The sequence below is a fragment of the Rhipicephalus microplus genome, chromosome 1 (genome assembly GCF_043290135.1).
Source record: "Rhipicephalus microplus isolate Deutch F79 chromosome 1, USDA_Rmic, whole genome shotgun sequence".
NCBI lineage: Eukaryota > Metazoa > Arthropoda > Arachnida > Ixodida > Ixodidae > Rhipicephalus > Rhipicephalus microplus.
Genome location: NC_134700.1, coordinates 165,274,359 through 165,418,537, shown reverse-complemented (window position 1 = coordinate 165,418,537; position 144,179 = coordinate 165,274,359). Strand labels below are relative to the sequence as shown.

Sequence of the window (144,179 nt, the reverse complement as noted above, 5' to 3'; positions counted from 1 at the left end):
ATCTTGAGAACAGCCAGAAAACTTTTCTCCTCGCCGTTCCAACGGCACTGCGTGAGGAAGCTTTGCAGGCGTGCCACCACGATTCTTCTGGCGGTCACTTAGGCTTTGCTAGGACATTAGCGCGCATACGACCAAAGTACTACTGGCCACAGCTATATTCGTCTGTTCAGCAATACGTCCGAACCTGCTGTGACTGTCAGAGGTGTAACGTTCCACCCGTAAAGCCCGCCGGTTTCTTCCAGCCTTTAGATCCACCTCTAGCACCATTTCAGGAAGTGGGAATGGATCTTCTTTGTTCATTACCTACGTCATCATCAGAAAATAATTGGATAATTGTCGCAACCGACTATCTGACTCAGTACGCAGAAATAAAAGCTGTGCCTAAGAAAAATGCCGTTGAAGTCGCCAGATTCTTCATCCACGACATTGTTTTGCGTCATGGTTCACCTGATGTTCTCATAACTGATCGTGGATCAGCCTTTACGGCAGAGGCATTGCAATAGGTCTCGAAGCTGATGCATACCAACCACCGGAAAACAACAGTTTAATATCCCCAAACGAACGGCTTGACAAAGCGGGTAAATAAAACACTGACCGACATGCTACATATGTGTGTTGACGTAGAGCACACGACATGGGATGAAATTTTGCTGCACCTCACGTTTGCTTATATTACCGCTGTGCAAGAGACCACATACCTAACACCGTTCGAGCTTGTTAATGGCCGCCATGTCACAACCTCATTAGACGCTATGCTTCCACAGTAGACCAGGGCACCAGCGGAAATGACGGCGTTGACGACTTCGTTCAGAAAGCCGAGGAAGCCCGCCAGCTTGCACGGAACTGCATTCGCACGCAGCAAGATACCGACACTCGCCATTACAAGCAAGGCCGAAGCAACGTTCACTATCAACCAGGTGACTATGTATGGATGTGGACACTTGTCCGACATTGTGGGCTTTCGGAGAAGCTATTGCGATGCTACTTTATCCCTTTTAAAGTTGTGCGCTGCCTCGGTGACGTGACTTGCGAGGTAGTTCCCCAAAGCTTTGATGCCAGTTTAAGCCGACGACGTCCACGTCCAGTAATAATCCACGTAGTATGGATAAAACCGTACCACGCCCGCGATTTATGAACACTTTGAACTTTTTTATTACCTACGACAGCAAGGGGTTATTTTTTTGTTGGCGTGACCATCTTTATCCATGGCCATCTTCACAGACTCTTAAGTAATTGACCGGGACAGCGCTCTGAAAGCGGTGAATTGATGCAAGGTAGACTGGCAACTATAGCGGCTAGCCTATGAGAAGGATAACGGTAGTTCTATGGGCGCGTGCTCTGGTGTTCGTTTTTGGGCCTTTTTTACTGAAAGTAAATGCCCTATTTGTGCCCAATGCCTGTGTCCTTGTGGCAATATCACGAGGAAGCAGGGAAACCCAGACTTCCGTTCTCAAAAGTTCAGCAATACGCTCCACGTTTTCAGTTTCGCATTCGTGCCTGATTAAGAGGCGGTGCAGTAGGCACCGTCAAGGGGACTGCTACTTAAGACGTGTATAGTGATTTGTGAGATGTGCTGCTATTAGCTCCAGCATAGAGTTAGACTCCCAGTGCAGAGAGTTTTCGACTTAAAGGGCTGGACAAGTCGATGGTCAAGGGTGCGTTTAATTACTTTCTTTAGAGTACCATCGACTCTGCAATCTTCATGTTAAGTCATTCGTAAGTGCGGCGTTCAGAATAGAATCCTGCTAGTTACAAAGCCATGGGCGAGCCGAAGCACGTCCTTGCCTCGTAGCCTGCCGCGTTTGTTTGAGACTCGGCGGATCATTTGCCTTAGCTGTTGCCAAATTTTCTGTAGCTCTTCTAGCGCAGTGCCGGTTTTTATTCTGTCGTGAGTGAAGAGGCCCAGAATTCATATTTGCGAAACCTGTCGAATAGGTGCTCCTGATACGGTCAAGTATCGGGTTGACCTGTTTTTAACGTTTTCTGTAATGCGCAGGACTACAGATTTGGCTTGAGCGCATTGCAACACAGCCGCATAGGCTTCTACAAAAGAGGTGGCCTACTATATAGGCGCTGTTCCACTTCTTCTAAAATGCCACGATTTGTCCCTTACGTGAAATCATCGGCGTATATTTCATGATATATCCCTAACACCTCTGCCATTGTCTACAGGAGCTTCATCGTAGCTATGTTCAATAGCATCGGAGATAGGAGAGCTTCTTGTGACGTTCCCCGCGTCCCTACTTTGAATGGTTAATGTTACTCGTTAGCTATGGGTAGAATCACCAGCCTCTCGGAGAGAAAGTTTCTGATGTAGGCAAAAATTTTGCTACCGCACTGGGTATGACTGAGGTTGTTGAGGATGCTTTCATGTTTGACGTTGCCAAATGCGCCTTTCTAGTTGAGTGGAAAAACTTCCCTGAGGTTGTGCGTTGAGTGAATAGGTGGTATAATGCCTCGCTTTAGTTGCAAGAAGATATCTTGTGCAGACAGGTGTGGCCTACAGCCAAGAATAAAATCTGAGAAATATCTGTTGCACTCAAGGTACGTGAGAGACGGTCTGTAGTCATTGCTTTATTTTGCTGGCACTAGAAGTTAATGATATAGGTGTGAGGTTGTCCGTGCTTATTTGCTTGCATGGTTTGGAGGAGCTGCTTTTGACGGAGCAGCTTTTGCGCGTCACTGGATTGAGCGTGCTCGACAAAAGTGAAAAACAGGTGCCATGTTTTTATTGTATTCATCTGTATAGTTACAGAAATGCAGAGTTGTACCCAATTGCATCCGATTGGATACATTAAGATATGCAGCGTATTCCTCCGCTTGCTTACTCAACTCGGCTATTCTAAGTTTAAGCTTGAGGTTGGTTTTATTTTGCTGCCAATATTTAAGTTAAGCCTTTTCGGGCGTCCTAAAAGTGAAGCAAGTACTTGAGAATGAGGAGTGTGCCTTCTGTAGTCTTTAAAGTTTTAAGAGACTTTGAATTGGCTGCAACAAACTGTTACTCCCATTCAGTATATCCTCTCACACCTGGTACATGGGGGCACATGGGGAATGACCTGAGAGCAGAAGGTTGTCCAGTCTGTGAGAATGGCTTGGATCCACGTTTTACGGCATAATTTAGCGGAGATTATAATTCTGAGGAGACAGTGATTACTTCCGAGCATTTCTTTCATGTTCTCCCAAGTTGTGCATAGAATGTTTTGAGGCGTATATGCTTTCAACCAAGTTGGATACAGTGATAAAATTAAGAAGTGTAAACGTGCATGGTTAGGACACAGCTAGAACCCGAAAGAAATACAAGAAGGATACCTAAATGTTCCTAATCGCCATCTTACTGTTTTATGTGCTGTATCTCAACACAGAAGCTACAACAAGGATTACCGGAAGCTAAGCGTGGAATACGTGACCAGATCAGCCTGCCACGCAAGAAGCCGGACATGGGCGGCGCCAAAATACCCAAAATGCTCGATCTGGAAATACCACCTTCTCAGGTAAGCTGAGCTAGTGTATTGTTTGAAAAGAAGCAGAATATAAAGTAGAACATGCTTTCAATTCTCCATAGAAGTTATTGAATGGGAGCGGCTGTCATTGTTATTCAGCGTGACTGAAACTACACATGAGTTGCCGTAGGTGGCAATAGCTTGGCATTGTTTTTAATCGTGATTGTAGTAGTTTGGAGCAGAGATCGCGTGCTGATGAGTCGCACGATAAGCCTGCTCCAAAAGGTTTTGAAAAAAAAAGCAGTTGCCTCTTCCGAAAGGTGTATCTTTACACACAAAAGCACTTATTCATCTCCTGTGATGAAAACCCAAACTGCGCTCATTGGTAAGCTTACTTAGGAATTATGAGAAGATGCCTGTCTTTCTTTTCTCGGAATGGTTACCCAAAGCACCGTCTTGGCACAATATGGTTGCGTAATGTGTCAGCGTGATATGGGTTACACATTTAAGGTTGGTCCAATGATTGTAATAGTCGTACGGCTGCAGTATACACTGTTTACACTATGTGATTCTTGCAAGGAATTATTTAAACATTACAAAACGCCATGCCTGCGAAATGCCAGTCACAGCGAAAGCTAAAAGAGTGCCCTTTCAGAGTGTTTTCAAAACACTCATTGAGAAACTACTGCAAGCACACTTGCGTAATACCCACTATGGCATTATTAAGAAATTGTTTGGGTAGTAGGCCGACATTCGCTATGGCATTTTTCATCATTCTTCTGAGAAGCGTGGTATCCGCTAAACACATGCAAGGAATTTTGTGTCAATTGTTCATGCAATGGCTGACGACAATGGGGAATCATGGCTGAAGTGGGAATGCGTCACAGGTAATAGGAGAACAAGAACAAAATTTTGTAATGCGTTGGAGCATGGGACGGCTTACTCGTTACGCTAACGTATTGTGCGACGACTAGGTGTTTTTGCAATGTCTTAAAATGCTTTAAAACTCGTATTAACGCGATTGCTTTCCCGAAATCACGCCTACCTATGGCAAGTTTGCCAACAAGTCACAAGTGCCGGCGTAGCTCAGTGGTAGAATACTGGGCCGGCACCCAGCGAACCCGTGTACAAGCCCCACTGTGCCAATAGTGCCAGGTTGTTTTTTTCTAATTTCGTGCGATGTGGTTACAGACACCGCCAGTGGCGGCGGCGGCGGAGAACTGCGCGTGACCCGAGTTGTGATCTTATAACAGCTTTCACTGTAAAAAAATTAGGACTGTTTGAAAGTGGTCCTTGACACGTAGTATTACTAACGTAATCGGAAACACGCACACACACCACAACACACATAAGTGAAGAAACATACGAAGGAATACGCCATCGCGCGCGTATGCTCGCGCTAGTGTATTGAGGATGTGCAAATGCTACTATGCCGAGTTCGACAGGTTAGCCGAGGCGTATATAATTTAAAGCATGCTGGATACGGCAAGAACATATAGAACAAAAATGGTGTAAGGGTAATATACAGTGCCTGAAGTCACTTCCAGCAGGAAAATTCAGGTTTTCGAAGCAACCATCTTCAATATATGTGTTGAGCTCAACTCAGGAGCCACAAAGAGGATTGCTGGAAGTTAAACGCGGAAGACCTGACCAGCGCAACCTTCCACGCAAGAAGCCGGACACGGGTGGTGCCAAAACACCCAAAAGCCCAGACCCGGAACAACCAGCCCCTGAGGCAAGATGGGTTCGTCTATACTATTTTAAAAGCAGCGGAAAAAAAATAGAAAATGCTTGCCATTGTAATTTATGCTGAATGAGATCAGCTCGTAATGTTTGTGCAGGTGACGGACACGACAGTCGAGTTCTCGTGCGCTGTAACATAGCGACCGTAACATAGACACTTTTAAGCAGGGGACGAATGCTTTAGAGGTTAGTTCCCGAGGAGTAGCTCAGAAACTACTTCCAAAGTGCCCGCAGGCCAATGAACAAATTATTTATTTTGGCAGATTTCTTTAAATGGCGTCGACGCGGGTGCCAGAAGAACGGTTTGAAGCAAAACTCGGTGTAGCGTTCACTCGAGTAAACGTTTGTTTGAAACGCAAAGACAATGGAGGCGGGTTTGGTATTGTTTTAGTTCTATCGTAGGTAAGCGAACCGAAAAAGTGCTTTCACTCTCAGTGCGGTCGAGTGTAGCAGGTGGTGGAGAGGGTGAAGCGAGAGAGAATTGTGTTGCGAGCGGGTGGAAGGGCCGGCAGCTAATGCGGGTGAAGAAGACATTGACGTCAACGCGTGTAGCAACTTGAACTACTTGGCGCCACTCCAACACCTGCTGCAAGGGAGTTAGTGCAGACGTAGGGGACAGCGTTACACAGGCCAGTCAAAGAGCTGCTTCGCGTCTTAAACAAGGGCTCTTGGGCAGCGGCTGTTAACGCGTACTGTCAGCCCGAAAATTATAAACACAAACGCACACATGCGTACAGGCGCCGGACACTGGCCCGAAAGAGCTGAGTTTCTCACACTTCCCTGTACGAAAGTCGTTGGCATGGACCGTTAACAGCACGCTGAAAACAGATGCGCGCACACATTCCTCGTGTTGCGCTTGGTTACCCTGCCACAATTCACCTGCTCATGCACGGAAACAGACGCACGCATCGCTTTCGATTCTGACTAAGGTCTGACCAACCGCGTCTTATTGTTGCTATTATTATCCGCTAGGCTTCATGCTCTAGTGCTGCAGTCACTCGGCAAAACTTGGCTGCACTCACACAGGCACGCACGCGCGGTTGCACCCGTGCGTTTGCGTACGCATGCGGTACAGTTGTTGAGTGCTTGAGCATGCTACAATAGGGGAAGGGCAGGGGAAAAGAACATACGATTTGAACCACGATGTGCACAGTAATAACAAGAAGCAGTGAAATGGTATAGGAATATATTAGTGACCAAATGTAGCGTAAAGAGAGTTCAGCTTTTCGAACCAACGTTTCTAATTATGTGCGCTATGTTCAAAACAGGAGCTGGGAGGGTTGCTGAAAGTCATGCGTGGAAGACGTGACCTCGTCAACCTGCCAGGGAAGACGCAGGACACGGGCGAAGCCGAAACGTCGAAAACCCCAGATCCGGAACAATCACCCCCTGAGGCATGTTAAGTATGCTTACTATAGTAAGGCAGTAGATTAAATTACAAGGCGTTTGCCATCATAAGCATATACTACACAAAAGCGGTTGTTAAAGTTAATGAGGGTGACGGAAGTGACCATTGAATTCTCCCTGGATGCAATAGTTTGGCGTTGCTTTTAAGCAAGCTTTAAGCAAGTTGGCATTGCTTTTAAGCAAGGGCAGAGCAGAGCTCACGCATCGACGAGTAATCGTATGAGCGTACTATGAAGCTGCCTTCAGACCATTAAAACTGCTACTGGTTTATACAGATTCCCATCCCGATCGGCGCATGAAAAGTTATAAAACACACGAAATAGCACGATGGAAGCACTGCGTTGTGCATTTGTGTTTTTGCGCTTTTTTGTATGTTGATCGCCATAAGTATGTTCCAACTTGCCCAATTTGCTACTTTACGTTTACAGATCCATTCAGTAAAAAGCACTTCCTCGTCTACTAACAAAATTTAGAAATTGCGTTCAATGGTATGTTTCATTACATATTATGAGAATAGGCAGATTTGCTATAGCCAGATATAATCATGGGACCATTTTTGTGCACAGAGGTCGTCAATTAGGGGACTGCCATCAAATCTAGCAACATGCATTAGGTTGCCCCTCATAACACATATTGGGGCTAGTGATATAGCAGTCGCGTCAATGCATTAGCTTTTATTGGCTAATATATTATAAATTTATTCATTGTGGTGAATGTGTTTATGGGTTGACACGTGCGCAAGCGCGCGTGTCTACCACTGAACACATTTACGCACTCACGAAAAGACACAAGCACTTGTTCTTGTTTACCGCCATTGGTGGAAGGGAGGCTTTTATGATTTTACCGAAAGTTGGAGCAGTATTTTCATACAGCAGCAAAACAAGGAAGGAAGGTTAAAATGCTTGAAAGTAGTTGAAGAAGGCAAAGTTATTTTGCGCACATGTTCAGATTGTGTGCTACACCCAACACAGAAACTACAACAAGCGTCACCAGGTGTCCAGCACGCAAGACGGGACCAGCCCAACCAGCCACGCAAGAAACCGCACGTGGGTGGTGCCGCCGCCCTCAAAAGCAAGGATCCAGAACAATCCCCCTTTGAGGTAATTTTAGTATGCGTACTGGTTGAAAAGCACCAGGATAGAGTTGAGGGCGCTTGCCATCGTAGGAGTATACAAAACGGAAGCCTTCAGTAATGTTTGAACCGGGTGACTGAAATGACTCAAATTCTTCTCGATTGCATTAAAATCGCGTTGAACATACTAGTACTAGTTTACAGTAGAGTTGGCTTCCCGACGAGCAACTCGATGGACACGCTACGATAATGTACTCAGAACAATATACAGCTTTCAAAAGATATTTTTGAACACAGAAGCACTTCCCTGTTCTTTGTCATGAGAATAAAAAATGACACCGTCCGTACAAAACCTAGCTACATTTAATGAAGGGTTGCAACATGTGTATTCACCGAAAGATACCTCAGGCGACCGTCTTGGCGCAAAGAGCTCCGCAAGTCTGTGACTGTCGCGAAATGTGTCAACTGAAGTGCGCCGAATTACGCGTGTTATCGCAGAGTGGCACAGTCAATACAACAGTAGTAAAAGGATCACTCAGACGAGTAGGTATCGGTTAATATTTCATTGTTACACCACACCTCTAAATTGGCAGATTGATAAAAGACGAAACAACGCATGTCCATGCGTTGAAACGTAACTAAACAGTTTATTGCACATTGCACACTGAAGGGGTCCTAAGACTCCCTGCAATATGTGTTTGTGTGCCCCGTGAGCACACATGTCTCGCGTTCAACCACGGGCCGATAGGTGGCGCAGTGCTCCCGTGAGTTCACTGTGATCATCGTCATCATGGTTTGCGCGGTAGCGCCAGAAGAGCCCTCTGGTGGCGAGAATAGGTGGCCGTACAGAAATCATGGACAAGTCTCTGGCGTGTTGCGGTTGGCTCGAACGGTCGTCGCCCCCGGTAGGTCCATGGGGGCGACAGCGCGGGATGTCTCTCGTGCGCCCCCCGTGGTTATTAGAGGACGCCACCTTCACGTTATTCAGTGTTTAGGGTCATTGAGTGTATTGAAATACTCTATGTGGCTGTTTTAGTGTGTCACTGGTTACGTATTTCATTCGGCTAGTGATGTCATTGATCTTAGAATAGTTGAAGAAATTTACACAATATCTAGTCAGGTTCCGACGCATCAATTGTGTTCGTGGTTTTTGAGAGTGGCGCTGCTCATATTTCAAGAACCCCCAACATAGATATGAGCAACATGCAGGTACACGTGACATGAAATGCAGCCATCGACTGAAGAAACAGAATGCTTTTTTAAAGAATGTTGCTAATGCTGAACCAGCTCTGCACCGTTGATAGTATGGACACTTCCTTGTTTTCACAAGCACTAGTGTAATATATCATCATCAACGTCGTCATCGTCGTCATCATCATCATCATCATTCACATCATCCTGACTACGTCAAGTGCAGGACAAAGGCCTCTCCCACGTTCCGCCAGTGAACTTGGTCCTGTGCTTTCTGCTAACATTTGATACCCGCACACTTATTAATGTTATATGCCCACCAAACTTTCTGTCTCCCTCTAACCCACTTGCGCTCTCTGAGAATCTAGTTAGTTACCCCTAAGTACGAGTGGTTATCCTGTCTACGTGCTACATGCCCAGCCCATGTTCATTTCCTCTTCTTGATTTCAACTATGTTATACCTAATCCTGGTTTGTTCCCTGATCAATTCTGCTCTCTTCTTGTCTCTTAAGGTTACACCTACCATTTTTATTTCCATTGGTTGCTGCAACGTCCTCAATTCAATCAGAATCCTCTTTGTAAATCTCCAAATCTCTGCTCCATTGCTGAGTACCGGCAAGATGCAGCTGTTATATACCTTCGTATTGAGGGATAGGGGCAATCTACCTGTCATAATTTGAGAGTGTTTGCCGAATGTGCTCCCCTATTTTTATTCTTCTAATTACTTCAATCTCGTGGTTCGGCTCCACGGTTATTACTTGCTTTAAGTAGTCTTTTACAACGTTTAGTGCACTGTTACCTACCTCGAAGCACTGTTCTTTTGCGAGGTTGTCGTACATTACCTTCATTTTCTGCATAATATTTTAAGACCTATCTTTTTGCTCTCCTTGTTCAGTTTAGTAATCATAAGTTTCGATTCGTTCTCTTTGTTACTCAGCCATGTAATGGCATCGGCGAAGCGATTACTAAGGTTCTCTTCAAAAACATTTATCTCTAACTCTTCCCAATCTAGGCCTCTGAAATCCTCCTGTAAGCACGCGGCAAATAGCATTGAGGAGATTGCATCCCTGTGCCTCACACCCTTCTCGATTGGTATTCTGTAGCTTTGTTTATGAAGCACAATGGTAGCAGGATACCCCGTAGATTTCTTCCAGGATTTTATATATGCTTTCTCTACGCCCTGATTCCACAGTGTCTGTATGACTGCCGATATTTCTACTGAATCAAACTCCTCCTCGTAATTTATGAAGGCTATGTATAGTAGATGGCTGTATTCTGGGCATTTCTCTATTACTTCATTGGTAGTATGTGGTCGATCATTGAGTAGGCTGTTCGAAATCCTGCTTGTTTCTTTGGTTGATTGAATTCTATTGTCGCAATAATTCTGTTAGCAATCACCTCTGTAAATGGCTTTGATACGACAGAGAGCAAGCTAGTCGTCTTAGAATTCTTCAAGTTTTTGTCATCGCCTTTCTTACGTATCGAGTCAATGTTAGCATTCTTCCAAGATTATGGTACTCTTCCCGTCAGGTGAAACCTCGAAAACAGAGTGGCTAAACTTTCTAATACAATCTGTCCTCCATCTTTCAGCAGGTTTGATGTTACCTGATCCTCATTAGCAGCTTTGCCTCTTTGCATGCTCTCAAAGGCTTTTTTTACTTCTTCTATCATTGCTGTGGAGATGCCATCTGGGTTACTGCTAGTTCTCATAGTATTAAGGTCGTCGTTTTCTTGGTTACTGTACAGATCTCTGTAGTACTCCTCCGCGATTTTAACTATTCTATCCGTGCTGGTCGTTATTTTGCCTTCCTTGTCCCTTAGTGCGTACATCTGACTTTTGCATATCCCAAGTTTCCTCTTCACTGCTTTGACGGTTCCCCCATTCTTCGGAGCACGTTGAATTTTATGCATGTTATGCCTGCTTACATAGGAACATTCGGCGCTCATTATTCAATTTCGAAAGCTCTTCCAACTCTATTTTGTCTGTTTTACTTGAGGCTTTCATGCTTTGACGCTTCTTAATGAGGTTCTCCGTTTGCTGAGACAGCTTGGAAGTGTCCTTTGTAAGTACCACAACTCCGAATATAACGGCACGCTCCGTAATGATATTCGTGAGATTATCGTTAATTGCGTCAACTCTAAGGACGGTTTACTCAATAAGACCCGAGCACATGTTCAGAACTAAGACTCGGTATTCCCGCACTTTCCTCTCAATGCTGGCTCACTGATTGGCCTCTTCCCTATCAGTTTCTTCGTTCCTTAAGTCTAGGCGAATTCGAGACCATACCATTCTATGGTCATGGTATCGTACCATGCCAGAAACTTACACATCCTGCACAATGCCTGGGTGCGCACTCACTGTAAATTCTATTTCGTTCTTATTTTCGCTATTAAGGCTCCTTCATGTCCACTTATGATTCCCTCGTTTTCATTAGAAGGTATTCACGATTCATAAATTATTGCGTTCTGTGAATGCTATGACTAGCGCCCCTCGGGCATTTGGAGTACCGATGACGTAATATCCCACTGCCTGGTATTCAGCCGGCTTCTTTCTTACCCTTCGCATTCCAGCCGGCTTCTTTCTTACCCTTCGCATTCAAGTCACCTAGCAATAGGGTAAACTGTGTTTTTTACCTTACTCATCGCCGATTTCACGTCTTCACAGAAGCTTCCAACCGACGCGTCATCATGGTTAGATGTAGGTTCGTAAGCCTGTACTACCTTCATATTGTGTTTCTCGTTGAGTTTAAATACGATACCTACCACCCATTAATTGATGCTATAGTATTCCTATATGTTTCCAGCTATGTTTTGCGGATAAGGGATCCCACCCTAGTTCTCTTCTGTCAGCCAAGCCACGATAGCACAGGTCACTACCTCCCACATGCATACGTCAATTAACTCACGGTCCTCAGGCCCCAGCGGCTGCGAAGCGACGGACCTTGGCGGTGGTCAGATCTGCAACGCAGCAGAGGGTACTAAGAATCTCTGGGTCTGAACATGCTACCAATGGAACCTGAATTTGGCAACGTTAACGCTAGAACCTTATCAAGTGAGGCAAGTCTAGCTGTACTATTCGAGGAGCTAGAGGGTGTTAAATGGAATGTAATAGGGATCAGTGAGTTTAGGAGGACAGATGAGGCCTATACAGTTTAATATATAAGCTTGTATGATATATTAGCATTAGTATCATATCGACAGAATGGTAGCAGATACCTATGGCATTGGTAAATAGATGAAAATGGGTAAGCCGAGGTTCAGTTGATCAATTGAACAATGAATTTCATTTTATGCGGCTAGCATTTTCACTCCTTGAAATATTACATAGACAAGCCAGTAGTGACATACATGTCACGTGCACATACAGGTTGCTTATCATCAACATCCTCATCATCCTCATCATCATCATCATCATCATCATCATCATCGTAATCAACATTGTCATCATCATCAGCGTGACTACGTCCACTGCAGGACAAAGGCCTCTCCAAGTTCCGTCAGTTAACGCGGTCCTGTGCTTGCTGCTGCCAATTCATACCCGCAAACTTCTTAATCTCATCAGCCCACCTAACTTTCTGTCTCCCCCTAACCCGCGTTCCTTCTCTGGGAATCCAGTCAGTTACCCTTAATGACCAGCGGTTATCCTGTCTACGCGCTACATGCCCGGCCCATGTTCATTTCCTCTTCTTGATTTCAACTATGATATCCTTAACCCCCGTTTGTTCCCTAATCCACTCTGATCTCTTCTTGACTTTTAAGGTTACACCTACCATTTTTCTTTCCAATGTTCGCTACGTCGTCCTGTTTTTAAGCTGAACTCTCTCTGTAAGTCTTCAGACTTCTGCTCCGCACCTAAGTACCGGCAAGATACAGCTGTTATATACCTTCCTCTTGAGGGATAGTGGCAATCTACCTGTCATAATTTGGGAGTGCTTGCCGAGTGTGCTCCACCCTATTCTTATTCTTCTAGTTACTTCAGTCTTGTGGTTCGGCTCCGTAGTTATTACCTGTCCTAAATAGACACAGTCTTTTACAACTTCAGTTGCACTATTATCTATCTCGAAACGCTGTTCTCTTCCGAGGTTGTGGTAGATTACTTTCGTTTTCTGCAGAATAATTTTAAGACCTACTTTTTGCCCTCCTTGTTTAACTACGTAATCATGAGTTGCAATTAGTAGGGTTGCTTGTACGAATGCGTAATATACTTCAAACCGCTTTGTGACGAATAAATGCTTGTTGTATATGCGTTGTTTCTCTTCCTATCAGTCTGCTAATTATGTGGTGTTCTGTAATGTTGTAACGTAATAAAAGTTGAACCACTGTCGTGCACGTTTTTTACAAGGAATATTATTGACAATTACAAATTAGATTTGACAGATTTGTTGGGGGGTGGTTGTTGAAGCGTACTGTAAGCCTGAGATCTGCACATATGCACACACATATGCATGCACAGACACGCCGACAGGCGTACAAGCATAGGCGTACATGTGTGTTCGCGTAACCTTGAGGTAGGCTTATTGAGGACGTAGACATGCTATAATGCGGGGAAGAGCAGAGTAGTGGAGGCGTTTGTGATTTTTAACCCCGCTGGATGCAACAATAACATACAGCAGAAATATGGTAAATGAATATATTACTATGCCCGAAAATGTGCAAACATGTGCACTACTGGTTTTTGAACAAATATTCATCGTTAAATGTGCAACTCTGCACACAGACGCCGCAAGAAAGACTGGTGGAAGTCAAGCACGGAGTACGTGACCAGCTCAACCTGCTACGCAAAAAGCCGGGCATGGGTGGTGCCGAAACATCCAAAAGCCCAGACTCGGAACAACCGCCCCCTGAGGTAAGTTGAATATATGTGCCTTTTGAAAACCAACCAATTAAAGCTGAACGCGCTTGCCGTCCTAGCAGTATACCGTGCGAAAGCCAGTAGGCTATGTTTATCAATGCAACCTAAACAACCCCCGAAATATTCTCGGTTGCACTAATTAGTTCTAAGCACTCGAGCAGAGCTAGAGCACGGGCGAGTAATATGGTGAGCCTGCTTGCCTCTCACGAATAAAAGAACTTACTAGCTCCTACAGATTTGTTAAAGAGAAAATCATTTCCTTGTCTTGCCTTATCGAAACTTTTTAATTGCTATCAGTCGTCAATATATTTACAGATAAGTAGACTTAGCTTTTTTCTTATATGAATTGGTGAGAAGACCTTAGTGAGAGCCGGTTTCTTTACGTATGGGGCTGTCATCGAATCTATCAGCATGCAATATGTAGCACCTCACAAGGCAAGTTGGTACAACTGATATGGCGGTCTCGACGTTACACTAGTAATTTTTTTCTTGAATGTTAGACACTGTAAAATCATTAACACTCAGGCACGTATACTCGCGAACACACAAAATTGTTCTGTTTAGCGTCGTTGTTGCGTGAAAGGCGTTTAATTTTTTAGGTACGCTCAGTTCAACATTAGCATACAGCAGCGAAATAATGTAGTAGTATGTCACAGTGTTTGGAAAGAGTGCTGCAAAGCAAGGTAAATAGGTAAAACCACTTCTGTAATAACTAACATGTTCTGTGCTAAACACAGATGCCAGAAGAATCGCCAGTAGTCAAGAGCGGGAGACGTGACCAGAGCAATCTGCCACGCAAGAAGCCAGTCGTGGTACGTGTCGAGGTATCTAAAATCCCAGATCTGAAACAAACACCGCCAGAGGCAGGTTGAATACTTGCACGTTTTGAAAAGCAGCGAAATAGAGTAGAAGGCATTTGCAGTCGCATAAGTGCACTAATTGGAAGCCGCCAATAAAGTAACCCTGAAACGGTTTTGGACAATTTGCACAAACACATAGGGCTGGTAGAAGTCATTTAAAAACTGATTAAAGCTCTCTGCGTAAACTGTGTAATTTGTTGCATCGCTTTAAAGCTGCAAATCACTGCAGATCACTTCCGGTCACTGCGATCACTTCCGGTCACCCATTACCAGAGTGACATGCTCTGGCCACTTGACGTCAGTGTGGCTGCGGGTCTGATTGGCTGTCATGGGCTGTGGAATGCGCCGAAGTAAGATCGACCGGTAGGGTGGCGGCACCTGTCGGAGCAGATATGAACCTCTCGAAATCTTCATCCCTGTTGGCAGACGGCGTTCGTGCTACCGGGCACACAATGTAATAGCCTCCGAGCTTTAAAAAGCCGAAATATTTACAAAAATGCTCACACGCTAAATAATGGTGTACTCACCGAGGAGAATTAAGTCATCGCGAGCGACTTTAGGAGAACAAGCTATCATTTTGTTCGTAACCTTTTTTCCAAAGCGTAAGATTTTCTCGGCATCCTTCGGGAAGTGATAGAACGAAACTTTGCTATCTTCCCTCCGAAACATCACGCATCATGGAACACTGCAATAATAATTGAAAATCGCTGTCCTCTTTCGGGCTCACGCGTGTGGCATAGCAAAAATGAAACTATGCGGCCGCTTCTCAAGGCGCGCAACGTGGTAACGTATCTCCTGTCAACATTGATCCTGCTAGTGCCGTTTCCAGGCACGGCCGCTAGGTGGAGAGCGCTCAGTTGGAGTCGCGAATAGACTATGTTATTGGCCAAACGCAGTGCCAAACTTGAGACATCAGGTTTTTGAACTAACATTCTTCGTTATGTATGCTGTACTCAACACAGATTCCCCAAGAACGATCACTACAAGTCAAGTGCGCAAAACTTGACCAGCGCAATCTTTAACGCAGAAAGTCGATCGTGGGTAACAAAGCTGACGTGACGTATTTTATTTCCTCGAGCCATTTTTCTTTGCTTAGCTTCCAGAGTTCTCGTCGGGATGAGAGAAGAGATAATGCAATAGCAGCGTGCAGCAAATCTTTGTAACTCCACTAGTACTGGAGATATAATAAAAATTATTGTTGCAGTGAATTCGTGAGGCAATAAGCTTCTCTAGTGGTTAATTTTCATGGCTGCTTGAAAAAGTGTTACAGGGTATTTTTTTAAAACATACTTGTAAATTTTCATAGCAGAGCACAAGCCCCGATCAGTAACACAATGAGCATTCCTCAATAATGCACCAAGCCTACCACAAAGCTTCTGCTTTTATGGATATGGCTTCACACTCACACTTCACTGTCTCCTTTCATGACGACGCACGCATGCACTTGTTATTGCTTACCGCCATAGGGGAAGGAGAGGAGTTCGAAGTAACGCCTTCCCATTGGTATGTGTTCGTTACTCAACGCAGATGCCGCAAGAAGGATCGCCAGGAGTCAAGTGTGGTAAACTTGACCAGCTCAGCCTGCCACGCAAGCAGCCAGGCATGGGCGGTGCCAAAACACCCAAAAGCCCTGTTCCAGAACAATCTCTCATTGAGGTAAGTTGAGCAGGTGTATATGAAAAGCAATGAAATTCACAAGAATGCGATTTGTTAGTGAGTACTTATGGAGCCGTTAATGTTGATCAAGGTGCCTGAAATGATGCCATATTTAACCTGGATTGCAACAGCTTCCTATTAACAGCATGCTGCTAATTTGAGGTGGCGAAAATAGAATATTAGGAAGCTAATTCTGCTTTTTAGTTGTAACTGATCAGTAATTACCGCAATGCTGCGAAAACATTGTTATTCAATATACGCAGGAACTTGTAGGACCACCATAGTTGTGAACTGGGCTTCAGCCTAGGATGACGCATGTGAGATGCTCACCGCAGAATGTCAGAATAAGTTGCTTGTCCTCGTTGATGCGTACGGTTAGAAGCAATTCTAGGTGAAACTTACCACCGACTATGCCTAATATATCCCCTCTATGCGCTCCTAAGGGCTTATATTTCAAAACATAATAACTTGGTTTGTTTGTATCTCTGCTCCAGTGCTGTATACGAGGAAATATACGGACAAGTAGAGCGAGAACAAGTAATTAAGTCTTCCGCAAACAACGTTCGCAGACCTTAATTTCACATCGGTAGTTATGCAGCTCCGTAAGATCTCTTGGGCCACATACTAACCGTACAAGCAAAATGAATTACTACATTAAACACACGCGCAAAAACTAGTAGGAAAGATTGTACTTTAAATATTCTAACCAGGCTCGCATTTCGGTTGACTATTGCTATACTCGTTTCGGCATTGTAGTTATACCGTTGTCGAGATATGTAGCTACAAAAATAGCGTTCCCAAATGATTTAAGTAAGCTTTATGTCCTTATAAACAAGAAGTATTCTCAACCTATTAACGACAACAAAGCGACATGTAAGCCTTGACAAGACCTATTTGCGTGACTCGAGCTGAGGAGGAACTAAGTAATATATTCTTCTATGGTCCTAAAGAAAGCCTCCTCTAAGACCTCATGTGCCTAGAACGACGTTGTGTTATTGATAGAGAGCATCTTGCCGCAAGCTGTGACGATGCGCCAATAGAGAGCGCGTGCGACCGTAATGCCACGTGGTACAATTTAAGCTACTGCTTGAAGGCCGCTTCGAGAGCTGCCTGCAAGCACCACGCGTGTAGTGCTTTGCTTACAAGGGATGCCATTATACCAAAAGAAAACAAGAAGACTGGCGAGGAAGGCGCAACGTAATCGCTACTCATGTTTCAGGTTTGTTTTTATCAGGGGCGTTGATCCAAAATTAAACACAATTCCCGCATTACAAATAGAGCCCGTTACATGCAAAGGAATGGTGCGATGGGGCTGGCGTGTTGTAAAATTCAAGTGATATCTGGGAAGTCGTACGTTATGTCCTGTTTTTTTCTATCACATCGCAGGTGAAGATCAGTGGGAAGCAGCCAACAGTGAACGCAAACGACGAGCAAAGTTCACCCAAGCCAGAAAAACATGGGGAGGCAGGAACGCCACACGAGCCAGATGAACAGCCCACTTCTCCAATGGAGTCGTCTGGCCACAACAATGACCAGCACCTCACTACCGTGAGCAGGGCCCTGATCAAAATGCGTCGCCGGCGAAAAGTGGCGCGTGGACATGGCAGCACACCGTTTAAATTATTCAGCCCGCGTAAGTTATTCACCAAAAGCAAAATCATGATAGAAGTTTTATTATGAACTTTAGGATTCAATCGAATGGTGGAGTTCTCGCTATGGCGTTCCGCTGATATAGGAACCAGCGCTCGAGCTTTTCTTCCTGGGCAACTACGATCGCATTTCAATGGCGGCTGTATGCCAGACTTCATAAAAATATCTCATGTGCAGCAGCCATGTCGATAAATCCTTGCTCGTACCAAAGGGCACCAGACAGCCCAAATGATTCCTGAACTAACAAGTATACAGGGTCACTGACGATCTGTAGGCCTTTGGCAAATAAGCAGTAAAATTTTCATTTCAATATAAAGTATTTCGCCGTTTCTTCAACCATTAATGTTCGAAGTAACAAAAACAAAAGACACCTAGCATACTTCAACAATTTGTCTGTGCAGTCACCTATCACGTACATTTGATAGTATCCTATTTTGCTAGCCTTCTCGAGAAAACATTAGCTTTAGAGATATACATTATAGCCGAAATTCTGTAGGCTGGTCCGCATAGAAAAGCTACACCCAATAAGTCTTGCAGAGAAATGTAGTGAATAAATTGTGACAGCTTCAAACACATTTGGGCCTATATTTTTGACCTATAATAAAAATAATTGTTGCGCATGTTTTTGTCATTGTGTATGAGAAATAAAAGTATTCATAATATCACCTGAAATATGCTTACTGTTGAAACTTACTTTTGGTGTTTTTATCTCTAGATGGGTCAAAGGGTCTCCACCTTGAAAATGTAAAACAAGAAATTTTTATCGTCCGTCTTAGTTAAAAGCAATTCCAGGCTATTAGGATTAGAGCATGTTCGCTATCGGGGCTCGTGAAGCGCCAGACAAGAAAGCAGAGAAGGTTCGCATGCCTTAGCATTGTTTGTTCGTTTTTCTAAGCTCGTACACAACGTACGAGCTTCCTGAAGTAATAAATGTGCATAAGTCATATCAGAAAATAAAGTCTCGGTAAATGTAGTGGCTGAATCTATGAAAATATTGTGGAGCAGGCATCGATCTTTGTCTTTCATGAGCCCATGGCAATCTTGAAAAGATGCTTCTGTGACGTGGTAGTGCCAAATTCTCAAGTGACGTGATTTGGCAGGACCATGTAGCATAATTTTCAGTATTCCTCGTTTGTTTGCGCGAAGATCTGCTGTATGGTGTCATCAGTCATTTCTACAGTGAATTACTGCAGCGATTTCTTTGAGGTGTCCTGGTGGCGTTATGTGGCCTTTTAGAGGCTTGCTCCTAAAACTCGCGCTCTGTCCGTCAGTCGATGGCTCATATACCACTGTTGCCACTGCACACTTCTTGAGTCGCCACTCAATGGCGTTGCTCTGGTGGGCTTTGGTGATTCTAACAACGCTTATTAGAAGGAGCGCCGCCACCCAAGGCGTCCGTTTTTCGATGGCTCGCACTACGCTGGACCACACGCTCGCCGCCTCGCGACTACCTCCACTTCGTTCGCGTCGCTTCGTAGGCTCGGCAGCACGTGACAAATTCCTACGATGAGTGTTTCGCACGAGTATCAATATACTTTGAAGCACCCCTCCCCCTTCCTGTTGTCGCGCTTGCACCCAAGGTGTCGGTTTTCGATAGCCCGCGCACTCTCCTCCTCGCGACTACCTGTGTATACTTCATTAACGTCCCTTCGTAGGCTCAGCAGCGCGTGACAAGTTCCTACGATCAGTGTTACCCACGAGTACCGATGTGCTCTTAAGCCCCCTCACCTGCCTGCTCTAAATCCCGTTGAAGAACGGCTGATGGCTACACGTCTGCCATTTATCTGCGTTAGGCACTTGACTCACAGCAGCGGCCAGTATGACATAAAGGGGCAGGTGCTTAACGTGCCGATAGAGTGGCCAAAACTGTGCAGTACCAGCCGCGGAACGTGCCCAGCCACGCTGCCTTCGACGTACACATCATGCACCGCCTAGTTAGCAAGCCTTTCTACAAAAATGGCCTCGCCCCCCCCCCAAAAAAAAGGCAGCATATCCACGGGGTGAATGATGGAGAGTGGGGCTTAGCATCCGTCCATCCATTCCTTCTTGCTTCCGTCCATGCATGCGTCCGTCTGTGTGACCGTCCGTGCGTTCATTCGCCCATCCGCGCGCTCGTTTGTTCGTGCATTTGCACGGCCATCCGTGCATCCATCCCGGCGTTCATCCATGCATCTGCCCCTGCGTCCGTCCATTCGTCCGTCCGTCCGTGCAGCCGTCCATGCGTCCGTCCATGCTTCGGTCTGTGTGTCCGTTCGTCCATCTGGTCAACACTTCAAGTACCACCATCTCGCATCTTTTCATCTTATATTCCGCATATAGAAGCACCGCCATCCAGCGGACATTCCAAGGACTAAGCGAGATGTGGCACACGTGCACTTTATTACGGTTTGCGCTTCGTGTCTACTTCCCACCTTTAAGCACCTCGAGTTCATAGTATATACTAGTTCACTGTATTCATGGCACTGCGGCTAAACGCTTGCTAAACCTCCCTAAAGCCGAGGAGGTTACACCCAGCGAGTATAACGTAGCAACTCTTTCTTGTCAGATAGTGCTTAGTGGACTTGCCAATAGCTGCTAAAGGTGATTGAGAGACAGGAGACTTCGGCTTTTAGTTAACGCGCACGCTGCGAATTTTTGATTGTTCAACAACGCACTGGAGAAATCTCCCACCGGCACCACCTGGCAGGTCCAAGCCTTAGACATGTTACGCACTACTACGGGGAACGAACGGGTCCCGCTTTAAGAAGCTTCGCCCATAAAAAAATGGCAGCATATCCACGGAGTGAATGATGGAGAGTGGGGCGAAGCATTCGTCCGTCCATGCGTCTGTTCATGCATCCGCCCCTGCGTCCGTTCATGCATCCATTTATGCATCTGTCTGTGTGTCCGTTCGTCCATCTATTCAACACTCCAAGTCCCACCATCTCGCATCTTTTTATCATATATTCCCCATATAGAAGCACCGCCATTCAGAGGACATTCCAAGGACTAAACGAGAGGTGGCACACGCACACTTTCTTACGGCTTGCGCTTCGGGTCTACTTCCCACCTTCAACCTCCTCGAGTTCATGGTATATACTAGTTCACTGTATTCATGGCACTGCGGCCCAATGCTCGCTAAACCTTTCTAAAACCAAGGAGGTTACGCCCAGCGAGTATAACGTCGCAACCTTTTCCTGTCAGATAGTGCTCAATGTACATGCCAGTGGCTGCTAATGTGAAATGATAGACAGGAGGATTCAGCTTTTAATTTCTTACGGCTTGCGCTTCGTATCTGCTTCCCCCCTTTAACCACCTCGAATTCATTCATGGTATATACTAGTTAATTGTATTCATGGCCCTGCGGCTCAACGCTCGCTAAACCTTTCTAAAACTAAGGAGGTTACACCCAGCGAGTATAATGTAGCAACCCTTTCTTGTCCGATAGTGCTCAATGTACATGCCAATGGCTGCTAATGGGGATTGCAGCGTGCGCGTTGACTAAAAGCCGAATGCTCGATCATGTCTCTCATTCCCCATTAGCAGCCGTTGGCATGTACATTGAGCACTATTTTTTATTGTTAAACAACACACAGAAGAAATCTCTTACCGGCACCACCTTGGAGGTCAAATGTTATACCTAGTTCGGGTATGTGCCACTGGTGGTTACTTACTACGAGGGACGCACAAGCCACGCCATAAAGGGTTTCGCCCCTAAAACGCGCCGTGCACCTTCGAGCAAGCTCCTCTAACGTCTTTCACTCTGAGGATATGGCAGTGATTTCTCAAATTACCCCTCTAATCACTTTTGCGGTTACTCAAGGTTCGTATTCGTTTAACGCATAAAATTAAAAAAGATATGGTTTTATGCTATTTAAAGTGACACAAATGTTGCGCGTTGTTCTGTCTCTTTTGTGCAGCTTTTACTACTCCTAAACTTTTCCATGGTACCTTGTTGTCTCACCGGTGACGAGCTTGTAAAATAACAATGTAACCTTGTTGTGGCCTTAAAGATAGCCTCCGACCTTTGAAATGGCCTTTTCAAAACAAGGTACTTCTAGCTGTAACCTAAGCATCTTTAGGCACTCGGAAATCTGCTGTGGAAGAAAGTCTTTCTACATACTTCTATTCAACCGTCGTGATTCTTTTCGGTCCTTCTCGTAACTTTCTTAAAACTAAAAATATGCTTGTAACAATTTTCTTTATTTTTCTCAAAGTTTGATTTTTATTTGGCTTTCGTCCTGCAAAGTTCTCAACTCTTGAATGAACCTGCAATTCTGAGTAAAAGCTTTCATACTTCCTCCTTGATTATGAAACGTTGCAATGATTACAGTGATTGAGAACCGTGAATAAGGTTTATTGTTAAAGAATTTAGCATGAAGGGAAGCAGCATGAACAGTCCCAACACGAAAGTTTATGCCATGGTCCGCTAAGACGTCACCGATGAAGTTTAGCAATGCCTGTGTTGAGCGAAAAATGCCCAGTAACGTATGAGAAAAAAGACAACAGAAAAGTTGGCTGCCGGGAATAAAACCCACGACTTTACGGTGTGCAACCATAAGTGCCTACCACTCGGACTACTTCGCCATCAGCGCACACGCAGGACCCTTTAGAAAGGCGTCATATGCTCTCTTGCACGGAACTTTTTGTTAGTGGGACCAGGTGGAATGTGGCGGTGACGCCGTCGATGAGCTGTTAAGTGAACTACAGCGTCATGACACTAACGAGCGCCAATATAGAGTAATTTTACGATGACGCTTCTAAAGAGTGAATATCGGCGAGAAAGAGAGAAAAACTTTTATTCATGCATGCCGAAAGGGTCATCCTCCCTAAAGAAGTTCTTAGTTCAGGGCCCCATTGGCTGGCACCTCGCTACGCGTCCGCTGGATCAGCCGACGTTGCTCCTGTGGCTCTGAGCTGGTAAGCGCATGCATGCTCCCAGAAGAAATTTAAAGGTGTAAGAATAGGGCGGTAGCCCTGTCGTTGTGGACATTTAAAGGTGCACTGATACACTGTGGGCTTTGCTTCACAAGCGGGGCAGTGTGAGGGAATATTGTGTGGGGTTGAAGAGTTCAAGGATGTGAAGGCCGAGAAAGGAATTAGCCTGAAGCTGCTGCCAGACAACTCCACCCCCTTGGGTTGAGTGATTTGTGTGGTGGCGGGAAGTCCCGATGCACTCCCGATGACACCCAGCTTGTAAGCCCTCAAGCTACCGCATCAGCATCTTCTGTGCAATGGAGAGAGACGTGTCCAAGTGTCCAGATGATACGCCCCCTGTGTATCAAAGAGGGTTGTACATATGCCAGGATACAGTGTGTTCGGTGTGAGTATTATTTTCGCGAAATTCCGATATGCAGTTTGTGAATCAGTTAGTATTGTGATTGCTTCGTCTGGTGCTGGTATTCGTGAAGCATGTAAAATAGTCAATGTGATAGCAGCCTCCTCTGCCGGGCCACTGTTCACGGTTTTAAGCGTAGTGGATATTGTTACGGAATCGGTATTGTCAACTACGGCCTGACAAATGACCTGTTTTTGTGATTATCTGGCCACATCAGTGTAAAGAACTGGTCTGTTAGATGTACCATCACCTACGACTCGCATTATGCTTGAAATCTTGCTCGCTTCCGTCCTATATGTCGATCAGGGTGCATGATGCGGGGTATGGGGCTTACTTCATTTTTCCCCCCAACGTCCAGTGAAAGATGTTTCAGTTCTTGTTGTGGTTTGTTTGGCGTGCTGTGTCTCAACTGATATAGAGCAAGACAATGTCATGTTGTCTGTGGAAAGCGTTCAAATTGGCGATAGCACTGACTGGTAGAACTGCTTCAAGTAGCGTTGCAAGAAGACAACGATGTTGACGTGCAAGTTACATAACGCCAATAGGCAAAAAAAGAGTACCCCACACTCGCCTTAATGTCAACATGTGGCGCTGACTGACGCTCCCACGTTCAAGTAAACATACATACCCCATAAAGTGGAAGGGGGGGGATAGCAGCTGCGGTAGTTCAGTTGATAAAATATCGCACGTGTCATTCGAACGTCGCAGGTTTGGTTCCTGCCCAAAACAAGTTATCCTTTCATCCCCTAATCTTTCTTTAAATTTATGTTACAATCACTTTTAATGGAGTGAGCAATGCGAGACGACGACGAAGTAGTCAAGAAGGCAAGCCACAGCGTCAGTGATATATACGCACGACCAGAGCTTGTGCTGGAATGAATTTGCGGCCTTCTTACGTTTCTCGGCCTTCTAGTACGTTTGTACGAGAATAAAGCATGTGAAACTGACAATATTACCTGTACTTTCCATTGAATAATTGTCTGTCGGTTCTCTTTATTACTGTTTCTAACAAAGAAAGCGAGTCCTTAACCGTATCTCTCTTCGTGCATATGTGAAAGGATATGGAGGCAAAACATGCAGAATCCGTTTGCGCGTTCGCAGCTCAAGCTATCAAACTCCCGTGCTTCTGAAGGGTGGTATAGTAGCGAATGCGTAAGCTCCGTCGTATGTTACACTATAACTCGGGAGCGCACAGCATGGTGTTTGTCACTTCACGATGTTTTGGAGATGCATAAATAAAAATCATTTATTATGCACTCTTTATTAAGGCATACCCGTGAGGGATTCACGTCATACTGTGTTTTACTGTACGCCAACAACTTCACTTACCACAGTGGCCAAATCATGACCATTAGAGTTAGTAACCGCAATGGAGATTTGTCTTCAGGCGTCGACGTGAGTACATCCACGTCAAATGGTAAAGTAACATCCAAACACCCGTTGACATTGTACAAGCTCAGATCTATCGATCCATAATAGACAAACAACTTGTGTAACGACATGTTTTTTATATTGATTATCATAACTCGGCAACTGTTGGCTATCGCATGTCTCAGCTCGCAGCTCCATCTGCTGATAGACAAAGCGGACAAGGGGACGATGAGTTAAGGCAGCATTTATGTATGGTGTTAACAGGGGCGTAACATATTCGGCACTGGGACCCGACAGCTTAAGCGCATTTAGGTGCTACGATGAGCCGGGATTTCTTCCGTTGCTCTCTCCTCGCACTCTTGGTTCTTTTATAGGCCCTGTGTATTTCTTGCATGAGACAGTAGTTCGAAGGCTTCAGTCACGAACCGCCGCTGGTCGCTCGCTGAAATCAGACCCGTGGGTGAGGACGCCTTGCCGCGCGTTGCGTAAGACGCCCCGCTAGATATGTCGTCGATTGCATCATCCTGGTGGGCTCGCTGGTTTCGACGCTGGATGCATCAGCCAGGCTATCGGTGTTGAAACCACGATACTAGCTTGAATACTTTGCAAAAGCAATGAGGTTTGGCTTGGACTCCCAGTTATACCAGAACCAGCCATGCTTTGCATTCTTTTCTGCTGTATTACCCTTAGTACTGATGACAACGCGAAGAACCTCAATCACTGAACAAAAGTGTTGTAGCTCGGGTGAGTTGGACATTCATGAGCTTATCTTGTGTTAGCGCTGTACTTCTTGTCACGGGGTCGTGACGTCGACAAAGGAAGCAGACTGCAGGTCGGAGATCAATTTATTTATTTAGCCGTACTTGTGGCCGGTAAACGAAAAGTCATATTACAGTAACACTTTGTCACTGATTGCGGGAACAGGGCGTCGGCCGTCAATCAACTGACAAGTGGTGAAACGCGTCGGCATTTATACATGTGCCGTTGAATTTTGCAGCGTTATAGCTAATGGCCACGTAAGTTCCAGAATATTCTGTAATGTTCGCATTGCACGCGTATTCTTCACATAATGATCTACTACCCTCACGAAGTTACTTAGGCGAACATTGCTTACACTGTAATATGGCGATAACAAATCTTGAGGAAGGAAATTTACATTTGGCAATATAATATAAAAACTCGACACACACGTAAAAACAGGCAGGCGCTATGTCACGGTTGTGAGCACCCATCTGCTTTTTTTAGTAGTTTGTCACTTTTTGTTAAGTGTTTTGATTTTGCGCCATCCTGTCGGTTCACGTCTGCGTCGGGTTTTCTCTTTACATGTACCGTGCTAATACAAGCTAAGTTCACTGAACACCCCCCCCCCCCTTCCTTTTTTTAGAGATACGGTGCATCCAAGCCACTCCATTTTTCTAATGAATGATAGATTCCTATGACCGCTGGGGAGGTAGAAATTTTTTGTAACTAAATGTTCTCTTCTTAATAAAAGGTTGATTGTTATGACCACGGGTGTGGTAGGATTATTTTGTAACCAAAGGTTCAAATTTTTATACTTAATTCTTGATTCATAAATAACGGCAATTCGACACTACCTTTCTGAAGGCAGACACAACGTAATCGGCATTAGAACTTTCAAGATTTGTAAAAAGCTCGTGATATACCTCAGTGGCGATGCATACGAAGTTGCGAATGTGCGTAGCTTGAACGATGCGTTCGTGTGCTTTATATATTTGCTTATAAATGTGCAGTCTAAATCAAAGGAGGCCTTGCCTAAATGTGTCTATGACATAGCAGAAGCCGCGGCGACATTTCAAGTGTACTTGCAGTAGCTTTCTTTGTTTTGCTACAGAGCATAATGTATGACTGGTTTTTGAAATTTACAATATTTTAAACTTTATTGCGACACTATAGATATGGGGTAATCTAACAAACAGAACCCCCAAAAAAGAAAAAAAGTAAAGCTGACCCAATGTTTATTAAACATATTGTCATGGGGTCGTGACGGGGACGGAGAGAGCTAAGTGTATGTTCACGATTGAACTTTTATTAGGCCGAACTTGTGGCCGATAAACGGAAGGTTTGATCACAGAGATACACACAGGCACTGATAGCGGCGAGCAGAACGTCGGCTGTCAATCAACTGACATGCGGCGAAGTGTGTCGGCATTTATACATGTGCTGTCGAATGTTCCAGCCTTTTCACTGGTCGTCGCATAAACTTTAGAATAATTTTGAGTGTGCACGTCTTGCTCGCAATCTCAACAGAATGATCTACAATTATCGCGAGCCTTCTCGAGCAATGAGGCGAATTTCGCACTGAGCATTCCTGACCCAGGCTTTCTTGGCAAAAACTGAATCAAACAAAAGTGAAAATAAGAAGCTTTTGGGCAGTAAAGATAAAAGCAACCATCTGCCTTACATTAGGCTTTGATTGTATTCCTTTCATGCCAAAAATTAACAAATTCTACGGTAATACTTACTTAGATTGTAATTTTTTGCTCTGATCAGTTGCCTATTAGCCTCAGACGCCTTAGATTATGAAAAGTTAACCACGAAATTTGTACTAGTTGTTACATGCTTCACTAAGTGCCTCAGAACTAAATTACCATGGTCAGGAAATTATGCGTTGGGCTGCATAGCTACGCAGAGGTAATTTAGCCTTAAAAATGCTATGGGGCATTTCACTCTGTGAAGATGGATGTCCAATGAAAGTGCAGGGCATCACAAAATTTTAGAGAAGACGACGTGCACATATTTTTACCATTTCGCGATTGTTGTGCGGATAGCTTTGCGACTACCCCGATACACACTAATTGGTTCGGTTTTAACCTAGGACGTGTTCATGGCGTTATAGTGTACATTTGCGTATGCAGTGACGTAACCCCTGTCCTGGAGGGTGGGCATGTTTTCATGAATATATATACCTAATATATATAACTTGTGTTACTAACAGCGGCGTGCATGACACCTCTTTCGCCCCCTCAGTGGGTTTGCCCAATATCGCAATACTTCATAACAAGGCCCACGCTCGCCTTTCTTTATTGTGTACACACAAATAAGAATTACTTGTAACCATAGCCGTATAAGGAATCCTTTCTATAACAAAGGCGCCTTTCTTCTAGAGCTCGAAACTACTTGCAAGTCATTGAAAACGTATAAATTATTTGAGGGATATGACTTTCGATTATATAAATCTGGATACGTTCTCCAAGACATCCCTTGCCCCTGACAGAGATTCGGTTAATAACTGCACGGCTTTATTACGCACATTTTTTTCCTAACCAAACAATTGAAATCTCTGGCCACATCGTATGGCCCAACGGCAAGGTGCGAGATAAAGATAGGAATATTTAGACAGCTACAGGCGCTGCCGGCACTTCAAGGGAAGTCGTACCAACTATCCGACTAGCGTTTACCTATTTATATGTGTTTTTCTGCATTATTTTAAACAGTGCTGATACAGCGTTAGCTCTAACTTGTACAGTGCCGGTGGCTACAAAGACTCGATTAAGCTCAAATGGTGTTAACGATTCGTGTGGAAGCGTGCATCACGATACAGCTTTATTATTTATGGTTCACTGTGATACACAAGAAAGTGGAGCGAAGGACATGAAAGGAAGAGACAAGAAGACGGAGGGTTCACCTTGGAAAAGAGAAAATTAATATCACGCTAAAGAAAAAAATATGAGCGAAAAAATTGTATTTGTATATTTGTAAGTCAACAGTTTGCAAATCAAGACAGAGTTCGAAAAATTTATTTGCGTATTACGTTATCTAGTTTTGTACAGTACATCACTGAGTTCCTCTCTGGTTCCCTCGAAGGAGGTTGGCAATACTGGTGATGCTTTCTACTTTTTATTTCTCTCTCTCTCTATTTCCTTCTTCAATATTACTACTTTACATTTCTTCTATGCATTCTTTCATGTGGTAGCCTGCAATACTTCGGTGCAGCCGACAGTGCATTGTTCGTTGTTTTACTTTTATTATTTTCATATTGAATTTTGCTCACACAAACCTTTCAGTCAGGTGTAGTTCACTTTGGCACCTAATTTTTTAAGTATATATGTGGAAATCGTGGTCTGAACAAAGAACGACTAATGCAGTCCTATATTGTAGAGGAAATAATTGTCTCTCATGTAACTTTGGCTGCTGAGATTAATAGCTTGTTTTATGAAGTTGATGAAGATTGAAGATTGTTTATTGTCTCTTTTTCATTTTCACCAAATACATGCATGAATGTCTTGATCCTTAGCCTATTGGCTAGTAATGGATCCATTAAAAACATAATGGATCCATTAAAAACATAATACAAATGAATCAGGGGCTATGTATGTACAATCACATGTTTGGGGGGGAATGTCGTATATACAGGTGTTCAAAAAATTGTCCATAAAAAGCATGTGTATGAATAGGAATGATACATTCAAGATAAATTACAGTGCTAAAAACAAACGCTCGGTTTATACAAAAACTCTAAATAAGACAGATGTGTATAGTTCTCATTGCAATAACACACAGAAGACCACACGTCAGGACTGCAGTACATCGTCAGTGGTAGAGGCTGCAAATTTTTATCGTCATCCCCAAAACAGCAGCAGTAGGAAAAACATGTACAAGGTATTATAAGTTGATGTTATTTTCCTACTTTTTGTTCTTCGATAAGCTGGATGTTGTGTGATGCAAGAAAAAGTCTTTTAACGCCTGATCTACCCTGGTTGATTGTAAAACGGATGACGGGAGATCATTCCAAACTTTAACCCCAGCGTACTTGAGACGGCGTTGTCCGTATGTGTTATGAGAGAGAGGGATTATAAATTTGCCTTCGGAGGCAGAGCGACTACTTTTACCTGGTGTTTGGAAAATAGTTCTAGGAAAGGGGAAGTTGTTACAAATTATTTTATATACCAAGAGAGTTATACGATAATCTCGTAGCGTAAGCACGGGCATTATTGCGGTTTTGGAAAATAGAGGCTGAGAGGGTGTACGAGGGGGAATATGGTTTATTATTCTCAAGGCTCTCTTTTGTAGGCATATTATGTGCTTGATGTATGTGTGATAGGTGAGTCCCCAACACTCGATGCAATATGTTATCTGAGATTGGAACAGGGAGAAGTAGATGGTGCGCAAGATATCAGTTTCAAAATGCTGTCGAGTAAATTCTCTCTTTACTGATTCGACTGAACGATTCAGAGCTTTCAATTAAATTGATCAAAAGCGGAAGCTACTCATGCTGACAAAAGGTGCAGTTGTACTTTAACAAATCGATTGCTCTTGATGCAGTGAAGGCGAAAACAAAAGGCCAGACCGACGCTGGTGGTGAGGATGTGGATGACGACGAGGAGGCTGCCGAGCACATATCTCTGCTCCTTGTCATCGGCGCTCTCGTGATTGCCCTTGCTATCCTCTGCCTCGGCGTTTGGTCCTTCAGCATCATGATCGCCAAGGCACTCCAAGCGCTCAACGGCACCGACCCACTCAAACTTCGTCACCTCATCAAGGACGTGATGAAATCTTGTACCTCCCAAGTAAGATTTGAATGTAAAAGAGATGATTTGCTACGTCATATAATTAGAGTCGCTAGATGTTGTACCTTACGTTAACCTTTGTCATATGCGTTAGCAGGGTGTCTCGGCAGAGAAGGGGGGACATCCTTCCCAGCACCTTTTTTGCTACTAAGTCAGTATACGGAGCCGAGTAAATATATGAATCCGTCAACTTAGGAAGCAAAATTCGTGTTTGGGATGTCTTTTAGCGAGCTTTTTTTTTCGTAGCCAAAGAAAACTGTCAATTTTATGTTCACATATGGTAGAGTGTACTAGAACAGGGTGGCATCCAGAAAAAGCGTCGCAAAGTGAAGCCCAAACAGTGTCAAGCGACTTGAGGTGCTGGATCAGTAGTTTGAAATGAGTCTTTGCCTTGAGAGCGGCGCGTGGCTGCACCAAAGTGCTGCAGCGGTAGAATACCCGCTTCCTCTTCGAAAAGCTCAGGTTTGAATCGCAGATGTCACGTTTTTATTCTGTGTACCTGTTTCCTGCAAACTGGGAGACAAATACGATGCTCCGAGACCACAATGTATTTATTCTGAAGCCATCTTTGCGGAGACCAGGTGGAACATACACCACCATCTTGTGCTTGTTGTGCCATCACCGTCTTCTGGTCATAATTTCGTTACCCGTACTACTGCGCTACAACTTTACACAATTATAAATATGAGCCAAATGTCACTCTCTGGCTATCAGAATTTATTATTACACAATTTATATTACACAACAGTGCTTTTTTCTCATCGTTGTGAAATTGTGACATAGGTACTTCTCTTTTGGTACCTGTTGTCATGTGTAATATTGTACTAAAATATTCTTTATTTTTATATGTTGTTATAATTGAATTTTTCACTATGTTTGGCGTCTTATCGCAGAAATGTTTTCTATGACTTCTTATGTATACCCCCCTGCAGTAATGCCACTACGGCGTTGCAGGAACTATGTAAATAAATAAAATAAATAAATAAATAAATAAATTTCGTCTGAAAGAGCAACTCTACTCTATATCGTCATGCGGCACCACATTAAGCCGGATGCACAATACTCCAAATATCCAAAGTGTGCTTTTTTGTATCAAACATCGGACATCGGACGCATATTGAGTTCAAGTGTGTTTTTACAGCGACCCTCCTGAGGAAATATGACTACCTTAACGGAAACATACTAAACTCACTTCAGTGCTATTTTTATAATGAATAATCATTTCGAGATTTTACAACCGAAATTTAAAAAATTGGAAAGCGCAAGAAAGAAGACATTTCCACAGATTTCATCACAAGAATTCACTCAACACGTTCTTCAAAATTGTTTATTTCTATATTTATTTTTTGAATACAGTCATGATAGTTATGGAGCCTCCAAGGGACACAGATGACCATAATGCTCATCTGACAATCGATTAGAAGAATAAAGGCGTAAAAATGCGAACAAAAACAATAGCCGTATGTTGCTGAGTAATTGTTGAACAAACAGCGGCAACCCGAACATTTAGTGACTGCAATGGTGTTATTTTAGTTACAATAATAATTTCTTTCCTGCGTATTTTCTTTCTGCTTCATTCTTCTATTATTGCTTTTCAGGACTGCCGAACAGCCGCCTATGCCCTCACCGACTCTGTCCGTACTCGGGGCGTCAATCCATGCTCCGATTTCTACCAGTTCTGCTGCGGACTCTGGAACGTATCGCAGCAGGGTCTCGAGGAGGGCGGCAACCACTCGGGCACTTATCAGCAGTGGTTGGAAGATCGCTACGTCGCCCACGTAAACACCAGGCTGCTAGAACTACTGAAGTCGAAGAACACGGACGATGACGACGACAGAAACGATCCTTCCTCACGCAGGGTACTTACTAGCTGAGTTTCGATTTCGGAGCAGTACACCAGGATTCTCTATTTCCGGGTGCTGCACTGACACTTTAATGCTGTGCGACGAAATTTATTTGGTACCGTGTCACCTTTTCAGTTTTAACGCGAGAACATAGCGAATGTTCTTGCTCACATCCTGAATGAGAAACACTGCTGCAGCCTTCGTACTGTCCGTCCGCTAACGTCACAATCGAGCGTCGTAATCGGCCCTTAAAGGCGACCCTCACCCGCCGCGTGTGTGTAGTGGTTAAAGTACGAGGACGCAAAATTCGCGGGCTCGATTCCCGCCGTGGCAATCGCCTTTCGATGGAGGTGAAATGCTGGAGGCCCGTGTACTGTGAGTCTGTGATTCTGTGAAATGTCGAAACACGGTTAGCAACACCGGATGTCTAAAATTTTTGGAGCCCTCCGCTACGACATCTCTCAAAATCATATCGTAGTGTGGGGAAGGTAAACTCCAGATATAATTATTAAGGTGACCAACACCACATGGGGAGATCTTACACACCAGAACGTACCGGAATGTTATGCTATTGCTCGCGCTCTTTTGTTACGAACAACTTGGTGTTGTGTTATTGTGTGGAATGTCAAGACCTTGAACAATTCATAACAGTCTACTGCCAACTTGATCAGGCAAAGTACAAAACAGTTTTCCAGGGATTTGAGAAGCACACAGATATTCGTAGATGTGCAAGAAAATCTACACACATCCAAGGTTAAATATTCGCGCTTGTACTTGCTTTTGTGCATTCACTGATTTAGACATGAAGAGGTGGTACTGCCAGCTGAAAGTCATGGGACCGAAAAGAATGGCGAAATACATACCTGTAATACTGCAAGAAACGGTGATTGCGCAGTTGTTAACCGTGAGTTAAGTAGGAGCAGCCGAGTTTTAAAGATTGTGCATGAAACTTCCATCTTCCGATCGTGGTGGAAGATGTTTAAAAGCAACGCAATGTCACGTCCACAAACAACGACACACGTAAAAAAGGCGATCACCAGCCTGCCACTTCAATAAAACAGATTGTGCGCATATATATGTTACTTAAACGTGCGATTATCGAAGGTTTTCAAACATAGCAGATTATGACTTAGCTTGCTTTTAGCAGCGCACCAGAAGACGAGGACTAACAAGTAAAGAATTTGACAACATGGATCTTCTATAGTGAATTCCACTAGGAGAGCAGGTGCACTCAACAGAACGCTGAAAGTGCTCTCTTTAGAGCCGGTGTGTTTTAGTGGTCGAACTGGTGCAGGAGCCCTTTCATTTATTGGTAGAGCGACAGTACTTCTGCTGCGACGAGAGAAGAGAGGAGCACTTTGTATAGTGCTCTAGCCTGAAAAGTGGCGCAGTACAGCGAGTCACGTCGCATCTGAACGTTACTGTCTCTCAATTTTCCTTCAGCCGGTGAGTGCGGCGGCCATGGTCGCAATCATGTGTAGTTTAAAACTACTGTTCTCCGTTTTTTTACGGGTGGTGACGATGACATCTGAACGTCTGCCAAATACGTCCTTGCACAAATATACTATGTGCTAGGCTAATGAAGTAGTGACTGTCCGCTTTCAGGCGTATTTTGCTGCCGTTTCGGTCACATAGTCTCCGCACTCATCCCCCTCTGACCTGCTCTTCCGGAGCGTGCCGCATGTTAGTGGCAGATCGTGTGACTCTGTTCTTAGTGCTCTGCTTCCCACTTCCGACTGCCCTGCCCCTCTACTACTGTTCTCTCAATAAAATTCACCATTTGTGTTCATCCCCCATTTCGCTGCTTGTCACAGAACGAGCGCTAAAAACGGGCGCACCGCCAAATTCTTGCGATAACGCGCCGGAGAGACGCGGCGAGGTCAACGAAAAAAAAGAAAAGAGAAAACAAGCATCCAAGGCTCCCCGGGCGCGCGACGCCTCTCCTCTCGGAAGTGTGGCTTCGCCGATGAACCTCCTCACCCCACAGCGGCGGCCGGGCAAGCGCTAGAAATTTCCAAAAGGAAAAGGGCGAGTATGCCGGGTTGAGTCATCTGTCGGGGACAGCCCCCGTACAGTCTCGCGCCTCTCCCCAGCCTTCGCTGCGTATCGCGCCGATAAAATGACGAGAACTTTCTGGAATGTCGCGCGGAAGGTATTTAACCGAGCAGCCGAGACGAGAGATCAGGAGAAGGCGGAAGTTAGCGCAAGAGCGCGTAGGGTATACCGCCGTGTAGTCGGCGAAGGTTTTGTCTGTAGAGACAAAGCAGGAGAAGAAGATGATTTCCACCTGAGGGGTGACGACTCGAGCTACAGGCAGGAGCGTGAGTTTACCGCTATCGAGCGAAGACTCATGGCAAACACTGCGTGTGTGAAGCCGACGTGTTTCCGGCGAAGAAGTTTGAAGCTTGGAGAGTGGCCAATTGAAGACGCGAGGTTTCCTGGAAGAGAATTTTGAGGGGGCAGCGGAACGACAACAACGCTGGACTTTGAGTGAGTGATTCTCGGAAGAGTATCATTAAGACTTTTGTTCCAAGGACTTTGGACTGAATAGGTTTTCTATCTCTTTAGTCTTTAAGTGTCTTGGTTGTTCAATGCATGCGAATGCATGGTAGTGTGTACCGTTGTCTGTGTCCGTTGTTCGAGTGTGGCCAATTGTACTGTGTAGTACGTTGTTTGATCGGTGACATATTGTACTCAGCTATTGTGGAGTGAGCATATTTTTGTATTGTTTTTCTGATCTGCCATTATTGAGAGTATAATTTTGTTGGTTTATCAACTCTCGCCTCTGACTTGTTCTTTGGGCCACAGCCGGCGTCCGCTGGCGCGCCAAAAAGAACCACTTCTAAATTGTCCACGCTTTCGTGGTGCGGTTCGGGGGGCCGATACTTCGGCCCTTGGAATTAGCCCGGCGATCGCTTCCCTAATTAACGGGACTTGTGTGACAATTAATCTGGCGTCCGCAACAGGACTTTTTGGTGCACAGTGTGTCCAAAGTAATGAGAAAGAGCCTCGAGCTGTTGATACTGCTATCGGAACGATTTTGTGTGTTGCTCAGTGTTCTCGTTAACGAGTGCAGGAGAGTGTTCCGATAGACTGATTTAGGCAGATTTTTTTTTACACGCGGCAAGACTTTATATGCGAGACACCATGGATCTCGAAAAGTTAGTTGCTCTTGGTGAGAAGAGGGGTCTTTCTGGCGCCGAACTACGGAAATGGGTAAGCCAGAAGGAGAAAGAGGCGGTGAAGAGAGAGAGGTTGGCAGCTGAGAGAGCCAAGGAAGAAAAAGCAGCTGAGGTGGAGAGAAAGAGGTTGGCAGCTGAGAGGGCCAAGGAAGAAAAAGCAGCTGAGTTGGAGAGAGAAAGACTGGCCGCTGAGATGGCGAAAGAAGAAAGAGAGGCAAAGGAGCGACAACTGAAAGAAGAAAGAGAGCAGCAATTGAAGTTGGAGCTGGAGAGAGAAAAGTTGGCAGCTGAAAGGGCGAGAGAAGAAAGAGAGGCAAAGGAGCGACAGCTGAAAGAAGAAAGAGAGGAAAGGGAACGGCAGCGGCAGCACGAGATAGAACTCGAGCGGCTCCGTTTGCAACAGCGAAGTGAAAATCCCGCCCAAGCTAGAGTTGAAAGCAGCGAACGGGAAGATCACGGCTTCCGCTTGAACACAAGCAAGCTGCTCGTCGCGTTTGATGAAAGGAAGGACGACCTTGACGCGTACCTTCACGGATTTGAGACGATTGCACGGAGCCAGAATTGGCCGGAACATCAATGGGCAACTGCTTTAAGTACCTGCTTGAGTGGTGAAGCGCTCAGTGTGTACGGAAGGCTGACGCCGACCGATGCAGCCAACTACGCAAAGGTGAAAGCTGCTTTGCTGGAGCGATTTAGATGCACTGTGGAAGGATTCCGGGACAGATTTCGGACAGGAAAGCCAGCTGATGGTGAGACGGCTACGCAGTATGCCGCCCGACTTTGCCATTATTTCGACAGATGGATTGAACTTTCAGGGACAGCGCAGGAGTACGATGAACTTAGAGAGCTCCTAATTAGAGAACAATTTCTCACTAGTTGCCACCCGAGCCTGTCGCTGTACTTGAAAGAGAGGAAGGCTGAGTCATTTGAAGGAATGCTTGAATTGGCTGATCAATTCTTGGAAGCGCAAGGTGGAACTAATTTGGCCAAGGTCAAGAAGGATTGTCCCGATGATTCGAAGAAATTGGCTCCCGAAGAAAACAAGCGTGCACTGGAAAGCATTCCGCGATGTTTTCTGTGTAACCGAGTGGGTCATCGCGCGAAAAACTGTCGAACGATCTTTACGAGCCCCACGGTAGTAAAATGTTTCAAGTGTGGTCAGACTGGGCACAAAGCAGACACATGTCGAAACGGAGGGAGTCAAACTCACCAGGTGTCCTGTGTGCTAGCAGCACCGAAATCCGATGATAAGGCCGTCACAGATGGATTCGTAGAGTTGAAAAGTGGGGAGAAAATTCTTATTGTGGGTGCGGTAATGACAAAACAGCCAACCGGTGTTTCGAAGGGAATGTCAACGCTGCCTGGAAAAGTTGCAGACAAAAAGATTATGGTGTTAAGAGATACGGGCAGCTCCTCTGTTATCGTGCGGAGAGATTTGGTACGGGAAAGTGAGTTAACAGGCAAAACGAGACCGGTTTGCTTAATTGACCGTACAGTTCGGATGCTTCCCGAAGCAGAAATCGAGGTTGAAACCCCGTACTTCAGCGGGAAGGTTACTGCTTTATGCATGACGACCCCCCTGTACGACCTTGTCATCGGAAACATCGACGGGGCGTGGGGACCGAATGATCCGGAATGTTTGGGAGAAGACCCTAAGATAGAGCCCACGCCAACCCAGCGACCGCGAGATACAGTGGAGGAGCATCCCGTGACTGATCTCACTAGAGCCCAAGGTGAAGCCGCGGCGCAAGAGACAGCGAATGAGAAGATGATCGAGTTGAATGAGTTCACGTGCTGGGCAGCTGGACGTACGTCGGCACGACCCCAACCGACCGACAGTGTAAAAATTACGGAGTCGGCCAGCCAGACCCAATGCCGGGACATGAACAAGCTGGTAAATAAACCGACAGGACCCGTTGAACGTTATGACCCGTTAACGGTGTCGGAAGTGACAACGATGGCTGAGACGCCGCCTCAGATATCGTCGTTGGAAAGGGCTCGCCGAAAAAGAACCTGGAAACACAAGAAGAGATCGAGCGAGCACCGCAAGAAAGGACGCAAGCGCAGCTCGAAATACACAGGATAAGTGCTGAAGTCGAATAAGAATGTGTTTGGCAGTGCTGAGTGCCATACGTTGTGTTAATGTTGTGTTATCCTGTGTCACAAGTGTCGAAGTGTCTGTGCTGTGGTGTGATGTATAGTGTTGTATAATTGTTGTAATGAGAGAACTTTGTACGTTTGTATTGTTTGGAATGAGGGATGAAGTGTTGTAGTGATGTACCTGTGGCTATATTTCATGTGTTGTGGAATTGAACTACAATATAAGATTGTATTGAGCGATCTATTGCGAATGTGAAGTGTCATGAGCGACGGTTTGTGTTACAGTCTTTCAGAGTGTGTGGTGACTGTTCGCGCTCGTTTGTGTGGTTTTGAATATTATGAGATAATATTCTTAAAGTGGGGGGCAGTGTCACAGAACGAGCGCTAAAAACGGGCGCGCCGCCAAATTCTTGCGATAACGCGCCGGAGAGACGCGGCGAGGTCAACGAAAAAAAAAGAAAAGAGAAAACAAGCATCCAAGGCTCCCCGGGCGCGCGACGCCTCTCCTCTCGGAAGCGTGGCTTCGCCGATGAACCTCCTCACCCCACAGCGGCGGCCGGGCAAGCGCTAGAAATTTCCAGAAGGAAAGGGGCGTGTATGCCGGGGTGAGTCATCTGTCGGGGACGGCCCCCGTACAGTCTCGCGCGTCTCCCCAGCCTTCGCTGCGTATCGCGCCGATGAAATGACGAGAACTTTCTGGAATGTCGCGCGGAAGGTATTTAACCGAGCAGCCGAGACGAGAGATCAGGAGGAGACGGAAGTTAGCGCAAGAGCGCGTAGGGTATACCACCGTGTAGTCGGCGAAGGTTTTGTCTGTAGAGACAAAGCAGGAGAAGAAGATGATTTCCACCTGAGGGGTGACGACTCGAGCTACAGGCAAGAGCGTGAGTTTACCGCTATCGAGCGAAGACTCGTGGCAATAGCTGCGTGTGTGAAGCCTGACTCTCGGCTCTCGGCCCTCGGCCGAGAGCCGAGAGCCGAGAGCCTCTCGGCTCTGACTTGTTCTTTGGGTCACAGCCGGCGTTCGCTGGCACGCCAAAAAGGACCACTTCTAAATTGTCCACGCATTCGTGGTGCGGTTCGGGGGGCCGATACTTCGGCCCTTGGAATTTGCCCGGCGATCGCCTCCCTAATTAACGGGACTTGTGTGACACTGCTAAAATAGCGATTAATACGTACCAACTTGCTCAAGTTTCGATTCTCATGCAGATTATGACATGATTGATTGATTTGTGAGGTTTAACGACCCAAACCCACCATATAATTATGAGAGATGCCGTAGTGGAGGGCTCCGGAAATTTTGACCACCTGGGGTTCCTTAACGTGCACCTAAATCTCAACACATGGTCACAGCATTTTCACCTCCATTGAAAATGCAGCCACCGCAGCCGGGATTCAATCCCGTGGTCTGCGGGTCAGCAGCCGAGTACCTTAGCCGCTAGGCCACCGTGGAGAGGCCAGATTATTACATCGGGAATGCATGCCAACTGCTGTGAGCTTGTTAAAGGGTCACTTTTGTTTTCGATTTCAGGTGGCCAGATCGTACCAATTTTGCATCACCTTTTTCGCTAACACTACCACCAAAGGTCACCTCAGCTCAATGTGGCATGCGGCTAAATTGAACACGGACGCATGGATGCAGGTGTCTACCTTCTCAGCGCTCTTCCAACTAATGGTTCGCGGAATTCCGGAGAGCCACCTGCAGTCTGTTCTGATGATTCACAGCCATAAAGATGGAACAGTTGACGTGTACCCAGGCAGTCCAATTGACATATACGGGTAAGCAAGAATACGATAACAACGGGATTAGAAACTTTAGTTGGGTGTACGTAACGAGCTTACGTAGGCAGCATGACTACGGGAAAGAAACGCGCACGCGCAGTACGTAACGTATCTATTCTATCGATGCGTGCCTACGTCCGAAAAAAAGAAAGACCCGACACACGCAAACGTAACGAAATGTAGTGCTGGCTACGATACTCTTTCACGAGATATCGAATCCAAGAGCAGTCAGATTGCAGGACGGCACAGAACGTAAAACCATGGATCAAACTAATGGTTTAGATTTGGATACTAGTAGCCGCTAGCAAGGCCGCTCCCACATGATGACGCAACGAAGCGCAGGGAATGTGTTTCAGCAAAGCTTGAAGCTGGGCGAGTTAACTCATACTTCAACGTTTACTGGTGTGCGCAAATAAAGGCAGACACAGCACCTGATGCGGCTCTCCTTCTCCGGTCTTTCCATGTCCTTGTCTTTACTTGCACACACAAGTTTTCCTTGAATCGCCCGAAAGCTGTTTCGTTTCGCATGTGACACATCGACTTGAACGAAACGCATCTCGGTATGGTCGATACGATCAATTAAAAGTGTATTTGAGCACTTCGCTTGCAGCGTTTACAACGTATCGTGCTGCGTACGCAGGACGGTTGGGTACGCCCAACTAAAAGTGCCCAGTTCTTGACTAGGGACATTAGTATATGGTGTGGTAACGTATAGCTTCTCACTGTGAATGTTTGGCTCCACTGTAGTTTTCCGTTTGCATTAGAACGCGCTACAACCCACCACTTTAGTCTAGTGACTAAGGCACTCGGCTGCTGACTCGCACGTCGTGGGATCGAATCCCGACAGCGCTTGCCGCATGATTCATGGAGGCGCAAATGCTTGAAGCTCGTCTGCTTATATTCAGGTGTACGTTAAAGTACCCCAGGTGGTAAAAATTTGCGGGTCCCTTCACCACGGTGTCTCTCACAATCATGTGGTGGTTTTGGGACGTTCAACCCTAACGATTATTTCGAACTCGCTCACAGGATTTCGTGCCGACCGGTTGTCCGACGACAGCGCAGCTCTGGCCGACTGGGCTAGCCCTACGCCATCTCCTGACGCCGACAAGAGCTCTTGCCGAGTGGTGCCCCGTCCTCGGACTCCTGCGACCGTCTCCATCTTTCCTATCTTCTCCTCACTTCTGTCATTCGCTGTCCCTGCCTCGCTCTTTCCTTCCTCTCTCTCAATGTCTTTACCTTCTAATCATATCCTTTTAATCCCTCCTTTACCCTACTCCTCGTGAGCTACCACTGAGGTGTCCTCCCCCTGAGGGACAGTTACGGGGTCCACTTTTCTCTTTTTTTCATTTAAAATCATTCCCCTCCCCCCCTTAACTTAAATTATATTGAACGCACTGGCATCAGTATGCAGCCCCGTTTATAAGCTTGCTGCTTTTCTTTCGTTCTCAGCAATGCATCTGATCTGACGAGTGCGTTGCTAGACGAGGCCTCCACTCAACTCGGGATACAAGACATTTGGGCTATAAACATCCACGTTAAACACTTGGACGAAGCTGTACGCGCACTCGTCCACTCAGCGCAAGTGAATGTTACGCCCTTGCATTCAATAGAAAGTGACGCGCTAGACCTGGACGAAGAAAATGTCAGGTGAGAGAAGAAAACACATTCATTTTTCACGGAAATAATTTATATATTTGTTTGGCTGGCACAGCGAAAGAGCCATCTCTCTATGTATTTCATTCACAGATGTGTTCACTGGCGATCGCAAAAACAAAATGTAACAAGGGCTAGAAGTGATCAATTCTTTATTACAAACACTGAATTTTTAGACCTGCGAATTTATTTTGACAGTGAGGTTTTCGCTAAGCCCGTAGCTCAAAACCGTATCAAAACCCTTCTTTATTCCACCCCCACGATAAAGCGGTTACGCCGTAAAAAAACAAGCCTGTGACGTTGTGGGTAACAGGAGCTGAGAAAACTGCTAAAGTCATTAAAAGAGTCACACTAAGCAACAAAGAAAGCCAGTGCGTTAAAACCCCATTCCATAGTGAGATTCCAAGCTCAGACACAGCCAGGACGCTTTTCTTGCGTAAGTTCGTCTTTAACTCAAGCGATGGTCTGCCGACCTTAACCTGTCACCAGCACTCAGTGCTCATCACTACGACAGAACAAAAGTGAGGAATCACGTAGAATGATTGTTCAGAGTAATCACCAAGTGAGGTATGTGGTGCGATTAGGCAAATGAGTCATATGTTCTGGAAGAATTCAGTGGGAAAAGATGTGTAGCCGATACTTCGGGCTAACGACGAGTCTAACAATAAATACTTGAAATTTACGCACTGCCTAAGTATTTTTGCTATGAATTCAATTTAGAATAAACGACATGATGGTAAACTAAAGTTATTTATAAGGAAGTCACCTTTTAAGTTGTCTATTAACATGCAGCTCAGAAAATTATTAACGTAAGTGCTACTGTTAAGAAACAGCAAGACGAATGTGAAACATCCTGACAATATAAAATACCAGTAATGGAGTCTGTGTGCAATAAAGCAGCCTACATCCTCACGAGGGTTTCACCATGTCATCTAACACCCCTATACTTTTTCTAAAAAGGTTACAGTATCAAAACGCTCATATGATGGACTGTTGCCATTGACCTAAAGACGTTTATCACTGAGAAACTGAAAAAATAAAGCCTGCCGATAAGAGAGTATATCAGCACAGATGACATCGATATAGAAGGTTCACGTATGCTCTGAACTATGAATACAACAGAGCATGCTGTCAAATGCCCCATAGACCGAGAGCCCGCACTGCGTAGCCTTAAAACGACCATCTGATATACACGGCGATAACATTCATGAAAACGAGCAGGCAGTCATATCAGAAAAAGTCTAGAGGTCGTTATAGTCATAAGGGTAATGCAAATGCTTAAAAAAATTGACGCGCTTTGGCCGATGGTCTAGGGGCCTAGTCACTCGGCTGCTGATCGACCCGAATGCCAGTCGTGGCTACCACATTTTCGATGGAGACGAAATCGCTTGAGGTCCGTGTGCTCAGATTTGAGTGCACGTTAATGAGCCCCAGGTGGTGTAAATTTTCGGAGCCCTCCACTACGGCGTCTCTCGTAATCATATGCTGGTTTGGGGGACGCTAAAACCCAAAAATTAAGAATATATATTATAAAAGAATGACAAGTACATGAGAAGTTAACTTGCCACTGACAGGGACTGAACCTGTGACCTTCGTATCAAGAACGCATCAAGTTAGACAGAACGAGAACATAACTATAAACGCAGAAAACAGACAGGCCCCACCGCGGTGGTCTAGTGGCTAAGGTACTCGGCTGCTGGCCCACTCGGCTGCGGGTTCAAATTCCGGCTGCGGCTGCTGCATTTCCGATGGAGGCGGAAATGTCGTAGGCCCGTGTGCTCAAATTTGGGTGCACGTTAAAGAACCCCAGGCGGTCGAAATTTCCGGAGCCCTCCACTACGGCGTCTCTCATAATATTCATAAGGTGGTTTTGGGACGTTAAACCCAAAAATCAAATAAATCAAGGAAACTGACAGACCAATAGTTGAACTTGATTTGTGTCCTGGGAAGCAGGTTCTTAAAAACCCATTGAGTACAGCCGCCACGATGGGGTTGGTAAGTAAAGGTTAAGGTGGAAATTCGAGCGCTCGTTTTTCCTTGTTTGGCACAATAATAATGAAAAATAACGCACTATTGTGGTGATAATAGTTGTGCCAGTGTTGTGTCGGACGATAAACGAAGAATGTGTTGGACGAAGAACGAATGGCCGCAGCATACTGTCGGCGGCAGCCACCCACGACGTCGGTGCGGAGCGCCAAGAGAAGAACGTCCGCCAAGAACAATGGCTCGTCACCAACTACAGGGGATGTTACTGTATGACCTTCAGACAAAATTCCGTGAATTGCCACTTGTTTCTTCCTTCATAGCCTCCTTCGAGAGATGTTGCCATGCCAGCAGTATACTTCGCGTGGTCACGCGGGTTGGGCTTTGAACGACACGAGACGTCCAATGAGATTCAACCCAAAACAGGTTTATTTTGGCTCGGCGAGCTTTCAGGATTGCATTCCAGCCTTTCGCTAGTCATTTTCACTGTACATATTTAATGTCACAGTCATAATTTTAATACGTATGTGTTTTACCCGTCTTTAATGCGAGGAACATTAGGCCCCTATACAGCCAGTCACCACACTCATTACTAACTTCCTTTGGCTGATGCACTGGCACTCTTAGACCATTGAATGACCCTTGGGCCAAGAAACACTATACATAATCGTCAATGACTACATACTAATATTACGGTAATATGATTGGCAACAAATCTGCCTTACAGGTAGCACTTTTGTGATTACATATACTCTCTCTTATGGCAGAGCTAGCCATATTTAAACCACCTATCTCAGATGCCCTGAACTCACCCCAATGACCGTGCCGCAATCTGAAACTTTACGGCCACAAGTGCCGGGAATGAAGATAGAGCGGAGAGGGTGGTGGGGTACGTGTCGCCAAAGGTAGTCACTTGAAAGGACACAGTTTGCATATCCCATATATTCATAATTTTGTAATGGGTTCTGCGTCGGTATTCGAGAAACACGTATACTGATCTCTACAAAGTTTTGAAAGAGGTCGTCGGTTGTGTCGTAGAGATTTCGTACAATGCTTGCGTTTGAACACATGCAAGACTGCATGGGGCGCCTCTCGAAAAAAAAAAATGCTCGAGACGAATCTCGTCTCTGTAGCTTACCCCCAAAAAGCGTTAATAGTCACAATAAGAGAGTAGGTATCACTAGTACCATTTATTATAGCCACAAACGTTCTGTTTCTTGTGAAGCTGCGCACTGCTATCGAAACGTCTTTTCCCTTGCTTTCAATAAAGTTTCTTTCTCCTCCTCTCAGCAGGCCGCATAGGGCCGCCGCACTGCGTGTTTGAGGTCCCTTCTACATACCCTGGCTGTACACGCGCGCTGCTGTGCGGGATTAAGTAATGTGTCACTTTTAGTATCGTCTGACACTTTAATAGTATCGTCTGTGACATGTAACAAGATCTAAGCATAGCTAGCCGAATTCGCAACGACATCATGCATGGTGCAGCAGGCATATAGCACCTGCTGCGACTTACCGGTGACTTTCATACTGCTTTATTTTAACACATTGATTTGCTCTTCCCCTGCGTTTTCAAAACACACACGTGATAGTGAATCACTTTTCATTTGCATAAAGCTGCACTGAAGGATATTCATTCGGGTCCAGTAGAAAAAGAGGTTTCCCGCATTATGAATACCACTTATGGACGCGAGGCCAGAAGGGGTGATGACGCCTGATGGCTTTCGCCATTACGAAGAACCCGCAATCGTTATTCATCAAAGTCACACGGGGATTTTACATAGTAATCTATATACCAAATGAAATATACAGTTGAAACTTTATTTAACAAAGTGATTACCCGGCTCAGAATATTCGGTTAGATCGGGAACGTCGTAAAATGAAGAAATCTGGTATTGTTAACCTGAAGTTGCAATGTAGCGATATCCAGTAGCCATCATGGCTTCGCAGCTTTGTTGTCTGCGGTAACACACACCTGTGCGTCCTAAGTCGTCGAGAGCCGCCCGAGGACGGCTCGGACAAGGGGGCGCGAAATCATGTGCGGACAATGCAGGCCAAGTAGGCGGTTACGTAGAACAATGGTGAAATTCTCGCACCGTTGTGGTGGAATTATTGGACCAGCTATTACTGGTTAACGATCTGCCATGACATGGACAACGAATGAAGTGACTGTGCTAAGTGGGTAAGGGAAAACGTTTTGAGGAGATAATTAGTGCTGAATCTGCATAAACAAGTAAAGAACGAAAGTAACTACCATTACCGCTAGCTATGTTCACTGTACGTAAGTGGGCAACCGACAATGTAGTGCGTTGATCTGTGCACGGGCGTGGCGTGCAGCCTGGTAAGAGTAAATCAATGTTACTAAGGTACCACTATGTTTTATTGTGATATAGTTCGGGCCCAGTTCCGGGGAAAGACCCGTATCTGGGAACACCAGAAAGAAATCACCGTCTTTTTGCTCGTTTATTCCTAGTAACACTGAGTTATTTCGGGTGTAGGGGCGAAATTATTGCTCTAATTCTAGTTTATGGCAACACTGCACTCTGCGATTGTTTGCCCGCAAATGTGAATGTCTCATAGATAATATCGTGACATTGGGTTTCGGTTGATTCAGTTTGGACCACTTGTCACATTAATAATTGATATGTGGGGTTTAACGTTTCAAAACCACCATATGATTTTGAGAGACGCCGTAGTGGAGGGCACGGGATATTTCGACCACATGGAGTTCTCTAACATGTACCCAAATCTCAGCACATGGGCCTTCACATTTCCGCCTCTATTGGAAATGCAGCCGCCATAACCGGGATTCAATGCCGTGACCTGCGGGTCAGCAGCCGAGTACCTTAGCCGCTAGATCACCACGGTGGGGTAACACATTTCAAACTAATAATGTGCCCTGTGCGAGATGGCTCTTCTAGAATTTTATATTTTCGGTCACGCTGAGTGCAAATGAACGGTGCTGGATATTGGTCATTTGTTGTGCGGAAGACGCAGTACATGCACCGCTACGTTGTGGCTTAGAGATTTTGTACCATGCTTGCCTTAGAACACGTGCATGAAAGTTTCGGATACCTGCGAAAAGATGAAACATAATAGTGTCATTATGTGCATAAGGCTATGTCAGATTTAGATGATTGTTGACAGAACTCCGCTGCAATGCTTACAACTGCTTACGCCTAATCATTTAGCAGGAACAGATTGATTTGGGTAAGCTGATGATTCGTGATGTGTTAAATTCTGCTCGACAATAATTAAGAAATCGGTCAGGAGGAAAAAGAAAGCGAGTGTACTTTCCTGCCTCTAATTTTCTTTTCATTGATGTCGTGCTGCAGCTACCACAATAAGAAACCGGCTTTGTTCTTAGCTCATAAAAATTTTACTAGCATAGATTATATCTGGTACGTTATCTGCTTCCAGGTGGATGCCCGTGCTCGATGTATACGCCCCATCTTCATCGTCCCAGCATAAACTTCAGGCAACTAACGTTGATGCGATCCTCGGTATTCTCAAAGCACTGGCAAAAAACAAGTTCGAGGCCGTGCAAGTGTACTTGCTTCTCGTTCAGTTCGCCCCCTTCATAAAGTTCGCCTCGGAGACCAAACAAGAACCGCGACTTGAAATCAAGGATGTGCAAAGAAGGTACGGCAAATGTCGTCTTATACAGGCAACCTCCTTCGTCGGACCTTCGTTGACTTTTAAACACTAAAATCATGTCACTAGGTTACACATGGCGAAACTACGGAAAAGCAGGGTGTAGCAATGCATGATGTTTATCTCTTTGGAATCAGTGGGGGCTCTATGCACACGTCACTGAACAAGGCAAACTCATCGCTGCACTCATGTTAGTCAAGAATAGCCACACTGGACAGATGTTTGAATCTACACTTCGAATTCTTCATGCGAGCTCGTTTCTGCGTTTCAAATATATTTTTTATCGTTTGCTCGTGGCGCACGTCATTGCTTTGCATCTCGTTTCCACAGTTATGGCACAATCATAATTGAGAAGCAAAACAAAAGTGACAGGGTAGCCGGAAAGCCACGTCTACGCACGTCAAAGACGTTCACGTTCGTTCTGCATCTCGTATACATGTCACCGCCGCCTTCAACACCTTCACAATTCATTACATTTTGCCCTTTTTCTGAGCAGTAAACTTCATACCGCATTTTAGGTATATATTCACAGCACTGAAAAGGATCAGTCTGCACTTTTTTAAACGTTGTTTTCGAAGATGCAGCAGCAAAAACGACACGAGTGGGCAGCGGCGGTGGTTTCAGCCGGCTGTAGAAAAGCGAGACACGTGAGGGCATGTCGACTCGCTGCAGCTGCACTTTTTTCAGCTTTAGGTGTCTGCGGCGGTCGTAATTAAAACGGGTCGCTCGACGATAGCGACCTTGTCCAGGCCGTGCGCTTTGTCGTACTGCACGATCAATCACCAATTACGGTGATGCGAGCAACCACAGATGCCTTTGCCGCCATATGTTGGATTTTGTGCTGTTCGTTGACATCCCGTAGCTTGGGTTAGTGGCACTAGTGCAGCAAAAGCCGTGCAGCTGAAAGGTGGTCTGTCGCCACGTGGTGCAAATATCAATCTACGACCGGTTTGTTTGGCGCCAGCCTCGGGGCGTAGTTTTCCGGCCTTCTTGGCGACAAAGTGAATGAATTTCAGCCGAGTTTTGCCGATGTCGCTCCCTTCGAGGACAATTGGGAACGCGCCTTTCGACGTCGGGCTCTTACGGAATCCGGAAAGATCACCGCCGACCTCCTCAGCCGCGCAACCGACGTCCACACCAGTTCACCTATTGTAGGTGTAATAAAAGATTTAACTAGGTAGCTTGTATCGCATGTATTCCGGTGGCGAAACATTGGCGTTGTCTGCGAGCGAAAATTTCACATAGTATACGATTGCCTGCGTGGTTAGGTTTTCTTGCATACCATGTATATGTTAGTGCTGAAAACTGTTTTGTAATTTATTTCCCTATCTTTTGAATTCAAAGTTTTTGCAGCACCTGAAGTATTGTTGCAGGGGGGGGGGGCACACACTGGGTAACATATGCTTGCATAAAAATTATGTACACGCAAACAAAACCAAAAAAAACAAGAAAAGAAAAAAATATTGCTACGTCTTCAAGCAATGTTTTAGTGCAGAAGTAAACGATCTCCAGAGAAAGTTCATTGCACCGGAAAAATTGTGTGATAAAAAAAAAGAACGTGCATTTGTATGTGTGTGTTCTGCAAAAACTTTTTTTTAAGTCAGAGGTTTGTCACTTTTGTGAGCTAAGATATGGGGAGGTAAAGATGAGACTCAATATTTAATTTCACCACATCCCACAAAATACATCGAAAAGGATTTCCATATTGACATTTTTTGCAGGTACTTTATAGTGCCCACTATAATCTCTAAAGTGCAGTAGCACTAAACGAGAGATCATAGTTACAACTAACAAGACGAGCTGCATTGTTTTTTTTTGTTTTTTTTACCAGACTGAGCATAATAGATAGGGAATTCAGTTGTGAGACCCAAGCTACGCAGGCTTATTTAAATATAGGTCTGACGTTCGAAAGATAAACTATATATACTTATTTTATTTTGAGAGAAGCTAAGCGGTAGTTACGTTTAACAAAATTTACCATTCTGTAGGAAAACTACATCATCATCACAAGGCTTAGGACAAGTAAGAGTTGATGAAAAATAAACACCAAGGCATTTATATTTTATCAACGGTTTCTGGCGTTAGCTGACAATATCTATGGTGTAATTAAACAAGTGTGGATCATGTCAACCAGTGAATGAGATAGGTTGCCGCTACTTAACACACCAGCGCCCCTGTAGTGAGAGGATTATCATTATAGCATGTAAAATAGCGTAGATGAAGCGTAGAATTAGACAAGGCGTACAAACTTGCGAACTGTGCAAAGGGGTTGGTCTAAAGGCCCACTGATAATGGACTCATAATTATTCATAATCAGCAGCATCATCACCAAAGCGTGCAGTTGTGAGTGCTATCTTACGGGTCATAGGGGGTACTTCGCCAATTAGAAGACGCTATTCGGCGTAGTCAGCACTGCGCAAGTGCACTTGCAGCATACATTTTATAGGAGAGCTTCAACAGGTTAATGCTAAGTGCGCAAACATTCCTTTCGCTATGGAGCGAAGGGTCCACCAAAAATAAAAAAAATAAAACGGCGATGGCGGAGTGTTGGCTGAATAAGATCCACTGTCCCCAAAAAGTGGAGTGAGTCTGTCTGCCACCCGTTAGCGCTCTTGCACGCAACGCACAGCCCACAGCAAAAGCCGCTGGATACACGCCGTAAAAACTACTCCCTCAAGAATCAAAACAAGCGGGTCAGAATGGCGCATGATAATATATGATAGCACACACAAACGACATGGACATTAGAAGGCACATTCAAGACAAAATATTGTGGGAATTGAGGCTGGGCCGCTGCCTTTGCGCGGGCTTTCCCGCCTTTTCTGCCGTTCTCATCTCCCGACATGTCTGCCCTCCTTTGCTGTCTGCCGCACTGGGAAGGGCGGAGAGACGTTTAACTCCATCACCCGGTAGCGGATGTTGACTGTGGCGCCGCGCGTGGAGCATCCCGAGAGGTTTTCGCGCGCTGCGTCAGGGGCAGGGAGTACTCTCCGGGACAGCAAACGGTGAGCCACGCGATCTTTTCCGTCCGTCGTCTCCCGTCGCTCGGGGGCTCGTCGGACTTCGCTGACGGCGCCTCGCGCCCGAGGCGAACGCTCACCTTTTGTTGCCCCACTGCGTACTCACGGCCGAAGGGCGGTACGGTGTCCTAGTGCGTGGCCTCGCTACGCCGACCCGTCTCCCTTCGAAGCCAACGCGAGCGCCTTTGCCCTCGCTCGAGCAACCGGGCCTTTGTTCCGGTGTCTCCGTGGATCACCTTTACCGCGGAGACGTGCTCGTGGCACCCTGCGTAGTACTTTGTGCCCGTGGCGTGGATAAGCCTACTTGCTTTCCCGCCGCGCCTTTTTGCAACGGGCTGTACTGCGTTTGGTTGCCACAATAAAGTGTTGCGACGTTGAGCAGTATCGTGTTCTCGCCACGGCGACGGTTAACGCGTGCCCTGCGGCTCGCTAAGACCGGACCCACGCTGGTGGCCGTACTCCTTCGGGATACGTTTACACCACAATATATAGCAATAACTTGGCTAACTGCGCTACCATACATTAGGGAGGTTTAGAATAACGTTCGTGGGCGTTGCGGGCGTTGCTTCAGTTGCGGGCCCCATATAAGTTTGAGAATAGCGTTTGCTCACCTTAGGAAAAAGTCTAAAGACTTTCAACCTGACCGCAAACTAAAATGCACGGAAGCTACACAAAGCCCTTCGCAGGCCTCACGCGCGCCCTGATTGATCACGCTATTTTGGAATTTCTGCGGGCGGGCCGCAAACGTGAATGGTGGCTCGCGTTACGACGCATGCGCAGTGGCAGTGAGTGTACCAGAAGGGCTTGCGGTGCGCTATTCTAAATCACCACATTATCACGCTACCATTCCGCAAGACGAAATCGCCACCTTCACTGACTTCAGAACGGCAGGTTCAGATTACTTGAGCGCGTGAAGCACTCGCCGGGGCGCGTAGCGCAGGCACGAGAAAATTAGCGGTTCGTTCAACTCACGTGTTGAGGTTCTGTTGGCCTCAATGCGGGAGCACGTTTGGCCGACTAATTCCCCGCGGCGAGGGCTTCGTGCGTGGCAAGAGCAGCGGTACGTAATCGATGGGTTGGAGATTGTGTCGGTATCAGCACAAGCACAGCACGTATGGTCGCAGCTGGTACAGCTGTCAGCACATCCGTACACGGTTGTTGTTGGGAGCCGGCGCACACGTAAAATGGGGTGAGGTGGCTGCCGAGTTTGTGGCTACTCGTAGAAGGGAGCGAGGTGGGTGCCAAAGGCGACAGTATCCTGAAGCGAGCAGCCCTTCTGGACCACCGCACCGCGTCGCTTGTCGGTATTGTTGACAGCAGGCCTGGCGTGTTCCAGCGCTTAGCGACATGCTAGGAAGTTATCAAAAAAAAAACAATATACTCAGACGCATATGCTGGTCCGACCCTCACTTCAGATCGAGAAGATTCCCTATCCCCTCATTCTCAGAAAAAAAAAATCGTGGCTTACGCCCCTGACCGTACAAAATCAAAAGCAGTGACAATGCTTCTTCCGTAGTGGCACGTTTGCGCAGCCGTTGGCGGGAGCCGCTAGAACATGCACTGTCCGCCAACCGCCTGATGACCGCTAAGTAGAGCCAAAGGTGGCAGCCGAGCTGACGTAAATATGGTGTGAGCTGTTGCGCTAACACATAAATGTGTGGTACGCTCACGCCTACTTTTAAGGGTTAGTCTGAAGAGTAAAGCTGAGAGGGAGGAATCGGCAGCAGGCGCATATACGATCGTTTTCACATTGTGCACTATTGCTCCCGCACACGTTCGCGAAAAGAACCTTCGCAGCGATGGGAACTATATATACACTCTCGGTGTGTTTGGTCGTCGCAATAATGTTCAGTATAATGTCTAATTAGTAGCCTCCTTCCTTGGATTATGTGTTCTATGCTCAAGTAAATGCGCGTGAATGTGGCGGACGAATGCGGCTGAAGCAGAGATGAAAGGAGCCGGACATAATCTGTCGCACGAAGCGCGAGAACTAGTGCGAATGACTCCTCAACCAGAGAGGAAGTACCCTGCCCGTCTTTTGTCAGGAAAAAGAGATCGATGGGGCACCAGTAGAGGGGGCTGAGAGGGGCTGCCTTGCTTAGAAAGCTACTGCGAACTTAGATCAAAAGGGCTTGGTTCCGAGCTTTGTTTCGACAGACACCCAATGCTGCTCGTATGCCGTGGTGGATGCTGTGCTCTCTGACCACTTACTTAGTGTTACGACGATAGACAGAGTGAAAATAACTCACTCTTTGGGGTGGCCGTATTCAAGTACGGCGGCATTTTTTTACGATTACACTAAATCAGATTCAGAAGAATCTGCTGCTTGCATTATTTCGTACTGCATTACAACTTTTTCTCAGCTGGTTCATTGATTTACCCTTACGACGAGACACTTTTTTTTCGTAAGATACCTGTTGAATCGAGGTCACCGCCTCTCCGAGAGCACCGCCAACACCGGCATCAAAGCTACTGTGTACACTGTATCTAAGCTCTTCGTTTTGCTTAGGTGATGGTCAGAGTTTTCAGTTCCGCTTATGACAAACGGTTTCAGCTCCTTTTTTTTTTCGCAATTGTTTGCAGAATTTTCCAATTGCTTGTCGCTTTCTGAGAGGTTAGTTACATTTAACTTAGTGGAAATAAAGAGCTCGTTTCGCAGACGTTCTTCTGTTGGCGTCGTTGGTTGTTAGCGAAAATAATTATATTGCGCGTGACCGGAAAGTGGCGAAAGATCCAAACAAAATAAAAATAACAAAAACTTCTGGGTCCGAGTGACGCATCAAAGGTGGGCCGTTTGCCAGGCAAGCTGATACTTCACCACATAGCCATGCGTCTGCTTTTGATTACTGTGAAAATAACTTGATCTGCTTGAAAATGGAGTGAAAAAAACTTTTATGCTTTACAATCACTAGCGACCTGTGTACATGTATCACAATACAACATCAAATATTTGAGCAATGATATGTGGTGCGTACAAGCGTGCTTTACGGATTCACGTCAGAACATGTGATTATAATAATGACTTCATGATTTAAAGCCGATCACCCACTCCAAAATACCGACACATACCTCTGCCTATCCTCTTGAGGCCATGTAGTGTGCACAGCAAGTTCAAAAAGATTTTAGGCACCAGGTGTACGATGTACGCACTAGGGACAGGACATCGCTATCGCGTTCATATTTTAAATGCGAAGCTGTAGGCTCCCGCAATTTTTTCCAGTGAACATATTCATAATAGTGATCACCGCGTTCAACAATAACGCGTTCATCGTTCACTTATAGTGAATTTCCGATAATTTTTAGTGGTTGAGTGGTGAAGTCAAGCACGTATTCGTTGGGTAAATCAAAGAGTAACAATAATTAGGCATTTAAAACGCGCATTTAACTACACTGATATTTTGTTGAAGAGAATGTGAAACATTTATGGTGCTTTCGCTCGTAGCTGCACGTATTTTCCCTATACAAAACTGTTATTGTGATATTTTTTAATGCGCCTTCGTATATGAGTCACGGTTTTTTTAAACGTTCCCAATATTATTGATATTGAAAATAAAAATTAATACATTCGCTGTACTTCCGCACTTCATTTGTGCTGATTATTGGCTTGTTGGCTCGACAGCATCTAGAAACTGTGGGGGTGGTAGCCAATTTTGAAAAATGTATTCCCTACAACTCAACCATGACATAACGCTGAAAACACATGACAGTACTCCATTTGTGTGTATCTCGCCGAAGACGTGCTTTCCATGTTGCATCCAAATGCAGGTGCGTGCAGGTCGCACAGTTTCACTTCGACCGAGAGTTGCAGGATGCGATCGCTGAGGATGAGGAAAGCCAAGACAGGGAGGCGGATACCGTCATTTTCATATGGAAGCACGTTCGCGGCCAGGCATTGGATCTGTGGAATGTCAGCACAGGTTTCGAGCTGAACAGGACGATACTGCGCAACCACATTACCACTGATCAATTGCACTGTAAGGGAGAGCTTGTTTTCCGCTACAGTAGTTGTCTTAAAATGAATACTTTCTTGTGGTCCTGCGGTAGAATCCCGGCTTTTGCTACCGTAGCCTTTTAGTTCATTCACTTTTACCTCAATCATGCCCACGCCGTTGCGTTGTCGGGATGCGTAATCGAGAAATTAAACTCACTCGACTAATTCTTCGTGAGAGATGTTTCGCATTTAGGAAACCGCCGAGAGTAATGCTGCCAAACACACAAGCTGGCATCCGCTCTGTGGAATGTTCACGTAGGTAGATTAGGCTAGACCTGTTTCGAACGTACTCTGAGGTTAACTTTCGTTTTTTTTCTTAAGCATATAAATAAAATAAAATCAATTCGTATTCTTTCACAGAACATTGTGCAAGATAAGGATATACAGAAGGAGTTCCCGTAGTGTAAACTGAAATGGGACATCCCATCGATTCCCATTGCATGATCGCGCTCGCTAATTATGTCTCCAATATCAACACTGCTTGATATCATCTCGTGTAAATTATGCAAGCATATGAATGTTCCATTGACATGGCTCCGATATACAGTGCAGGAATTATATGCAGAAGATTGGTTAGAGATAAAACTATTTGGGCAATTTGTGTTACTCGCCTCGTGGAGATGCACGTTTCGTAGGCCCCCCTGTATGAGTTGCGCGGCGCTTCGGTCGTTATGCTTGGTCGCTTTTGCGGAAGCTCTTCAGACTACGTTGCTGTTAGAGATAGTAAGTTTGATGTTTATCAAACACAACGCAATGGCAATGGTTCGGAGTCACGTTCATAAAATAGTTGTCAACTGTTGCTACTTCGTGCTGAATTCTACTTTTTCAAGCTGGGGGAGGCAGAAGAAGTGCATTGGGCACTTCGCTTTTTCCTATATTTTCTTGTTTCATTTTCTGATCGAATGAATCACATTTTGTGATTTTCAAGTCTCTACTTCAATAGTGCTCAGTGTCGAAACGGGGCAGCGAAGGGATCCCAAATAAGGGAGTGATCATTAGAGCACTCAGAGATAGATAGATCGATATATAGATAGATAGAAAGATAGTTAGATAGATAGATAGATAGATAGATAGATAGATAGATAGATAGATAGATAGATAGATAGATAGATGGCAGACAGACATCACTCAAAGTGCTTGTAGTACGCGAAGAAATGATTCGCATTGAATGAAGAAAACGGCGAGTTTGTTTTCTAACACGCGTGGCTACATTTTGCTGCTTTTGACACCCTTGGCTGAAGTTCATGCAGCTTTTTCAATGGTTCTTAATATTTTTGATGAGCTTTATTTTTTTCGTGTTAGCAACCTTGATCTATAGGAAGGTCTAATCATCTGCTCGACGTGCACACACCAGAAACTGGCTAACAATAGCTAAAACTGCTATATGATAAAGCTGGTTGTCATATGTGCCCAGAGCGCTTTATCATTTTACAGCTCTTACTACAGTTTTATTACTGACCTATGATGTAATCACGACGGTGGCGCGTAATGAGAGTGGTATTTCAAGCGTACACCATATTCATTACTTTTTTTTCTGCAGATGCACTCGAGCCTAGCGATGAAGACGCACCTTCGCTGAAGGAAGCCTACGGCCCTGACTTCCTCAGCAACCTCGTCCTGAACACGAGACTCACGGGGAACCAGATCAACATCAGCCGGGGGCTGGCGTCCTTGCCTCTGACACACGGGAACTTTGACGCCATCCGCGTGCGGCCAGACTTCATGTACCCGTTGGCCCCGGAGCCAAGTATTAACTACGCCACGATGGGCGTAACGATCGCAAACATGCTAATTGAAGCCGCCCTGCAACCATCATCGCGAGACGCTGAGGACCAGGAGGTGGAAGATTACGGAACGTGCCTCGCATCGTATGCGAAAAAAGCGCTGAATATTACTTTGGATCCCAAGGATTGGAAGGTTTACGCTGTCATGAAGTGGGCTTTGGAAGTGGCGTTCATGGCCATGAAACGCAACCACAATTACTTGGATAAGCTCGTCTTCGACCAGTTCTTTTTCGTGCGCTTTGGCCGGACCTTCTGCGGCGAGGATTACATCGGCTTCCTGCGCTTCGCGACCAACACGTCGGCTCTTTTTGCCCGAGCATTCGCTTGCAATCCACCGGTTGATAATACGTGCTGATGATGGCCATTACCGTAAAAAAAAAAAAAAACTTTGCTCGAATTTTTTTGTCTATGCACTAATAGAATAATAAGTACGAATATTTGATGGTTTTGATGTGTTCTAGTTTCTGCGTACCTTTCTAAAACATACAATGTTTTTTTGGTCTGGGTAAACTTTCTTTTGATGGGAGTTCCCAAATTGGCCAAAATATTCAGTTTTTTTTTTGCGGAAAACCACCAGCTAAGAAGAAAGAAGTAGTTATTGTTATTTTCTTTAACCTGGAATGGTACGTTTTAAATTCCGTTCGATTTCGTTTCAATTTTTACGCTGATGTAAAAAATAACTGCAACAGCTAAAAAAGTGTACCGCAACAGTAGTTCATTTTTTTCTTGTTGAGGCATAAAACATTTTTCGTTCCTTATTTTTCTGCCGTATATTCAGCGCGATGCTCGCTTTGTCATTGCCCCTTCATCCGCACATTACAGGGAAATCACTGCAGAATACAATAATCAAGTTCACAGCACTCGTTCATTCGGAGTTTAATAACACCTGAAGTTCTAGGGCCAAACAACGAAACGTTCCTTTCCTCAGTGAGGAAGCCTTCATTTTTGTGAGGCCGCCTTATGTCACTCTGAAAGCTTCCTCACTGAGGAGCCCTCGGTAAAGGCTTCCTTGGCGCTTCCTCAGCTTAAGGTTGCTTTGGGGCTACCTTCGTGCGCCCTTAGGTCCGCTCCTTGCCCTGAACGAGCGCTTCGCCTCACAGCTATCCCACGTGATGTTTTCGTTTTTGAGGCAACCCTCCCACCCCACCTCTGCGGGGAGACACGAGCGGCGAGCGTGCGTGCACGGTGCCAGCACGGAGGAAGGAAAAAGGTAAGGAGAGGGCATGCCCAGCCGGCGCAGGGCGTAAAAAATGTGGCGGAAATGACATCATGGCGGCCATCATCAGTAGGCACAATGGCGGCGTTGCTATGGTTACGTGTTGCGCAGTGGAGCTGGTCTAGCAGTGAGCGGCCGCGGCTGGCGGCGGAATGTGTGCCTCCCCAGGTCTCGTGCTGAGCCGTCGCGGACAATATCTGTGCTCTGCGCTGCGTTATTGGTTACGCACTGTTCTCCTGGCTGTTACATTACTCTTAGCAACGTTTACAAATCCCTTTGTCCATCACGGGGTTTCAACAGTGCGTAGAACAAGTGCATATCCATGTGTCGTGCGGCTGATGACGCGGATATGAAGCAGTTAGTGCTCAGCGAAATTGCGTTGGGCACCATGACGAAGCTGAATGACGACGACCACCTTGCAGGTCAGTGGCGGTTGAGCAGTGCTCCTGCTTGTGACAACGGACGACGCTGTTGAGCTCAGCAAGACGCCATGAGGAGCATGTACACATACGTAGTTTCGTGTTGTGTGTGTAGAGTAACAACTTGCATGTGCGTATTAAAACACCTTTTCTGTTCCGCTTGGTACACTCTCCACCAGCATTGCATGTAATCTCAACGTAACAGCAACCACGTTCAACTGTCACTAGCACCGTGCTCAAAGTCACCACGGTCGCAGAATGCTGGCGCCGGTGATTTTCACGCGGAACACGGACACAGTGGCAGGACGCTGCGTCGGCCGCGTGGCGGAATCCAACCGTAGAAGGAGCACGACCGATCTTGTTGTCTGTACAGTTGCTGAATTAATGACGTGAAAGCACTCGCCGTTGTCAGTACATCTAGCGCGCGTTCTCTCGTAGTTGCTTCTTTGTCGGCGAGCTCTTACTCCCTGTTATTACTCGGATGAAGCGATTTCGCTGAAGGTGTCCCGCTGGCTCAGAGTGATGAGCCCAGTTCCATTAGTTTCGGATCGTCACGACACACGCGCTGCGCAGCCCACGCGCTTTCCGAGCCGGAGAGGGAGTCGCGCCTTCTGCTTCGCATTCATATGTAAACAAGAGAGGAGAATTCGCCTACTCAATATGGCCGACTTCCGGCTTCATCGCGGCTTCACAACGAGCGACGTCAGGGCCGCTCCTTACCTTTCCTTCCTCCGTGGGTGCCAGGCACGACGGCGCGCAGTGTTGCTAGAATGCACCACGTTTTGCGCTCGACTACGGTGGCTTTTCACATTCAGTAATCGTAGTTGGAAGAAAGCGTACACGCGTCTCTATATTAACACTTCAATTTGGAGGTGATGTGGTGACCCAACTTTTTTTTACAGAATAAACGCTTGTGAGCAAAGCTTATATTCGATAATCTCGAACGCAGGAGCGCGGCAACCATTCCTCCCGCGAGGACGGGTTAAGGGAGCTTTCAGAGTACGCTTGCTTCCTCCGTCGGTCCTTGGTTGTAAGGAAGCCTCACGTAAGGAGAGGACGCGGTCAAAGGAAAGGAACGTTTCGTTGTTTGGGCCCTAATTGCCATAACTATGATATGATTATCAGGCGCGCCGTAGGGAAGGACTCTAGAAATAGCGATCGTCTGGTGTTTTGTAACACGCCCTAACAAGAGTTGGTTCAAGGGTGTGGCAAGAACCGTGTGATTCGCTTCCCGCGTGTTTGAATTGAACTGATTTGATTTGATTGATTGATTGATATGTAGGGTTTAACGTCCCAAACCATCATATGATTATGAGAGGCGCCGTAGTTGAAGGCTCCGGAAATTTCAACCACCTGGGGTTCTTTACGTGCACTCAAATCTGAGAACACGGGCATACAAATTTCCGCCTCCATAGGAAATGCAGCCGCCGCAGCCGGGATTCAATCCCGTGTCCTGTGGGTCACAAGTCGAGTACCTTAGCCACTAGAATTTGGGAAGAACTAAATGTGACATAAGGACTCGATGTTCACGGTGAAGAACTATGCTTTGAGTAAGGCGTTAAATTTATTTAAATCGAGGAGTATATAAAGGAACACTAAAGAGAAGCAATAACTTGGTTTAGATTGATTAACTTAACTTTTAAAAATTTATGGCCACAAGTTTTACTCTCATGATTAGAGGAGAAAATCATAGTTCAACTTTCGTTCTAAATTTCGCACCAAAATCTCCTCGCGAGACGTAACAAATTTCAGTGCATTCCTCGTAATTACACGGCATTGGCTCCATGAAAGTTTCTGAAACTTGATATGCTAGGTCTATGGCACCAACCTTAGAATTTCCTAATATACACTAGAGGGAACCTTGCACTAGTGGCTATAGGAGGTGCAACGCACGGTGCTTCAGCGAGCGTGGAAATTTATTTATTTATTTTATTTATTTACAAATGCTGCATCTTGCACAGCAAAATATTGCAGGAGTGAGTACAAACAAGATAAAATACAATACATTAGGTCACACTTAATCACATTTAGTCGCATTAAATATAACACAAATAAAGTATACGCATTGAGTATACACACTGAAGTATACACACTGAATGGGCAGAACATCAGGAAAGTATACACAGCTGATCAGTGAAGAAAGTTTGGCAATGGTTCAACGAATTTATCATTTGACAGCTCGCGCAGGGAGCCCGGGAGACCATTCCAAGTATCAATAGTGTGAGGAAAAAAAGAAAACTTGAAGCAATCAATGAATGACTTCAAATGAGCTTTGTTAAGGTAGTGACTTCTCCTTGTGATTCTAGAAGAAGGGTTAGTAAAGGTAATGGGTGCATCAAATAAATGTTTCCACTTGAGCGATCTTATGCAACAGGACATAGCGGTCACAAGTGCGTCGGAGAGCCAAAATTTTTAGCTGTAATTCATTAGCATATATTGTAGGTGAAAAATGGCGATCATAACGCTTACATATAACTCTGATGGCTTTTTTCTGAATAGAGTCAAGCATATTTATGTCATTGGCATGATGCGGTGCCCATAAGACAGACGCATACTCTAGGAGAGGCCTTACTTGAGATCTGTATGCTACTAGTTTACATTCCCTAGTTGCACCTAGAAGGTTTCTCTTTAGGTAACCCAGCTTTCTTAATGCCTTATTTGATATATTCAGAATGTGGGCATGCCATTTCAAGTCTGGGGTGAAAGTAACACCGAGGTATTTGAAAGTGTCTACACTTTCGAGCTTGTGGTTACAACTAAAATATGAAAACTTCAACGGATGCTTTTTATTTGAGAAAGTCATTGAGACTGTTTTTTTCGAAGTTCAGTGACATCTGCCATGTCTTACTCCACTCGTAAAAATGGTCGAAAACTTTATTTAACTGCAACTGATCTTGAGTGCTAGTCACATCAGAATATATGACACAGTCATTGGCATAAAGTTTCAATTTCACAGAAGTCCCAGCAGTTACTTTAATGACGTCGTTTATATAGATGATGAAGAGTAATGGACCCAGTACCGATCCTTGTGGTACACTGGATGTGACACTGACCTGAGATGAGTGAGCACGATTAAATGTAACAAATTGTGTTCTTGAGCTCAGATAGTCCTGTATCCAGTCTGTAAGTGTAGTGTCATGAATTAGTTCCTTGATTTTCATGAGAAGCTTATTATGGCATACTGTATCAAAGGCTTTCCTATAGTCAATGAAGATGGCATCAAGCTGTCCTCTTGCATTAAGTGTGGATGAATTCTCGTGGGAGAATTCTAATAATTGTGTCACCATCGAGAAGCCTGGACGAAAGCCATATTGAGCATGTGAGAGAATATTCTGTTCAGACAAGTACTCGATGATATATTTATAGATGATGTGTTCCAGTAATTTACAGGACGTTGATATAAATGAAATTGGCCTATAGTTGCACATCACCTGTTTATTGCCATCTTTATGTATGGGAACGACCTTGGCGCACTTCGAGAGTAATGGGACAGTAGATGACTCAACAGACTTTGAAAAAATGACTGACAAATACCGAGAGGTCCATTCAGAATAACGTTTCAAAAACATATTAGGTATACCATCTGGCCCGGCGCTTTTCATTGTATAATTTTTGAGTACAAAGTTACGAACGCCCGCAGTAGTAATTAGCATGCTTGGGAAAGGTTGTGGAGATGAGTTAGTAAAAAATTTGGGACTACGCCCATCATCACGTGTGAACACTGATTTAAAATAGTCATTAAATGCTTCAGAAATGCTAAGAATGTCAGAGCATGGTTTATCGGAAATAATAAATGAGGAAGGACAGCTCTCACTTTGGAGATTGATGGCTTTCCAAAACTTTGACGGCTTGTCTTTCATGAACGACGACAAAGTATTATTGAAATAGGAGCTTTTCGCACTTGACATAGCAGATTTTAAACTACTCTTCAGTTTAGGTAACACAGATGATTTTATTGGATTGCCAGATTTGGAATGCTTACGAAGACGCCTGATACGGCGAATCAGATGTATAATGTCGCGAGTGTACCAAGGATGCTTGGGATTGCGTTTTATACACTTTGTTGGAATGTAATTAGCAATACATTGGCCAACAATTCTATTAAAGCGGTTCACTAGTACATCGACATGGTAATGGCTGGCGCTGTTTAAAAACTCATCAAAAGAGGATGCAAGTATCTCGATTATGGAGTTATCATCAGCATGCTCGTAGTTCACAACAGTCTGGTGCAAAGGAAGGTTAGGTACAGTCGTTAGGTTAAACTCAACTACGACACCCTTGTGATACAACAGGCCTTCGACAATTTCACAATGATAGCCATTTTCTTTAATATGCTCATTAACGAAAACAAGATGAAGAATTGCATTTTCGCGGGTTGCAGAAGAAACAATTTTCGCCAGGTCTAAAGAAATAGTTAAGTCAATCAAATAGTCACAGGTGAGCTTGTGTTGGCCATGTGCTGATAGAGTTTTCCAGTCTATTGCGGGGGTATTGAAGTTCCCAGTGATTAACATTTTGCAACCATTTAATTTTTGTTGGACTATATAATCCAAGAAATCAGAAAAGATACCAAAACCCGCATCAGGTGGACGATAGACGGCTCCAATAGCCAGCGTGAGACCACAAAACCTAATTTTACACCAAATAGATTCACAGTTGGTTACATTGGGGAGTACAGTGAATTCAATGTTTTTTTCCACAAAGAGCGCAACGCCACCTCCACGACGGCCACATCTATCTTTTCTCAGAACATTGTAACCTGGTGGTAAAATTTCTGAGTCCATGGTGCAAAGGAAGGTTAGGTACAGTCGTTAAGTTAAAATCAACTACGACACCCTTCTGATACGACAGGCCTTCGACAATCTCACAAGGATAGCCATATTTTTAGTATGCTCATTATACGTTCATTAAGCCAAGTTTCTGTTACGCATATTACGGAAGGATGATAGCATGCAACGAAGTGATGAAAGTCATGAATCTTGTTAAGAATGCTATGGGCATTAATATTTGCTAAAGAAAAGTTTTCAGAGCAGAGTCAGGTTCCAGGAGGCTGAGAAGATTGCTTCTTGGCTTGAATGATAGAGTCGCCCGCTTCGATTAACACATAACGTGCGTTATCTATCAGCAAGGAATCATACTACAGACGAGAGGAGGTGGCATTTTTTCTTTGGTTAGCTGAAAGTTTCCAAAGGGCACTGCGTACCTTTCTAACGCGCTCTGAGTAGTCCTCGTTTACATATATTTGTATCCCTTTCAATTTTCTTGCATTCTTTAAAACAGCAAGTTTAGATCTGTAATCCAAAAATTTAAATATAGCAGGTCGTGGCTTTTCGCCTCTACGCGCTCCAATTCTGTGCCATCGTTTGATGTCGGTACATTCAAGACCAAGTTTATCAGACAGTAGGCTCGTGAGCAATTCAATCAGCTGCCCGGGAGACTCGGAATGGTGTTCAGGCAGTCCGTAGACAATAATATTATTTCTACGGGACCTGTTTTCAAGTTCATCAGAACGGTTGTCAAACTTCGATACCAAGTTAGCAAGATGAGTTACCGTTTTTTCAAGTTGTTCAACACGGGGAATCGCTTCCTTGGCTGATAATACCGAGGCCTCAAGCCTATTTAGCCTTTCCTCGATGGAAGCGAACTTGGCTGTCCATGAAGAGAGCTCAGAACGGATTTTTTCTTGTTCTCGAGCAGCTGCGACAGTTTTTCGTTTAACTTGTCAGGGCCAAGATTGCTCTCAACATCGCCGGATAATAGCAACAAAATTTTACTGACAGAGAAGAACGATAATGCCGCCATAAGTGGGTCAGGCAGCAGCACTAGACATTAATCTTCATTCCTATAGCAAGGGAAGTCGTATTTTGGCCCTACCTGTAAGAGTGCAGACAAGCTTGAACCAAGTGCACATTGTGCCACCGCAAGACCCATTGAAGAGCGTAGCATTCACTGTCGGCTTTATAGCAGGCCAGAAGTGGCCAGCTGGTGACGCTGAGATAGCACACCATGCGCAGATGGGCTCCCGAGTGTCCAAGTCACGCAAGTCGGGTGACTCAGTCCATAGATGATACGAATCCCGTATCAGACCATCCGATCCGGGGTGGATGAGCAGCTGCTGTAAGGGTGTCGATACACTATCATGGGTAGTTCACGAATTTGTCTAATCTTCGCACTTCTGGCCTGCTTCTAGCTCACTATGTGTTCGTGTGGCTGGGAACTGTTTTCTCACGAAACAAAAATCAGCAAATGTTCAGCGGTTCCGACCTTATCTCTTTAAGGCTTACCATTTCGAATCGGCTCACGAAGTTTCGTTCCTTCAAAACGAAACAGAAACAGCAATAAAAGAAGCCGCAAGTACAAAGACTATAGGCGAATCCGTGTGCTACCCATCAGTCTCATGGTTGCTGAATGATCGCAGCGCAAGAGTCCCCTCTAGCTTATTTTAGGAAACTCTATATACGGCACCAACAGAAGACAATGCGCTTAATTTTTTTTTTACTAGAAGCTACGCAGAACCAAGTAGCAGCTTTGAATATTTACTACGGCATGGTGTTTGGTGCAAGATTTTCATGGTGGCTTCTCCGAACTAATTTTCTTTTTGCGCGTTTTCAGCTTAACCAAGCGTAATTTCGCGGCAATAGTGGTGTTTTCGGGGTTGTGAAAGTGCGCTTTACTAATACGGGGAAATCTTTTTGCTTTTTGGTGACTTTTTACGCCCTTCCAAAATTGTGCAAACGCCTCTGAGTGTAACAACTGAGAAGCACATACGAAGTTTCTTCACACTGCTCAGAAAATGTTCTAGGCGCCATCGAAGTGAAAGTATGTGTTACCAGCATCCTTTTATACTTTGATTAATTACATATAAAACAACCAGCCGCTCAAAATTTGGCTGTGTTAGCATAAGGCTGCAGGAATCTCACTGCATTCTTGATAGGCTTGTTTTTCAATATAGCCTTGCACCTTTAAATAGAACACTGCCTCATAAAACATATTTATAAAATACCTGACTAACTACTGCAGGTCTGTGTGCTCAGATTCGGGCGCACGTTAATCAAAACCCCAGGTGATCGAAATGTCCAGAGCCCTTCATTACAGCGTCTGTCATAATCATATGGTGGTTTTGGGGCGTTAAACACCAGATTTCAATTAATCAATCAATCAATCAATCAATTATTTATCGATCAATCAATCAGTCAATTAATCAATCAAACAATCAATCAAGCAATCAATCAAATTCCTGACTAATTTTGTGAAACTCTCAGTGTTTATGTATCTTTTTTGTCTTGATAAAACGTGTGTTGTCAGTTCCCTGGTATTCTAGCAATTTTCAGTCTTTTTATGCAGTTCTAGTGTAGTTTTTTAAAAATCTCGAACGTATGATGTACTTGCACGTGAGCAACGTCTTTTTTGTTTATTGAGAGGGTTGCTCAGTGAATAGGTTTATCACAGTAAAGTGATATGAGAACTGTATACAATAAACAAAAATCAATATTTTACACCTATTCATAAACAAAACTTATGCTATGTTCAACTAGCAGTCAAACCTCAGCTTCGTGTTGACCATGGTATAGCATCGACTCATGCGTAGACCATGTTGTAACCTTCGGTTCAAAGACACTCATATTGCCCCATATTTTTTTTTTGCTTGCCTATTCTCATTTCAAGATAATGTAACATGCTTAAGTACTTTTTACATATCTCTGATTAGTCAAAGTTATCCTTCCGAATCGGCGTGACGAAATAGTCATGATTTATAAACTACATGTAATGCTACAAGTATAACCGCATGTTTGATAACACTGACCTAATATACACAAAACCACCAAATTTAATTGACATCGATGAAGGATTTTCTCTCCCATTGCATGTCCTCTCTATATGCGTAGCTGAAATGAGTAGCCATGAATGCCCAATTTTTTCCGCTATCTGCAAGCAAAAAGCTTCCATATGGCTAGCAAGAGCTTTGCTGGCCTATGCGATATATACGTAGTGTGAGCTAAGGGAGTCGCGCTAAAATCAACGTTTCACGCATGGTACTAATTACAGGCGTGAAGTCTTTCACACACGGTGCACACGCATCCAAACGGGTTTTTTACGAGGTCAATCGGGAACGTCCGAGTCACACTGGCACTTTCGCTAAACTTGACCGCATAATCAGTCAATCGGCCTCCTGGCGACACCGATTTGCTAGAAGTTACTTCTTTTGCTCCGGTGTCTCCACACCACGTTTAATGATGATTGTTGGGGTTTAACATCCCGAAACCACCATATAATTATGAGAGGTGCCATAGTAGAAGGTTCCGGAAATTTAGAACACCTAAGGTTCTTTAACGTGCACCTAAATGTAAGCTCACGGGCATGAAGCCTTTTCACCTCCATCGAAAATGCGGCCGCCGTGGCTGGGCTTTAATCCTGCCACCTGCGGGTCCAGAGCCGAGTACCTTAGCCACTAGACCACCGCGACGGGTGGCGCAGCAAGCTTAGCCTTCTTCTGTTTGTTCTTCCTATGCTCAACCATTAATTGCTCAGCAACTACTTTAACGTTAAGTTTCTCCGCTCTCTGTCTACATGGCTATACCATAGGGAGAAATGCCCCGCTGTATGTACGTAGCACCCAAAGAAGTTTTAAAAAATTGCTGGAGCGGAGAGCACTGCACAGGGGTGAAATCATATCCATCAAAAGATGGCGGCTGCGGTTACTGGGGGTGTGATAAACTGCCCGTGTTCGGCGAGTGAAACAGAGCACTTTGCTCGCAGGCCGAACGAGTTTAATGTGACTTTTTCGGGTCGCAAATTGCTGAAAGGGCACCTTCGTGTTACTCGTTTTTCTTAGTAAGCCTCTATTACTGAGCAGATTTTATTTAAGATGAAGTCACCAATACTCGTCTCTTTTACATTGTTGGCAATAACTGTCCTTCAATTCATAAATAACTAATCGTTACACTAACAAATCAAAATCTTTTGATCTCTAAGTGCACACCGCCAGAAAGAGCATGTTTTTGGAGATCTTTGGAGGGCAAAACCTGGTTTCACGCTTGCTGTCAAAGCATTGCAAGTGCTTCCAATCCAGCAATTTTTTTTTATCCTGCCGTGGCAGACGCGGACAAAGAGGGCAGTGCGGCTTGAGGTGTATGAGCCACTGAGTACGATCAGAAAGAGTCTGCAGCGGCTATGACGTCACACCTCTGGAATGCGCACACCGACAAGGCGCGCACTGTGGCTGCTCCTCGTGCATGCGAAGCACGGTTTTTGTACGTGCACGCGAGGCCGTTTTGTCTCGGCTGTGCCTTAAGTGCCAACCACTGGCACGCGTATGCACGCGCCTACGCGTCAAAAGCGTCTAGTCGCGCCTGTGGAGGAAAAGGGCGCGCAACTACTGGCACGCGTCGACCGCGTTGACGCCCACGCGTCCAAGGCCGATGCACAATGTTGCTTGATTTTTTTGCTTAGAACTGTCCAAGTTCAGCAAAGAACGGCACGTTCTCAACTGGAGCGGGAATGTATGTTTTAGAGGATATGAGAACACTTTAACAAGTTGATAGTGCTTCAAACACCACAGTTTAGACTATTTTAGAAGTAATTGACATTTCAGTGCCCAAAGTAACTACAGCGGTATGCACCAGAAATCAACATCGCTGCGTGCGCCGCTCCCGCGAATGAACATTCGCGGCTAGGATACTGTACGTCTATCATAGGCGTGTGCAGGGTTCTCCTTAAGAAGGGGGGGGGGGGGCAAAAGTTTGTCCCAATGCCCCTCCCCAGGGCTGACTTAGCACCCCCTCCCTATTATGTTAATATATGGAGTTGACATTGAGCTCTCCCTCCCCCCCTCCTTTCTGTGGTGAATAAGGCGTGGCTGCCCTCCTGATCAGGTTTACAAACCACCGGGTTTCTATACCTGCACTACCAAAGTTACTAACAATATCTTGCATATGCTGGTACCTTCAGTATATTTACCAACATATTTTATATCAGCCAACTTAATAATCACGCCTGCAACTTCATGATCTGGCAGAATTAAGTCAGTCATAAGACTACAATTGAGGCCAGAGTAGCAGGCTTTCGGCTGATGTGCGTGTTCGAAATATCTACTAATGCAACAAAGCATACCTGGTTCATATTGATACAATTGATATTGCCCCCCCCTCCTCTCTGTGGTGAATGAGGCGTGGCTGCCCTCCTGATCAGGTTTACAAACCACCGGGTTTCTATACCTGCACTACCAATGTTACTAACAATATCTTGCATATGCTGGTACCTTCAGTATATTTACCAACATATTTTATATCAGTCAACTTAATAATCACGCCTGCAACTTCATGATCTGACATAATTAAGTCAGTCATAAGACTACAATTGAGGCCAGAGTAGCAGGCTTTCGGCTGATGTGCGTGTTCGAAATATCTTCTAATGCAACAAAGCACACCTGGTTCTTATTGATACAATTGACATTGCCCCCCCCTCCTCTCTGTGGTGAATGAGGCGTGGCTGCCCTCCTGATCAGGTTTACAAACCACCGGGTTTCTACACCTGCACTACCAAAGTTACTAACAATATCTTGCATATGCTGGTACCTTCAGTATATTTACCAACATATTTTATATCAGTCAACTTAATAATCACGCCTGCAACTTCATGATCTGACATAATTAAGTCAGTCATAAGACTACAATTGAGGCCAGAGTAGCAGGCTTTCGGCTGATGTGCGTGTTCGAAATATCTTCTAATGCAACAAAGCACACCTGGTTCTTATTGATACAATTGATATTGCCCCCCCCCCTCCTCTCTGTGGTGAATGAGGCGTGGCTGCCCTCCTGATCAGGTTTACAAACCACCGGGTTTCTATACCTGCACTACCAAAGTTACTAACAATATCTTGCATATGCTGGTACCTTCAGTATATTTATCAACATATTTTATATCAGTCAACTTAATAATCACGCCTGCAACTTCATGATCTGACATAATTAAGTCAGTCATAAGACTACAATTGAGGCCAGAGTAGCAGGCTTTCGGCTGATGTGCGTGTTCGAAATATCTTCTAATGCAACAAAGCACACCTGGTTCTTATTGATACAATTGATATTGCCCCCCCCTCCTCTCTGTGGTGAATGAGGCGTGGCTGCCCTCCTGATCAGGTTTACAAACCACCGGGTTTCTATACCTGCACTACCAAATTTACTAACAATATCTTGCATATGCTGGTACCTTCAGTATATTTACCAACATATTTTATATCAGTCAACTTAATAATCACGCCTGCAACTTCATGACCTGACAGAATTAAGTCAGTCATAAGACTACAATTGAGGCCAGAGTAGCAGGCTTTCGGCTGATGTGCGTGTTCGAAATATCTTCTAATGCAACAAAGCACACCAGGTTCTTATTGATACAATTGATATTGCCCCCCCCTCCTCTCTGTGGTGAATGAGGCGTGGCTGCCCTCCTGATCAGGTTTACAAACCACCGGGTTTCTACACCTGCACTACCAAAGTTACTAACAATATCTTGCATATGCTGGTACCTTCAGTATATTTACCAACATATTTTATATCAGTCAACTTAATAATCACGCCTGCAACTTCATGATCTGACATAATTAAGTCAGTCATAAGACTACAATTGAGGCCAGAGTAGCAGGCTTTCGGCTGATGTGCGTGTTCGAAATATCTTCTAATGCAACAAAGCACACCTGGTTCTTATTGATACAATTGATATTGCCCCCCCCTCCTCTCTGTGGTGAATGAGGCGTGGCTGCCCTCCTGATCAGGTTTACAAACCACCGGGTTTCTATACCTGCACTACCAAAGTTACTAACAATATCTTGCATATGCTGGTACCTTCAGTATATTTACCAACATATTTTATATCAGTCAACTTAATAATCACGCCTGCAACTTCATGATCTGACATAATTAAGTCAGTCATAAGACTACAATTGAGGCCAGAGTAGCAGGCTTTCGGCTGATGTGCGTGTTCGAAATATCTACTAATGCAACAAAGCACACCTGGTTCTTATTGATACAATTGATATTGGCCATAAGATAGGAACCAAATACTGCGTAGAATGCCTTCGGGCCTTTTCCATAGTCGAAATGTGCTCTAATGCAACTAACTGTGCCTGACACTTCATAATGTGACAGATATCGGTCATAATATTGCAACTGACCCCTGTATGGAAGACTTCTGGGCGTTGTCTTTAGTCAAAGTATTCTCTAAAACGACAAATGACACCCAACTGTTCATGAAGTCACAGATATCGGTCATAATATTAGAACTGAAACCTTAATGCAAGACTTCTGGACGTTGTCTTTAGTCAAAGTATTCTCTAACACGACAAACGACACCCAACTATTCATGAAGTCACAGATATCGTCATAATATTGGAACTGAACCCTGTATGGAAGACAGCTGGACGTTGTCTTTAGTCAAAGTATTCTCTAAAACGACAAATGACACCGAACTCTTTATTAAGGTGCAGATATCGGTCATAATATTAGAACTGAAGCCTTAATGTAAGACCTCTGGACGTTTTTAGTCAATGTATTCTCTAAAAGGATAAACGACATCGAACTGTTTATGAAGTCACAGATATCCGTCATAATATTAGAACTGAAGCCCCAATGCAAGACTTCTGAACATTGTCTTTAGTCAAAGTATTCTCTAAAACGACAAATGACACCCACCTGTTTATGAAGTCACAGATATAGGTCATAATATTGGAACTGAACCCTGTATGAAAGACTTCTGGACGTTGCCTTTAGTCAAAGTATTCTCTAAAACGACAAACGACACCCACCTGTTTATGAAGTCACAGATATAGCTCATAATATTGGAACTGAACCCTGTATGGAAGACTTCTGGACGTTGTCTTTAGTCAAAGTATTCTCTAAAATGACAAATGACACCGAACTGTTCATTAAGTCGCAGATATCGGTCATAATATTAGAACTGAAACCTTAATGCAAGACCTCTGGACGTTGTCTTGAGTCAATGTTTCAGTTTCAGTTTCACTTTATTATTCATTTCAAAAAAGTAGTACAGTAATATTAATATACAGACGAGGGTCCCAAAGTTAAAAACTGTAATGGGACCCTCGATGCATTATAACAATCAATAAATCAGATCAAGTTAACAAGCAACGAGTGAATGGAAATCAATTATACAATATAGAGTGATAAGTAATTATTATAGGCTAAGTGACACATCAGGCAACAAAAAGCAAGGCAAATAAGGAAAGAAAAAAGAAAGAACGGAAAAAAAAACATCTCGTTCAGTTGCGGACATTGTCAATCGAAATGCAATGATCTAAATGGCATAACCAAAAACGCAAAGCCCGCAAAAAGCCCATATACAGGCAGCTAATAGTTTAACAGAAAACTTTTAAGCGACTTTTTGAATGATGACAATGCGGGCATCGTTTTAATAGAAAGACGCATGTTATTCCAAAAAGTAATGGCCGCAAAGGCAGTGGTCATTTTTCCATAATTTGTGCGCGACGCGGGTAGCAAAAAGTTAAGGTTCATTGCAAATCTGTTTACATTGTTGTTTTGTAAGAAAACTGAATCAATGAACTCAAACGGTAGCAGTGCATTGCGCAATTGAAACAGAAGAACGGCTATGCTATAAAAAAATAACTTACGAACAGGTAGGATTTTGTTGTCTTGGAGTAGATGGCCTGCACTGGAGTATCGTGAGCTATTAGTGATAATGCGGATCGCCTGATTTTGTATGTTCTGAATGGGTGATAGATGACAGTCATACGTGTTTCTCCAAGCAGCGATACCATACATGATATGGGAATGAATGAAGGCGAAATACAGAGACATAAGTACGTTTATATGAAAAACTTCACGAGCTTTTATTATAGCCCGAATTCCGAATGCAGTTTTCTTTCTGAGGTGATCAGTGTGGAGATTAAACTTTAAATGGCAGTCAAGATGTACACCAAGAAAAATTACAATATCACAGGTGGGTATAGAGTGAGGACCAAGGGTTAAGGGTTGATGAAAAGGCAATGGCCTTTTCATCAACCCTTAACATATTCTCTAAAACTCTTAATGTATTCTCTAAAACGACAAACGACATCCAACTGTTTGTGAAGTCACAGATATTGGTTATAATATTAGAACTGAAGCCCTAATGCAAGACTTCTGAACGTTGTCTTTAGTCAAAGTATTCTCTAAAACGACAAACGACATCCAACTGTTTATGAAGCCACAGATATTGGTTATAATATTAGAACTGAAGCCCTAATGCAAGACTTCTGAACGTTGTCTTTAGTCAAAGTATTCTCTAAAACGACAAACACGACACCGACCTGTTTATGAAGTCACAGATATAGGTCATAATATTGGAACTGAACCCTGTATGAAAGACTTCTGGACGTTGTCTTTAGTAGTATTCTCTAAAGTGACAAGCCGCACCCAACTGTTCATGAAGTCACAGATATCGGTCATAATATTGGAACTGAACCCTGTATAGAAGGCTTTCGAATGTTATCTGCAACCAAAATGTTCTCCAATGCAACAACCCACACCTACTCTTCATGATGTGACGAATTTAGGTCATGAGACTGTAATTGTACACTGTGCAGAGGGCTTTCGAATGATAAGCGTATCGGAAATATCCTCTAATGCAATAAACCGCACCTCGCTCTTAATGATACAACAGATACTGGTCATAGGAATGGAACCAAGAATTACATATAATGCCTTTGGGCATTTTTGTGGTAAAAATATGCTTCAACACAATTAACTGTACCTGAAACCTCATGATAAGACAGATATTGGTCATAGGACTGCAACTGAACCCTGTATGGAATACTTCTGGATGTTGTCTATAGTTAAAGTATTCTGTTAAACGACAAACTGCACTCAACTCTTCATGAAGTCACAGAAATCGGTCATAATACTGGAACTGAACCCTGTATGGAAGGCAGTCAAAATGTTCTCCAATGCAATAAAACACACCTGACACTTCATGATGCAACAGATATTAGTGATAAGATTGGAACCAAGCACAGCGTGGAACACTTTCAGATGGTATATTTATTTATTTTCAAATACGGCAGCCCAATGTGAGGCTACTGCAGAAGTGGTGTACATATATACAAAATGAAAGCATTTAAACAGTGATATCACAGTAAGTGTGCCAACGTAAACAAATATCACTACCCCCTGAGTGCACCCCGATAAGAAATGAGAGAAACAGAACATTAATATGATGCAAGTGCCTCCAAAAAGTCAGACACACTGGTATCACGAACAAAGCCAAGTAGATCATTCCAGTGTTCGACAACTTTATTTGAACGTGTTGGAGAGCACTACAAATGACTTCTAGGCTGGACTGTCATTGCAGATCAGTGCTCTGTTGGAGGTTTCTGCACTTTGCAGCTAGTTTCAATATCTTCTAACATTTACAAAGTGCATCTGACACTTCTTGATGAGACAGAAATTGGTTTTGAGACGGCAGCCAAGCACTGTGGCTTTCACATGTCATAAATGGTCAAAATACCCTAGAATGCAATAAAGCATGCCCAAAATTTTTGATCGGACAGATACCGGTCATAGGATTGCACCAGAGCACCATACAGAAGTTTTGGCAAGGTTCTTAACATAGCCTAACTGAATGTGCTTAAGTGCATGCATATATAGTCCATGTTAATGTGTATACTAAAAACCTGAAAAGAAATGAAGCAGTCCTTGGAAACACATACAAAGATTCAATGTTTGAAACCATCTAATAATATCTTCAGCTCATTACAGTCTAGAGGAACAGATAAATACATGCACAGTTCTGAAAGATCTCATAAGTCACACGAGGTACTTTTTGCATTTCTTCTATACAAAGTGCAGTACAGTACTAGTGCACCTTCATTCTTTCTGTGCATACATGTGGTGACCTTCTCTTCCTACTATTGTGTCATTGTGCAGCTAATTTCAAATCAGGCGCTTCTCACAAGGTTTTCAGTTATCTGTCTAGCTGTAAACAAAACGCGTGTTATATTATAGTGAACTGTAAAGCGAAGGAGAAGCACCATCGTATACCTACAGCTATGAGTATCAGAATGAACTATAAATTAAGAATGTGCATGTTAGAATGCCTCCAAACAATGAATGTGCAACTGAGCGTGGCCGAGAAGCAGAACAAGCGAGAAGTGAAATAGCAGGCAATACCAGCAGCACTTAATCATGCAACTTTCTTTTTCGATCACCACAGCAACGCACGCTCTAGTTTCTATCTTGGATATGAATGGACATGAGACTGCTGACAGCTGAATGTGTCAGCGTCGCTGGTACCCGTCACAAAATCACATCACACTGATACCAACCAGAGCACGCTTGTTAATAGCTTGGCAACACACGAAAACGATTTGCACCGAAGCCAACGAATGTTTCAGCGTCATACAATTCGCGAATACACTTATATAAGTACGTACGATTTCACATCACCAAAATGTGCTGGCTAGTGCGAGGTTCACTTTCAGCGATGATGAATACCGATGTTGAAAACAAACACAGTGTAGATAAAAACTCCTCCGTATGCACTACGCAATGTTTTGGGCGTCGTATACGGTGTCTATGTTGCGACGAAAACTACCGTAGATCTTTCTCAGCCGATGTTCTTCGCATGTGTTGGTTCATACGAACTAGACGGTAGAGGCCTACGCTGGATCCAGATGACACCGCTCTGAATTGCCTCCGCGGTAGGCGAGGGCTCGCGCTCAAAGCTTCAAACCTCCGAAGTCTGTTCACACTTATTTTTAGCACAGAAAATCACAAATCAAAGCACAAGAACACCGACACGCTCCAGTAGCCTGTGCGATGTTTTCGCTCGGCCGACGATCGCACTCGGGACCGGTGCCGGCATTTGGTGGATTTGTCGGCGTCGCTCGAACTCGGCACGAAACCGCGTCACGCTGGTAGCCCTCGCAGTCGTTCGTCGTTTCGTTGTCGTTCTAGATTACGAAGCGGTTATTCAGGAACGTTTGGAGTAGTTTTCATGCTTGCCAGCACTCGGCTGTGCCTTCGAAGCGGCGGCCATTAGGCACAGCAGTCGGAGTCATCGCGGCCTCTGGTTGGTTGGCGCGCGGCCTCTGGTTGGATGGCGCCGCTGTACGCGTGGTGACGTAGTGCACGCGAGGCGAAATATCAAGCCCGGCTTGATCCCTCGCGCCTGCTCGCGTATACCCCTCCGAAGCCGACGCCGAGAGGCGCATTTGACGCTTTTGACGCGTAGACGCGAGCATACGCGTGCCAGTGGTTGGCACTTTACTCTACAAAAACACCTGTTAGAAAAATTGCACACATTTCTCCGATGAGCGTGTAGTATGCGCAATATGCAAAGCAGCCATGGGTTCACTTGATGTTCTGTAAAGAGGTGTTCTTTATTCGTCACTGTAGACTTTGATGATTTGCGCGCACAGCCGCTTTTCGAGCACTCGCCTCCCCCACACTTATGCTCATGTCTTCATTCATACTATTACGCTGTGTGTGAGAGAGGAAGAGGAGTAAACGCTTTTATTATACAGAGCGGCGCAGCGCCTCAAGCGATCTCCACTCATACCAGATCACTTGCAGGAGTTAAGCTGACGTTCTACCGCAGACCTATCTAGGAGGAGTAAGCGCTTTAATTCTACAAAGGAGTGCAGTGCAGCTATAGCGGTCTCCACTGATACCAGAGCACGCACCGGAATGGAGCGAGCGCTCTACAACAGAACCATCTAGTGGGTTCTACAAGTACTAGCGTGGTTATGACGACGTACAAGGGAAAAGCTCTGACCATAGGCTGCTTCGCATCTAATAAGAGGACGGATTGCTTACCTGCATATATTGTTCAGTCGCTATCCGCATAATACCTGGGGCTTGGATAAATGACCGTTTTCTGTAAGTTCAATAGCAATACCCCAAGAAAGATCAAACAAAGCGCCAGCTGGTACAGATATATCTTGAGGAACCTCAAGCACGAAGGCAGCGACAAAAGATAAAGAAGGGAGGTTCATGCGTATGTTTGAAAATGAGCGAAAACGTCCACACTATGTTAGATTCGCATCTTAGAGATTGAGAAGGAAAATAAGGTAAAAAGAAACACACATGCATTTTGATTTACACAGAGCTGGTTCGGTGCCCTCTCCACTATGCTTTAACTGTCAAGAACCAAAAAAAATATTGATCACATTTCAGTAACTTGCCGTACTTTCTCTAGCCGTGAAAAAATATCTTGGCATTCTATTGAGACACTTTGGAATAACTCTTCACTCAGAAAATATTTCTTTGTAGCTTCTTCTCTGGCACCCCCCCCCCCAAAAAAAAATGAACACTTGCTTACCCACATGTGATTTCTTCGGTGACACAGAGAGGATTCCTTGGTAATTTATTTTCGTTCCAACTATTGCAGGTCAGCCTTTTTTTGTTGTTAGGTGATTGCATGTGCCGCTGCGTTGTTCTATGCCTAGTACATTGGTACATAAAACAATTATCTTAAAAAATTCTATACTTCCACCTTGACCAACTTGTCTTTTTTTTCTTCGTCTCAATTCTAAACATTATGCCTATATTAACCACCGGTTCAGAGCAAATCCTCCAAACTCGGTAACAACTGAATCACACGGGTCAAGCAAGCAAGCTTGCCATGCGACAAAAGAGGCTAAGAAGAAGAAGAAGAAGTAGAAGAACGAAAGGCAAAAACGTTGTCTCTAACCGCTGCTGCCCTGGCGTCCAGAAGGAGATCGAGCAGGTAATAACTTCTATATTTACTTTAAAGCAGAGGACTAGTTTTGTTCCCGAGGTGCGTTCAAGTTGGGCGCCTTAACTGCAGAATAAGCGGCTAGACAGCCATGGTAGCCAATATTAGGAGCTATTAGGGTTAACCCTTGCCTAGCATTTGCCACTTCCTTAACCAAATTTTACACTTCGCTTTTGAATGCAGCAGCCTGACAAGCACTCCTCCACAAATGTGCCAAACCGAAAGACCTTTCACTTACTTCTGTGCGAAGTAGGCACGTTCGCAATTAAAGCACCGAGACATTGTCACGCGAGTGTAATTTTGTTTCGCCGAACTAACCCCCCCCTGTTCTCAGATATTCGCCGATGAACTTTGAGGCTCCGTATAATGCACGGAAGACCCGGAGGACCTGTGCGAGGGCTGTCCGAGGGTGACACAGTTGTAGCGTGCGGCATTTATTCTAAGGATGATACGAGAGCATGGGTAATTTTTATGACAGTTACTGTTTCCGCCACCGTCTATAATGGAGATGTATTTGCACTCCTGAAATCGATAGAATCTTGCGGCCAACTGATTTTAGCCGACAGGACTGGTTGGTCTCTGATCGCCTTGGTTGAAAAAAATTGGCAGATCCAACGTACAGTGAGAATCGTTGATATGCCAAGCACGAATGAGAAAACTTGATATGTCATTTTAAAATCAGCACAACGTGACGAGGTTGAGGCAAATGAGGCAGTACATGACTTCCGTGTCATGATTATCATGTTCGGATGTGTCGTTTATTTTCATCATCTATTCAGCCACGTGATAGAAAATTTAGTATATGTGGTGGAATTGAACATCCGCGAGCACGCTATGAGTGTGGTATGTTACCATGTTCTTACATGACACGCATGTCAGGATTAACATGTTTGCACCAGTCGTATACTTTATTCATCTATTGACGTCACGTAACACGAAATTTGGTATATGCGGAGCTAGAAAAACGGCCGCGCGCGCATCATGAAGAACCCAGTGTAGCGTTGATGCGCGCGCACGCTGGGCCCACCAACGCTACGTTAGCAGAACGCGAGCATATAAGGTGCGACCGGCGCGACCAGTGTCCGTTGGCGCGGCCCGACGGCGAAAGGCGCGAAATGCGACTGTTGTGTTCTGGGTTTTCGGTTTCGGAATGACATGTGAGGATGCCAGGGGGCGCCGCTCTGGCATCTAGGATTTCAAGGCGACTGTAAAATAAAAGGAGTGTGCGTTGGGTAACCGTGGAGTGCGGTTGTGGTTATTCTCTTCGGCGCTTCGCGCCAACCCGCGTGTTCGGGCTGGTCGGCGTCCCCGCCGGCCGCGTTCGTCTCCGTCTGCCGTCTTCTTCTGCTTCGTCGGGACCGGCCAGCCCCCAACACAGCAGCGATATGCTCCGTTTCGCGCCGATACGCTAACCAGACAACACTGCGTCTCCGAATTTTCGTGACGAAGGAATGCCGATGCACTAAACGCGCATGCGTCAAATCATCGCAGCGCGGTGCGCGCCTGCGAGTACATGGCAGGACCGGCGCCTGGCGTGGAAACGCCCTCGTGACCCTACGAAATGAACGCCGGTGAGCACACGCACCCCGTCACGCCGAAATGTATTGGCACCTTGACTGTGGCATGCAGTTATGTTCTCACATGACACGCATCACTTGATTATCATGTTTGAACCAGTCACATACTTTCGCAATCCATTGAAGTCACGTAATACCAAATTTGGCATATGTAAAGCTAGCGAAACGGCCGCCAGCGCATTATGAGTGTGGTAGCGATTCATGTTATTATATGACACGCATGTCGTGATTATCATGTTTGTATGTGTAGTTTGCCTTCGTTGTCCATTTGTGTCGCGTAATACCGAGTTTGGTACAAGTGAAGCCAGCGAAACGGCCGCCAGCGCATCATGAGCGTGGCATGTAGTCATGTTGTTACATGACCCGCATCTCATGATTATCATGTTAGCACCAGTCACGTACTTTCGTCATTCATTCGCGTACTGTAATACCAAATTTGGTAAATGTGACGCTAGCTAAACGCCCGTGAGTGCATCATGAGCTTGGCGTGTAGTGATGTTGTTACATGACACGCATATGGTGATTTTCATGTTAGGGTCTGTCGCTTGTGTTTGCCATGCAATCATGTCATACCATACTAGTTTTGTAACATGTCATGTGAACGAAGTCACTGCATGAGCTGCAGGATCATGGAATGTAAATCATGACATTCATGACATCCATATCATGATTTTCATGTTATGGCTAGTCAAATATGTTCTTCATGCGGTCATGTTATGCCATACCAAGTTTGGTATCGAAACCGTTATGGAAACGGCCAGGAGAGGTAAAAGTTATAGGTGGCTAGATAGATAGATAGATAGATAGATAGATAGATAGATAGATAGACAGATAGATATATAAATAGATAGATAGATAGATAGATAGATAGATAGATAGATAGATACACGCTAAGTCGCTGAAGTTCGCTAAGAAATGCTTCGCGTTTAATACTGCCTGGGATCTGTCGCGATCATGTTGCCTAAAGGTGCCTTTTGCATCCACCATATAAAAGCTTTTTACTAGATGCAAAACACGGGGCCGGTATGGCGGTGCACCAAGCACGGTCTCCAAACTTAGATGGTGCCATAGACGATCCGGACAAGAGAACAAGAAAGTTCGAGCACTAGATCTGCCTTTAAGTGAGGATCAGTTAGGATAATGTGTGGACACGCATGGAGGCGTTCGTGACCATCCCATTATTGTGTAACGCTGTGGCTCTATCACTATACTGTCCTACTCGTAGCTCGTCAAGGCATAGCCATGAGTCGTCGTCCTCACGGCATACCACGACAGCGCCCGTCCAGTTCAGCTCGCCAAATGAGCCGCAATCCCCGCCATTCAATGCGGCAATGGAGGCGCTGCGGCGCATGCGGCCGCCGGCCAAGGGTGCGACGCCGGTCACGGACCCGGACAGCGCGCGGCCCTGCGGTCACCACTTTTACGCGATGCTTGTCGCATGCTCTGGTACTTTGGCCGCTGGCACCGCACTCGGGTTTGCCTCGGCCGCCATGGAATCCATTGAACGCCAACCCTGGTACGACCTGCCACGGATGCCGCCTGAGAACAGGTGGATCGCCGACAGCCTCTTCCTGGGTGCCACTGTGGGCTCTCTGTTCTCAGGTGAGCAAGCAACGCAGCCGAGAAATTACGTGAGCTTTTTATTTACTTCTATGGTACGCAGTGCATGGTTTTGTTTGAGGAAATCAGCTGAGCCAGGACGGCGAGATTCAGCTGTCATTTCATGTTTCGCTTCCCAATAAACCTACATTTTATTGAAGTACTAAAATATTCGAGTAATATGCATTTTTCTGCTCTGCTTTTTTATGTCCTTAAAGACAGTCTCTTCGTAACCCGAAGCAGAAGCTGCTCGAAATTGTTTCATGATGGCTATTTTTTTAACGCGTTGTAAATCATAAGTTAGAAGAAGTATTTCTGCATAACTACGGTACGGTACTTCACGCACATGTGTTAAAAGCTGAATAAGATGCCCTGCATCATATTTTAGTGTGGTTAAGTAATACACCATTTCTTCGTCCGTGATGCACGTTTCAGGCTTTCTACTGCATCTAGTCGGCCACAGAACAATTATGTTGCTGTCTTCCACCGGCCTCATCAGTTCGTGGATGTGCTTGGCCGTGGGAAACAGCGTGAGCGTGATACTAGTGGGTCGGGTGGCTTGCGGTCTCTTTGTGGGTGTTGTCGCCAACTGCGTTTGTCTCTACGTTGCCGACGTCGCGCCTCCAGCCAAGAGAACCACCTTTGGAGGTCTTCCGGAGGTACGCTGAATTACTTTATGCCATCTGATTTAAGCTCCCTCCGTGACTCGTTCTCCCTCAGGGGCTTCGACCCCTAGGTCTATCTCATGCCGCGCATCTTGACAGTCGTAATACGTGGTCGTACTTTGATCTAGACTTCCAGTATACTGCTGAAACGTACCCTATATAGGCTTCAGAATGTTCATCACAAGAATAACAGATCAAATTTGTGTGTTTGAGTTCCCAGTTAGCCTGGCATGAAAAACACCTACCACCACTGTTCTCTATTGTCGACTATGGCTGTGTCGCCCGCCTCCCCAACAGCTCGGTGGCAACTCCGCGATTATCATCGGCAGCGCATGGGCCATTGCGGTGAGCTATCGGAGCTAATATTGGAAGCCGCGCTTTTCCGCCGCTCTTCTTCGTCCTGCTACAATCTGCTGTTTGAGCACCCGAACACAAGCCAGTACACCCAGAGCCCAGTACCTTGATATACCACTAGATTCCAAGTGATGCACTTGTGACACGTCTGATTGAATCATAGTGCACAATCTGCATTGGACATATCATACACTACTTCTATCGAGAAAACTTTATATTTTCAGGCTGGCAACGCTCGATCACACCATTACACGGCTGGGTCATTTTACTCACCCCCTCGACAGCCCTCTGAGAGCTCGAAGAGCTATAGTTGAAAAGCTAATTGCTCTGAAACCCTTCCAGGGGTAGTGCCAGAGGATAGCTTCTAATTTAGTGTTTATTTATGCTAAACATTTTTACGCGATAGCTTTAAATAGCTCGTTCCGCCGAAATTACGGAGTTGGTGTCGGCGTCGCTGGCTGTGAGCGAGAAATCATCGGCGTTGCGTGACCAAAAAAAAAACAAGCTTCTTTGCGTGACGAAAAATTGAGAAAGATGCAAATAAAATTAAATAAAAAATTCTGGTCCCGAGTGGGGTCAAAACACGGTCGTTTGCGTGGCAAGCGGGTGTTCTATCACACAGCCATGTCTCTGCTCCTAGGTACAGTTAAATTATCTTTCTCTGCATGAAAATGCCGTGGAAGTAACTTTCAGACTTTACTAACACGCGTGTCCTGTATACATACACCATGAAACAATGCGCAATAATGCATGGTACAAGCTTACATTGCTATGGGGGGTCAGTACATGGAATTATTGTAACAACTTCATAGCTTAAAGTCAGTCACGCATTACTACAAACACACACGCTACTGCAACCTTATGTTCACGTAGTGCGTGCACAGGCAGCTTTAAAATATTTCATATACCAAGTGTTTGAAGTGGGCACTCGGAACAGAGTATCACTATCGTGTTCAACTTTTGAACGCGAAGCTTAAGGCTCCCCAATTTTTCGCTCTCTCTTTTTTCTATGCGACCGTGCCCCAGGTGCCACTCTTCCTCCTTTTAATAGAACCAAAACATCTCGCAGTACGAAACTGTTGATATTGTAGTGGAGCTTACGCAACAACGCGTATGCGCCTTCGGAAGACAACAAAAAGCCCGTGCTCTGCTTGCGCGAGAGTTTGTGCCGCCTTTGCTAGACTGGCCGTACGCCCACTTTCCGTTGCGACCTCGTTGCGACTTCTCGGCTCGAATAAACGTCATCACATTTGGTGGAGGCTGCTGAGATCCCCAAGAAGACCTGGAGCTCCGCCCTCGCAAGTTGCCTGAAAGACTACCGCGAAACATGACTGACGCAGTCGCCAACCAGCCCGTCCCAGCCCAGCCAGCCCCGTCTACCTGCCCCGGCGCTACTCGCCAGCGGGACCCACCAATCTTCAGCGGAAGTGGTGAGCAAGAGGTCGAAGACTGGCTGTCCTTGTACGAACGCGTAAGCGTCAGCAACAAATGGGACGACGACTCTAAACTCGCTTACGTTATCTTTTACTTGGCAGACGTAGCTAAGCTTTGGTTTACCAACCGCGAAACCGCCATCGCCAACTGGTCCTCCTTTAAGACCCTCGTAACAGAAGCGTTCGGCCGACCAGAGGTCCGCAAGCTCCGCGCTGACCAGCGTCTGCGCCACAGAGCCCAGCAGCCTGGCGAAACGTTTACGAGTTACATTGAGGATGTGCTCGACCTCTGCAGGCGTGTTAACCCATCTATGCCCGAAGAAGAGAAAATTCGGCAAATTCTTAAGGGTATTGAGGATGGCGCATTCCAGATGTTGCTAGCGAAAAGCCCGACCTCGGTGGCGATGCTCGTAAGCCTGTGCCAGAGCTTCGATGAATTACGCCGTCAGCGTTCCATCGCCCGACAGAGTGTCTCACCACCAGATTCGATCTCGGCTGTCGCACTCGCAAATGTCAACGTTCGCCAAGAAAGTCTGTCCAACCAGATCAAAGACTTCATCAGGGAGGAAGTCGCCCGACAGCTTTCCCTGCTGCCGCATAGCGACGCGCCCACCGCAAGTCTGCCTTCGACACTGCAGCAGGCCATACGCACTGAAATTTGCGATGTCCTACCTACAGTGCAGGCCCCTTACGCATGCACTTCTGCAGCATCTAATCTCTCAGCTGTCAGCTACGCACCACCTGCACCATCTTCACCTCTCAGCTACGCAGCTGTGGTCGCGCGACCCCCCCCCCCCCCCCCGCATCCAGTATCCTTATCGGCTCCACCTCCTCCGCCAGCGCCTCCGGTTTACAGGCCCTCACCTCGCTTCTTCCGTCCATCTAATGAGTGGCGCACCCATGACAACCGTCCTATCTGCTTCGCGTGTGGCATCGCTGGCCACATTGCACGCTACTGCCGCCGCCGTCCCACACCTGCGTACGCCTCCTTTGGAACTCCTACCTATGCGTCGCAGCAGGCCACCACGTCTGCATACGAACAGAGGCACTCTGACTCGGATCGTCGCCCATCGACTTCTCGTTTCCCATCTCCTCGTCGCCGATCGCCATCTCCTATGCGTCGTAGACCACCTCCTGAGGAGGGAAACTAATCAGTGCAGTTCCAGAGGCAAGAACTGCAACTTCTGCGCAATTATCAAGGCCTCCATTTTCGCCGCGAAATGTTGTTGATGTCAATGTTGAGGGAGTCGCCACACAAGCGTTAATTGATACTGGGGCCGCCGTTTCTGTGATGAACGCAAAATTTTGTCGCAAACTGAAGAAAGTGACCACATCTCTCTGTGGCATCGTACTGTCCACGGCTAGCGCGCAACGCATTCAGCCCTCGTCTGTGTGTACGGCGCGCGTCGTCATCCAAGATGTTTTGTACATGGTCCAATTTTTTGTACTACCATCTTGCTCTCATGACCTCATCCTGGGTTGAGATTTCTTATCAGGTCATGAAGCTATCATCGATTGTTGCCGTGCGGAAGTGTCCCTAGTGCCAAGTTGTGAATTTCCACCACCCGACCATTCACCACTGCTTTGTAAACTCATCGCTGACGACGACATCACCTTGCCTCCGGAAGCTTCAGTCCCTATTAGCCTTTCATGTGTGGCGCAACCTGACGCCACGGTGGTGTTTACGCCATCCCCTGTTTTTACTGAACGCAAGGGCATCGTGCTCCCATTTGCCGTTCTTACGATTGCGTCTGGTTTAACCGTAATGCTGGTTACCAACCACTGCAACTACCCCATTGGCTTGCTTCGTGGTGAAACGTTAGGATATGTGCAACCTGTCGACCATATCAATGATATTATTCTTCCCGACGAAACGCCATGTCAGATTGCCGCAATCACTCAGGCGTCTGAGCCATCAAGCTCACCAGCCTTCGACAATGCTATTGACGCAGACCTCCCCCCCTCGCATTGCAGCCAACTTGTTGCTCTCCTTAACAAGTTTCGCTCTTCTTTCGACTTTCAGAAACCTGCTTTGGGCCGCACCACGACTGTCACTCATACTATTGACACCGGCTCACATTCGCCTCTGCGACAGCGTCCTTACCGCGTTTCTGCCGAAGAGCGCCGCGTCATTACGGAGCAAGTAGATGACATGCTTAAACGTGGAGTCATACAGCCTTCTCAAAGCGCTTGGTCGTCACCCGTGGTTCTGGTAAAGAAAAAAGATGGCACCGTTCGATTTTGCGTGAACTATCGCCGCTTAAACAAGATTACAAAGAAGGACGTCTACCCGCTACCACGAATAGACGATGCTCTTGACTGTTTACAAGGCGCCGAGTACTTCACATCCTTGGATCTGCGTTCTGGGTATTGGCAGGTGCCAATGGCTGAATGTGATCGCCCTAAAACAGCCTTTGTAACGCCGGATGGCCTGTATGAGTTCAAAGTCATGCCATTTGGGCTCTGCAACGCGCCTGCAACGTTTGAACGCATGATAGATACCATATTGCGGGCCCACAAGTGGAAAACTTGCTTGTGTTACCTAGATGACATCGTAGTCTTTTCAGCTGATTTCCCGACACATCTTCGTCGTCTCCACGAGATTCTGACGTGTCTAGCTTCTGCAGGCCTACAACTTAACACCAAGAAGTGCCACTTCGCAGCCCGAAAACTAACCATCTTGGGACACGTCATCACAAGAGACGGTGTTCTTCCGGACCCCGATAAGCTTCGAGCTGTCGCTGACTTTCCAATGCCCACATCACTGAAAGCCCTAAGAAGTTTCGTTGGTCTTTGCTCTTACTTTCGCCGCTTCGTGCGCAACTTCGCGTCCATCATTGCACCTCTGACTAGTCTGCTTTCCAACAGCAAAGGTATATCTGCATGGTCACCTGCATGTGACGACGCATTTCACCAGCTGCGCCGCCTGCTGACCTCGCCACCTATTCTTCGCCACTACGACCCCACTGCTGCCACAGAAGTTCACACTGATGCAAGCGGCGTTGGTCTTGGCGCAGTTTTGGCACAACGGAAAGGCACCCAAACCGAATACGTAGTCGCTTATGCAAGTCGCGCTCTTAAGAAGGCTGAATTGAATTACTCCGTGACAGAGAAGGAGTGTTTGGCCATAATCTGGGCGCTTACGAAGTTTCGCCCGTACCTTTACGGCCGTCCTTTCGACGTGGTCACAGACCACCACGCTCTATGTTGGCTGTCCTCCTTGAAAGACCCGTCCGGACGTCTGGGCCGTTGGGCACTTCGATTGCAGGAATACGACATCCGTGTCGTATATCGTTCCGGTCGCAAGCATGCGGACGCCGATGCACTTTCCCGATCGCAATTAACACCAGATGTGGCTTCTCTGTCACCCCCTTTTACCACCTTGTCACCACTCGACAGAACTGACATGCTTTCGGAGCAGCGTAAAGACCCATACCTTGCCTTGTTAGTCGACTACCTTACCGATCCGTCTTCTGTCCCTTCCACGAGAGCACTGCGCCGGCAAGCAGCCCACTTTGCCTTACGTGACAACATTCTGTACCGCCGCAACTACACGCCTGGTGGTCGGAAGTGGCTCCTTGCTGTCCCAACTCATATGCGCTCTGACATCTGCATGAATTTTCATGCAGATCCCCAAAGTGCTCACGCAGGTGTCCTGAAAACCTACGAAAGGCTGCGCCAACGCTATTACTGGCGAGGAATGTATCGTTTTGTGCACAAATACGGTCAGTCTTGCACCACTTGCCAACAGAACAAAACACCTCCGCGGCACCTTACTGGCATGTCACAGCCGCTCCCGTGCCCGGCTCGCCCATTCGACCGCGTGGGTATAGACCTCTATGGCCCCCTCCCATATAGTAGCTCTGGAAACCGGTGGATTATTGTCGGAGTCGACCATCTGACACGCTACGCTGAGACTGCAGCTCTACCGGCAGCGACCGCCCACGAAGTTGCACTCTTCATTCTCCGCAGCTTCATTCTACGCCATGGTGCTCCGCGGGAATTACTCAGTGATAGGGGTCGAGTGTTCCTGTCGGAGGTCATCCAAGCTATCCTCGCTGAATGCAACATTATCCACCGTAAATCTACCGCATACCATCCACAGACAAATGGTCTTACTGAGCGGTTCAACCGCACACTTGGCGACATGCTGAGGATGTACACCTCCTCCGACCACACTAACTGGGACGCTGTATTGCCCTTTGTTACCTTCGCTTACAACACCGCGACGCAAGCGACTACCGGTTTTTCCCCGTTCTTTCTATTGTACGGCCGCGAACCTTCCCACCCACTCGACACTATACTACCGTACCGCCCTGATGCATCTGAGTGCTCCCCACTTTCGGAAGTCGCCAGATACGCTGAAGACTGCCGTCAGTTGGCTCGGTCTCTGACAAGTGAGGCTCAAGGTCTACAAAAGACTCGACACGACGACGCTCACCGCATAGCTCCTACATTTCGTGCTGGCTCCCTTGTGTGGCTTTGGGTGCCCCCGCACGTTCCTGGCCTGTCTTCTAAACTTCTGGCCCGGTACCATGGTCCGTACCGTGTCATTGACGCGACCTCCCCGGTGAATTACATCATCGAGCCGTTAACACAATCACCAGATTTGCGCCGTCGAGGACGCGAGACCGTACACGTCGACCGTCTCAAGCCCTACTACGACCCCCTCATTGTACCTACTCCCTGAGTCGCCAGGATGGCTACCCTTCATCCCGGGGGTATTGTAGTGGAGCATACGCACCAACGCGTATGCGCCTTCGGAAGACAACAAAAAGCCCGTGCTCTGCTTGCGCGAGAGTTTGTCGAATAAACGTCATCACAATATGTGAATTTACAGAAGCATAAAAAATATAGCAAACACTGTACACATTGACAAAGTACGTTGTGTGCAGTATGAAAATAAATAATATGAACACGACATATATCGTTTAAGTAATGCAATCGCTTACTCGCGTCATTTCGAATCATGCCTCACTTACACACAGGTTCTGACGCAGGTGTTGCATCTCTAAATGCAACTTCTCTAGCATTGGAATGTACTCGCACAGATCGGAAATTGTACTTCGCATCTCCTGTTTATCAGCTGGTGATCGTGTGGCCAGTGAGGAACCTCGAAGTGGCCACGGCTTTGGGCATTTTCTTCCAAGAGAGATCTTTCACCGCGTGTCATTGGCCACTCGTGAATTTAACGTCGATATACTTGCAGGTAGCCATGAGCGCCGGGCTTCTGACGGCTTACTCGCTGTCCGGATTTCCCTGGGAAGTGCAGGCGGGCGGTTGCGCCCTCACGGCCGTTCCCATGCTGGCGATGCAGCGCTACATTGTCGAAAACCCACGCTGGCTGCTTGCACGGGACCGATCTTTGGACGCTGACACGGCCGTGTTGCGACTGTACGGCATCGACCCGCCCGCTGACTTCCGACAGCGCAAAGTAGAGGGCGCCTCGGACCAGCAGAGATCCGCCGACGCCAGCCGATGGCCGAAGGAAGCCAGGTGAAAATTGTTTGAAGACTACGCCTTGCGCGGCCTCTAACACTATCCATCTGTAAGAGGGCTTGATCTATTACCTAATGAATTGAATTTGTCCCTAGTAGAGGCCTCCCTTAATTACTTAATGTGTGTAATCCCATGACACCTACAGTAACAGCTTTTACCTGACCTTTGACTGACTTCTTAGTGTCGGTAAGGTTATAGCTAAGTATAACAATCACTCAACATTTTAAGGGAGTATTAGTGTATGCTATACGCTGTTTTGACTGCCTTCTTTTTATGCAACATCCATTGCATGGCTGAGTTTAATTTCCACCATTTTTTAATGCGGAGCGCTACACGGACGCAGCCTTTCGTCCCTCCATCCATATCTTGAGGCGTCGTAACGCTCATGGTATACGGCGTTCAATACAGCTAAGGGGAGCTGCTATACGGGTCATTACAAGGCTAGAAATGATTGACACTGGCGTGAAATGAACGAATGAGGTTTATCGTAATATAATTTACAGAAATAACCAGGAAGAAGAAAATCTTCCTTGCACATTGGGCTGACTCCGGCAGGGCACCAGAGAGGGCGTCATGGCCTCCCTGAGCGAGAAAATAATCTGACAATAATTTTACTTTAATGGATTTCTGTTGTAATTGCACTTTTTTGATGTATGGCTCTTTCTAAAACAATCCCAGGAATTTCACGGCTTGTCTGCTACTGTACCTTCTTCAGAACATCTCCTGCGCTCAGCTTTGCCTGCTTCGAGCTGTGCAGGTGATGGGCGCCGCAGTGGCAGACGTGCCCCCACAGGCCTTCGCTATGTTCCTAATCATCTTGCACATAGGATGCGCCACCTTAGCCATTACCGCAACAAAAACAGCCAGCCGACGTGGACTGCTTGGTCTGTCGGCCTTACTGGTCGCAGCTGTTTTGTTCATACTGCGACCACTGGATCATCTTGGCTTCATGTAAGCATTCTATTAAATAACACAGACTTCCTAACCTGTTCACGTAGCTCCTTCCAGCGTAAATTGACAATCTGACGGCATGCCTACAAACGAAATTTTTGAAGAACCTTTTCAGTGTGAGAAATAACTGTATATACCACGCATTGTGAGAATCATTGATATGCAAAACAGTCTCTTGCTATAGCCGCTTAACCCCGCTTTCCGTTAGGTATTACCAAGACGATTACCACATTTGCTTAATTTCTGTTGTTGTGTGCACATATATCATGGGCTTACCAGGCACACCGACTACACTCTGCCCCCTACGAAATAGTTTTTTTTTTCTTTGGCGCAATGCAAACACTCTAGTTGCAGCACACTCTTCCCTTTTTCGAAACAAAGTGCAAGTACAAATAGCGTTCGTTGGAGTTTTTCTTGACGGGGAGAGTAGTGCCGAACTATATCTTGAATGGCAGAAGCACATGCGTACAAATCAACAAGTGCAGAGTTACAGCAGCAGAGCGATCTCGAACATAGGATATGTTGGACCCCCAAAAATAATGTTTTGATGCCTATTTTCACTCACCTGAATAGATGTTAAGTGAGAGTCAGCTGTGCGACAAACCCGCGTACAATGGGGCATGTTATGCCCCTATACGATTGACAGGGACATTCGCACAAGGTTTTATTGACGTAGACGACAGGTTTTTCATGTAATTCTTGCCGTTAGCTGATAGTTGTGCTCATAGTTCAGACATCATCATCCCCCCCCCCCCCCAAGAAATATGCCAGTTTTAGTATAGACCAAATCAACGAGGAGACCAATAGAGCATCCTGGTGTAGGCGTCTTTAAGAACAGAAACGGTTAAAAGGCCCTTGGTTCACAAAGAAATCATACGATCAATTCGTAGGTAGCAGTGATTATAATTTCCTTGTTTGACGAGTTTCCATTGTAACTGGCGATTCCAACAATGATGAAACATATGCCAATAACTATCTTCTTGGCCATCCCTGCCGAAAGATCATGTCTTATTGAGGTATGCATGTCTGTCTATCCGAAGCATTAAAAATTATTGACACTGATGCTGATAATACATGTAGCTTGAGCCCCACATTGTTCGTAGTGAATTTGTAGAGATAATAGTTTTGTAAAACCTATAGAACAACGTGACATCATTGAGGGTGTAAGTTTTTAACAGTTTATTATAAGCACGTGCATAAAGAGACGACCCATCAAATTTTATGGTAGAGACCCTTGCTTTAACAACGCCAGCATTCGGTCCTTTAGTGAAAACGTTGAAAACGTTGTCGAGCTTTTCAATGCCTGAGGTTCTTTAATCAACGGAGCTCACACTGCTTATCAGATAATGATAGGCTGATAAGAATGTAACTGCATATAGGCATACCCGAGTCATTAAAGAGAGGGGGGGGGTTTAGCCGGGAGCCATCTATACAAAAAGAAGTAATTGTGTTGGCGAAACCGACATTTAGGAGCCATTTAGTCATTTTCGTGCTGTATAAGAACGCAGTACTGTTCTCGCATCATGTTTTCACGCATAAGTCAAGCCGTGTGGTTTCATGCAAAATTAATTCTGCCAAGTTTCCAGCACAATGGCACTTTTACGCATCCTCTCTTTTCTCTTCAATTAATTCGTTGTGGTAAAGAAAATTCTGAACAACTTTTGTAGGTTTGTAGGGTGCACAAGTTTGTTTGTTCATTTAATTTAAAACTTCTAGCTTACAGAAGTAACTGCTGGCAGATAGGTTAGAGTAACACTTCGTCCGCTTCAATTTTACCCTTCCCTTTTTCTTCCTAATCCGGAATGACGCTACAGCCACCGGGACCTAGGTAACGCTTCTCTCAGTTTTTTTAGAGTAGGCGTAATACTGTGCAAGTTTATGTCCGGATAAGGACCTTCAAAGGGGCTTCTCATCAATATGTTGATTTCAGCGAAATGTTTCTTGAGTGGCTGGTTTCCTTCGAGTTTTGTAAAAAATTAAATATAGATATATTTATGCATGCATTGAGTACTGTGAAATATTCTGTTAATAAAATTAAAATAAAGTGCTTCGCAGACGTTAGCCCTCTACAGTAAGAAAAAAATTGCTTACTTGGCCCTAAATAGCAGGCTGAAAAGCGGCATACCTTTGTCCGATCTTTTTAAATGTGCATATCTCTTCCATTTATCTTACTACCCGTACATACTGTCGAACAGATTAAACAGGCTACAGTCTTTAATGTGTCACTGTTCATCTTGGCCGAAATTATTGTATAAATCATGAAACGCTAGAGATTTATCAGTTGAGAAGGAGAAGTTAAAAAAAATCACATTCACTTACAACACAACTGCACCGAGATTCATCCAAACTTCGTTTCTTTTCTATTATAAGCAAAAAAGCAACAGTTCTATTCAAAAATGACCACTATGCATACTGATTTCCGGACAGAGACTGGGCTGTAGACAAGGACTCCACCACTGCCAGCTGGACGGTCTTGCTTTCGGTGGGCCTGCTCGTGCTGGCTTACTCGGTGGGCTTGTGCCACATCCCCGTACTGCTCACCGGCGAGCTGATCCCTCTGCGGCGGCGATACGTCGGCTCCTCGTTCGTGTGGGCGTCGCGGTGGTCGCTGACCTTCGTGATGATCCACTTCGACGAGGACGTGCTGGCCGCTTTCGAGAACAGGGAAACGCTGCTCACGCTCAGCGTGGTGGTCGCAGTGGTGGCGGTCACTGCCATTGCTCTCATCCCCGAAACCGAAGGACGCACGCTGACGGACATTCATAGATAACCGCCTGGCAGACCGTCGGCCGCGTCGTACGCGCCGTTGCTACACCTGGCACAAACATTGGTTTGCCGCTGCAACATAGAATAGGCAGGAAGTGATATTGTTTATGATGTTAAGGCCAGTATCGTCTATGTATTTATGCTGCAGATTTTTACGTCTTCCATGCATGAAATATTTCTTTCGCAGTCCTACTGCGTCTGTTTATTTTTCCTTCAGTGAGGTAATTGCTGCCCTGTCAATTTTTTCACTGAACCTCGACGCATTGTAATTAAGACAAAAACCTCGCATAGGGTCGCAACTCTGAATTGTTATATATAGCACTATTAGTTTGTTTTTCGCCTGCACTGTGGGAAATGGCACGGAGTACGTACGAACTCCATTCAGTAAACAATAAAAAGAACTATAAGAATTTTAATCAATAGAATGCATTGCTTCATTACGATTATATTGAAATACGTTCATCGAATATATATATATATATATATATATATATATATATATATATATATATATATATATATATATATATATATATATATATATATATATATATATATATATATATATATATATATATGTTGCTATGATGAACGGGCGTCGTTGCCTGGCGCATACCCCATGTTTTTTCTATCTCCTTCTTCTTCCTGATCTACTTCTTCTAACTCCTAACTATTGCTACCTTCTTACGTTACAGGATTCCCCCTCCCGCCGAAAGAATGCGCGCGTTGCATATTACGATGACTGATGAACAAGCAGTTTTAGAACACACACAAAAAAATTGTTCAAATGGGCTGTAGTTCCACATCAGATTGAAGTTCCATAATGTCACACAAAGATTTCACAGGAGAGGGCAGCAATCCAGGGTTAGTACAGCTCTGATGGATGGGGCTGACTGTTGCGTTCTGGAAAACACAAGTGCACTTTGAGCGTAGAAACTGATGAAATAGTTGCCATTATTGCGAGGAGTGGACGCTGTTTGAAAGCCTTGCAGTAGATCGGCCTTCGGCGTCGCTGTCTTCGCTGCGTGCGTGCTCGTTGTCGTAAACTAAAGGGATGGTGTCTGAATCCTTGCGTGGTAGAACTGGTGACTTCTTGTCTTGTTCGGTGTTTCTTGAGGTTTGGGAGTTGTAATCTTAGGCGCAGGCTATCTTTTGTGCCAAATGCGTTTCTGGCACCGATTCTTTATGCGAAGATGCCTCGCTTCATGAATTTGTTCTAAGAGGCTTGCTTTGTGTCGTCGTCCATGTTGGTGTGTCCGTTGGAGTGTCTGCGATTCACGGACTTGCTTTTGCTGGCGCTGCTCAGGAGATTGCTGTAGTGGCGCCCCTTCTGGAATAGGGCATTCAATTCCTTCGAGGTTAGATGTATGTATTACTTTTGCATACTTTCGGTTCTTGGAGCTGTGAGCACAGGATGGGGATACCACAGGTGACGTGGTATTATTAGGTTCAGACTGCACAGTCTGCTGAGCCATCGAAATAAAGTTTTGTGATGAAAAACACCTTTTCGAATCGTCGTGGCATGGTTGGGTATTTTCCCGATGTGTCAATGGTTCATCTATTGTAAACACGGTGTCCTTACGAGGCAGACGGTGAGCGTTAAGAGCACCTGAGGAGCCGCGTGATGTAAAACCGTGTGGCGGGCCATGTATGCGAGACGAAGAATGGAGAGCATCAAGTGGTTGAGCAGCGTCTCGCGTCATATGCTTAATCGATGATTTTGGAAGTGCCCTCTTGCGTGCAGAACGGAGGCCCGCTCGATGGTTTTGTTTTTTCCAAAATACGCATTCTCGCCTGTCACTGAGCCCGTGTGCCATTTCGTCTTGTGCCAGTGGTCGAATCTTGTTGTGCGTTCGAATGGTTGAAGACTGCCTGTGAAATTGACGACTGAGTGCAGTTGTCTGCGGATAGTGGGTTATAATCGAGTCTTCGTCGTAGTCGTCACTGTAATCTTTAAACCAAACGATTATTTCTTGTTTGATTTTTTTTTATTGTTGTTCTTCCCTATCTACTTCTTCTAACTCCTAACAATTGCTGCCTTCTTACGTTACATATATATACTTCTTTCTTTGACCAAGGCCCTCCTATCGAAACGGTAGTAAAAAGTGCGTTTTTTGTGTTAGGGACCTTCCTTGGAGTTCTTTGATGATTCGTTGAAATCCCAAGGAGATTCAGGCTACGAGATGTGCCATGGTTTCGCTCTTCGGATAACTTCGACTACCTCGATTTCATCGGCGCACTGGTAGTACATGGGCCCAACAGCATTTCGCCACCATCGACAGTAGACCGCCGTGGCTACAATCGAGGTCAATACTTTGGTAGGCGAGCACCATAAGCACTGGGCTACCACTGCTTCCGAACCGTATCGAAACACATCGAAATACATCGAAATAATGGGTTAGGAAACAACTTCTTGGGGTCCTAGCAAACTATACAATTCTCACACATATTGAACACCACTCTTATGGCACTTAAAAAAACTATAAGTCAGTCAAAATGTCTAGGAACATAACTTTGTAGAACTTTTCTTGAAACGTTCGGTGTGTGGTGCTGCCTTTGTTATCACACCTAGCACTTTTGAGTACTACGCCATGCTTGTCTGTCATACCTATAAGATCACTTCTCATTCTTCTCTGTTAGGTGTGTGCGTGCGTGCGCGCGCATGTGTGTGTGTGTGTTTGTGTGTGTGTGTGTTTGCATGTGTGCGTGTGTGTGCGTGCGTGCGTGCGTGCACGCGGGTGTTTTAAATGCTAAAATTTACCCTTCGTCGAAGCGGGAACCGGCGTCAGGACTGGAAACCAAGTGCAGCTATGGCCGACTGGGAACCAACCCAGTCGGCCAGAGCTGCACTGTCGTCGGAGATCGTAAGGGCACAATTGGTCGGCGTGGGATCCAGTGAGCGAGTCTCCTTCACTATTACTACTTTGTCATATCGTATACCTAGCGTGAAGTTGGCAAATACAAGGTCGGCGCACATTCCCCTGGTTGTTGTTGGTTCCTTCCAATCATACGAAATGCATAACCATATCGAGACGTCATACTCTCCACAAGCCAGTCGGTGTCCGTGATCTCCATCGTCGGGACGTACAGCGGGTGCCTTACATGTGCTGTGCCGTGATGGCAGAAGGAGATTGTGTGATGATGATGATGATGATGATGATCCTTGACACTCTGGCGCACACCCACAAAGGGGGATCGGCCAAGAACCGGGCGGCAGGATCTTAACTAAAAGGCTAATGGTTTTTCAAAGAAAACGTAATTTTGGGCTGAAAAAAAAATATAGAAAGAAAAGCCGAAAATCGAAAAAGGAGTATATCTGAGCAGGGAACGATGCAGGCCATCAGATGCGATTTGAGACAGAGGTAATGGTGGGTCTAAAATGATGTGTATATATATATATATATATATATATATATATATATATATATATATATATATATATATATATATATATATATATATATATATAGGCAGATTAACATGGCAATCGCTTTGTTTCAATTACGTATTCAAATACCGCAGAGCAGACGTCCCAGTGGCTATAACCGAATTTAATGCTGCCAAACGACAAAATTACTGCCACATTTAATTCTAATCCCAATTTTTCAAGTGGAGCTACCAGGTATCTTTTCCGCTGATGAGAATACCGGCGACAGAACAAAAAGAAGTGATCTATCGTTTCCATTTTTTCGCAAGTCTGACATAAAGGTGACGCCTTTAGACCAACTTTATGCAAATAATAATTCAGTTGAGGAATTCTGCAACGCAATCTTGTAAAAGTAACTTCCAAGTGCCGTGTTGCACACCACTGTCTATTCCAGCGGCATCTTAGATGTGCGAAATCTCGATATTTATCCAATGAGTAGCAGTCGTATTCACGCAAACAGAGGTTTCTAAACCTTATTGCTGTCGCGTAAGCCGTATCAGGCAAAACCGGGATAATGGGACCGCTAAGAGATACTGTGGCTAGTGCATCCGCCATCTCATTGAGATATATGCCACGATGACCTGGTACCCATAAGAGCTGCAGTTTTTTCACATTTGTCGGTATGAGTTGTCGAAACATGTGCATAAGTGTTAAGTTGGCTCCTGAAGACAGAGCAGCACATACTGAAAAAGAATCTGTAATTACGACTGCTTGCGATTCGCCCAAAGGAAGTTTCCGTAGTGCCAGTACAATAGCAAATAATTCTGCCATGAATATTGGTGTGTAATCTGGGAGTCTAACCGAAAAGGACCAGTCAAGGGAACGTGAGAAGATACCTGCCCCAGCCTTTTCATTTGATACGGATGCATCGGTCGCAATTATGTTGTTCAAGTTCACATGCGCCAAGTAATCCTGCAGCCGATCATTTAAATATTGAAATGGCATTTGCTTTGCGTTAGAGGGATAAATATTCTCAAATTTTATCTTAAGATCTAAGTTAACGTCTCTTGTTGTGAAAATATGTTTGATTTTGACGTGCAGTGGTTCTAGCAGCGCTTGAACGAACAAGATCTGTGGGCAGTGGAATCGTGACCACCAAGTTTCAAAAAATAAACTTGGTTCTTTAATAAAAGCATAAAATGATGCTCTCTGGGGCACAGTGTATAGTTTTAAAAATGTTTGGATAGTAAGCATTTTGAATCTATTCAACAATGACGGTAGACGCGCTTCCATGTATAGCACATTGTTAGCAACAAACTTGGGCAGTCCAAGGCACAGTCGTAAAGCCTCCCTTTCTAATAGTATTAGCGGTCTCATTTTATATGTCGCACTGCCCGAAAATAAGACACAGCCGAATTCCATTATAGGACGAATGTACATTTTATAGACCATTACCAATGTATTTCTTCGCAACCCCCTTTTTATGTTGCTGAGCTTGCGTAACCACCCCATGGCTCGTGTTGCTTTGGACGCAATGTGATCGATGTGGCTTTTCCAATTTAACGAGCTGTTATATATGATGCCTAAGTATTTAAGTGAATCCACCTGGGGAATCTGCTCTGTGCCATACATCAAGGAGATGTTGACAGGATCCCTGAACGAGAACGCTAGAAGCGCGCTTTTGTTTACATTTAGAGACATTCCAATTTTTTGAAGCCATTCCTCTATCATGTTTAGGTAATTCTGTAATGTCTGATAAAGTAATTGCAGATCACTGTTTGTCGCAAAGAAAGCAATGTCATCTGCATAAACATATAAATGAATATCGCTATGTGTTGGAATAGAACTGAGGAAGATGTTAAACAACACCGGTGAGAGCACTGCACCTTGTGGTACGCCACGGTATTGTCGATATCTGTTAGAAAAACAACCCCTTTGAAAGCAATAAAACTCTCTCTCCTTTAAAAACTCTGCTACCCATGATGTCATGTATTTAGGTAAGTGTGACCTTTCCATCTGCTCTATTAGTATTTTATGCTCCACTTTGTCATACGCCTTGGCTAAATCCAGAGTAACTAATGCACAATACTCTCTTCTACGCCTAGCCAACTGTATACGACTCTCCAAATCCGCGTGCGCACACCATATGGAGCATCCCGATTTAAAGCCAATTTGACTGGGGTTCAAGATTGATTTCTCCTCAATGTATTTTATTACACGTGCATTCAAAACTCTTTCAGTTAGTTTAACCAAATTAGATGTAAGAGAAATGGGCCTCACATTGTCAAGTGTATACCCAAGCGCCTGTTTTTTAAGTATCGGAATTATTTTGGAAAGTTTCCAATCCGCCGGTATCCAAGAAGTTTTCAAAGAGTAATTAACCATATTACAGAGTTCATGAGGGGAAATGTCATATAGTACTTTTATCATTGCTGAAGTTACTCCATCTGGTCCAGGTGCTGTAGGAGGTAAGTGCCTCACTACACCCGCTAGTTCCGCTAATGTCACCTCGTTGAACTCCTCCCCTGCAATTGGCTTTACTATGTGTCTTGGCATTGTTGATCTGAATCTTTCTTCTAATCCTTTAGCAACATTTTCTAAGACTTCAGTGAGTTCGCTAGGCGATAGAATTGAAGAATCACTATTGTCTGATGGTGGTATCATTTTTCTGGAACGCAAAAATCTAAAAAGCGCCTTTCTGTTGTATGGTTTTGAAAGATAGCTAAATTTGTTAGTGTCATAGTCATCTTTTGCTTTGCGTACTGTGCGTTTAAAATCTGCTGCCACGTATTTATAGTCACACCAGTTTTTTGGGCATTGGTTGTGCATAAGTTGCTTCCACGCCGCTTTTCGTTTTCTATACCCCCTCGTACAATCAGCGTTCCACCATGGGCTAAACGACCCGCCTGTGCCTGAAGTTATTGAAAAAGTTGACTTTTTTATTGCTCTTTTCAGTACCGCACACAGACTCATAGCCCGAATGTCTTCCTGCATGTCCTTGCGAAGAACCAAAGTAGGCTTCAAGTCTTTTTGTAAACGCTCATAATTTACAAACGAGCCAATTTTACCAGTTAGAAATATCCCGGGAAAGTTAATATCAAAGCTAATAGGAAGGTGGTCACTGTTTGTTGCGCAATCTAATGTTTTCCACGACGAAATGTTTAGTGAGAAGCTGCAAAAGGTCAGATCTATCGCCGACTTTGATTGTCTCCTAATAAACGTAGCAGTGGGGAAATTTACACAAGATAAGTTATTATCAACAGTCCATTCCCACAAGCGCCTTCCATTTACATCAGTCTTGAAACCCCAAGACACGTGGTGTGAATTAAAGTCACCAGTTAATATTACATCCTTCCTGCAGGAAGCTAACATTGCATCTAAGCATCTTGTGTCCTGTACTCCTACCGGAAAGTATGCGTTAACAAAAGAAAATTGTGTGGTCTGGAATGCTCTTGTTCTTCATCTTCACCAACGTAATTCTGAGCGTTATGAAAGGCAGGCTACCACAATGGGGTGATAAGCCTCGACCACAAGGAGCCCCAGCCATTAAAGAAAAAGACACGGTAAATTCACATCGCCGTTCTCCGCACCTACATCATGATGACCCTATTTTTTCTTCTATTTCTTTTCCTAGCTTGTACTTTGCTTGTCGCGTTGGCCGAGTTCATGATTGGAGTGCGTTGCTAACGCACAAGAAACAAACAAAATAGATGGTTAGTTCACGCTCCTCGTGTGTGTGTTCGTTTGTGCCCAAATGATCCAAATTTCCGCAGACCTCCACTACAGCGTCCTTCGCAATCACGAGGTGGTTTGGGGACCTTCAACCGCAGATGTTATTATAATTATTATTATTATTATTATTATTATTATTGCGTCTTTTTAAATTATATTTTATGGTACGTTGAGGTATTAGAACAAATGTCGCAAAGTTTTTTCTAACAAATACTCACTAGAGAATATTAATCTACAATATGAGAGAACAACTTTTCAGGCATATGTGAGCACTCTAAATAAAGTCCCATTTTTTTTATTTTTTTGTAAGTAAAATTTCATTAAAGTGGACCTTACGCGAACACTTTTAACTTAAGTAGCACTAACCTTTAAAAATTATTCTTGTACAGACGTAAAAAAATGGCAGCATATCCACGGAGTGAATGATGGAGAGTGGGGCGAAGCATTCGTCCGTCCATGCGTCCGTCTGTGTGACCGTTCATGCGTCTGTTTGTGCGCCCGTCCCTGCGTTCTTTCGTGCATCCGCCCCTGCGTCCGTTCATGCATCCATCCATGCATCTGTTTGTGTGTCCGTTCGTTCATCTATTCAACACTCCAAATCCCACCATCTCGCATCTTTTTATCATATATTCCCCATATAGAAGCACCGCCATCCAGCGGACATTCCAAGGACTAAACGAGAGGTGGCACACGCACACTTTCTTACGGCCTGCGCTTTGGGTCCACTTCCCACCTTTAACCACCTCGAGTTCATGGTATATTCTAGTTCACTGTATTCATGGCACTGCGACCAAACGCTCGCTAAACCTTTCGAAAACCAAGGAGGTTACGCCTAGCGAGTATAGCGTAGCAACCTTTCCCTGTCAGATAGGGCTCAATTTACATGCCAATGGCTGCTAATGAGAAATGAGAGACAGGAGAATTCGGCTTTTACTTTCTTACGGCTTGCGCTTCGTATCTACTTCTCATTTTTAACCACCTTGAGTTCATTCATGGTATATACAAGTTCATTGTATTCATGGCACTGCGGCTCAACGCTCGCTAAATCTTTCTAAAGCTAAGGAGGTTACACCCAGCGAGTATAATGTAGCATCCCTTTCTTGTCCGATAGTGCTCAATGTACATGCCAATGGCTGCTAATGGGGATCGCAGCGTGCGGGTTGACTAAAAGCCGAAAGCTCCTGTCTCTCATACCCCATTATCAGCCATTGGCATGTACATTGAGCCCTATTTTTTGTTGTTCAACAACGCACAGAAGGAATCTCTACCGGCACCACCTTGGAGGTCAAGTGTTATACCTATTTCGGGTATGTGCCACTGGTGGTTACATACGAGGGACGCCCAAGCCACGCCATAAGCGTGTTAGCGTCTCTCGTCGTTGTTAGCGTCTCACGGCGTCTCTGGGCTGGCGGACGCCCGTCATGGCAAGCCAGCCCCCGAAGAAGGCGCTAGCCTTCGACGTAGTCGTCCCCGAGGGGACTAGTCCCGAAGACGTCGTTGACGCGACGTCTTCAATAGTAGGAATCGAAGAAGTGTACTGCGTTCAGCACTTTGGAGGCCGGAACTACCAAGTTACCGTCAACAGTGAGGCCGCACTGGCCCAAATCGTAGACGCGTCGCACCTTATCATCCGAGGAGAGCGCGTCGCCATCGTACCCCTGGGACCCCAAGTGACCCAAGTGACCGTCCTGTTCCTGCCGTGCCGCGTACCCAGCGAAGTCCTCGCACAAGCACTCTCTCCCTACGGGAAGGTGCTGCACATCACCAGAGGACTCATGGGATCGCGCCCAACCGTGACCACTGGGACGCGATACGTCCGCATGGAAATGAAGGCTTCGTCACCGGTGCCCAACTACCTCAAGGTCGCGGGCCATCGAGTGACCTGTGACTATAAAGGCATCCAGCGAGTGTGTCGTCGATGTGGAGACAGTGGGCACTTCCGCATGAACTGCACAGCTCCGTTTTGTGGAAGGTGCGGCGTTTATGGCCACGACGGGAAAGGCTGCTCGCTGCCGTGTCGCCGTTGTGGGGACCCGCATGCCACCGTGGCCTGCACCATCAGGCCATCGTATTCCGAGGCGGCATCTAAGGATTTCCCTCCACTTCAACCAGGAACGCCATCTAAGAACAAGTGCGACGATTCGTCGGCGCGAGCTGTGGTGGCCGACCACGACCAGGGTGTGCCAATCGCGGCGCTGCACCAGACGCCCACTGCGTTCCCAGCGATTCCGGGCCTGGTAATCCCTCCAGGTACTGAAAACTTAAGTTCCCCGCGTCCCGTGGCCATTTCTGAGGAATCGCAGGCCAAGCCCTCGTCAGACGAAGCGCCTCGTGAGGACGGCGTCTCGGATGGGAATATTGCATCTGAGGCTCCTCGCGTTGCTGCTCTGTCGACAACAAGTTCAGGTGTCATCGAGGAGTCTACATCTCAAGACGACGACGCCTGCATCTACGAGGACTCCAACAGCACCGCGAGTGAGGCGCCCCTACAAATTGACGAAGACACCAGCCCCAGTGACATAAGCCAGGACAGTGGAGACGTCTTTGTACCATCCTCGCTCAAACACCCGGACACCAAACGCCCCCGGATCACTACTCGTGACTTAGAAGCCCCCACCAGAGACAGAAGTCCCCTGCGGACTTCGACGCGATCCCGGAAGCCCCGAGCCTCCGGTGGATCGCCTGGCCGGAAAAAATGACTCAGCCACTTGCGGGGCATTGGCTCCCGCACCTGATAAAGGTACCCCTGCATTTGCGTGATCCGATAGTATGTTTTCATTTTCCCCATGGCTCTTACTCTAAAAGTTATTACTTTTAACGTTCAAGGTTTCCGAAATCCACAAAAACAGGCTGAGGTATTGGCTTTTGCACGTTCAGTGCACTGTGATTTGCTGTTCATGCAAGAAACAAATTTTTTCAAGCTTTCTGATGTACTCGCTTTCAAGCGCGCGTTCAATTTTGATTGTTTCTTTTCGTACGCCAGCACGCAATCGACTGGCGTCGGAGTCGTTATTTTTAACCGAGGTCTTTTGCGTGACCATCATGTTTCCTTCGATGCCTTCGGACGCGTGCTGGCGTTCGACTGCACCTTTTTTTCGTTAAGAATAAGATTTGTTGCCGTGTATGCCCCAGCGGCACGCGAAAACTCAAACGCGTTCTTCCAATCTCTTGATGCGTTCCTTTTAAATTCCCGACATGTGGTACTTTTAGGGGATTTCAATTGTGTCTTAGACTCACACGCAGACGTTCGAGGTCCGGGTCGCGGCCGGTCAAACTGGAATGCCAGAGAACTCGAACGTCTAGTGCAGCAATTGGCATTGAGTGACATTCATCAAATTGTGCATGGCAGTAATTATGCCTATACTTGGCGTCGAGCAACGTCGAGCAGCCGAATTGATCGCGTGTATGCATCCCCCAGTATCATTACCTACGTTCACGACATTGGGGTAATGTCATTGCCACCGACACCGGTGTACATTAGCGACCATCGGCCGGTTATGTTATCTCTCCGCCTGCCAGCGGGGACGCCAACGGTTGACAGACCATGGCGTCTCGATTGCCGTGTCCTCCAGGACTCTCAGGCTACGGAAAAATTATCCCGAGCGTTACGCGCATCGCTTATTGGGGCCGATGTAGCTGATTGGGATCGCCTCAAAGAACAGTGGCGGCATCATTGCAGTGCGTCGGGCAGAGGACTTTGCACCCGTATGTCAAAAGATGCGTCATTGTTAATCCAGAAGATACGCATTGCCAATCGAGATCCCAGTCCTTCCACTGTAATGCGGGCATGGCAAGAGGAGCTCATTGAACGGTACCAGCGTATTATGCGCGCTTCTTCACTCTCGGCTGCAGCTTGGCGCTGTAGACGTGCGCCCTGTGCGCACCCTGAGGTGCTAAGGTATGCACGCAGAGCTCTGCTTCGTCCACCAGGCTCGCCTGCCCACTCGCTGAGCTCTATCACCCCAGCTGCTGCGGGTACGCGCGACTTTCAGGAATTCACTCAACACTTTGAGTCAATAGCTAAATCTGGTGCTAATGTCTGTTACCCAGGATCCGTTTCTTCGCATCCTCTACTAGCAAATTTACCTCATGATTCCAACATGTCAAATGACGTCCTCCTATCACCGCCATCCGATGACGAAATCAAAGGCGCATTAGACGCAATGAAAAAGGGATCGGCCCCAGGGCCTGACGGACTGCCTGCAGAGTTTTATGTACAGTTCTGGCCTATCATTGGTCCAACTATGTCACGCGTCATTCGCAAGTGTTTCCAAGATATTACACTTCCAACTTCTTTCCACAAAGGCCGTATAACACTAGTTCCCAAGAAAGACCCAATGTCCACGCGACCAGAAGATTGGCGCCCTATTACCCTACTCAATGTAGATTACAAGCTCTTGGCTAACATTTTGGTGCACCGAATCAGTCCATTTCTTGCAACATTAACCGCTCCCCACCAGGTCTGTTCTGTTCCGGGCCGAGAAATACACACCCATACGTGGTTAACGCGTGACATCATCCAATACACCATTAGCCGATGTGCGCAAGGACTGTTGGTTTCATTAGATCAAGAGAAAGCTTTTGATTTCATAGAACATGGCTACATACTAAATGTTTTACATGCATACGGATTCCCGGATAAGTTCATTGACCTTATCAATGCGATGTACACCAATTTAGAAAGTACCCTTTACTTAGATTCCCGTGAGAGTCACGCATTTAGAGTCACGCGTGGGGTTCGTCAAGGGTGTCCCCTCTCCCCAGTGTTATTTATCCTTGCATTAGAGCCCTTCTTAAGGGCCGTTGAACATCACCCGCAGATTCGTGGCTTACCTCTACCCGGTAACACTCAAGTAAAAGTCGCTGCATATGCAGATGATATCACTCTCTATGTACATAATGAACAGTCGCTGCAGCATGCTCTTGATACATTCCATGATTTCGGTATTATCTCCGGTGCAAGGTTAAACTTTTCTAAAAGCCAGTATTTTTTCATTGGCAACCCCAGCGGTCGTATCAACATCACGTCGCCTTTACAGTGGTCTCCTGAGATTTCAATACTCGGAGTTACTTTCACTGTATTCGGTATACAGGATAGCATCTGGTCATCCGTTGTACAAACTCTTCTAAATGATATCGAAGCAGCCAGGTACTTCGAATTCCCCCTCTTGGAACGCCGATACTTAACTCAAACGGTGTACCTAGGAAAATTTTGGTACCTTTGCCATTCTGTTAAACCACCGCTCCATGTCTGCAGGAAAGTGCAAAGCTGCATCAGTTCATTTTTTTGGTCTGGTGGCACAGAATTGTTATCGCGTCCAGCGTTAGCTCAACCGCGAGATCAAGGCGGTTTTGCATTCCCCGACGTTTCCGTCACGGCTTCTACATTGTGCCTCCGCACTCTATTGCGAATACTAAGCAATGATGACATGCCCGCTCAGACACTGGCTCGTTACCATCTGGGGCCATCACTACGTGTCTTCTTGCCGGATAGCCAATTAAACAAAGGTCCCCAATCAACTGAATTACCATCTTTGTATCGAGCCCTTCTGGCATTTCACCGACGTTTGGAAGTTACGTGCCCAGAGATAGAGGTGGCCGATTCTAAAGTGGTGGACACAATGGCCGCCCTTCTACGGCCCTTGGTGCCCCAGCATCGTCAATCTGTATTGAACCGCGCTTGGAAACCAATAACTGCCGCAGTGTTGCCAGGGCATCTAAGAGACTTTGTCTGGAAGTTGGGCTGGGGCTTGCTCCCCACGCGAGACCGGTTGCAGCGATGGCAGGTGGTTCGCACTTCCACTTGCCCCAACTGCGTCATGGTAGAGACCAATCGACATGCGACGTTTGAATGTGTGGTTTCCCGCCTTTTTTGGCGTGCGGTTAATGCTGGTTTTCGGGGACAGGGTGTGCGAACTTTCGTGTCCAACGGCCGATTTCCGCGTAGCCGCTTCTCCGCTCTCTTAATAGTTGCGGGGCTGTTCAGCCTTTGGAGAAACCGATGTGAGGCCGTAGCTGCCAATTGCCGACGGCGTGCCTTGTGGCCGATACTGGGGAGATTGAGACGAGAGATCCTCGCGTTCCTCTCCGAAGAGCTTTTCTTCCTCGGGGAGCAAGAGTTTCTGCGGCATTGGTCGTGCCCTTTCGTCAAGGTGGAACACGAAAGGATACAACTCATTTTTCGACCGACTTGGTGCTAAGCAGCGCCCGTTGAGTTGTTATATATGATTTCGTTTGTTACAAATTGTGTTTCATTTGGCTCTATGGTATCGTTATACTCTTGTATCGTTATATCACATTGAATTTTTGTGTACATGTATGCCAACATAATCATGTATATTAGAGCAAATGTCTTCACTGTAACGTAGTGATGTTAGTCGTGAAATATAGATGTGCAGAAGTGTATGTGCCCTGTTACTGGAATGGTATGAAGCTTTGTGTTCTGTACATGCTGTAAATAAACTTTTTCTAAACAAGGAGCTTCGCTCCTAAAAAAAGCTTTGGCTTACGCAATATACCAAAACAAATGTGATCTGATAAATAATAAAGACATAGTGAATAAATCATCCCCCCCCCAAAAAAAGTATGCACTAGCATTAGGGGCCCGTAAGTATAAACGGCAGCCGTATAAAGTCTTCTGGCGCAATTTCGCCTACTGAGATTCATTGCGCTCCTAGTAATTTGATATGAAAATGTGCCGAGTTTTATTGAGAAATGTTCATCAGGAAAGGAGTTATGACTAATCGCGTACGGAAAATAGCAGAAACATGACCTATGAGAAAATCAACAAAACAGATTTGAGATCGATGCGATGCTCACACACGATACTCAGGAGGAGTGGAACTTGCCATATGGGCAGCCAGTTCCATCGTGTAACTTATTACTGTGTACCTTATAGTTCGAGTGGCAAATCAGAATTTTTGTTTTCTAGCTTGTTATATATCGTCACTGCCATGACGGGGCGCTTTCCAGCTGTGGTTCTTGTAAGCTTTTGCAGTGTAGAAGGCAGCCACGATCCACATTTGCCTAAAGATATTAAATGTGCTTCGGCTGTCAGAGAAATGACAGACAACGTTAACCAAAGCAAGTTTGGTGATTTTTAGGCTCACATGCGTGCCGTTAAGCGTGAAAAACACATGCACCACGTTACACGTTACACGTTCACCTAGTGAGAAGTTTATGACTTTTATGCCTGAAAATGACGTGTTCACGAAGCCCTGGGGCATTTTCACATGTTCACACGCAATAAAAATACTAAATTATTAATAAAGCTCACCATATCAAGCTAATGTAATGATGCAGACAAAACTGGCCCTTTCAGTTTCGGTTTTGTAGGTGGTGGGTCATAAAACATTTTTGATTCTTTCTTTTGAAAAAGAAAAAAAACTGCACAGACAGAAATTTTCTGCAGCAGTATGATGGACAATGAATTTTGCATTGAACACGAGCAATAAAGATGGCATTTTGAAAAAGAATCATTTTTGAACGTTGCCTCATACCTCGAACCCCAACAATTATTCATTTCGTGTGGGCTTTCCGCTTGAGGAGCACAGTGTAAGTTTCATGATGGTCATTGTAGACGTGACATTACAATTCCTTGCTACAGATTTCTTCATTCACCCTAGTTCTGAAATAGTGCACAATAAGCACTCATATAGCTGTGTTGAGACAACTTTCACTTTCGCGTTTTACTTTTTTTGATGACAGACAGATCAGCCATGTTATTTTTCCCTATTTGTAAGGAAACACAGAGCTCTAACTATAAGGTATTGTCATTTATCATGAATCGTGCCTTCCCTGTCATCCTGTAGTTATTCTGAAGGGCGAATCACTTTACGTTTTAGGCTTGTCCATTGTCCATGTTCGCAGGGACGATGATGCTGATGATGGTGAAGAGTAACTGTATTCTAGACAACTCACTCTTTTTCTGCCATAGATGAAAACGAAGATGAACGTGCACTTACTTACCCGCGAAAAGCAACACCGACGCTCACAACGAACTACCCTGAAGGCGAGAGCTCGCGAAGCAGAAGCAAAGCTGCAACACGGAAAACAAGCTGCTACTCCGGAGTTGAGAGCACGGCATGCGGTGGCTCAACGTCTACGCCGACAGCAAGCTACCCGGATGTGAGAGCTCGGGAAGCTGCACTAAAACGGCAGCACCCACAACAAGCTACTGCTCCGGAGTCCAGGGCGTGGGAAACGGCGGCTCAATGACAAAAACGGATTGCATATATCGTACACACGCGTTCTCTCTCATTCGCATGCGCGAGTGGTCATTGTCAGGGTTGATTCACGGTAAGAACGATTCCCAGAGCTTCGCCCACCCATCAAGATTCACATCCTGGAGATGCGTGATTTTTTTACCTTACCTGAATTTGTGTTTTCTTACTGTCACACTATCACCATCTTATACCAGGGTCATCACTACTTTACCGTCAATAAGTTCTCAACAGTCCATCGCCATCATGCGATTGTAACAGAACCACTGTCGTATTCTAGCCACTAGCCTTAGGATGTCAAAGTCGTAACGTTCAGCTGCTATCGACATCACGCTGTGTTCATTCAGTTGACGTGACACCATCGTGTAGAAGGGTTATAGAACCAGTTCAGTTTGATACATCTGTGCACACGACGGCGCAAGTGGCTGACGAATAAACGAAAGGTGCCGCTGTCGCGTTTTGCTTATAGTGTGCATCGATGCGTGCCCCCCTCCCACCCTAACAAGAAACAAACGTACACCAATCCTTCTTAAATTTGCGGCGCGTGCCACGCTGTGAGTCGCGATTCACGTGCTTATGCTTGGACTCGAATGCAGGCGTTGCAGAGTACGTTGCCATGCGGTCGGTTAATGCTATTGTTAGCGAATTGTGGTTTCTCGGGAGGAAAACCCGCCACCGTGTTCTTGGGGTTATGGAGCTCGACTGCTGAACTGCAGGTCGCGCGTTGAAATTCCGGCCACAGCGGCTGGGATTTGCAATGAAGGCGGAATCGTCGAGCATCCAGGGCATCGCTTCGCCTGATTCTTGGTCTGCCAGAGCGCATCTTGAAGCCAAAAGTGACGACCGGGAGATCACCAGTTAACAGGCAAGGATGAGTTTTATTTCTTGCCAAAAGATAGCGTGCCGTTATTGAGTGCATCGAGTAAATCTTCCGACGACACATCTCCGTGCATGTCAGATGCCCATCAGCTATAGCGTTCGCGCTCAACGAAGTGGTAAACCTGCATGTCATTGCCTTCCACGTATTGGCCCAAGAATAATTGATGAGTAGTGGTGTTCATTACAGCAGGTCACGATCTCCTATGTTACTTCTGTTGTTTTTTTCTTTGCATACACACACTAAAGGAAATCAGCCATGTTTCAATAATACCGCTATTTTAAATACCCATAAATAGTGATCATCTGCGTGGCTGGGGTTGTTGGCAGCTATGTGCTCTCCAATTAACACACACCCCTCACGACTGTCAAATAACGGGTGTTCGGCAATGAGCCAAGAATATACGCGAGATAGCTAATATTTTTGAGTGCAAGAAAGTCTCAGGATTTTCATTGATACAGTAAGCTATAAATGAACTGGCTTGTTTTTCGACAGCTTATAAACTCAGCGCTAGAGTACCCGGGTTGCAGGCATGTGAGAATTCGTTTTAATATTTCAGTACAGTGAAAGCAAGTGTTGTAATTAGAATTTATTATGTTCGAGCGAAGGGTGTATTGACTGACCTGGGTAGTTGGTCGTGTTATGAAAAACTCTCCTCACCCAAAGGTGGCCCATGAGCCATAGGAGTAATGTAGAACTCACGGGGTCCCTAATGGGCTCGCCGAAAATGAGTCGTAAGCGAAAGCCGTCTACTTTTTCTTTCGTCGATGCACCGATCCTTGCTCACCCTCCTCGCCACCAAAAGCTTTCGGCTCCTAACCTGGTTTTGCACTGACTCGCTCAGAGATCGGAGACATTGCAAGCTTTCTACACTCCATCTGGCTTTGCATTGCCTCCATGATCGGCGGGTCGATCCCCATGGCAGTGCAAATCGAGAATGTCGTGCAGTGACATCGTGATGATGCCTCAAACTTGGTAGATAATTGACGTCACCACGTGACGACTCCTTGCATCACTTCTGTTGACGCCACCACACCAGCGGTGAATTTTCGTGTTAGAAGAGGCATTTATGACTGTAATAAAACAAGATCAATTATTTTTTTCAGGAGAGGGGTTATAACCGAGACTCTTCCGTTTGAAAACGTGTGCCTTGAACACTATGCCAAGCGTTCACGCTTCCGCAATATCTGTACTGAACTGAAGCACATAAATGCGTTCTACCGGCGATGCAGATACTAACAGGGTCCCTTATTCATTTGCTTAATACGACTCGAAGACTAAAGCCGTCTTCTTTTTTTTGTTTTGTTCGTCGATGCATTGATCCCCTGCCAACCACACTTGGAAATCTTTCTGCATCTTACGTTGTCCTGCACTGCCTCCAAAATCAGAAGCACTTTACCCGGTTTCTCATTACATCACTGATCGGATCATCATCATCATCATAATCACCATCATCATCGTCGTCGTCGTCGTCGTCATCATCATCAGCCTGACTACGTCCACTGCAGGACAAAGGCCTCTCCCATGTTCCGCCAGTTAGCCCAGTCCTGTGCTTGCTACTGCCAGTTTATACCCGCCCACTTCTTAATCTCATCTGTCCACCTAACCTTCTTTCTTCCCCTGACCCGCTTGCCTTTTCTGGGAATCCAGTTTGTCACCCTTAATGACCAGCGGTTATCCTGTCTACACGCTACATGCCCAGCCCATGTCCACTTCCTCTTCTCAATTTCAACTATGATATCCTTATCCCCGTTTGTTCCCTAATCCACTATGCTCTCTGCTTGTCTCTTAAAGTTACACCTACCATTTTTCTTTACATTGCTCGCTGCGTCGTCCTCAATTTAAGCTGAACCCTCTTTGTAAGTCTCCAGGTTTCGGCCCCGTGGCTAAGTGCCGGCAAGATACAGCTGTTATATACTTTCCTCTTAAGGGATAGTGGCAATATCCCTGTCATAATTTGAGAGTGCTTGCCAAGTGTGTTCCACCCCATTCTTATACTTCTAGCTACTTCAATCTCGTGGTTCGGCTCCACGGTTATTACGTTCCCTAAGTAGACATAGTCTATTACAACTATTACCTATCTCGAAGCGCTGCTCTCTTCTGAAGTTGTGGCTTTCCTTGTTTAACTCCGTAATCATCAGTTGCAATTCGTTCACTGAGTTACTCAGCAATGCAATGTCATGGGCGAAGCACAGGTTACTAAGGTACTTTCCATTAACTCTTATCCCTAATTGTTCCCATTCTAGGCTTCTGAAAACCTCCTGTAAGCCCGCAGTAAATAGCATTGGGGAGATTGTGTTCCCCTGCCTTACACCCTTCTTGATTGGTATTCTGTTACTTTGTTTATGAAGCACTATGGTAGATCCCCTGTAGATTTCTTGCAGGATACTTATATATATTCTTCATCGACGCCCTGATTACGCAGTGTCTGCCTGCATGACGGCTGATTTTTTTACTGAATCAAACGCCTTCTTGTAATCTATGAAGGCTATGTATAGTGGTTGGTTATATTCTGAGCATTTCTCTATTACCTGATTGATAGTATAAATGTGGTGGATTGTTGAGTACCCTCTTCGAAGTCCTGCTTGTTCCTTTGGTTGATTGAATTCTAATGTTTTCTTTACTCTGTCAGCAATTACCTTTGTAAATAGCTTGTATATTGCAAAGAGCAAGCTGATCAGCCTGTAATTCTTCATGTCCTTGTCATCTGCTTTTTTATGTATTAAGATGATGTTAGCATTATTCCAAGACTATGGTATACTCTTCCCGTCAGGAGACACCTCGAAAACAGGGTGGCTAGTTTTTCTAACACAACACCTCGTAAACAGGTCGGCTAGTTTTTCTAACACAATCTGTCCTCCATCTTTCAGCATACCTGATGTTACCTGATCCTCACCAGCAGCTTTGCCTCTTTGCATGCTCTCCAAAACTTTTCTGACTTCTTCTGTCTTTACTGGTGGGGTGTCATCTGAGTTACTGCTAGTTCTTATTGCATTAAGGTCGTGGTTGTCCCGGCTACAGTAAAACTCCTCCGCTATTTTAACAATCCTATTCATATTGGTAGTAACTTTGCCTTCGTTGTCCCGTAGTGCATACATCTGATTTTTGTTTATCTCCAGTTTCCTCTTCACTGCTTTGACGCTTCCACCGTTTTTCAGAGTGTGTTCAATTATCTCCATGTTATACCTTCTTACATCGCATACCTTACGCCTACTTATCAACTTCGAAAGCTCTGCCAGTTCTATTTTGTCTCTCGTACTTGATCGCACCACCTCTGACCAAGATATGATTGTGTAGCACTCTACAGCAAGGTCTGCCACTACGTCATGTGAAGACCTCATCATTTGAAGTCTGACTGGGTGTCATGATTACGTCATAACGACGTCACCAATTTTCGCGATATCTGACGCCATCATCATGTCGTATGGTTAGGTCCTCTCGTGATAGTAATTTTAGGGGTGAAGTTCTTCGCAGTTTAACTTGTCTTACGCCGGGCGTAACCGGCAGTATCAGACAGACAGACAGACAGACAGACAAACAGACAGACAGACAGACAGACGGACGGACGGATGGACGGACAGACAGACAGACAGACAGACAGACGGACGGACGGACGGACGGACGGACAGACAGACAGACAGACAGACAGACAGACAGACAGACGAATGGATGGAAGCATTAACGGAAGCTCAGACGGATGGATGGGTGGACGGGCGGACGGACAAACACATAGACGGACAGACAGACGGATAGACCATCGGATGGACAGACGGTGGCTTCGCCCAACTCATCATATTTAACTTCGTGGATATGCTGTGCTTTTATTTGCAGCACTTGCCCCTGACGTCACCAACGCGGGAAGCCCGCTGTAAAACTTCGCGTCGGATGAGACGCCTACGGCTTTCGCCTTGAAAAACATTCGGAGAGCAGTACACGTACTGTGGGCACTTCACTGCAATATTTACTATTGGTGGGCTACGAGTGACCTGCTGGGCAACGCGTACACGAGGTAGATATAAGAAACTGCACATCTAACGGAAATGCCGATTTGGAGACAACTGAACTAAACAGCGTTTCCATGATAGCACGATTGTCCTCTGGTTGGGCTATTTAACAGGCCAACGAACGCAGGGAAGAACGTGAAAGACTACACAGCGATTCCACCGAAGAACAGTGTTCTATGTACGCTCCTACCCCTTTGAATAAATAAAAATTCAAATGAATCAATCAATAAATATCGTAATAGTTAAAAATTATTAAATTATCATTGAAAGGAGTGTACGTAGGGCACGAAAACGCCAAGCTTCTTTTGCCCCCATATCAAAGATAGCGGAAGGGCTCCTGAATTTCAGTGGTGATTATTAAAGAAAAATGTTAAGAATTCTGCCTTTTAAAGTAGTTTCGTGTCCAAGTCTAAATGGAAAGTTCTGACTCTCACGACTGGCGAAAATTGGGATGACAACGCGGATTGTGCGGCCGGAAGCAGACGCTGCACGCGGCTTGAAGCACACTGGCATGGCAGCGTCGTTAGTTTTCCCAACGGCCACTGCATCCACCTGAGAGAGCTTGCGCCTATAGGAAACGGCAAAATCGGCCTAGTTCCCGAAAAGGTTATCGTTTCTGGGTGATGGAGGAATTAGGTCAGTCGCAGAAGAGAGGCGAGTAAGTAGTGAAACAAAGGGGTGTTAAGGACAAATTGGCCAAAAAAAAATAAGGAATGCGAAATGGGCATGTCGCGCATAAGCAAGATAACTGGTGGTCATTAAAGTGTCCCTGCAGAACGATTTGAGCCTGGTCAGAAAACGTTGCCGATCGGTGGTCGAGGCTCCCGGGAACGCGCGAGCTAGATATTGTCATGCCTGCGAAATATGAACACGCGGCCTGAAACTGAGAATAAATGTTCAATGGCAGATAAAAAATCGCTTTCTCTCCTCTGGGCAAGTTACATGACACGATCCAAAATAACTGCGTTACTGGCCAAGCATGAGCCACTGGCTGATATGAGCATGGTGCACTCGCTCGTTACTTGCGCCGCGGCGGGAGGCCGCGACTTGTCTACGCGTGCGCACGTGATCGCACTGAGAACCACGCATTCGAGGCGAAAAGCAAGAGAAAAATGTTCAAGGTCGCGAGGCGCACGTGACATATTTTCTTCCCACCGCCATCTCTCTCTGCTTAGCTTCCAGCGCTTTTGTCAGGACGAGAAAATAGAATGCAGTTGCAGCGTGCGACATATATTTGTGACTTCGCTCATACTGGACAGATTGTAATTTTTTGTAACGTTGAATTCGTTGGCCGATAAGCTCCTTTAGTGAATTCATTCCATAGCTATTTGAAAAAGTGTTCTATAGTCCTCTTAAGAATGACATACAGGAAACGCGCGACGGGACGACAGAGCGTCAGACGAGCACAAGAGATTGGGAAGTTCTGTATGACGTGGCCGCAACAATCACAGTTCTGCGTTGATTGGCGGAACATGCAAGAGGCCTTTAACCTGCAGGGTCCGCAGTCAGGATGACGGTGATGATGATTATGACCATGACATCCATACTGATGAAACATCGTTATAATGACATCCTCTTTCATCAGGGCCATGCCGTCGAGTTGAGGATGTCCTAGTCATGCCACTGGCATCAACATATACCATCTGCATCAGCCAAGGTTCAGCGGCACCATCTCGGGTCATACTGTGGAGGCCACCACAATGGCGTCACGTTGACCCCTTCATTCTTTTGCTTTACTGTCATCACCCTCTTGCAAAATGTCCGTGTTGAACACGAGGGCCTCATGTACAAGCCCCCATCTGCTCTGGTGACTTACAGAAATCACCGCTTTTTGTTACAGAGCACGAGGTGGCCAAGCTGATTCCTGAGAATAATTGCTTGATGTGCACGTTCTCAAGTGGCTTGAATGCATTCGGTGTCCTCTTATACGACGTATCTCATAACAGAAATTGTTGTTGTTGTTGTTGTTTTCCTATTGTTAGTGGCGCATACCCACTGTGGGGGATTGGCCAAGAATCGAGTGGTTTCAACATTTACTGTTCATATTTGGAATGATGGAGGTTTAACAGAAACATTACCGATAGCCTAGGAAAGTGTGGTGCTAAATTTAATGCATACAAATATTTACATAAACGAATTTATTCTCAGAATAGAGCAATAATAAGATTTTATACGTATATAATTATGTGAACCTGCTAGGATAATGAAACTGGTTAATTAGTCAACCTATTAGTTTCATCAATATAGTCCCGGACGGCCTCGCATACTGTCGCATTAGAGAAACCAGAAATAGAAGCTCCAAAAGACAAAATGACAGGCAGAGATAAGTCCATACCAATACCACGTAAAGGTATTTCTAATAGGGTTTTTCGTAATGTGTTAAACCGCCTGCCGGTCAAAAAGAAATGGTCTATTGTTTCCAGTTCATCACAGAATGCACACAGTGGCGAAGGTGCCTGAGCAGACCTGTGTTTATAGAAATTTAGGAGGAGGAGGAGGAATAAATGAGGAAGGACAGGGAGGTTAGCCAAAAATTTAGATTTGGTACTCGGCAAAGCAGCCTTATGATAGCTACTTCTTGTTTTCGAGTGCGGCAAAAGTCTCTTCGCCAGGGATATAATAATTGGCGATATTCTGTAGAGTTTGTTAGTGTTGAACCTTTGAAGACTTGCATAAGCGTACGTCTGCGGAATCGAGCAGCACTCACATAAGCGGATGATGGACAGAGTGGTAGAATTGGTTGGCTGATTTACGACTTAGCTAAGGAATCGGCTATTTCGTTCAGAAACAAACCTTTATGTCCAGGCACCCAAACTAATCGTACTTTTCTCAAATGCGCAGGTACTAGTGCACGGAACGCCTTTGTTACGAGATTATCAGCACCAACAGAAAGTGCCGCACAGAGAGATAGGGAATCTGTTATTATGACAGCTGATTTAATTGCTGTATCTAACTTGCGTAAGGCGAGCACTACTGCCAGAAACTCAGCCACAAAAACAGGTATAAAATCGGGTAGTCGAAGGGAATAAATCCAATTTAAAATCGGACTGAAAATACCAACCCCTCTCTTTTCGTCGTATTGCGATGCGTCTGTAGCAATAATAACGTTCGTTGTAATACGGCGCAGGTGATCTTGTAGTAAACCATCCAAAATGTTATGGGGAAGTAATCTGGCATTATTAGGAAAAATGTCGTCGAATCTAATTTCCACTGGGGCTAAATTATCACGACTCGGCATGATGTCGCATATACGTACGTTTAGAGGCTCCAGTAAGTTTTGCACAAATATAATTTGTGGCGTGTGAAATCGCGGCCATCTAACAGCAAAAAATAATTCTGGGGTGGAAATAAAGGCCGTTTCTGAATGTCATAATGGTGATTCATAAATTCTTAAGAATATCTGAACAGTCAGAAGGCGAATTCTACAAGAAACGGAGGGACCCTCGATTCGAGATACAACACATTGTTGGCAACTGTTTTGGGAAAGCCAAGGCACAAGCGCAAATCTTCTCTTTCCAGAAGAATTAGAGGCCGCATCTTGTAAGCTGGAACTCTAGTGAAAATTACACAACCAAATTCCAAAAGGGGACGAACGTACATGCGATATATCATTACCAATGTGTCTCTTCTCATACCTATGCGGTAATTGCTTAGCCTACGTAATACGCCAATGGCCTGCACACCTTTCTGGCGATAAATTCGATATGAGGTCGCCAGTGGCCTGCACACCTTTCCGGCGATAAATTCGATATGAGTTCGCCAGTTAAGCGATGTGTGATAAATTACTCCAAGGTATTTAACAGATTCCACCTGTGGCATATTCTCATGATGGTAAGACAGAGAGATGTTCACAGGGTATTGCAGCGGGAAAACAAGGAGGGCACATTCACTCGGATTAAGTAAAAAGCTGTTGCCATCAAGCCAGCTCTCCAATATATTAAGGTAAGTCTCCAGCTGTTCATATAAGGTCTGAATGTTATCTGCCATCGCGAAAAATGCGATATCATCTGCATAAACATAAGTTGTTATATCCTATTTACGTGGAATGGTGCTCATTAGTACATTAAATAGCACCGGGGAAAGCACCGAGCCTTGTGGTACTTCCCTCGTTTGGGTATGAGTAGATGATGAAAACCCATCTTTAAAACAATAAAATTTCCTGTCTGCAAGAAAATTGTGAACCCACGCTACTATGTATGATGGAAAATCAAGGTATTCTAATCGATCTATCAAAATACGGTGCTCCACGGTATCATATGCTTCAGCGATGTCTAAAGTAACTAAAGCTGCATATTTTTTATGTAGCCGAGCTAATTGAAGTCGACTCTCTAAGTCAACGTGGGCATCCCAAATTGAACAACCATCCCTGAACCCAATTTGACAAGGACTAAGAATTGACCTCTTGGTAATAGGTTCATTAATTCGTATATTGATGATTCTCTCAACCAATTTCACTAAGTTGTGCTATCGCTAAGTCAGTGTTTCACTAAGTCAGTGCTATCGGCCTTATGTTATCCAACTTTTATGCATCATTTTCTTTTTTTAGCAACAATACAATTTCGGCAAGTTTCCATTCTGGAGGTATCCATGCGTTCCCTAACGAATAATTCACTAATTCTAGCAAAAGATTAGGTGATTCCTGGAGTAAACATTTCAACATAGAGTTCGTAATCCCATCTGGTCCGGAAGCCATCCTCGGTAAGCATAATACTTTCTGACTCAATTCAGCTAAAGAAACTTCTGGAAATTCATGCAAGTTTACCAAAACGGGCTGAATAGCCAAAAAATTTGCAGTGAAGCGGCGTTCTAAACCTTGCGCTATGTCTTCTAGAGAGGTGTTCATTTCTTCCGGCGTCAAGATACATGACTGTAACGTTAAAGGTGCTGGCAGTACCTTTCTTGTCCGAAGATAAGCGAACAAAGCCCGCTTATTTTTAGATTTAGAAAGATAATCAAAATGTCTACTGTCGTATTCTTCTTTCGCGCGGTTCACTGTACGCTTAAATACGCCAGCAAGGAATTGATAGTCCTTCCAGTTTGTTGGGCTCTGATAAAGAAGTTTTTTCCAAGCGGCTTTTCGTCTACTATAATCGCGCGTACACTCATCATTCCACCAACGAGAGGAGGATTGTTTATTGGATAGAATAGAAAATTCGGAATTTTTTCTAGATCCCTCCAGCATTGAACCAATCGTAGATGCAATCTCCTTAATACTGGCATTTCCAAGCTTGGAAATGGCAGAACGGAGGCAGGTTTGAAATTTGCTATGGTTGATGTATGTGCGTTTTGGTTGATCTAAAGTTATTGTTGGACAAGTAAAGTCAAACATAATGGAAGATGGTCGCTGTTAGATGCCGAATCCAGAACAACCCATGACGAAACCTTGATTGCATTCGAGCAAAACGTTAAATCCAATACTGAGCTAGTTTGACCTCGGACAAATGTTACATGACCTTCATTCATACAGGAGAGGTTGTGATCAATAGTCCATTCCCATAGTCGCCTACCACAAGAATCGGTCATTATACCCCAAGACAAATGATGTGAATTATAATAAAGTCTCCTGTGAGTACAATTTTCTTTTTACATGCTAGCAAAACGTTGTCAAGATAACGCGTACTTTGCACACCGGAGGGGAAGTAACAATTTGTTACTTCCCCGGAGGGGAAGTAACAAAAGAGTGGTATCCGGGGAGACACAAGTCTAATGCTAATATTTCACTATCTAAGTCTAACATTCTGAAAGAAATTTTCGCCCTATGGCATAATTTACCTGATACAAGGATCATTAAACCACCACCACGTGATGGGCGATCTAATCGAAAAGAACGAAAACCTGCAAGATGGAAATTTTTATCTGGTGTGAGCCAAGTTTCTTGGAGAATTATAATATCAAGATTAAAATTATTGCAAAAGTAATGTAAGTTGGTTGAGGCTGAGAATATAGAACGGCAGTTCCACTGTAGTACCCTCAACTGACCTATGGTGTTGAGCGCACCACAGAGGCGCATGTCACGCCCTTGTTAGCATCTTCACGCGAAATAGCTGATTCATTCCGTTTAGATTTGGACTTGAGATCGGTGAAGATAGGGGATCTGGTACGTTTATTAGTTCGTATATCAATCTACATATCTGTAGCAGTACTTGTGCTCGGCTGAGGCGAATGTCGGTCCAAGTGCACCTGTGTTCGTGGCTGTTTAGCCTTGCCTGCAGATGCAGAAAGTTCGTCCAACACTACATTGCGTAGCTGTGTGGCATCGCTGGTAATGTCTAATACTGCAGGTTCTGTACTAGTCTGTACTGTTTGTCCAATCTGACTTGAAAGAAGTTGCACCAAACAGTCGGAAAGGCTAGATATGAGTTTATCTATTGCCTTACTCACTGCCTTTTCCACAGCAGTTTCAATAGCCTGCGATAGGTTTGAGAACATACTGGAAGTGCAGCGCGTTGTAATACCAGAGCATCCAAAAGCCCTGTCTCTAACTATGTCAATGGCTTCCCTTCGAGAACAGTGGCGGCGGTCAATAACTTCTAGGATTTGAACCTCCCGGAAACGAGCGGAACAGTCAGATTTGTCGGCGCAGTGACCACCCCCACAGAGACAACACTTTTCCACTGTTGCAGTACACTTGCTTGAAGGATGGCTCTCTCCGCAGGTGCTACAACGAACGTTAGATTTACATGCTCCCGCACTGTGGCCGAATCTCCAGCAGTTCTTGCATTGAATCGGACGAGAAGCGAGGGGTTTTACTCGGAAGATCAGTGGCCATAATTTTATTACTGACGGGCATTTTGTGCCCACAAATGTCGCGATGACAGATTCAGTTGGTACCCTTTCGTTGTCGACTAGGCGATTACACCGGTAAATTGAAATTACGCCTGCTCCAGAGAGCCTGTCTAGGGTCTCAGCTGGACTCAGCTTGGAGTCGACACCACGTACAAGGCCTTTGGTACGTGCAAGGTGAGGCGCACTCACCGGCGTAGCAGCAAATGAGGTGCACTTGAGGAGCTCCTGCCCGCAGGTCTGATCCGGTGACCTACACACGATACCTCCTCGCCCAAATGGGCGCACATCTGTGATGGTCTGGAAATGGTTTGAAGTTGTCTTAAGTTCCTTTTGAACCGCCTGGGGGTTTGTAAGTCTGATGAAGCCTCCATTTGTAGGTACCAGTGCCACGGGACTGCTGTCGATACCACTGCGAAAAAAGGAGTCTAATGGTAATTCGTTAGAAGGCAGGGACGCTGACCAGGCGGATCGCGCCTGGCCAGGAGAAGTAGTTGACATGAGCACTGGGGATATGGTTAGACTCAGAAAGAGATAAACTATAGAATCGGACTCTAAGACAGAAAGTTAAAACCACTCAATCCTCAGCCAAGAACACCCCAGCAGGTTGAGCACGGGCAAGTCCTTCTTCGACGTGTCGATGGCGTGCCGTGTATTCTTCAGTCATTGCTCTGAACATCTGAAGCAGCTGTCAAAGTGATTCAATTATTTTATATGGTGTCCAATGCACCAAGATTAGTGGCAACTTTTCGGTCATGAGACTGCACATCAGGAGGTATTTGCTTACTTTCACTCGTTTGTAAGGGCCTTTCATTAGTATTTACGTCAGGGAAACATGACCTTGCGCATATTTTCAAGCTAATGGCTTCGAATGATGATAATGATCACGAGAATTGATGTCACGTATGCGGATAACGCCCCCCCCCCTGAGTGATTGGCCAAGAAATGAATAGCTCTCAGGAATGAACAGATGAATTGCACGAATAATGAAGACTTTTAGAGGGATCATTCTGTAATATTAGTGCTAATTTTCGAACTTTGTTTGAAAACCACCCTTGTCCAATGAATATTTTTCAACAGCGTAGCAGATATGTCTGCAGTGGCATAATGAAGATCTCAAGGACCAAATATAACAAGCAGCAATACATTGTAAGTAAACGCGGCTTTCAAATTTTATTTTTAAGTAAACAGAAGCAAGTGCACAATTCGCTTGGATGCACATTCGCAAAGTGCATATTTCGCTAATTCCACTGCAGTGTTTTACCACAACCTCTGGTGCGTATAAATCATGCTTGAGAAACTGCAATATGCGAATAAATAGCATTGCAAGTAATTCTTCAGCTTTCATTTTCTATCACTGCTATTGGCGCCTGATCTCATTCTTTTTTAAATATTTGTCTACTTCTCACTTTTGAATTTTGCGATCTTCCTTGTGGGTAGGTGCCATTATTCGTGACCTTCATCGTCATTACCAAACAGCCTCACGCTCCTAAAAAGTGCACGCGCAAAGAAGAAGAGATGGAGAAAGTCAAGACTGTGTTTTCTAAACTGGACTGGCTTAAAAAATCAAATGCGTGATTTTTTTACTGCATTTGTCGCCATCATGGGAGCACACTTTGGCAGTACGATGTCATAGACTTCTATATGAACGCAGAAAGGTCCCCCTTCCGAAAGCAGTTTCGTGTTCGGTATCGAGTCTGCCTTGAGGGATGCTACTGCATTCTGTGTTTAATGTCTATAAGCAATGATTTTATTTTCTGTTCTCGATACTGCCAGCAGAAAGGGACTCACCTCACCGCGGCAAAACGCAATACGATGTGGTATTGCTAAGTGAAACACCCAATACATCATTAGGAGCGAAGCACTTCATGGACTGTGCGTGCAATGTACTGTGCAGGTGCCTATAATGCGAGGCACATTTGTATGATGGCTTTTATGATGTCAGTTTCATGGTACTTGCAACGTAAGTTGGCCAAAAGCACTGAAAATGATTTGATAGGGGTAGGACGCTGATCGTGTGTCACTGAAAATGCTCTAGCAGCTCATTCAGAGCCCGAAGATGTTTTATCCACCGAGACGTTGGCGAGCTCAAACCATTGGTTCAAACTGATAAACCTTTTCCTGCAGTAGAGGTTGTTAAAATCACCCAATATATGGCGTGGTTCATGCGTTTCTCCTGGCGAATTCTCACAGCTTCTTTGTAGCGATCTGAATAATCAGCGAGAAATTCTCTTTCCCCCGCGGCGGTGTTCTAGAGGCTAAGGTAGTCGGCTGCTGACCCGCTGTTAGCGGATTCGATTACCGGCTGCGGCGGCTGCATTTCCGATGGAGGTGGAAATGTTGTAGGCCCGTGTGCTCAGATTTCGGTGCACGTTAAAGAACCCCAGGTAGTCGAAATTTCCAGAGCCCTCCACTACGGCGTCTCTCATAATCATATGGTCGTTTTTGGACGTTAAACCCCACGTATCAATCTATCAATCAGAAATCCTCTTCCAGCGACCTTTTGGTGTCTCCAGTTTTTAACGCTCATACGAGTTGCGCAGGGAATCTATTTCAGTTCAAAGGTTAAGAAACTTTATGGATAGGATGCTGCAAGCTGGTATGACGTTAGCCAATGTGGTGTGCCTGTTCAATATCGCTAACTATATAGGTAAGGTGATTAAGGAACAAGCAATGAGGATTAGTTCTGTCTCTGTGACTCTCATAATCGCCTTCAGGAAGGCTTACGATTAAAAGGTTCTTACTCCTCATTCACTTGTTTGTTAATTACTTCACTTAGCTGTCCACTTGTATTCGAGGGTTTCAACTCGGCAACCACAGACCACAGAATAAATGGGTGTAGAGAGATATCAAAGACAAAAGGAAACAAAAAAATGTGTAAACAAGAAAAAACAAGTACCGGATGGAATAGCTTGACGCTACAGAGCCCTTGCTGATTGGTAGCCTGGCCCGTCATTCAAGAGCACAAAATGCGAATATCCTTCCTTGTACGCGCCATGCTCCAGTGGAACCAGCATGCGTCGAAGTGGCGCGCGGAAGGGAATGTTCCCTTCAGAAACAGGGTATACGTTAAACTTCAACATGAGATTACGTGACAGTAGTTTGTTTGCTAGGGTGCCCCTCAAAGTGACCTCAAAGAGAAGGCGAGCTCAGCCTTTCAGACATCTGTAATTTGAAAGGCCGGTGCCTTCCTCGCCCGTGCAATCAAGGCTTAGTCTTTTACTTTTTCCTTCTGGCGTAATTACATTAGTGACAAGGAAGTTAGCACACCCACACTTTTGGAATAATACTTTGTCAGCGTAGACTTGAAGCATAGATAATAGATAATACTTTGTCTATTACAGCGTAGATAATACTTTGTCAGCGTAGTTTTTTTTAACACGAAGGTGTTTTATGCCAGGGTCCACCACGGCTCCCCTGACGTATTTCCGTCATGAATATGACGTTGTATATAGTATTATTAGATGGGAAAGAAACAAACGAGAAGGCGTATCTCGCAACGCGGGGCGTCCAACCAGTGACCTCGTGCTCCTCAGCGCGCGACGCTAACCAACGATCCTTTTCGAACTTAATAATGGTGAGCAATTTATATACACAATTTACCACTGGCAATCGTTTGATCTCAAGAAACACAGCGCCTTTTCATTATCAGTAGCAAGATGGTACGACGGCCGCGTCTCTAAAGGTCGTCGTGCCGCGCCACACCGTGGGTCGCCATGAGCACGCGTCTCCACAAGGCATAGTCAAAGTGCGCATAGAAGTTGTCTGGCATGATGGCTCACTCGCGCGCATGCATATCTCCAGATTCGGGCACTCTGTACCTTGCTAGTTTACTTCTGAATTCAGAGTAGCTAAAGAGAACACAAACGTCACTTCGCTCGTTGCCGCGGCCGCGTTACGGAAGGAGCATGCTGCTCATAGGCGAAAAAGTATGTATTGTGACAGTTCACGCTCGTCCTATGTATACCTGTGCGCTCATTTCATGCGTTTTCCAGTTTGGCCAGCGCGCTTCAAGTGTCTAGCATTGACAGTTGTTTGTCCACGCTCATCCTGTCTACGCTCATTTTGTGCGTGCTTTATGCTTGGGATGGGCACTACAAGTTTAGATCTTTCTGCCGTTCTTCGTGTGACATAATGCATTTCGTTCCTGTAACATACCTTCCTTCGCCCTTGGGGTGAAACAATGCAGAATGGACGTTCGAATACCTCTACGAGAACACGTTTCACTTTCGCGTTGTAACCATTCCTAGAAAGAGGCTTGAGCCACGTTTTCTTTTCTCATTAATTGCAGGCCGTCGAAGACGAGACACACATCCCTGGCACCACGGCAGCACGCACCAGGGTCGACGCTGATGAGTCATTCCGTGGATGCACTGTCGTCGCCACCGTTCAACACGGCCATGCAAGCGCTGCAGAAGCTGAAGCATCCGGTGAAAGGTGCTACACCGTTTAGCCAAATGGACAGCTTCAGGCCCTGTGGTCACCATGTGCGTGCCATGCTGACGGCTCTCTCAGGCACCTTGGCCGCCGGTATGGCTCTCGGCAACGCCTCGGCCGCCATGCCCTCCATCGAGCGCCGCTTCTGGCGCGACTTACCGTCCGGCCCACCCGAAAATCGCTGGATCCCCGACAGCCTCTTCCTGGGTGCCACCGTTGGCGCTCTTGTCTCTGGTACGCGAGTTTCAGTTGTAGATATCATGTCTGGTATATAGGCATAGCAGTGATGCCATCGTGATAACGGTTTTCCAGATAGTCGTTGCAACATATTCTCATGCTGCGCGTGATGGCAGTGCACAGCTGAAGTTTAAGGGACCCTAATGGTTATTGTGCAGGGCTCCCCGATGAACCTTTGGGAGCCACGTATGGGCTAACTACAGGGCAAACAACTACTATAGTTTTGTTCTACTCTCTCTGCGTTCTATTCCACGCTTGGCGGTCTGTGCCTCTGAATTCATATCCGCAAGTAAGCTCGTCATGACTCTTAGGCTCCTGTAAATGCCGAGACCATAAAGACGTTCATGGTTGAAGTGTTTAGTTTCTTCTTTTCTGAAGATAACTTAGATCTTGCACTCTTCGGGGCAAATAGCAAAGCTAATCTGCAGATGTCAATTCTGACTATACAGTTTCTTTTTTTTCGGTTGTGTCTTAACTCATAAGAGCTACTTAAGATTGTTTGTATAAGATAATACTGACGGCTATTACATCTGTGGAGATCGCCTAGATGCTTTCTAACAAAAACTTTTAAAGATATATGGCACGAAGTGATGTGCAGGCCTGACTGCTGGGAGGTGTCGTGAGCCGCATGCGGCCCGAGGGTCACGTGATTGAGACCCCTAATTTAGAGAATCAGTTTTTATGACGCCAGGTGTTGCGGTACTACACGCATTTTATAGCGTTCGTATGTGTGCTTTCGCAAGGCGGCATGCCAACGATGTCGTGTCGAGAGTCACGTTCACTCATGCAGTAGTGAGGTGACTTTTTCGCCACTTATAACTGTGAAACCAACATTCGCCTATAATTTCCAACACCCGAAACCATTATGCTATGTGTCGTTCTGCAGTATTCAATATTCATTGCATGCTGTGATGGGTGCAACAAAGCGCTCTGCCGTGAGTGTTGACATTTCTTCAACGCATTGAATTCTTCACGCATGAACATTGCCGATTACGTATATATGTTTTCTCGCTGACTTTTCTTTTTCGAGAAACGCATGAAGCCTACAAGCTATTCTCGTAAAATTCTCTCTGTTGTGTATTGCGCATCATGCATTCAGCAATTTGTGGCGTGAATACGTATTTTTCACGTTGGTTTGTAATTTATGGTTGTTGGCAATGAAGGAATTCTGCTGCACCTTGCGGGCCACCGAAGGACCCTGCTGCTGAGTTCGGGTGGCCTAACTAGCTTCTGGGTGTCCTTGATGCTGGAAAACAGGGTCAGCATGATAGTCGTCAGCCGTGTGGCCATCGGCATTTGCGTGGGCGTCATGACCAACTGCGTCTGCCTTTACGTCACCGACGTCGCACCTCCAGCCAAGAGAACACTCTACGGAGGCCTCGTTGAGGTTTGTATCATCCCAGCTATATGAAAGGGACACGCATAGTGAGGTAACAAAAACTGTCATTAGGTATGACTGACTTCAGTAAAAGTTTCTGGGAGGCCAGTAAGGACTACAGGGTTTATGCTCATGGAACACCTCCCACACTGCTGATAAAAGTGAGAGGACGGGTCCATATGCAGCAGCCTGCACAATATTTTTTTTTTATTTAGGACAGGTGGTGTACTAGGGCTAAGAGAACACCGTTATGAAACAGCTCAGGGTTAAAGTACGTACCACAAAAAATTTGGCAGATCCCACGTACCTAGGAATCGGCGTTATGCGAAGCTTGCGGAGGGAAGGTGACAATGTTTAAATTTTTCTTTTTATTGAGCGACACGTCATGAAATTACGCTAAATATAAGTACAAATGTTACACGCACAGACATGTTGAAGAGTTGCAGTCGTTTATATAACCAGTTGTTCGAACTTGCGATTTGATGTCAACTGGAACATGCGTATTAGCAACACCAGAAGCTGATATGAAGCGCTGATGCTCGTGAAGATGCTGGCCCTGGACACTGTTACATGAATGAACTTCAGCGCACGGCACCTAACCACAATTGGCGTTAACCCGACGTGACGGATGTATAAAAGGAGCACATAAAATTGGGTAGGCAGCACTGCAACCACTGTTGAAGTTTCGAGAAGATTGACGTCTGTTTCAAAAGTAGTTCCGAGGCCTGGCCTAGCTCTATACTAGAATCTTGACTGCCACGCAGACTGCTTGGGTTCGATTCCTGCTGGGATCCTGAAATTTATTATTTGCGTTCGTCGGGGGGTCAACGCTGCCAATGTCAGGTTTTTCTTAACACTGACTTATATTGTATGCCTTCCATGTTGGATATTGCTTAACGCGCACGCGTTGAAAGTACCCACGTGTGTTCTCATCGTTGCTGGGTATTAAGTGCCAATCACCTGTGGCACACACCCGCATAGTAGCGGCACACACCGCCCGTAGGTATATGCCCCTGTCTGGCGGGAAGTGTTTGACGACGTACGCGACGCGATTGGGCCATTATACATGTCTTGGCTAGCGCGTCATATTTGTCAAACCATGTTACCCTCCAATGCTAACTTTGGTGTACGCTAAGTTACGTGGGTGACGACGAGAGCACCCACACCTAAGCGGCTATAGAGAGATATATTCGCTCCAAGTCACCGAAGTTCGCTGAGAATTGTTTCGTTTTTAAAAACAGGATGTGACAAGTACACAAGCGCACTAAGCAATTCGGCGTGACACGTTCTCTTTGACCGAATGTCTAGACACTTCACGATAATTCTCGTGTTTTTTCATCTCAAGCAAATAATATGCGATGTGTTTCTTTCCATACTGCAGGCTCTTTGAGCATCTATCTATCTATCTATCTATCTATCTATCTATCTATCTATCTATCTATCTATCTATCTATCTATCTATCTATCTATCTATCTATCTATCTATCTATCTATCTATCTATCTATCTATCTATCTATCTATCTATCTATCTATCTATCTATCTATCTATCTATCTATCTATCTATCTATCTATCTATCTATCTATCTATCTATCTATCTATCTATCTATCTATCTATCTATCTATCTATCTATCTATCTATCTATCTATCTATCTATCTATCTATCTATCTATCTATCCGCCTACGTCTGGGTGATCTCGTGATCAGCCCCTTGGCGTAAACTGAAATTAGTATAGGAAAGTAAGATGGTTTAACGAATACGACTCACTGGTCATGACATGAAAAATGGCAATCCGGTCGCGTAGGTCGTGAAACGCTTTCCTTCAGACAGTGGCACATACTCACGGGCGGGTATGTGCCACTGGTATGCAGGTATGTGCCACAGGTGATATATCTACCAAGAAACAGCGAGAACGCACAAGTGTAGTTTTAAGGTATGAGCATAAATTAAAAGCCGATGTCGTTAGCATGGACTTTATAAATGCGAAGAAGAAATGCAAGGATATCACCAGGAATCAGAGTTTAGCATTCTGCGTGGCTATCAAATATTATACCACAGAGCCAAGCGAGGTCTTGGAACTATTTTTTCAATGTAGTGTAATGTACATGAGACGACAATTTGGGTTGAAGTGCTGGCTATCTAATTTTATAATCATCCTAATAATCATACATGGTTTAACCGCCATGTCCGTTTTTTCCAATTGTAATTAGTTTCCATCTGCTGATGTTGATTTATGTAACAGTGTTCAAGGCTACCATCCTCGCGAGCACCAGCGCAAGCACCAGCGCTCATATCAGCTGAGCGCTTCTGGTGTTGCTAATATCCAAGTAGCTGTTGGCATCCTTGCGAAACAGTGAAGTACTAGTATAAAGATTATGTGGCTGTCTTAAGTATGTCTGTGCGTACTTATATTTAACTGCACTTCGTAATGTTTTGCTCAATATAAAAATCACAACACAGTCACCTTCCATTCGCTCGCTTCACATAACATCAATTAAGGTACGTGGGATATGTTGATTTTTTCTAAAGACGATAGTCTTTCTTGGAGACCCTCGACGGAAAAATTTTGGTCTTTCTGTCTGTCTGTCTGTCTGTCTGTCTGTCTGTCTGTCTGTCTGTCTGTCTGTCTGTCTGTATTTCTGTCTGTCTGTACATTTGTCTATTTTTCCGCCCTAACGATACCTCAAACAGCGCCGAACGGCCAACCCCACCCGCAGCGCCCACCAATATTGCTCAAGGTTTAGCGTTCATACTTGTGCGACTGTCGATGAAAAAAAAAAATGAAATATTGCGCATATTTGAGGCACCATTACAACATGTCTACGTTTTGTATGTCTGCCTTTACACTAGAAGAGGACACACACAAAATACTCTTAAGGACTGTAGCGTTCATCGCGCTGCGCTAACACTGCAACGCGATGTTCAAGAAGGTGTTTCCAACGCTTTCCTACGACGGCACGGTGGTGGCACCTGCCCGTTGCTTTCCATTTTACACCTTATCACCTCCGTGACTGGCGCGCATCTTTCTGCGCAGTCGCGCATGCCTTCGTTTTCGAAGATAACTGCCAGATGGCGCTCGTGTTTAACGTGCCTAGATGCGCTTGTTCGCCTCCGTTACATGCTCGAGGCACTCTAACGCAGCGCCTTCAGAATACCAGTCACCGATTTTTTTGCGCAGAACATCAAATAAAAGTTTTGTTCACTCTCTCCAGATCGTCTTGCGCCTGGACGACATTTACAGTGTAACCTGTAGATTCGGGCCAATTTTTTTCGAGCTATTCTGTCGTGCTTTTTTTTTATCGCAGCATCTGAATAGTATGACGGCCCACAACAACAGGAAAGTGCTTGGTAAAGTATGGAGAAATCTAGCTTTGAAAAATATGCCATGACAACTAATTTCGCTTTATGCAGTAACATACACGGCATTGACTTGTAATTTTTGCGCTACGCTATTAAAATCAAATAATAATAATAATAATAATAATAATAATAATAATAATAATAATAATAATAATAATAATAATAATAATAATAATAATAATGATGATGATGATGATGATGATGATGATGAATGCTGCCACCTACGACTCTCGGTCACGTCGTATCCAAGCACAGTATACTTCCAGACACTGCTAAATTACCTGCTGTAGCCTACTTCCCCGCACCAACAATTGTGAAGCAGCAAAGCTTCATAGGATTATACTCCTCCGTTCGCCGGTTCGTGTGCATTTTCGCCTCTACTTTGCGCCTTCGACTCAACGTTTAAGCAGCGCCACCGATATTTCGTCGCTGTCTTCCGAGTGCTGTCCCGCCTTCTCTACTGTTCATTGTGTCCTCACTGCAGCACCAATATAGCGTCACTACGATCCTATGGCTGGCTACTGAGGTCCACACCATCGGTTCGGTCCTCACGCAACAAAATTCTGGATTCGGCGAGTATGTCATCGCATACGCGAGCAGAACTTTGACCAAGGCGAAGTCCAACAGAATAGTGTCACTGAGAAAGAAGGGCTGGCGATCGGTTGGGTTCTCGTCAAGTTCCGCCCTCATCTTTATGGCCGTTCTTTGGATGTAGTAACGGATCACAACGCAGTATGCCGGTTGTCTTCGCTCAAGGATATATCGGGACACCTTGCCCGTTGGGCTCTTCGGCTTGAAATTTATGACATCAGTGCTATATATTGTTCCAGACGCAAGCATACCGATGATTATGCACTGTCGCGGTCTCCAATATCTACAGACATTGCAATAATGAGCCAGAAGACATTGCGCCAGAAATACACTCACGACGACGACCATCCTCCTGCAGCAACGTTCGTTAGGGGGCACTTGTTGGCTCCCCGTGCCATTCTGCACTCCTCTTTTAACGTCCAAGTTACTCTCCAATTATTATGGTACCTACCGCGTGGTTGAGTGTGCATAGCCCGTGAACTACGCCATCGTATCTCTCACGCCACCGAGCTATTATCGTCAGCGTGGACGTGATATCGTCCACGTAGACCACCTCAAACCGTAGTTCAAGTAGCTTGCTCGCACCTGTTAGATTGCCAGGATGGGTTCATATTTTTCGATGGGGACAATAATAATGTAAAAAGACGTTAATATGAGGGTCTAAATTATCACCGCCACGAGACGAAGGCACGAAATTGGCGCTCGAGCGCCACAATCTGGGCCCGCCTGCGTACATTTCGAGCTACCACCCGCTTTCTTGGCTTGCTCAACAACAACAACAACAGCAACAACAACAACAGCAGCAGCAGCAAAAACAACAACAACAACAATGATAATAATAATAATAATAATAATAATAATAATAATAATAATAAATAATAATAATGGAAAGCTGTGACACGATTTTTGCGCAACAATGCGTACTGTTGGTCCTTGTAAAACGGCGGGAAATTCAGGAGAAAACATTCGCGATCCACGCCTGGTTTTTCGCAGCGCTCTTTCGCCCTCTGCAGTCAGCCAACTGCAGCTGAATGTCTACACCAATGCGCTACGTGTGCTAACACCGAATTGCTTTGTAAGTTGTTCCTAGGAGTGAACGCTACCTTCTTGCAGCTGCGTGCTGATTAGTAAGCCTTCTTTTCAGATGATGAATGAATGAATCATTAGCCTGAGGTACCTATAACCACGTCAGTGTTATTCTACTTATGGATGGTAGTATTCGTTGGTGATCAAGCCAAAATACACTTCCTGTCATCGCCATCTACTCCTTGCGAATAGCACATTTTATGGTCTCTCCCATAGATAGCTGCTTTGTGGACAAGCCTTATAAAGCTCAGTTTTAACCAATCGCTTGCCAAAGTGAGCAACCTGTCCAAATGTTTCCATCTATTGCACTCTGTGTTATTGGTAGGGTGGCTACAATGAAATGAATCGAACAGATGATTAGCACAAAGGGAGCATGTAGAAGATTCATTGTTTTATTTAGTTTAGTGTGACAGTGATGATGTCAATTGACAAATTACCTTTCGCATATGTGGTATCTAAACCCACAACCTTCAAATTACGAGTCTGAGGCTCTACCGTTTGAGTGGATGTAGTAGAAACTCTCCATATACAAACAAAAAATTCAATGTGGAAGTTGGATGAGTCGCAGGGAAACCACATTTTAGGGACTTTTTCGAAGCTTTATAAAACCAAGATATTCTAGTGCTATAATGAGAAGCACGTGCAGCTATCAGAACAGATTCGGAGCCAATCATGTATAATAACACTCGGCTATTTGCAACATAAATGAAATCAGCTCAAGCGTGGATTGCATACAAAATTAGAAAATAACCTGTAAACAATTAAAATCAATTTGTCTTAACAGCGCTTGCGGTGTTTGTGGCATGTAGGTGTCGACAAGTGTGGGCATGCTGTGTGCGTACGCCATGGCTGGCTTCGCATGGCAGCAACAGGCGGTAGGTTGCGCGATGGCCTCGGTTCCCATGCTGGCTTTGCAGCGCTATGTGATCGAGAATCCGCGGTGGCTGATGTCCAAGCACCTTTCGCTAGACGTCGACACGTCCGTGATGCGCCTGTATGGTCTCGATCCTCCACCCGACTTCCGCGAGAGGAAGAAAAAAGCCGAGGAGCATAAGCCAGCCTCTACTTCCAGCCGCCTGTGGCCCAGTGACGTAAGGTAGGGAAGCTGTGCTGCGGACATTGGACTGGTCAAAATCAAATTCTGTGAACACATTAACATGTGTTTTTGACTACGCATTGTTTTATACCATAACGTAGGATGTGTGAGCGTTTTAAGGCTCTTCTGCATGGCCCATGATGGTGATTTTGGCATAATACTGGTCACGTCGCTCCAACCGCTTTCTTTACTGCAGGGGTCTCACTCCAACTCCGCTCAGCGAGCAGGACGCAGTACCAATTTAGTCTCACAAGGCCCGGGACATTGAAGAGGCCAAAGTGGGTGGGAGGAGGGAGGTCAAAGTTTGCAAAAGAAGTATACTGATTATCACGTCACTCCAGGGGTCCAGAGAAGATTTATTGAGGTCTGAGCAACAGGGCACTTACCAAGTGCGTCGGTTGGGCTTGATGACGATGATGATGAACCTTCAGCTTTGCTGGCACTCGCCCACAAAGGGGGATCGGCCAAGAACCGGCGGCAGGATCATCAAGTGTGCTAAGTTAGGCATTTACGTAGTTTCGTAGCCATAAATATTAACAATAGACTTGCTCGCCAGAGCTGGGGCACGCGGGCACTTTTTTCTTTAGTAGTGTGAGTCTTCGCCTTGGCATACGACCCACCACTAGAAGTAGGTGGCAATATTCCTCCTTCACAAACAAAAACAGAGCATCGTCCCAATGCTGTAAAGTTATTGCAAAAAAACAAACAAAGCAGGCTAATCTATAGAAAAGGACACTAATAGTCAAATGTTACACGTGAACAGTTCACCAATAATGAAGCAATGGCCGTTGCACGAATAAAAAAAACGCAAAAAAAGTGTTCCTTTATGAACGCGCAAAATAAAGCTTCATGCGCACCACGTGAACTATGTTAGAGCTCGGTTGTCTTCGTTGTACCCATGTTGACCACGCAGTGTCCGTAACGAATTCGTAGTTTGCGTCACTCACGCGGCACAATAGCGAGTCAGATAATCAGTTGCAGCAATGACCCATTTGTTGCCGTCGGCCCATAAAGGAAATAGGCCTAGAATGTCCATGCCGACTTGGTCGAATGGCTTGTGGGATGGACCAATTGGCTGAAGTAATCCCGATGGCTTGCTTGGTGGCGACTTTCCAACAGCTGCTTCACGCTTGCCGAAAGTCCGGGCCACTAGTACGTCTCGTTTACTCTGGCGAGCGTTCGCGAGTAACGTAGATGACCATATGTGGGCTCGTCATGACACAGAGACGAATTCGTCCCGCATGCCCTTCGGAACGACGAGGAGGTAGGCGCGGCTCGTAGAATGGGCATTTTATTGCGATAGAAATTATATGGACACTCCATAGAATAAAGAACCAATTTAGAGGAGGGAAACTCTAGCCTTGACAGCAGTACGCAAAATGAGCGTCGGTGGGGCTTGGAACTGCCGAGGGCAACCAAAAGATGACGATGATGGTGATGATGATGATCATCATCATCAACCTGTCTACATTCACTGCAGCACAAAGACCTCTTCAATGTTCTATCAGTTAACTCTGTTTTGTGCTTGCTGCTGCCAATTTACACCCACAAACTTCTTAATCTCATCTGCCCACCTAATCTTCTGTCCTCCTTAACCCATTTGCCTTCTCGGGGAATTCAGATAGTTACCCTTAATGACCAGTGGTTATCCTGTCGGCGCGCTACATGCCCGGCCCATGTCCATTTCCACTTCTTGATTTCAAGTATGACATTCTTAATCCCGGTTTGTTCCCCTAATCCACTCTGCTCTCTTCTTGTCCCTTAAGGTTACACCTACCATTTTTCTTTCCATTGCTAACTGCGTCATCCTCAATTTAAGCTGAACCTTCTTTGTAAGTCTCCAGGTTTCTGCTCCGTAGCTAAGTACCGGCAAGATACAGCTTTTATATACCTTCCTCTTGAGAGATAGTGGCAATCTACCTGTCATAATTTGAGAGTGCCTGCCAAATGTTCTCCTCCCCATTCGTATTCTTCTAGCTACTTGACTCTCGTGGTTTGGCTCCGCGGTTATTACCTGCCCTAAGTAGACATAGTCTTTTACATCTTGAAGTGCACTATTACTTATCTCGAAGCGCTGGTCTCTTCTGACTTTGTTGTACATTACTTTCAGTTTTTGCAGAAGAATTAGAAGTCCCATCTTTCTGCTCTCTTTGTCTAACCTCACAATCAGTTGCGATTCATCCCCCGAGTTACTCAACAATGCAATGTAATCGGCAAAGCGCAGGTTACAAAGGTAGTCTTCATTAAGTATATCTCTAACTCTTACCATTCTAGGTCTCTGAAAACCTCCCGTAAGTACACGGTAAATAGCATTGGTGAGATATATCCTTCTGCCTTATACACTTGTTGACTGGTATTTCGTTGCTTTCTTTATGAAGCACAATATTTGCAGTTGATCACATGTAGATTTATTCCAGGATGTTTATATATGCTTCATCGACGCACCAATTCCACAGCGTCTGAATGACTGCTGATATTTCTACTGAATCAAACGCCTTCTCGTAATCAATGAAGGCTCCGTATAGTTGTTGGCTGTATTCTGAGCATTCCTGTACTACCTGATTAATAGTATGAATGTGGTCGATTGTTGAGTAGCCTGTTAAAAATGCGGCTTGTTCGTTTGGTTATTAAATTCTAATGTTTTCTTAACTGTGTTCGCAATTACCTTTGTATATAGCTTGTATATTACTCAGAGCAAGCTAATCAGCCTGTAATTCTTCAAGTCCTTGTCATCTCCTATCTCACGTATTAAGATGATGTTAGCATTCTTCCAAGACTCTGGTACTCTTCCCATCGGGAGACACCTCGTAAACAGGGTAGCTAGTTTTTTTAACACAATCTTTCCTCCATCTTTCAGCAGATCTGATGTTACCTGATCCTTACCAGCAGCTTTGCCTCTTTGCATGGTCAGGCTTTTCTGACTTCTTCTATCATTACTGATGGGGTGTCATCTGGGTAACGGCTAGTTCTTAAGGTATTAAGGTCGTGGTTGTACCGGCTACTGTACAGATCTCTGTAAAAATCCTCCGCTATTTCAACTATCCTATCTATATTGGCAGTCACTTTGCCTTATCTGTCAATTAGTGCATACATTCGATTTTTGCCTATCTGAAGTTTCCTCTTCACAGCTTTGATGCTTCCTCCGGTGTTCAGAGCGTGTTCAATTCCCTCTATGTTATACCTTTTTACATCAGATACCTTACGCTTAATAATCAACTTCGAAAGCTCTGCCAGTTCTTATTTTTCTCTTGTACTTGAGACTTTTATGCTTTGTTGCTTTCTAATGAGATTCTTCGTTTCCTTGGAAAGATTGCCAGTGTCCGGTCTAACTACCGAGCCTCCAACTTCCACTGCACACTCCGTAATGACAATCGTCACATTATCATTCATTGTATCTACGCTAAGGTTGGTTTCCTCAATAAGAGCCGAGAACCTGTTCTGAAGTGAAACTCTGAGTTCCTGTACTTTCCTTCTCAGTGCTAGCTCATTGATTGGCTTCTTGCGTATCAGTTTTTCTCGTTCCTTCTTCAAGTCTAGGCGAATTCGAGACCGTACCATTCTATGGCCACTGCATCATACCTTGCCATCCCCTCCCACATCCTGCATGATGCCTGGGTGTGCACTCATTATAAAGTCTATTTCATTCTTATTTTCACCATTAGGGCTCCTTTATGTCCACTTACGGTTTCCTCGTTTTCGGTAGAAGGTATTAAAACTCCGTAAATAATTGCGTTCTGCGAATTCTACTTGTAGCTCTGCGAGAGATGGTGCTAATTAAGCAGGAAGCGGAAAATACCTTTGTTGTTTTATAGGTAGCACGAAAAACTATCACCTTTTTTATTGCGTACCGGGTACGTATTCTGCGTTTCGGTTGCCTCGACTGATTCTTTATTTAATAGATATCCTTTTTTTAAACAGAAGTGGAGGAAAGACACCGGGACTTGTGCAAGGCTACGGGTGTCTCGTGATCTTTCGCCCGGTTGTTTTAAGCGCATCGATACGCCAAGCAGCACACCAAAGTATCCTTTAGAACACAGTACCTGTGCGTACAACGGTCACGTGGAACCGAAAGGCATTCATTGGCAGTCGGCACCAGTAAAAAAAATGCACAACTGGCACGGGAAACAACGTTGACAATGAACCAGCAATCACATTTTAATGCAAAAAAAATCTATTGTGTTAGAAGCATTATTACCAGTCTGCAAACGGCACGCCTTCGTTTTCAGAGGCAAAACGAACAGAGTAGCGTGTCTTGTTAGCAGGAACTATCATTGCAAAACAGTCGTAGGGATCAGCCCGAGATGCTTCAGTAACAGGTTTGAATTACAGCTCATGCTTTCGCCGAGCACCGCTTCAACACCCACTTTTTTTTCGCATTACAACTTAGAGCAGTCAAGCTGAGGACCCAAGGAGTTTTTTTTTCTTGCAAGTAAATTACGGTGGAGCGAATGTCGAGAAAAGCGCAAGCATTTTAACATGTGCAGAATCCATGCAAGTGAACGTAGTGCACAATTACACGACACTAGCAGCAATAACAACGTGTGAGAGTGAAATTACCGATAAAAAAGCAAAAACAGATATGCGGGCATTCGTAAAAATAAACCTGTCATCGCCATGGAACTTGCAGAAATCGATGCCTTCGCCGATATTACAGTTCCTGCGGACAGCAACTGCCATGACTTACCGAAGCGAATAAACACGCGCTGGAAAGGAAATGGAACGCCGAGCACCACGCCAGCCATCGCATGAAAACTAACTGCACATATGCGCGTCGGCTGCACTCGTCGAACAGCGGCAGTGCATGTTTCCGCTCCGTCACCATCACAGATAAGAGGATCCGTAGTAGAACTCGCATGGCACCGGGATCGCTGAACAAATTTAGTTCTCAGAAGTGCTACGCACAACGCGGAATTCAAATGTTACACTTCGATTATATAGAAAACAATACTTTTTTTGCAAAAATAGTGGCTCTCTTCGCTTTAAATTTTGAGCTTACTATGGTGCCCCTAGCGAATTTTGTGGCGTCCCTGAGGGCAGATATGAACGGAGCCACTATGTTACATCTTTAGCTGTTGATTTTTTCGCCGCCCTCCTCACCCCCCCCCCCCCCCCATCGGCGATGGACAGAACTTGAGACTTTCCGAGGCCTGGACACTCTCGGCTGAATTTCGCCGCCAGCGTCGGCGTCATGAACCATATATTTGTACGTGTCTGTATACATATGAAAAGAACGAAAAATTGAGAAAAAAGACTCCGGCGGGCGGAAACGAATGTGGGACCTCTGCGTCGTGAATGCGAGGCGTTAACCACTGAGCCACCGAAAGGTACCTCCTTCGATGTCCTAACGGCAAGCTATTTATATCTACCACTTACGGCTGATGGCGGGCATTTCGGGGGGAGGGGGGCTATCGTGTTTTCAGCATTATCAGCAAGATGGCTCATCCACTTGGGATGCGCGCATCGAGGCATCCTAGCCGCGGGTCTCATCTCCCACGCGTACTTTGGCCCGCGTAGAAAATAAGGGGGGTGTACCTCGATCACGCGCCCTTATCTTGCAGTGGGGAGGTCATGCGTCTTGGATAGCCTTTGGGTTTTACCGGAACGATTATGTCGTAGTTACCGGGCGCACAAAGGTCACTGCAATCACCTCCATTTGCGGGAAGGGCGCGCTTTTCAGGTACAGCGAAGTGGTAACTGAGGCGCTTATTCGCGTTGATCTGTACCTGTGAGCACGTTTTGTGCATCATGTGTGCGTGAGAATCGCGGGGCGCGTTTCCATCTGCTTGCCATTCTGCTAGTGACTTTCCAATTTGTTGCTGTCGTGTTCACTTTTTCACCTTTTCGGCAAAGCTGTGACTTTTTCTCTTATACAGGGCATTATCTCTGGGGCAGAAAGACGTAACAACGTGAGATAGATCTTCATCTCTTCATTCCCTCGCTTCGCGGCCGTCTGCTCAAGCTCGATGAACTAAGGGCGCCCAGGAAACCATCATCATTCTCTTCTTCCTGAGTGACAATGTATGTGCACACGCGACAGTGTATCAGCGACTTCGTGCTTCCGTCCAGACTTATAGACGATGGTCGCATCAAATTCCTGTAGACGAAAGCTCCACTGGGTCCAGTCGTCCTGAGGGATCACGTGTGTTCAGAAACCAGCGGAGGGCATGGTGGTCCATCACCACTTTGAACGGATGACCATAGAGGTACGGGTGAAGCTCGGTGATCGCCCATACTACTGCGGGACACTCTTTCTCTGTGGTCGTGTAATTTATCTCGGTACGGGACAGTGAGCGGCTGGCATTGGCTATGGCTCGTTTTTAATTGTGCTGATGCTGGACGAGATCTGCACCGAGGCTGATGTTACTGGCGTCAGTGTGCACCTCTGTGTCAGCATCACCGTCGAAATGCGCAAGAACGGGGGGCTGACTGCATACGCTGTCGTAGTTTGGCAAAAGCAGCCTGTTGCTCGGTAGCCCATTCAAACGGTGTGTCGTCTCGTGTGAAGCGGGTCAAGGGTTTCACCACCTTTTAAATCCCTCGAATAAATCATCGACAGTAGGCGCACTAGCCCAGAAAGCGCCAAGCAGCCTGTTTGTCTTAAGGAGGCGGAAATGCGGCTACAGCGTCAAGTTTGTCGGGATCGGGTTGAACTCCTTTCACGTTCACTACATGGCCAATAAACTTGAGCTTTTCATAACTAAAGTAACACTTCTCCGGTTTGAATGTAAGATCTACTGATCGAATAGCCTCTAGCGCACTCCTGAGGCGGTGAAGATGTTGCTGGAAAGTTTCACAAAAACGACTACATCATCAAGGTATACGAGACGAGTCTTCCACTTCAGACCAGTAAGGACAGTGTCGATCATTCACTGGAAAGTTGCGGGCGCTCAACACCAGCCAGAAGGAAGAACTCGAAGTTTATACATGCCATTGGTGGTCACAAAGGCCGTTTTCACACGGTCTCGCTCGTCAGCCTCAATCATCCAGTGCCCACTTTTTAAATCCAAAGAAGAAAAATAGTGAGCGCTGCGTAATCTGTATAACGAGTCGTCGATACGTGGCAGTAGGTACACGTCCTTTTTAGTCACGCTTTTCAGCTTTCGGTAATCGACGCAAAAGCGTAAAGTTCGGTCTTTCTTAATGACTAGGACGCCCAGGGAGGACCCCGCACTGTGGGAAGGCTCGACGATGCCGTTGTCAAGCATTTCTCCAACTTGCGTACGAGTGGCTTCACGTCCCTTCGTTGACGCGCGGTAAGGCTGCTGGTGTACCAGGTGGGCGTCATCGTAAGTGAAGATTTTGTGCCTAGTGATCGAAGTCTGGCGCACATTAGAGGAAGTAGCGAAGCATGACTTGAATTCAAGCAAGAGTTTTCGCAGTGCTGTTTGGTTTTCTGGTGAGAGGTCAGAAATAATGTCGATATTGTTTAGAGACGTATGGGTGGCATCCACTGCGTACGGCGTGAAGTAGGTGGGAACGGTTCCTAATTCATCTGCAAACGCTAACAAAGTGCCACGATAAAGGTGTTGGTATTTGCTAAAATTTGTAACCGGCAGCTTAGATCTGCCAGCACGGAGCTGTATAATACTCCCAGCCACACAAACACCTTTAGTCAGCAGGTTTTCAAAATTGCTTTCCGCAATCGCTTCGCCATTTCGCAATACACAACATGTGACATCAACTACAACACTGGCTCTTGGAGGGAGCGTTACATTTTCAGCAAAAAACACGAATAATGTCAGCAGTTGGCACGCTGTTGGTCGTCCTGCTTGTCCCTTGCTCGGTCGGCTGAGAAGGTGATGCGATTTTCTTGAAGATCGATGACAGGTCCATACTCCTGTAGGCAGTCAACACCAAGAATGGCGTCGTGTGAACATTCACGGAGCACAAGAAAACTTGCTACGAAAGTAAAACCGCAGACCCGTACTCGTGCAAGTTGCAAGCGGAGAGACGGTGTGACCACCAGCCGTTCGAATCACGGAGCCATGCCAGGGCGTGATTACCTTCTTTAGTAGTGTGGTCTTTTTTCCGCTTAGTATCGAATATTCAACCCCGGTATCCACTAAAGCACCAGCTGCATAGCCGTCGATTAGCAATGGTGTATCCAGAGAAAGCTGCACATACCGTTCAGTCGAATTCACACCCTTGCCTGCTAGCGTGAGTCGGAGGTCTTCAGCACGTTGACTGCCAGCGACCTCGCCTCCAAACGTCGCTTTCCTTAGTTTTCTCGGTGGGGACATGGGGACCACGCGCAGGCATGTCACTGGGACGGAGATGAAAAGCACTCCTGTGACAGTGAGCGTGACTGCCGTCTAGATGGCGGTGGCATGCGCTGCTGAGCCAGGCAGTCCCCAATGACCCGGGGTCGCTGGCCATACCAAAAAGGCGCTGAATATACTGAAAAGTCCCGCAGTCTGAGGCGCCGGTATGGTCACTGGTGGTACAAATGGTCCGCGTCACCGCAGCGGAAGCACAGAGGTCGACGATCAGGAGTGCGCCAAACGTTAGATTTCCGAGCCAAAGCGCGTCTATCGTCAAGGTAATGCGAGCGCTATTTAGCAAAGTCGCGTAACTTTATTCAATGTGAAGCAGCGAGCTGCAAGCAAAAGGCCAGTGGGCTGCGTGTTTGAGACAGATGCTTGATCGTGACGGGAGTTGCTGTGTTCCGCGTGGCGTTTCTTCACTGTCTGCGCAATTTGTTCGCAGTAGTATATGCGTTGGCGTAATCCCTCTTCATTTCACCGATTGCTCGGGCTATCGATGATACGTTAGACTCGGACACGCATCCTGAGGCTGAGGTCAATAGCAGGTTCCACATTGTTGCAGTTGAAATAGAGACTATTAATCTACTAGCCGAATGTTCAGTTCAGATCAGTTTATTACTATTCATCCAAAGAGGAAGGTTGATGATTGTTAGTATGCAATAGTGTCATACTATATTCCAGTCTTTTCACACGCCATAATCTATAACAAATATAAAAAACGTTTGCTTGCTTAACCCATTATGAAGTTTCTTATTTTTTCGCTTTTATTACGAGCTTTTTGTGCGTTCAACTAATACCAGGTGTATAACGAGTTTACCGAAGAATTGCATTAATACGACATTGGACATCTTTCAATGATGGTTTATTACTTTTTTCTATTGTTATTCCATTCTCGCTATGCTTCTGAGTGATAAATACCTTAGAACAATGTACGTGTGTGTTACTCTTCTGACATTATACATATTACCTAAAGTGGCTTGAGAAGTGGTCCCTTCGATACCACTTAACGAACTTCTTATTCGTACATGTTACTTATGATCAATGCGAAGACATCAAAATTGTCACAGCTCTAAAAGTGTTATATTTTTGCTGGAGCCCCTTACCCAATGTACAAATACGGCAGTGTTATACTCAGTGGGAAGTCACACTTAGCCAGTCATTTTTCATCATTTTGTATCTTCCATTTCTACAATTTTTCCACATTGACAGGGTGGTGTCGACATGCCTCCTGCTGCACCTCCTTCAGAACATCTCAGGCGCCCAAATGTGTCTGCTGCGTGCTGTTCAAGTGATGAGCAACGTGGTGGTAGAAGTGCCACCACAGTTCCTGGCCGTTGTGCTGGTTTTCTCGCACCTCGCATGCACCACCCTGGCCACGGCGTTAACGCCCCTCACAAATCGTCGCACGCAGCTCGGAATCTCGGCCTTCCTGGTTGCAGTCACCGTCTTCATTTTTAGGCCGCTAGACCACCTAACATTCAGGTGGGTCTCACTTTCTCAATGTACAAGAGCTTACCGAGTGCATTGCAGCAATGCTGTCTTAATATTCTGTAGCACGGAGTTCATGTAAAAAGGGAAACAGAAAAGCAACAGTGCATAAATGATTTTCTGTCTACTTTTTTATGTTTGCTTTATTTCCCGAAATTCTCACTACCACAATATGTTTAGTAAACACGTCCAAGAAGTAGTTATCCTGTGGCTGTCTCAGTCTACTGCGTTCCATCGTTCCCGTAGTCGTAGTCATAGTAGTAGTAGTAGTAGTAGTAGTGGTAGTAGTAGTAGTAGTAGATATAACGCAGATTGCGTGACCAGTACTCAAGGTGAATGAAGAAATAAGATAAATAACAAGTAAATCAATTTTCACTGAGAGGCAGGGTTAGAACCCGAGCCCCCATGGTCTGAAAGCAAGTATCATTACCATTGGCATACTCACCCACACTTTTCCGATTCATGTGCAAGAGGATACATTTCAAATTTAGCGTAGAATTTCCAAAACCACATGATCTAACCAGCCAAATACTCACACTTCCCTATTTACAGATTTGCTGTCCAACGATATTCCCAGCGAAATATTAACATATTTCTTTATGTATATAACTTACGCGCTCATTATTGGTACATCTGAGCATGTCTACCACGCTATTCATGGAATTAACAATGAGAAGAAGTTAAATTTTTTAGCAGTCGCAAGAAAGCATGATTGACTCTTACGAGGAATGTTTCGTCGTAGAAATCGTTGGCCAAAAGAACAGAACATGCCTGCACGTCTGACGTATTTTGCAAAAACAAAACAACAAAGAAAACCAGTAACACAGACATCAGTCAAGGGAGGTGCTACATTCGCCCCCATGCCAACAACAGAAGCTGTGCAATCCACTTGGCCGAAACTCTGTTAGATCCTGTTGGCGCTCCGAGCACAATAGAAGAGCGTGGTGTTCTAGAAGAAACCCATGGTGCTCACTTCGCCACAGTGCTCTCTCGTGTTCCCAAGGAGTTAATGTAATGTCAATAAAATATAAATAATAATGGGGTCTTCTTAGCTTGTGACGGTGTGCTGGTGCCTTCTGGAGCTTCATATTTAGTAGTTATACCACATGTGATTGAGAGATGCGGTCATCTACAAACACACTTTGAACGTTGCTACTACTTTGGCGTTTGCGAATTCTATGAACGTGACAAAAGCCTTCTATACTTCTGATAATAAACATAGGTTGATTTATTTATTTGCACTTTGCCCGCCAGTGCCCTACAACAGGAAATCACGAGTACTTGTTCCCATAAAAGTTAGTACACTGTATACAGACGTATCTGTCATACATAATCAATTACAAAATGCAAACGTACCAAATGTATGATAGGTATACATTCAAGTCACGTAAAAAACAAAGGTACGGACACATGTTACGTAACATTCAAACTCAGTAAATATAACAGAGGATATTTTCGGAGACCTGCAGACTAACAAAAGCAGCTAAATATCCATCGTTAGCATGCCACTGTGTAGTATCATTTTCTGAAAGCTCATACGTGGCAATTGGAATGGTAGTTTCGCTATTCAGGAATGCTGACCGACAATGTGCCCACTTCGTAACTCGCCCAGCCACTGGTCGGTGCCTGCACAGTCCGGCAAGACGAGCTGGGGGGCCGCGATCTCCATCGGAATGCTCGTCGTGGCCTACTCGGTGGGCGTGTGCCACCTGCCGACGCTGCTGACCGGCGAGCTCATGCCTTCGAGGATACGTTTGCTGGGCTCGTCCATCGTGTGGTCGTCGCGCTGGCTCTTGGCATTCCTGGTGCTGTACTTCGACATCGACATGCTCACCGCATTCCAGCAGAAGGGACCACTGCTGGCGCTAAGCCTAACAGTGGCAGTTGTCGCTGCGACCGCCATATACCTGATCCCCGAAACTGAAGGCCGTTCGCTGGGCCAGATAGAACACGACTGACCAGCGAGCCCCGTTTTCCTGATTTAATAGCTAAAGAACTGCTATCATAGTGCATTGTATATACATAAATAATAGCTACTACATGTTTATTAACGCGGTATGATCAAAAGATATTGCATCAATTTCAATCCGAATAATGGCTCATCGAAATGTAAACATTGATAATATAGTTTTTTATATGATATCACGGCTCGCATTTGCGTTGTGTACGTTGGCTATCGACATACATGGCGTTCTCTTTAGACATACCTATAGTTTGCTTACTTTATAAAATCTGTGCTGATCCTATAAAACTTTGGCATGGCGTAATTTGTTCCTCATATTTTATTTACCATTTTTTAGGGATAATAAATCATTGCAATGAATCAATGCCACTGCAGTGTTTGAACTTTTGATTTCTGCAGTTCTCCTCGGTGGAACAGGAACAGTGGCTACGGCTGCTGACCCTAAGGCCGCGGATGTGAGCCCGGCTGCTGCGGTCACATTTTGATTATGGTGAATTGGTAGAGGCCCGGTACTGTTGGAAGCCAGTGCACGTTAACGGGGCACTCGAGTCTAATAATAACTAACGTCAGAGTAAAAGCTGAATGTATGACAAAATCTAAAACAACAATCTTATCAACAACAGTGCCCTATATACCGAAAAATTAAGGTAAATGCACAAGAACAGAAGCGCCGCAGTGGGGCATTCCCAAAATGATCCTGATGACATCAGACGGACTAGCGAGGAGTGCCTCCAATTGCTCCGATCAGTTTTCCATTCTATACATACGCCGTAAGCGATCAAGTTTATTTGGCTGTTCACCACAACTCCACGAGATATGGCAAAGGGTCGGTGGCGAGTCGCGACACCACGGACAATCGCGCCCATACAAAGTTGGATGAATTTTGTGCAGTCGTAATAAATTTGGATAAACTCCCGTTTAAATTTTACGGAGGTCTGTGGCATCTTCCCCTTTAAGAGATTTGTGGGGGGCGCCATATTTCTGCCGCGTGCATCGCTGGTGAGCAAGAAGCTCTCGCGGAGCCATCCGAGCCGGGTCGTTTTCTTCGCAAAAGCCGTCGTTGATGGGTGGTAGTAACAGCGAGAAAGGCTGCTGCTCCGCTCGGTTCATGAGCGCTCGAGCTAGAGCGTCCACCCTCTCGTTACCCTCTAGGCCTGCATGTCCAGGGCACCAGACCATCCTATCTGTGTTGCTCAATTTGCCGCCTAAAAATTTGCAAATGTTTAATGGGAGGCGGCTTTTCGTGAATAGCCGGCACGCCTCTTGCGAATCTGAGAGTATGGTGATGTACGTCTGGCCATCGCTGCGCTCTCGACTTTTAATCGCCAATGCGATGGCGAAACACTCGGCCTTGGTGATCGATGTAGTGTACAGTGATGCGCTGGACGCTATGCTTCTCGTGTCACTTCTTACCATTGTGACGGCGCAGCGCTTCCAGTTATACCTAGAAGCGTCAACGTATAGCACGTTCTCATTGCCTCTGACTAAATTTCTGATCCATTTTACACACTCCTCTCGCCTTTCGCGATGCCGCCCCTTGGTCATGTTTCTGGGGATAAGGGCGATCGAAATATGTCGTCGGACTGGGTCTGGTACGTCTACCAGCTCCTCGTCCAAGTTTTGGGGTTGCAGTGGTATACCCGCCCTCATCAGTATCTTTCTTCCCGACTTCGTCTGGCTGAGGCGGTTGCGCTGAGAGATCAATGTTGCTGCTTTTAGTTCAGCGTCCATGTTATACAGGCCGATCTCGAGAAGCCTCTGTGTCGGAGTGCTTATCGGTAAGCCTAATGCTGCCTTGTAAGCCCCTGTAATGATAGAATCTACTTGCTCTTCCTCGCTCTTGTTCAGCGTGTGGAAAGGCAAGCTGTATGTCAATTTGCTCATTACGAGCGCCTGCACTAAACGGACAGTATCACTTTCTTTCATGCCTTTTTTGTGGAAGGCGATCCTCTGAATCATCCTAGCCACTTGCTTAGTTACCAATTTAAGAAGACCGATAGTGTGATTTGCCCTACCGTTGCTTTGAACCCAGAAACCCAGGATCCGGGTGACGGTGACTTCTTTAATTTTCTGCTTTTCGATTTCAATTTCTATTCTTCCGTTACTTTTGCAGCGTTTGCTTTGTATTCTGATCACCTCCGATTTTTCGGGTGCGCAGCTGAGACTACTGGTTCTGGCAAAGTTTTCGATAGCCAGTGCCGCCTCTTGCAGAGTCTGCTCTTTGCTGGCCAGGGACCCCCGTGTGGCCCACAGAGTAATGTCATCCGCGTAGAGGGTATAACCTAGCTGTGGTACATATTCCAAGGCCCGAGTAAGTCGACGCATGGCGATAGTAAACAACAGAGGAGATATTATGGCTCCTTGAGGCGTTCTCTTGTTTGGAATTCGGAATGGCTCAGACCTAACGCTTGAGATACCAAATCTCGCCTCCCGATCGGCGAGAAAATTTTTTATATAGATATATATCTTTTCCCCGCAACCAATTATATTTAGCTCTGAGAGTATAGCTTCATGAGAGATATTGTCAAAACCTCCCTTTAAGTCTAGAGCAACAAGCAAATGCTCTCCAGCTTTGGGAACGCCCTTGAGGACCTCTTCTTGTATCAGGAGGAAAGCGTCCTGTGTTGAGAGACCACTGTGGAAGCCCAGAATGGTGGCCGGAAACAGCCCCCTGTCCTCTATGAAATTCTGAAGTCTGGTGTGAACGACCCATTCGAAAAGCTTCCCCATACATTACCTAAGTGATATAGGTTTGAGCGCCTGCAGGGAGGGTTTTTTTCCGGGTTTCAGAATGCTTACAATTTTCGCGGTTTTCCATTCTGCAGGGACCTTCCCTTTGAGCCAATAGTGTTCATTGAATTGTTTTGTCATGCCTTGGATGGCTTTGCCGCTAAGGTTTCTTATCATCGCATTCGTAATTTGGTCTTCACTGGGGGCTGTGTTCCTCTTGACTGCCTGAGCTGCTGCAAAGACCTCCTCCTTTGTTATC

General features: G+C 45.4%; 2 protein-coding genes across 2 annotated transcripts; both read left to right on the top strand.

Moving 5' to 3' along the window:
* The first annotated feature begins 78,367 nt into the window (after positions 1–78,367).
* Positions 78,368–90,307, top strand: LOC142765938 (facilitated trehalose transporter Tret1-like). Its single transcript, XM_075867746.1, has 4 exons — positions 78,368–78,638; positions 79,071–79,294; positions 86,297–86,583; positions 89,965–90,307. Exons 1-4 carry the CDS (start codon positions 78,368–78,370, stop codon positions 90,305–90,307), a joined length of 1,125 nt encoding a protein of 374 aa, XP_075723861.1.
* An 819-nt stretch (positions 90,308–91,126) lies between these two features.
* Positions 91,127–141,185, top strand: LOC142765931 (solute carrier family 2, facilitated glucose transporter member 8-like). The gene is made up of 6 exons (XM_075867739.1): positions 91,127–91,167; positions 121,580–121,959; positions 123,126–123,349; positions 129,189–129,475; positions 138,949–139,221; positions 140,840–141,185. Exons 1-6 carry the CDS (start codon positions 91,127–91,129, stop codon positions 141,183–141,185), a joined length of 1,551 nt encoding a protein of 516 aa, XP_075723854.1.
* The last annotated feature ends 2,994 nt before the right edge of the window (positions 141,186–144,179 follow it).

Excerpts from the sequence above, each read along its gene's own strand:
- LOC142765938 (XM_075867746.1), top strand. The coding sequence starts at position 78,368 with ATGGAGGCGCTGCGGCGCATGCGGCCGCCGGCCAAGGGTGCGACGCCG. Across the intron at positions 78,639-79,070 it reads TGTGGGCTCTCTGTTCTCAG|GCTTTCTACTGCATCTAGTC; the intron begins GTGAGCAAGCAA and ends TGCACGTTTCAG. Across the intron at positions 86,584-89,964 it reads CGATGGCCGAAGGAAGCCAG|AGACTGGGCTGTAGACAAGG; the intron begins GTGAAAATTGTT and ends ATTTCCGGACAG.
- LOC142765931 (XM_075867739.1), top strand. The coding sequence starts at position 91,127 with ATGTCACACAAAGATTTCACAGGAGAGGGCAGCAATCCAGG. Across the intron at positions 91,168-121,579 it reads GGAGAGGGCAGCAATCCAGG|GCCGTCGAAGACGAGACACA; the intron begins GTTAGTACAGCT and ends CATTAATTGCAG. Across the intron at positions 129,476-138,948 it reads CTGTGGCCCAGTGACGTAAG|GGTGGTGTCGACATGCCTCC; the intron begins GTAGGGAAGCTG and ends CCACATTGACAG.